This window comes from Peromyscus californicus, unplaced genomic scaffold (assembly GCF_007827085.1).
Source record: "Peromyscus californicus insignis strain IS unplaced genomic scaffold, ASM782708v3 Scaffold_6__1_contigs__length_162567912, whole genome shotgun sequence".
NCBI lineage: Eukaryota > Metazoa > Chordata > Mammalia > Rodentia > Cricetidae > Peromyscus > Peromyscus californicus.
The window spans coordinates 69,090,977-69,235,155 of NW_026294584.1; the positions used below are offsets into that span (position 1 = coordinate 69,090,977).

The 144,179-nt window shown below is 45.5% G+C and overlaps 1 protein-coding gene and 1 long non-coding RNA gene across 7 annotated transcripts; both read left to right on the forward strand.

The window, feature by feature from the left end:
* The first annotated feature begins 29,214 nt into the window (after positions 1-29,214).
* Positions 29,215-94,786, forward strand: Snx10 (sorting nexin 10). Of its 6 annotated transcripts, XM_052719978.1 has the most exons (8): positions 29,364-29,378; positions 32,461-32,531; positions 65,040-65,086; positions 79,354-79,440; positions 83,733-83,833; positions 84,195-84,293; positions 92,354-92,566; positions 93,016-94,786. In XM_052719978.1, the coding sequence occupies exons 3-8, from the start codon at positions 65,063-65,065 to the stop codon at positions 93,095-93,097; spliced, it is 606 nt and encodes a 201-aa protein (XP_052575938.1). In that variant the 5' UTR covers positions 29,364-29,378; positions 32,461-32,531; positions 65,040-65,062; the 3' UTR covers positions 93,098-94,786. The 6 variants fall into 6 exon arrangements, with proteins under 6 accessions (XP_052575936.1, XP_052575935.1, XP_052575939.1 ...); XM_052719976.1 differs by lacking the exons at positions 29,364-29,378; positions 32,461-32,531 and adding an exon at positions 29,215-29,295; XM_052719975.1 differs by lacking the exon at positions 32,461-32,531 and having other exon boundaries at positions 29,261-29,378.
* A 20,185-nt stretch (positions 94,787-114,971) lies between these two features.
* LOC128099334 (uncharacterized) lies at positions 114,972-123,530 on the forward strand. The gene is made up of 3 exons (XR_008214500.1): positions 114,972-115,068; positions 116,625-116,721; positions 118,404-123,530. It is a non-coding gene; the product is annotated as an uncharacterized LOC128099334 (long non-coding RNA).
* Positions 123,531-144,179: the final 20,649 nt, after the last annotated feature.

Below are 144,179 nucleotides of genomic sequence, written 5' to 3' on the forward strand. Positions count from 1 at the left end.
AGCAGGGCCTCTCAGCAATTTCACACTGGGAGAGGCCAAGAATCTAGTAGTCATTCAGTCTACAGCAAGCCTGTGTGCCATCACAGTCCCAATTTGACACCAAAGACCTAGAGAATTCCTGGAGAGCCACAAATCTTTGGTCCAAGTTGGAAGCCAGATGCTGTTGTATCAGTGAATCAGCAGCAGTGACAGCCACAAAGCAAATGAGCCCACCAGCAGGAGTGGAGGCCAAGAGAGCAAAAATATGATAAAGCGTTTCTTCCAGGTCTTTTTACCTGGGATGCTACCACATCTAGGGTGGGGCTTCCCACATCAATAAGGTAGTTAAGACAACCTCCCTCCCAGACATTCACAAAGATCAGCTCTGTGTAGACAGTGCTTCACTGAGGTTCCTTTCCCAGATGACTCTGGGTTGTACCAAGCTGACATTTAAAGCTGTCTATCACAATCACCAAAGGAGGTGTCTTAGCTGATGTTCTATTGCTGTTAAGAGATGGCACCATGACCAAGGCAACTCTTGTAGAGTGCTTACAGATAAACACTGGAGAAACCAGGCATGTTAATCACACAGGCTTGTCTCCTCAATGGAGAAAACGTATATCTGTTTTCCACCCAAAAGGCTGGAAGGGGGTGTTGTTAAGGACCTGGGGACCTTTGCTATCTGTAGGACGGGGCCACAGCCAAATCCCCTGGAATGTTTATCCCAGATTCTCCCTCCCTAGACCTTTATCCTTAGCTTTGTTTCTCAATCGATAGAACCCATCCTTAGAGGAGATGTCACGTGTACTTTGTAGCCTGGTGACCTCTATGCAATCTCAGTCAGAGACCACACCAGATCCTGGGGCCCTTAAACTGTAGAACCCACCTTTATGGTATAGATCTCATATATTTTGCAAAAAAGAGTTTTGATGTAGTCACACCTTAAATTTTATTGTGCACATGGGACAGGGATAATTGTAACCAGAAACCTTCTTCCAAAATTGTGCTGGACTTAAATATGTCTAAAATAAACTGGCCTGGTATCAGACTCCAGAAGTTAGAACCAGCACTAGCTAACTAAGTCATGCTGAACCAAGTTTACCTTCTTACCTTACCTGGATCACTTCCCTGGATGCCTACAGGGACCCCACAAACTCTTTTAATTATTTGTTTGTTTATTATGGTTTTTCGAGACAGGGTTTCTCTGTGTAGCTTTGGAGCCTGTCCTGGAACTCACTCTGTAGCCCAAGGTTGGCCTTGAACACACAGAGATCCTCCTGTCTCTTCCTCCCAAGTGCTGGGATTAAAGGCATGGTCCACCATGCCCGGCAGCCCACAAACTCTTATAAAAGAAAGCATGTAACTGGGGGCTGGCTTACTGTTTCCGAGGGTTAGTCCATTATCTTCATGGCAGGGAGCATGGCAGCATGCAGGCGGGCACTGGAGCAGTAGCTGGTACCCTCATTTGTATGTAGAAGGAGAGAGCTGGGCCTGGCTTTTGAAACCTCAAAATCAACTCTCCAGCAGTGACACACTTCCTTCAATAATGTCACACCTCCTGATCCTTCTCAAATAGTGGCCCCTCCCTGATGACTAAGCATTCAAATACATGAGCCTATGATGGCCATTCTTATTCAAACCACCACAGAGGCTTAGGAAAGAATGTAAGAGCTGAGGAAGGAGGGCAGGAGAGATGAGTCAGCTGTTAAGACCACTTGCTGCTCTTCAGAAGGACCTGAGTTCATTCCAGCACCCACATCTGGGGGCTCACACACCTGCAACTCCAGGTTCGGGGCACCTGCATTCAAAAGCACCCCCCCACACACATGCGTAATTAAAAGTAACATTAAATAACAAAGACTTGAGGAAGGGGTGGAGTGTTGCGGAATGTGTCTTCGGGCAGTGGCACGGCTGCTGTATTCACCAGTTTGTAAGAGCTGTGATGACTTATGCAATACCTGCACGGGGTGGGGTGCAGGTGTGGGAGGGCATGGGGGAGTGTGGAGGCAGGCATGGTCCTGATGTGAGCGCAGAGTTTAAACCCAAAGTAAGAAATATGCATAACTAAATAATCCAGCAAGGTGTGTTGTCCTTGCCTACCCTTGTACCGCTCTCTCCTACAAGGTCATCTGATAAATTGTAAACTATTTCTGTAGGAGACAAGCTCCTCCTCTGGCTGCTTCTTTTCTCAGCATGAGCTTCCAGGGGGGAGAGCCTAATTCCTGAGGGTCCTTCTTTTCAATGATCTGATAGCACATCTTTAGAATATATTCATTCCTGCCAGTCTGGGCACTTTCAATATCATTTAAAAAAGGAAAAATAGAGAATTGTATGTTGAATAGAAAATAGTAAACTGAATAAAAGATATGCAAGGGATTAAAGAAAACCCAAATGAATGCAGAGAAAGCCTTGATCCTAGAGAAGGTATTATCTGAAAAATATGGTTTAAGAGTGTAAACTCGGGGCTGGAGAGACGGCTCAGCGGTTAAGAGCCCTGGCTGTTCTTCCAGAGGTCCTGAATTCAATTCCCAGCAACCACATGGTGGCTCACAACCATCCGTAATGAGATCTGGTGCCCTCTTCTGGCCTGCAAGCATTCATGTAGGCAGAACACTATATACATAATAAATAAATAAATCTTTAAAAAAAAAAAAAAGAAAAAGAGTGTAAACTCTGTGTCTGGGGATGTAGCTAAGGTGGCAGGTAGGGTGTTTGTCCAGCACCCATGGAGCCTTCCGTTCAGTCTCCAATACTGCATAAGTAGAGCATAGTGATGTAGTGCTGCAATCCCAGCACTTGGGAAGTGGCGGGGGAGGGGCTAGAAATCTAAGGACGGGCTGGAGAGATGACTCAGCAGTTAATGCACTGGGTCTTCTTCCTAGAGAACCCAGGTTCAATTTCTTGTCTTTTCTTTTTTAGTAATTTATTTAATTCTATTTTATTTGTATTGGTGTAAAGGTGTCAGATCTCCTGGAACATGAGTTACAAACAGTTGTGAGCTGTCATGTGGTTGCTGGGAATTGAACCCGGGGCCTCTGGAAGAGCAGCCAGTGCTCCTAACCCCTGAGTCCTCTCTCCAGCCCCAGGTTCAATTTCTATGGAGACATGACTCAGCAGTTAATAGCACTGGGTTGCTATGAGATGTTCTGTATGGCAAATGTGTTGCTGATTAGTCAATAAATAAAACACTGATTGGCCATTGGCTAGGCAGGAAGTGTAGGCGGGACAAGGAGGAGAATAAAGCTGGGAAGTGGAAGGCTGAGTCAGAGAGACACTGCCAGCCGCCACGATGAGAAACAGCATGTGAAGATGCCAGTAAGTCACAAGCCATGTGGCAAGGTATAGATTAATGGAAATGGATTAATTTAAGCTGTAAGAACAGTTAGCAAGAAGCCTGCCACGGCCATACAGTTTGTAACCAATATAAGTCTCTGTGTTTACTTGGTCGGGTCTGAGTGGCTGTGGGACTGGCAGGTGAGAGATTTGTCCTGATTGTGGACCAGGCAGGAAAACTCTAGCTACACTGGGTCTTCTTCCTAGAGAACCCAGGTTCAATTTCTAGAACCCACATGGTGACTCACAATCATCTATAACTCTGATATCCTCCGTGGGCACCAGGCACACACAGCACAGGGTGCCGAGACATGCATGTAGGCAAAACACACATACACATAAATAAATAAAATGAGTGGTTGTTGTAAACAGGGCCCCAGACCTTAGCACAACTGACTCCATGATGGAAGTACCATTCAGGCCATAACACTCAGCACGTAGACAGCACCACCAACCAAAACCAAAACAAAGGCCTAATCCATCAAAGTCTATAAGTTCTAGGTAAGTCTCTAAATGTACCAACCTTGCTTTTTGGCTTCTGATAGTTCTGCTTCTGGCTAACTGTCCTTGTTAACTGAAGTACATCAACCCAGGACATTGTTTTTGTGCTTAAACCTCACCCTCAGAAAGGCTCAGGGCTACCCTGGGATCCCAACACCCATTACAGTCGCCGGCAGGCACATAAAGACTTTTGATCAGCTTAAATCCATGTCTGAGCAGTCTTTTCTAGTGAACACCTCACAGCATTTGTGAGTTGCTATGTGTGTGCTGGAAATTGAATTTAGGTCCTCTACAAGAGCAGCAAGTGCTCTTAACTACTGAGACATCTCTCCAGCCTCAACACATAAAATAAAAAAGAAAAAAGAAAAATTAAAAGAAATCCAAATTGGTTTCTGTTTCTACATAGTGAATTTGAAGCCAGCCTAGACTATAGAAGAATGTGGTCACAAAAATAAGTGAATAATGAATGAATGAATGAACGAACGAATGAACCAACTGTTAAGTCAGATTGTCTTTGGCTCTGCCATTTAGCAGTTGTGTGACCACTGGAAAATTACTGATTTCAGTTTCCTTATCTGTAACACAGATATTAAAACAGCAGTTCTTAGGCAGTTATGGTGGCGCACATCTTTAATCCCAGCACTTGGGAAGCAGAGCAGGCAGAGGCCAGCCTGGTCTACAGAGTGAGTTCCAGGACAGCCAGAGCTACCTAGTGAGACCCTGTCTTGAAAACCACAGCAACAGAGCTGGAGAGATGGCTCAGCTGTTAAGAGCTCTGGCTGCTCTTCAAGAGGTCCTGAGTTCAATTCCCAGCAACGTCACAGTGACTCCCAACCATCTACAGTGGGATCTGATGCTCTCTTCTGGAATGCAGGCAGACATGCAATTGAGCACTCATATACATAAGTAAATAAACCTTTAAAAAACAACAACAAGAGCCGGGCGGTGGTGGCAAACGCCTTTAATCCCAGCACTCGGGAGGCAGAGGCAGGCAGATCTCTGTGAGCTCGAGGCCAGCCTGGGCTACCAAGTGAATCCCAGGAAAGGCGCAAAGCTACACAGAGAAACCCTGTCTCGAAAAACCAAAAAAAAAAAAACAACAACAACAACAAAAATAGTTACTTCCTAGAGCTGCTGTGAATATTACATGAGCTAGTCCATACCAGGGGGCTCTGCAGAACAGTGCCTGCCACCTAGGGAAGTGTCTTGCCCTGTGTAGTCATTTGTTGATTGGAAGCCATGAGTCGCAGAATGTCTTAGTCAGCTTTTCTGTTACTATTACAAACTTCTGACATAGCTCAAGCTATGAAAAAGAGAAAGGTTTATTTTAGCTCACAGTTTTGGGGCTTTGGGCCCTTGCTTTGGACCCACTTGGGGGCACACGGTGACAGAGTTGGGCAATGACTTTCATTTCACAGCCAGGACCTGAAAGAGGACAAGGAAGAGGCTGGAGGGAGGGAGGGATGGCTCAGTGGTTAAAAGCACCGGCTGAGTGCTCTTGAGCGCCTCCTTGGGTCAAGCGGTAAAGCAAGAGTCCCACAAGATTACCGTTGACTTTGCTCAGCCGTCCTAGAGAGGATTGTCTGTTGGGACAGTGGGTCTCACCTTGCCTTAGATAAACAATTTCAGATAAGAAAAGCTGCAACAACGTCATCATTCCTAAGCACCAGCCCTATAAGAGGCGGCCAAAGCCATCTTTTCCCTCCACTCCCCCCACCCCCTCCCACCCCCACCCCCCACCCTGGTCAGATCCCTCAACTTCCTGGCAGGAGAGAGGCTGCTCCTGTCTGTGTGCGCTGAGGTCAAACTTCTGTCTCTGTTTTCTGTCTCTTTACACTGCCTCAGAAATCTACACAAATGACCTGGGTTTGATTCTTAGCACACACATGGTAACTCACAACCATCTGTAAGTCTGGTTCCAGGTGGTCTGAGGCCCTCTTCTGGCTTCCATGGGCACCAGGCACACGTGCTGCTACAACAGAGACATATTTGCAGGCATGAAGATTCAGACACATAAATGACAATAAAATCTTGGCTTGGCATGGTGGCTTGTACCTTTAATCCCAGCACTTGGGAGGCAGAGGCAGGGGGATCTCTGAGTTGGAGCCCAGCTTGATCTTCACATCAAGCTCTCGGCCAGCCAAGGCTACATAAATAGTGAGACCCTCTTCATCATCATCATCATCATCATCATCATCATCACAAAATAATAATAATTACTAATTTAATGCAAAGAAAGAAAGGGGTTGGGAGACTGACTGTCCTTTTAAGAGCATACCTCCAATGACCTTAAAACTTCTGTGTAGCCCATCTCTCAAGGGTTCTGTTACCCACCATTGGGCCCAGGTTAGATGTTTCTGGGCTCACCCTAAGAGGTTCTCCCAGAAAGATTACTTACTCGAAGGGCACAATGTTCTCGATAGATCAGCCCGTCTGACGTTCTTTTTACACTGGGAATTATATTTGAATAGAAACTGCCTAAATCTTATTGTAATCAGGGTTGGGGAACCATACACTAATGTTCAGAGATCTGGAGTATGAATAGCCTCATAAAGGTAAGGAATCAAGAGGGTTCTGAAGTTGCTAGGTGCATTGTCCGCCAAGAGATTGTGGAGGGCCCCAAAACAGCTTGATTACACAGCATCCATGACAGGCTTAGGGGCCTAGACACAGCTTCTGTGACAGGCTTAATGGCAGGTAACACCCAGATCCAGGAAAAGCCTTAAGCTGGTGGGATCTAGCCAGGGATGAGGAAGTACTTAACATCCCAAACATTCCAACCATTAGATAAGGTGGCCAGATGTCCTTGAGTCTAGCACACACCTATTTTTTTGTTTTACAGATACCCCTAGACAATTGTCAGCCAATCAGGGTCCTGAACTCTGGAAATTCCCTCACCTCAACCTCTGCTATGATAAAAACCTCACCCCACCTGAGCTCAGGGCTCTCTGCTCTCACCGCTGTGTTGGACAGACAGAGACCAAGCTTCAGAGCTTGAAATAAAGGCTCTTTGCTTTTACATGCAGGATTCTGTCTCTGTGGTGGTCTTTTTGGGGTCCCTGTGATCTGGGCATAACAGGATGTGTGCATAGTATGTGCAGGTGAAGGTATTAGGCCATGCTATAACATGCATTACTACAAGGGGTCACAGAACCCAAAACAAAATGTGGGTCCTAGAGTACTAAACTGTCTTCTATGTGTGTCTGTCTCAGTTCCACCACCTTCCAGAGCCTGAGAGCTAGAGACAAAACCTTCAACATGGGCATGTAGAGGGTGTTTAAAATGCCAACTATAGCACAAAACAACAAAATGGAAGCCTGATCTCCTAGTCAACTCTACAGTGACCATATAAGTGAGGGATTCAGTGAGACCACTTAAACCAGACCACTCTGTGGGTAGAGAGAAAAGTTTACTGGGGGAGCAAACTGTTAGGCTGCCTCTGAGAATATAGGACTGAAGCCAGACTTTCTTTGAACCACCAGCTGCCAAATAATGACAGAGAGACTTCTTACTAAGTATGAAAGCTTGGTCTTAGCTTAGGCTTGTTACCAACTAGCTCTTTTTTTTTTTTTTTTGGTTTTTCGAGACAGGGTTTCTCTGTGTAGCTTTGGGCCTTTCCTGGAACTCACTCTGTAGTCCAGGCTGGCCTCAAACTCACAGAGATCCGCCTGACTCTGCCTCCTGAGTGCTGGGAATAAAGGTGTGCGCCACCACCGCCCAGCCCCAATTAGCTCTTATAACTTAAAATAACCCATATATACTAATCTACATTCTGCCACGTGGCTCATTACCTCTCCTCAGTATCTCATTGGTGAATCTCCACTTCTCTCATTCCTTCCCAGAGTTCCTGTCTCTGTCCATCAGTCCCACCTATCCTCTCCTGCCTAGCTATTGGCCGTTCAGCTCTTTATTAAACCAATCAGAAGATGCCTTGACAGAGAAACATCTTCACAGTCTGCAAAAAGCTTATCCCACAACATAGGACACCAACTTGTCCTGAATGCAAGCAGATTTTATATGGCAGTCATCAGGGTGGGATCTTTGAGCTGATACAAGCTGTCCAGATTAATCTGGGACTAGAAGTCCTTGCCCATAAGTAATTGACCCCTGGGGGCAGATAGGGGAGGTGGTGGCTTTCCTGGTAAACAGAAACCTGGCTTTCAAGATTCCTGAGGAATGTTGAGGTTAGGTTTCTGTTAACTCAGTGACACCCCTCTGTTTACCCAGTCAGAGTGCTTCTGTTTAGGACATTGTCACCGGCACTGCCATCTTTGGGACCCACCTTGGATTTGGTAAACCACTCCCAGGTATTTTTATTTGTTTTTGGTTGGGCTTCACTTTTTTATTTTACTTCAACTTTTTGAGGCACCATAAGACCAGGTCTCACATTGTAGCCTCAGTGGTCTTGAATTCATTACGTAGATCAGGCTGGCCTCAAATTCACAGAGATCCACCTACCTCCGGAATTAAAGGCATGTGCCATCATACCTGGCTATGTGTTTGGTTTTTGAAAGATTTGCTTATTTCAATTTTGTGTGTTCTTAACTGCTGAGCCATCTTTCCAGCTTCGTGTTTGTGTCGTTTTTGTATATGTGTGTGTATTTCATATGTTTTAATAAAAATTTGCTTATACCATGCATTGACAGGAATTAGAACCATGCCCCATGGTCGTGCATGCCCGGCAGGACACTTAGTCATCCACCTAGTCATTTCCAGGTCATACGTCCTGCATAACCCATGCCCCATGGCTTCGTGGTCACGTAATTTTGAGGGTGTGACCACGTGATCTATGCACATGTGTGGAATAGTCATGTGGTCCTGTGTGCGCAGGTGTGACCTGGCCTTTATGACAGGCCCCATGTCCCCGGCCCCCTCCCCCCCCCCCATTCCCCCCCCTTTCTCACAGGTGTCCTTTCACAGACCTGATGATCACATCTATTCCTTTCTCCTTGTCTTGATAAAACTCTTGTTAGTGGATTCTGTAGTATTTCGTGACTTTTCCTTGGGTGTAGCAGTAACACCCACGCTACCACCACTGGTTCACCATGTCCAAGTGAACAGAGGGTCTCAGCAGAATGCCAAATGCCCTTCATTGAAGGAGGGAGGAGGCCTTAAATACAGGCTTACAGCACAGCGGGAGAACCCCGGAGGGCAGAAGTTCACTACAGATGTTTACATTCTAGCATCCTAGCTGTTCACACCAAATTCAGGATACACAAACAAGGAACCTCAGGTAAGCATTCAGGAGGAAGGAAACCGCCAGAGGATTAGCACAGGGAGGACATCTGGTCAAGGTCAGCAAGCAGGGCAACAGCTACTCAAGAAAGGGAGAGGGGGAGGGCACCCAGGGCCCAACGCTTGGAGGGTAAGAGCGCCGCTAAGAACAAAACAAAACAAAACAAAAAAACATTTTGTATCATTTTTGTATATGTGAGTGTATTTCACATATTTTAATAAAAATTTAGTTGTATCATGCATGATTTTGTCATGTTTTAAACTTAACATATATATTTCTATGTTATTCAGTATGCTAGTATGAATTAGTGTTTCTTTTGTTGTTTGTGTGTGTTTATGTGGGTACAATGAGGGCATAAACACATATGCAAGTGTGTGCACGTTGTTGTAGAGGGTCGGGATTTAGTCTCAGAGGTCCTTCCATCCACCTTGTCGTTTTTTTTTTTTTTTTTTTTGTTATTGTTGTGCCCAGGTTGCAAGACTCCCAAGCAAGACCACCACAGAGCCAACATCAATGCAAGCACACAGAGGTCTTTTTAATAACAAAGCAAGCCCAGTGCTTGGTCCTTATTCCAAACACTCAACTTAGTGGGTAGAGGAAGACGCCCTGAGCACTCACTTTTTTTTTTTTTTTTTTTTTTTTTTTTTGGTTTTTCGAGACAGGGTTTCTCTGTGTAGTTTTGGTGCCTGTCCTGGATCTCGCTCTGTAGACCAGGCTGGCCTCGAACTCACAGAGATCCACCTGGCTCTGCTGGGATTAAAGGCATGCACCACCACTGCCTGGCCCTGAGCACTCACTTTAATGGGTTTATATAGGAAAGGTTTACATGCAGATAGTTACATATCTTGGGACTGGATGAGGGGACTAGGGGCGAGGTAGTTCTTGGAAGTTACTGGCTGAACTATAAGCGTGAGGTTACTGATGGCTAACAGGATTCGGAGTATCTACAGAGACATGATTTTTTTTTACTCTCTATGTCCTGGTTTTGCTGAACCCAGGATATATACATTCAGATTTATTGTTCCAGTCCTATTTTCCCATAAGTTCAATTTCCGGTCAGTTGAGTCCATCACTCCCCATATCCTGTTTTACCAAGTCCAGGGTATATAGATTTATTGTTCCAGCCTTATCTTCCCATGAGTTTTACTTTTGGTCCGTTCTAAAACTGCTGGTCAGAGGAGTGGGGCAGGGGAAGAGAGGTCTCTCAAGACGGCTAGTGAGTTTCCCCTTTCAGTTATCACATTTTATATATTTATTTATGTTATATATGGGTGTTTTGCCTGCATGCACTGTGTTGGGGCCCCAAAACAGCTTGACCACACAGCAGCCATGACAGGCTTAGGGGCCTAGACACAGCTTCTGTGACAGGCTTACTGGCAGGTAACACCTAGATCCAGGAAAAGCCTTAAGCTGATACCACCCAGGGATCCACCCAGGGATGAGGAAGCACCTGACATCCCAAACATTCCAACCATTAGATAAAGTGGCCAGATGTCCTTGAGTCTAGCACACACCTATTTTTGTTTTACAGATACCCCTAGACAATTGTCAGTCCATCAGGTTCCAGGACCCTGGAAATCCCCTCACCCCAACCTCTGCTATGATAAAAATTCTGCCCCACCTGAGCTCAGGGCTCTCTGCTTTCTCTGTTGCGTCGGACAGGCAGAGAGACCAAGCTCGGAGCTTGAAGAGAATAAAGGCTCTTTGCTTTTACATGCAGCATGCGGTCTCTGTGGTGGTCTTTTGGGAGTTCCCGTGATCTGGGCATAACATGTGTATCTGTATACTATATTCATGCAGTGCCTTTGGAGGTCAGAGGAGAGCATTGGATCCTCTGGGACTGGAGTTATAGATGATTGTGAGCTGCCATGTGGGGGCTAGGAGTCCAACCTGGGTCCTCTGGAAGCTCGGGGTCTTGTCTGGCACCTTATTATGTCATCAGCGGGCGACTGCATCCCAGCCTAAAAGCCAGACGTGCACCCCCACATGGTCTCTTGGTCTCTCTCCACGCTCTCTCTGTCTCTGTCTCTCCTAATAAAGCTCTAAAAGGTGCCACTGAGTTCTGTCGTGACTGTGATCAAACCAGCGCCGCGGTAACCAGCGCCAGCCACAGTGCCGTATACCCTTTCATTTAGCCACTGAGGCATCTCTCGAGCCCACTGTTTTGTTTTTGAGACTGGATCTCTCATAGCCTGGAACTTGCCAAGTAGACTAGACTGCTGGCTAGGGAGCCCCAAGGATCCACGGTCTCCATCTCTCTAAATTTGGGCCTCCAGGTACAGAGCACCCTGTCTGTTCTGTTTTGTTTCGCTACACGGGTGCTAGAGATCAAACTCAGGTTCTCATGCTTACATGGAAAGCACAGACCTATTTATTTGTTTGCTTATTTATTTTGAGACAGGAGCTCACTCTGTAGCCCAGGCTAGCCTCAAGGTTGAGATTGTTCTCTTGCCTCCACCTCCCACGAGCTGCATCCTGCCTCAGGTTCCTCAGTGTTAAGGATTATTAGTGGCTGGGGGGTGCAGGCCTGAAATATGGCTCCACATTTCCTCCTGAAGCAGCCTGAAGAGCCCCTCTGTGCACCCCTCTACCTGAGATCACACTGCTCAGGTGAAGTTGGGATTCTGGACTTCTACAGAGAAGAATTTCTGCAGAATCCAATAGGAAGCAGTTGCCATTTTATGATTTGCTGGGATGGATTTACAGCTGATAAGGTAAAACTCTAGGTGACAAGGGCTGCAGGGCTAAATTCAGATTTTTTTTAAAAATTGTAAATGAGCGCTTTGTTTTGTTTTTGAGATTCCCAGAAAATGCCTTGAAAGGTAGTATGGTCTTCTTCAAGGTCACACAGTCTCTGGCCCTGAGCAGGGTTCATGGCTAATCTAGCATTGATATTTGGAAATGTTTCCATACTGAAAGAAGTACTCCATCTATCGTGGGCAGACTCGGCAGCCAGTGCGGACAACTGTGCTGTGTTCTTGGTTCCTGGTTCCTGAGAGCCTTAACCAGACTCCTTCCTCCCCCTCCCGAGTTCCCCTAATTTCCCCCATCTTTTTATCCTGCCTCAGGATTATAGACATGAGCCTCACAGCCAGCTAAATTGATGGTTCTCATGCTGGCTGTCTACTGCAATTACCCAGAAGGAATGGACAACAGCAGAGTCTAGATCCTACTCTGTGCAGTGATCCAGAGCATTGGAGACTTGTAGACCTCTTTGGGTGACGCAGTGAAACAACATCTTCTTCTTTATTCTTTCTCTTTGAAACCAAGTCTCACTATGCAGCCCTGGCAGCCTTAGGACTCACTATGTACACCAGGCTAACCTCAAACTCGTAGAAATCACCCTGCCTCTGCTTTTTGCCGGGATTAAGGGATTAAAGGCATGCACCACCACACCCAGTTTATGTAGCATGTAAGTCAAGCACTCTACCAACTGAACTACATTCCCAGGTGAATATCCTTAACCGTTACCCTGCCTCAGTGGCTAGCACTGACTGTGCAGGCCAATCCCAGCACTTAAATTAGATATAGCTTCACTTTCTCTCTGCCTCCCAGGTGAGAATAAGCTGAATTTCTCAGAAAGGAAAGAAGAAAAGCTACATCTGTGTTAATGATTCTACAGAGCTGACCAATTCGAACTTAATGATTGTGGAGAGCTGAAATGTTGCAGATTCAGAGACAAATTATTTTGAGCAATCCTTGATTCCTTTCATAGCTATTTATTGTCCACTTCTGTGTGTGACCTAAGATCACTTGAAATATTTGGGGATGTGTTAGCTTAGACCCACCAACTCCATAGCCAAGAACAGCAACAGATAGTATCTCAAGGCAATAGCAGAGAGTCCCCTCTTCACTTTACTCAAAGCCACAGTAGAGACCCCCCTCTACTATACTCAAAGCAATAGTAGAGATCCCCCTCTGCTATACTCAAAGCTATGGTAGAGATCCTCCTTTAGTATAACCTGCTTGTCTGATGTTTTCACTAATTTTAAGCATGTTAATTTATGACTTCGTTTTGTTCTGTACCTGTGAAAAACTTGAAATGTACGACATTTCAAACTGCCACCATGCTGGAATGTGACATTTGTGGTCACCTGACTGTTCTCAGGCCACCGTCACTCATATCACCAGCATAAGCTCTCATTCCCTTTGGCAGGCGCTGTGTTCTGCACGGATGGAGGAGCCGAGGAGCCTGAAGAGGTCTGGGCACTACTTTGGGATATCATTTTCCTGGATGGAAGCCAGATTTGAGTCTTTGCTGATTTACTGAAAAACTGGAGATGGGATTTGGTGAAGAATGGTGGTTTTGATTTAGGATTTTGGTAAGAACTGGGGAGAAAAGAGCCCTGAGCTCCTTTCTACGTTGCTTGGAGCGCCGTTGTGATTTCTAAAGATGAAAGGACACCAGCAGTGTGCAGGCAAGGCTATGAGGTGAATGAGCAGCAGCCATAGGCCTTTCCCCAGGGAACAGTGCCAACTCTGGCTTGTTCCAGAGTTTGCAACTCTTCTTGATCCCTGCATGGGGATTTCTGGATAGAATTTAATCTTTTTTTTTTTTGCTTTTTTTCGAGACAGGGTTTCTCTGTGTTGCTGTGGGATGTCCTGTATGTTGTGAATAAATAAAACTCTGATTGGCCAGTAGCCAGGCAGGAAGGATAGGGTAGGAGGGACAAGGAGGAGAAGGATTTGGGGAGGTGGAAGACTGGAGCAGAGAGACACAGCCACCACCATGACAAGCGAGATGTAAGGTACCGGTAAGCCACGAGTCACGTGGCAACTTATAGACTAATAGAAATGGGTTAATATAAGATATAAGAACTAGACAACAAGAAGCCTGTTGCGGCCATACAGTTTGTAAGCAATATAGGTCTCTGTGTGTTTACTCGGTTGGGTCTGAGTAGCTCCGGGAATGGCGGGTGAGAGAGATTTGTCCTGACCGTGGGCCAGGCAGGACCAGAAAAACTCTAGCTACACTGTGTAGCTTTGGAGCCTGTCCTGGAACTCACTCTGTAGACCAGGCTGACCTCGAACTCACAGAGATCCGCCTGGCTCTGCCTCCTGAGTGCTGGGATTCTTAAAGGCATGTGCCAACACCGCCCGGCAGAATTTAATTCTTTATCGCCCTTAGACTCCAAGAATAAAAAGATTGGAAAGTGGGAAAGAGTACCTGGCCAGGTTAGCTGGCCTCTGAAGCTGCTTCCTGATGGCCTGGGAGAAAAGAACCTCAGTGCGCTGCTAGTCTGTCAACTTGACACAAGCTAAAGTCATCTGAGAAGAGGGATCCTCAATTCAGAAAAGCCTCTATAAGGTCAAGCAAGCCTGTAGGGCATTTTCTTAATTAGTGATTGATGAGGGAGGGGCCAGTCCACTGTGGGTGATGCCATCCCTGGGCTGGTTCCTAGGTTCTATAAGATAGCAAGCTGAGCAAGCCAGTAAGCAGCACACCTCCATGGTCTCTGCATCAGCTCCGGCCTCCAGGTTCCTGCCCTGACTTCCTTTGATGATGAACAATGATATGGAAGTGTAAGCCAAATAAACTCTTTCCTCCCCAAGCTACTTTGGTCATGATGTTTCATCATAGCAATAGTAACCCTAAGACACTAAGCTGTAAGTGTCTGCTGCTGCGTTCCCATGGCTCTGTCCCACATAGGATGTGGCCTAGGACATTTTTTTTTTTTTCAAATTCCAGAACTCTCTGTAGCTGAGCTGAAGGGGATTTCTCAGGACGTCCTTCCAGAAGGGGGCGCTGTTCCACACGCGCTGAAACTACTCTGTGAGCAGTCATGGTATAAGGACCCAAGCTATTCCAGAGAGAAACCTGTGCTCCTGATGGCTATCCTGAGGAAGAGGCAAATGGATATCTGTGAGTTCAGGACAGCCTGATCTACAAAGACCCTGTCCCCAAAAAACAAAACAAAAAGGAAAGTGTACAGTCCCTAGAGATTTGTTGTGCTTGATAGGAAAGGAGAAAAAAAAATAGACCTCCTCTAGCAAGGGTGTGCCAGATGCTCATATTTATTTATTTATTTATTTATTTTGGTTTTTTCGAGACAGGGTTTCTCTGTGTAGCTTTGGAGCCTGTCCTGGAACTCACTCTGTAGCCCAGGCTGGCCTCAAACTCACAGAGATCCGCCTGCCTCTGCCTTCCGAGTGCTGGGATTAAAGGCGTGTGCCACCACCGCCCAGCCCAGATGCTCATTTTTAAACATTATTATTATTATCATTGTTATTATTATTATTGTGTATGTGCGTGCATGCTTGTGTGTGTGCGCACATGATGCTCTCTTGCGCACATGCATCATGGGAATTGTTATGCCCAGATCATGACCCCAAAGAGACCACTGAAGACCGTGGATGTCCAGAATGCAACAGCAAGGTTTATTCTATAGATACAAGTCTAGACAGGGAACTCATTCCTACACCCAATACAGTGAGGCAGGGAGGAGTTGCTCTTTCTTTGTGTGGCTAGCTATTTAAAGGCAAAAACCACAAGCCCTTCAGGGTGGTTGGGGGGATTTGGCATGGGTGCAACTTGGATTGGTTTATTTTTATTTTTGAAGGTCTCTGTTCTCTTTTAATTGGGTGAGGGTATGTAACCTTTGAATTTACTGGTTGGGGGTTACAATTATCATTTTGGGGGCTGTCCAGGACAAGTCCCAGGCTTTGTCCTTGAGCTGCCATGGAGGCTGGCTGGCCTAGCACGTACTGACTGTGGGGCCTGGCTCAGTGGTCCAGGCTCTGTCCTTGACTCACATACATAGCTCTAAGTTGGTGAGGGGTCCCAGACAGTAAACAACTGGCTGAACTTTGAGCAGTCAGAGTACGTGCAGAAAGGGAGCTACTGCAGGGACTATGTCTTTTGTTCACGGCCCTCCCAGAGACTGCTTGCTCAGTCTCAGGAAACTGAAATTGAAGCCTGATCTCTGAGAGAAGACTGAGCAACGTGTTATGGCATCTGCTTGGTCCTTTCAGGAATCAGTTCTCTTCGACCACCTGGGTTCAAGGGATTGGAACCACAGGTCATCAGGCTTGGTGGCAACTACCTTTACGCACTGAGCCATCTTACAACAGGACGCATGGACATGCCAGGTTGAGAACCTTCATCTGAGTGTATAGTGGGGCTCCTGTGAGGGTTATGCCCAGATCACAGGGACCCCCAAAAGACCACCATAGAGACCGCATGCTGCATGTAAAAGCAAAGAGCCTTTATTCTCTTCAAGCTTCGAGCTTGGTCTCTCTGTCTGACACAGCAGTGAGAGCAGAGAGCTCTGAGCTCAGGAGGGGCAGAATTTTTATCATAGCAGAGGTTGGGGTGAGGGGATTTCCTGGGTCCTGGAACCTGATTGACTGACAATTGTCTAGGGGTATCTGTAAAACAAAAATAGGTGTGTGCTAGACTCAGGGACATCTGGCCACTTTATCTAAAGATTGGAATGTTTGGGATGTCAGGTACTTCCTCATCCCTGGGTGGATCCCTGGGTGGTATCAGCTTAAGGCTTTTCCTGGATCTAGGTGTTACCTGCCAGTAAGCCTGTCACAGAAGCTGTGTCTAGGCCCCTAAGCCTGTCATGGCTGCTGTGTGGTCAAGCTGTTTTGAGGCCCTCCACATTAGGTAATTTGCCCAGGCTGAGCATCGCCTGGCTGCTTTCTCAGCCCTGTCTGGAAGGACCTGGTGTGACACTTCATTTTTGGGCCCCGGGCTTGGAATGAGACTTGGGCTTTAACAGACATTCTGGGGGGTTTGGGTGCTGGTTTTGGTGTTGGTTTGTTTTTAGCGAGGCAGGAAGTGACAAAGGCCTGGCCTGAGGAATCTTGCAAGCAGAAACAATGAGTGACTTAGAAATAAGGAATAAGACTGTTGTTGGAAAACCCAAGAAATCTAAGCAAGCTCTCAGGGGCTTTGTCCAGTCACAGCAGGGGCAGCCCGAGGATAACAGACTGGATTTTTCTCCTAAAGTCAAGTGAAATGGAGGACCAGAGAGGCTGAATGATGGATGGTGAAGTGTGGAGCCAGAGTGGATGGGTGGTGAAGTGGGGGACCAGAGCAGCTGGAAGGTTAGAAAGGGCAGGCTGGAGAGTGACAAGAACATGGGCTACTTATAAAATTCAAGCTGTGGCTGGGGTGTGGTTCAGTGGCAGAATACTTACCTAGGAAACCCAAAGCCCTGGGCTCCATCACCAACTCTGGGAATGAATACTAAAACAAACAAACAAAAAGATGGAAAAAAAATCAAGGCTCAGAAAGGTTAAATAACAATTCTTCAAGTGTATATATGGTCTATGGTGTGGTATATGTATAGTCTACATATGGTATATATGCTGTGTGGTCTATATATATGGTATATGTATATATGTGCTGCGTGTGGTATATGTGTTACGTGTGTGTGACATTTGTCACGCACATGTATTATGAACCAATGGGAAAGTTTATTTATTTGTTTGTTTATTTATTTTCTTTTGGTTTTTTGAGACAGGATTTCTCTGTGTAGCTCTAGCTGTCCTGGAACTTGCTCTGCAGACCAGGCTGGCCTCGAATTCACCAGATGTCCACCTGCCTCTGCCTCCTGAGTGCTGGGATTAAAGGTGGATGTCACCACCGCCCAGCTTATTTTATTTTTTTAAAGATTTATTTTATTTTATTTTTTATGCATATGGGTGTTTTGCCTGCATGTATGTCTGTGTACTATGTGCATCTAGTGCCCATGGGGGCCAAAAGAGGGCATCAGATCTTCTGAACCTGGAATTGTGGCTGGTTTTATCTGCCATAGGTCCTGGGAACTGAAGTCCTCTGTAAGAACAAGTGCTCTTAACTGTTGAGCTGTCTCTCCAAGCCTTCAATGGGAAGTTGTAAATAGAACAGAAATATGGGAAGGTTTCCATTTTTAGCAGGCAGCTTTAGATAGTATTTAGAAGGAAAATGGTAAATACGAGAAGACCAGCAGGAGCCAGGTAGCTGGGGTTCTTGGGATGACTCAGCAGACCCACTAAGCCTGACCACCTGGGTTCGATTCTTTGGACCCACGTGGTAACAAAGGTTTTAGATTGTGGGCACCAGGAGCAACCAGGAAAGAGCATTCTCTCTGTGGCCTTTGTTTCAGGCTGTGTCCAGGTTCCTGCCTTGAGTTCCTGCCCTGACTTTCCTTCATGATGGACTGTGATTGATTGGGAAGGGTAAGCCAAATAAGCCCTTTCCTCTCTTCGTTGGTTTTAGTCAGTGTTTTATCGCAGCAGCAAAAGCAAACTACTCCAGTAATAAGATAATATACATGTGTTTGTATGTGTAATAATAATAAGATAATATGTGTGTATTTGGTTGAGTGTACGTAGTGCTGGAGTTCGGTTCCTAGTGCACACATCAGAAGGCTCACATCTGTCTGTAAACTCCAGATCTAGGAAATCCAACACTTCTGGCCTCCAGAGGCACTTGTGTGCATCACACACACACACACACACCCACACACACACATACACACACACTGGGAACCAAACCTGAGTCCTCTGGAAGAACAGTCAGTGTTCTTAACCACTGAGGTATCACTCCTGTTGGAATTCCTGGCCACTCTCCCAGCTACATGACCACACATGCGCTGTTCAGATGTTTAGTCATTCCAGGGCTTTATATCCTACCTAATCTGTGCGCTATTCGGTCTTGTAATTTGCACACAGCGTGATCACGCAATCTATGCTGCATTTGTGGCATAGATCCATAAGCCCATATGCGCACGTGCAGGGGAATGCATAAAAAGCAGATCACAGACTCCTCCCTCTTCTTCTCCACCCCCCCCCACGTGTCTTCCACAGGCCTGATCACATTCTCTTCTGTCCCTCCCTTCTCCTAATAAAACTCTTATAGTGCGTTTTGTCGTACCCGGTGGCTTTTCTCACACGGTAACAGCGACTCTTAATGAATACCATTGCACCGCTGCTTAAAACCAACAACTCGAGCTCCACTTCCTGTCCTTTTTATACAACTCAGAACCACCTGCCTAGGTGCTGCCCACAGTGGGCTGGGCTCTCCTGCATCAATTAATAATCAAGACAGTTCCCCACAGATATGCTCACAGGCCCTCTGATCAAGGCAGTTCCTCATTTAAGGCTTTCCTCTTGGATGACTCTGAGACCACATTAACAAGGACAGCAGGCATGTACCATCATACCAGGTTTTTAATATTTATTAACTATTATTGCTTCCTCTTTTGTAAGTCACCTGTTTTAGACTGAAGGAGTTAATATGCCATTCCAAAATACACTGCTCTGGCCCACTGACTACTATGAATTAAAAGACCTTAAAAAATAATAAGTACAAGATCACTCGGATAGTAAAGTTTCTCAAAACTCTCACATGAAATTTCTCTGTGAAGACACAGAATTCTTTTTGTTTGCTCCTTTGTTTCTTCTTTCTTTATTTATATTGTGAGACAAGGTCTCACTGTGAATTCCTGCCTGTCATGGAACTTGTTATGTGGACCAGGTTGACCTTGAACTTCTAGAGACCCACCAGCTTTTGCCTCCTGAGTGCTGGGATTAAAGGCCTATGCCAGCACATCTAGTCATAGTGAAATGAATGATAAACGGCGCTGGTTGTGGCGCTGGTTGCGGTGTGGAAAGGTCACGGTCATGACAAAACCCAGTATTAGTTTCAAAGTTTTACTAGGAGGAAGGTGGTTCGGGGGAGAGAGAGCAGAACAGAGAGAGAGGGTGGGGTCTGCGTCCGGCTTTTAAGGGCTCCCGTGAAGTGGGCTTATGGAGCTACACCACACATGTGCTGATTGTGTGACCACTCCGTGCAGTTGCCAGTGCACACTGATGATGTAAGACACAAGACCCTTTGCTTAACTTCTGATCTGCACATGCACAGTCATGTAGCTAGAGCGAGGGCAGAATTCTAACACATAGAACTATTATTACCAAAGATGAGACGTTAAGTCTTGATGCAGTGATACATTCACATTGTCTCATTTGCTGTGGAAGCTGAGGCAGGAGGATCAGGAGTTCAAGTTCCAGACCAGCTTTTGGCTATTTAGTGAATTAAAGACCAGCCCCGACTACAGCAGACCGTGTCTCAAAACAGACAATACATGCAAATAAAAATGAATCTTAAAACAGAAGTCAGCGGGCGGTGGTAGCTCACGCCTTTAATCCTAGCACTCAGGAGGCAGAGCCAGGTGGATCTGTGAGTTCAAGGCTAGCCTGATCTACAGAGCGAGATCCAGGACAGGCAACAAAACTACACAGAAAAACACTGTCTCGAACAAAAACAAAAACACAAACACACACACACACACAAAAATTCTAGCACTCCGGGAGGCAGAGGCAGGCAGTTCTCTGTGAGTTAGAGGCCAGCCTGGTCTATAGAGAGTTCCAGGACAGCCAGGACTGTAACACAGAGAAACTCTGTCTCCAAAAATGAAACCAAAGCAAACAAAAACAAAACTTAAAATCAAGAACATTCTGTGCAGATCTTTCTAGAATCTTATCTTTTAGGACTCTTACATAATTCAGTAACCTTTTTTGCAATTTACTATGCTTTGTCAATAAATAAGTAATCGGTCCCAACTGTCTGGATTTTCAGAGCCTATAAGGACTCTGATGAGCCCTGAACTTACTATGTAGCCAAGGATGACTTAGAACTTGATCCTTCTGCTTCCACTTTCTGATCCTGACCTATAGGTGTGGGCCACCATGCTAGGCCTACATTTGTATGGCTAGGTAGGATAGCTTATCAGGTAAAGTTGTTTTCTGCAAAGCTCGATGACCTGAGTTCAATCCCCAGGACCAACATGGTGGAAGGAGAGAAGCACCTCCAGCAAGATGACCTCTAACCTCTATGCCTCTATTGTGGGCGTGCATGCAGAGGAAAAAGATAAATGGAATAATAAATACATAAATTTGTATGTTTTCCCCCTGTTAATCTTTTTTATGTCATTTTACTCTTCAGCTCAGCAAGGATCTGAAGAGGATGGAGGTGGAGTTTTTCAGGTCCCTAAGCTATCTTAGCTTCAGTGTTTGTCTCTGTGTATATGTTTTTAATGTACTCAAAAAGATGAGGGATGAAAAGTAATCTCCCTCTGTCTTTATTACCTTTCTTTTGCCATGATCAAACATCATGACCAAGGCAACTCATTGGAGAGGACATTTATTGGGGCTCACAGCTTCAGAGTCATCATGGTGGGAAGCATGGCAGGAGACAGGCAGGCATGGAGCAGTAGCTAAGAGCTTACATCCTAATCTGCAAATTGGAGGCGCAGGGGGTGGGGAGGGCCTGGGGGCCGAGGGGATGTGGGGAGATGGGGGGCAGAGGGCTAACTGGAAATGGCCTAGGTTTTGAAATTTCCCAAACACTCCTACCAACTGGGGACCAATGATATGAGCCAATGGGGGCCTCTCACTCAGACCACTCCCTTTCACTCCGGCCTCTCCACCTTCTCCTTATCCAAGTGTAACATTCCAGAGAGACATCTGACATCTTCAGGTGGTACTGGCCCAGCACTGAGACTGTGAATGAGTAAAGCACGCCCCCTTCTTCAAGAGCTGCCACAAGGTGACATTCACATATTTTGCAACCATTAAATCAGTAAAGATGAGACGTTCCTGGAACACAATAATGTCTAAGTACGAAGTAGGAAGCTCTTTCCTACTCTGTAAATTGGAGCTGTTATATACATTGTTTCCCAAACACCCTCCTCGAGTAGGTGTCGTTTCAGATAAGGGACCTGTGCAGAGGGATGGGGTGCTTTGCTCTGGGTTGTCTGGACGTCACAGACTTAGTATCCTCAGGCTCTATCAACTGAGAATTGCACTTACTAAAAAAAAAAAAATATTGGGTTGCTGAGATGGCTCAGCAGCTGGATGTGCCTGCTATCAAAGCTGAGGACCCGAGATCAATTCCCAGGCCCCGAATGGTGGAAGGAAAGGCCTGACTCCTGCAGCTGTCCTCTGAAGTCACCTACAGTGTGTGAACACCTTTATGCACACACACATGCACACAAAATACATGCACACATACATAAATGTTATAAAAATATTTTTTTAAAAAAGACACAAAGTTGAGTGGGTGGGGGAGGGATCTGGGAAGAACTCAATATTAAAAAAAAAAAAAACAACCTTATAAAAACTGTGTCTGTATTGAGCACATACAGACTTCTGCTGTTACCCAACAAACTGCACAAGCCTAAAGTTTTTGTGGCAATGATGCTGGTTAAAATTGTATTGTAAGAAACCTGGAGATAAGTGGGGCATGGTGGCGGACACCTTTCGTCCCAGCACTCAGGAGGCAGAGGTAGGTGGATCTTTGTGATTTCAAGGCCAGCCTGGGCTACAAAGTGAGTTCTAGGACAGCCAGGACTCTGTTAAATAGAGAAATGCTGTCTCAAAAAACAAACAAAACGAAACAATTAGCCAAGCGATGATGGCACACGACTTTAATCCCAGCACCTGGGAGGCAGAGGCAGGTGGATCTCTGGGTTCGAGGCCAGACTGGTCTACAGAGTTCTAGGACAGGCTCCAAAGCTACACAGAGAAATCCTGTCTCAAAAAACCAACCAAACAACCAACCAACCAACCAACCAACCAACCAACCAACCAACCAACCAACCAACCAACCAAATACAAACAAAAACAAAAACAAAAAGTCTGGAGATGATTTAGACCGCAGGCAGGAAGATGTGTGCAGGTTGTGGGCCTGGAACTTTGGCTTGTATTAACAGCAAGTCTTGGAGCCACTGCTACTGCCCCCACATGGCCATGCCCTGAAATGCACCCACGGTCACAGGGAAAGGCCTCACTGCCAGATTCTCCCTCTTGCTTTGTTGGTACTAATTTACACCACGATGCCATTGATTTCAAAGGTTTATGTTCAAGATATGTTCAGTAACACTAAACTTGGTTTCTGTCAGTTTTTTTTGTTTGTTTGATACAGGGTATTTTCATGTAGCCCTGGCTGTCCTAGAACTCACTACGTAGAGTGACCAAGCTGGCCTTGACCTCAGAGAGATTAGCTTGCCTCTGCCTCCTGAATTTGGGGATTAAGGGCAGGAGCCACCATTCCCAGCTTGTTTTCGTCAGTTTTAGCTAAACAATTTATTATTTTTAGTTTGCAATAATAGCATAAAACTTGCCATTTCAACTAGTGTTTATTTATTTAACAGGCCTGGACTTTTAAAGCGAAATGCTTTTAGCCAGGCACATGTAAGTAATCACAGCACTTGGAAGGCAGAGGAGGATCAGAGCTCAAGGTTATCCTCAGCTACAGAGCTAGCTGGAGACAGTCTGAGCCATGTGAGACCCTGCCTCAAAAAATAAAAAATGAGCCGGATGGCACACGCTTTTAATCCCAGCACTTGGGAGGCAGAGCCAGGCAGATCTCTGTGAGTTTGAGGCCAGCCTGGTCTACAGAGCAAGATCCAGGACAGGCACCAAAACTACATGGAGAAACCTTGTCTCGGAAAAACCCAAATAAATAAATAAATAAATAAATGGGTGTGGGTGGTACATGCCTTTGATCCCAAACTCCTCAAAAGAATAAATAAACTGGACAGTGGTAGCGCTCACTGGACAGTGGTAGGCAGGTGGATCTCAGTGAGTTTGAAGACAGCCTGGTCTACAGAGTTAGTTCCAGGACAGCCAGGGCTAAACAGAGAAATTCTGTCTCAAAACAAACAAACAAACAAAAAGAATAAATAAATATAAATTTTAATTTTGATAATACAAAGCTTTTTAATTTTGATAATACAAAACTTTCTTGAAGAGGTGATATCTCTCCCTCCGAACCCTCCCTAATCTTTGAAGGGATGAGGTTTGTTGTACTGAGAAAAGGTACCAAGCCATGTGGCTGAATGTAGATAAAAATTATGGGTTAATTTAAAATGTAAGAGTTAGCTAGTAACAAGCCTGAGCTATTGGCCGAGTATTTATAATTAATAAGTTTCTGTGTGGTTATTTGGGAACTGGCTGGTGAGGGGAAAAAGTCTGCCAACAGTGTGGCCTTGCTGGAGGAGGTGTGTCACTCAGGGAAGAGTTTTGAGATTTCCAAAGCCCACACCAGGCTAGGTCTCTCTGCCTGAAGACCAGATGTGAGCTCTCTCAGCTATGCACCAGCACCATGACAACCTGCTGCCACCTCCACGATCTCTGCTGTGATGGTCATGAAATAACCCTATGCAACTGTTGGCAAGTCCTCAATTAAATGCTTTCTTTTATAAATTGCTTTGGTCATGGTGTTTCATCACAGCAATTCAAGACAGCAGCTCTCTGGGAATCCTTCAGGACTCCCACACCTGACTGGGTCTGCCAAAACATATGGCCCTGGGAAATGAACAATTACTAAATTGTAAGACAAATTGCTAAACGGTCATAAATAAAAACCCAGAGCCAGATAATGGGGTTAAAACCGAGAGATCAGAGGAACAGAACAAACTACAGCTAACCTCACCTTACCAGCCCTCAGCCTCCAAAGAGATCTACTTCCTTATACCCACACCTATATGCCTTTCTGTTCTGCTGTCTCATTTCCTCTCTCTGCCCAGCTACATCATTTCCTCTTTCTGCCCAACTCTGTCACTTCCTGTCTCCAGACCTTTATGGTTAACTAGTGTTGGAATTTAAGGCTTGTGCCACCATGCCTGGCTCTGCTGCCAGTGTGGCCTTGAACTCACAGAGATCCGGATGGATCTCTGCCTCCTGAATGCTAGGATTAAAGGCATGTGCTACCATTGCCTGACTTCTATGTTTAATATAGTGGCTGGCTTTTTCCTCTGATCCTCAGATAAGCTTTATTAGGGTGCACAATATATTGGGGGACACAATATATCACCACACTGGATTCCTGGCCTTTCTGTTGTGAGGCAGCCATTGTTGAACCACTGGACTACATCCTGGAACTCGTCTAATAATTCATATGTAAATTCTATCAGTTCTGTTCCTTTAGAGAACCCTGACTAATACACCATCTGAGGTTGTCCTCTGGTGTCCACGTGCATGTACACACACTTGCACCCCCACCCCACACATGCACAGTTACAAAAAACATCTAGAGAATAAAAAACACAGCAGTGAAAATGTGTGCGGTAGTGACCATGTGCCCAGCACAGTAATGAGAGCTGTACCTGGGTTCTCTCCTTTAACCCCACAACCATGCCATGGAGCTGGCCCTACTGCCATATCACCACCTCCCTTCAAAAGGAGAAATGAGCCTGGGAGGCTTAATTTTCCACGATCCTAAACTAAGTAGTGGAAAGATGGGATTTGAGTCCCCTGAAGGTCACCTTCCGGGTGGAACTTGGGTAGAGTGAAGGCTTCCCAGTCCTGTAGTGACACAGGCATAGGAAAGGAAAGAGCACACAGTTGAGAGAGTAGCTCATCACCCCAGGTGTAAAGATACCATGAGTCTCCAGCTTACAGAAGCTGCACACAGAGGAAACGTGGTAATCACTGTTGATGTGCATTTCTTGATACCAGAGTAGTTTTTAAGTTAATTTTTATCTTTTATTTATATGATTGTGTATATATATATATATATATATAATACTTGTGTGCGTGTCTGAAGAGACCAGAATCCAGGGCACTGGATTCCCCATGAGCTGGAGTTATAGGCAATTGTGGTCTTCCCACAGTCTGTGGAACTGAACTTGGGTTCTCTGGACAACTGGTCCTCTTAACCCCTGAGCCATTTCTCCAGCCCCACAAGTTTTATTTTTTTAAGTCACAAGTTTAACAGCATGATTCTTTAGATTTCAATTTATTTTACTTATCTTTGCGTGTGTGTGTGTGTGTGTGTGTGTGTGTGTGTGTGTGTGTGTGTGTCTGTGTGTCTGTGTGTCTGTGTGTGTGTTGAAACAATTCAAATCCCGTCTTTCCACTACTTAGTTTAGGATCGTGGAAAAGCCTCCCAGGCTCGTTTCTCCTTTTGAAGGGAGGTGGTGATATGGCAGTAGGGCCAGCTCCATGGCATGGTTGTGGGGTTAAAGGAGAGAACCCAGGTACAGCTCTCGTTACTGTGCTGGGCACATGGTCACCACTTCATACATTTTCATTATGATATATGTGGTGCAAATGAGAACGGCGTCCATAGGCTCATATATTTGAATGCTTGGTTCCCAGTGGGTAGAACTGTTTGGGAAGGATTAGAAGGTGTGGCCTTTTGGGAGAAGGTGTATTACTGGGGGTGGGCTTTGAGGTTTCAAAAGCTGACAACTTTCCTAGTTAGCTCTCTCTGCCTCATGGTTGTAGATCAAGATGAGCTCTCGGCTACTGCTCCAGCACCATGCCTGCCTGTCCACTGCCCTTCTCCCCACTCTGATGGTCTGAAACTCTAAACCCTAATAAACTCTTTTTCGTTTTGTTTTTTGAGACAGGGGTTCTCTGTGTAGCTTTGGAGCCTGTCCCGAAACTTACTTTGTAGATCAGGTTGACCTTGAACTCACAGAGATCCACCTACCACTGCTTCCAGAGTACTGGGATTATAGGTGTGCATCTCCACTGCTTGGCTTAGAACATGTATTTTTATGTGTGTGTTCAAGAAGGTCAGAGGGAGGCATCAGATATCCTGGAGCTGGGGTTACCCATGTAGGTGCTTCAAAAGGAATGTGTATCCTCTGGAAGAATATCACACCTTTCCAGCCCTACACAGGATGTCTTTCTTTCTATCTTTGTTTCTTTTATGTTTTTTGGGACAAGGTTTCTCTCTTTAGCCGTGGCTATCCTGGAATCCACTATATAGACCAGGCTGGCCTTGAATTCATACAGATTTATCTGCCACTGCCTCCTGAGTGCTGGGATTAAACGTGTGCACCACCACCACCCAGCTCAATGTTTCTTAACTAGTACAGAGTTGAGATTTTACTGGTTTTCCCTGATGGTATAACAAAAACGTCACAACCTTTAAAAGGTGGCCGTAACAGTTCCTTGAATCCAGATTGTAAATTATGATTCTTTTTTTGTTTGTTTGTTTTTTTGAGACAGGGTTTCTCTGTGTAGTTTTGGTGCCTGTCCTAGATCTCACTGTGTAGACCAGGCTGGCCTCGAACTCACAGAGATCCGCCTGGCTCTGCCTCCTGAGTGCTGGGATTAAAGGTGTGCGCAACCACTGCCTGGCATAAATTATGATTCTTAACCCAGAAAAAGATGTAGTTACCATACTGCCGAATTAGACCAAGACAAATTTTTATTAATTTTAAGATTTATTTTATTTCATGTGTATGAGTATTTTACATGCATGTATGTATATGTACTGCATTGGTGCCTACAGATGGTTGTGAGCCACTATGTATGCTGGAACTGAACCTGGGTCCTCTGCCAGAATAGTAAGTGCTCTTGTTAGTTAAGTGTGGTGATATATGTTTGTAATTCTACTACTCAGCACATGGGAGGCAGATGGGTGATGAGTTCAAGGCCAGGCTGGGCTACACCGTGAGACCCTATCTCAAGGAGAAAAAAATAAAGCAACAAGCAAACAAAACTTCAATGTAGTGTTGTGTGCTTGAAGTGTCAGCATTTAGAATTGCAGGCAAGTACTGCTATGCCTGGCTGATTGTAGCTTCTTTCTATTTTGAATTATTTTCATATTCTTCCTTTCTCTGGGCCCTAACTCTAACAGTAGACACTGGAAAGGTTGCTTGTGGCTCTGCCCAGAGTTGAGAAGTCAGGCTCTTAGATGTTGTGTTGTGGAGAACATCTGTACTTTTAATCCCAGTACTTGGGAGACAAGGATGGATGATGGCAGTGTGTTCTGGGTCAGCCTTGTCTATATAGTGAGCTCCAGCAAATGCAGAAGTCAGAAGGCAGGTTCTTGATTAGTCTGGACTTAATGAGCACTCAGGATCTTAGACATGCTGTATTTTATTTTTCAGGCAATGAATGCTACTCACTCAGACAAGAATTTGAAGGTTAAACAAACTAACAAACAAAAAAACGATGGTTGCATATTGTCTTAGGGTTTCTATTGCTCTGAAGAGACACCATGACCAAGGCAACTCTTACAAAGGGAAATATTTAGGTGGGGTGGCTTGCTTACACTTCAGAGGTTCAGTCCATTATCATCATGGCAGAAAGCAAGACAGCATTCAGGCAGACATGGTGCTGGAGAAGGAGCTGAGGGTTCTTACATCTTGACCTGAGGGCAACAGGAAGTGGTCTGAGACACTGGGCAGTATCTTGAGCATATATGAGACCTCAAAGTCTGCCCCCACAGTGGTCTTCCTCCAACAAGACCACACCTACTCCAACAAAGCCACACCTCCTAATAGTGCCACTCCTTTTGGGGGCCACTTTCTTTCAAATTACCACACACACATATCATAGTTTGGGTGCAGTTTTGATCATTAAATGCCCATGATTCAGGACTCAGAGATACAAGTCCAAGATAAGACATTGCATTTTGGAAAGTTTTGTTCAGAATGCAGTGTAACTGTGGAATACAGACACAGACAACATTTCCAGGAAGATCCTGGGTAGTCCCAGATTCAAAGAATTCACTAACACGTCCATCACTGAGTTTTTCTGTCTTTAGATTTATTCATTTTATTTTATGAGTATTTTGCCAGCTTGTATGCACATGTGCACCCTGTAGGTGCCTGTACAGAAGGTGGTGAAGTGGAGTTATAGGCAGTTGTGAGCTGCTCTGTGTGTGTGTGTGTGTGTGTGTGTCTGTGTGTGTGCTAGGAACCAGGTTCTCTGAAAGGGCAAAAAGTGCTCTTAAAGCTTAGCCATCTTCCCATCCTGGACCACTGAGGTGTTCCATGCACACAGGTGGGTGAGATTGAGGTGTTCCATGCACACAGGTGGGTGAGATCCAGCCCAAGATGGTATTTAGGAAATGTGCCTATCTTTGGCAGATCTCAGAGCTTTCTCTTCATAGTTCATGAAAAAAGAGATTTTTTTTTTTCAAAAGAAATTACAGAGAAGTTAAAAATATTTTTATAGCAATCAGTCACAAGCCCTCCATCGAGATCCCGCTGTGAACACCGAGTCATGCTTGTCTGTTCCCAACCTCCCTCATCTCTCACTGCCGGGTGGGGAGAAAGACCCACGAACTAGGTGGCTGCTCCCACGTTCCTGCAGGAGGCTGGCAGTGGCGCGGGGCGGGGGCAGCGGGCGCGCAGGGCGGGGCGGGCGCTGCGTGCGCTGGACGCGGGGCTGCGCTCCTCCTCGGGTGCGCTCCTGGGCGCTCGCCGCCGCCGCCGCGCCTTGAGTCAGCAAACTCCGCGGTGCTCCCGGCCCGCCGCCGCCGCCGCCGCCCAGACCGCGCCTGAGTAAGCCGAGCCTCGGGGAGGGAGCCGGGTGGCGGGCACCTGCTCAGCCCGGCCGGGGACGCGGAGGATGCTGGCGCGGGCGGGTTTTTAATTTTTTCTTCCTCTGAATGCAAGGCCGGGCATCTTTGAGTTTAGAGGGTGGAAGGGGTAAAGAAGGTTTTTGTTTTTTTCCCCCCCTTCTTCATGGGATTGTGGGATTGATGGAAAAGGCCGCGGAGGAACCCACGTTGACGATCGGGTTTGATGACACAGGGAAGCAACAGCCTGTTTATCGGTTCTGGACACATCACACTTTGCTAAAATTACAAGGATTGTTAAGGGGATGGTCACGGGATGTCTGTTTCCGCAAGGCACAGGCGCGTGGAGAGCGATGGATTAGAAATTGAGAGCAGAGGGGGGTTTGGCGTGATCTCCATCAACCCTTTCAGTTTGCGACAGGTGAAACCAAGGTCCGAGAGGGGGGAGCAGAAAGCACCCGGTGGAGGGGTGTATGAAAATCCCTCCTCTCCTGGGAGTGGGCTTGTGGGAGTGGCCGGAGGGGGTTGGGGGCATTAGGAGACTACTCCAACCAGTGGCCCATCTTTGAGGGGCTTTTCAGGAGGTGGACGTTAAGTGTCCTGGCAACAGTATCTCAAGTGAGGTTGAGGAGTCTGCATGACTTCGCGTGATTCCTGTCCCCAAAGCAAGGATACAGCCAGGACAGTCATTCCGATTTCACCCAGCCTCTAGGTGTCTTCCTCCCTTCTGGTCCTGGGGATGGAGCCCATGGCCTTGAGCATATTAGCAAGCACCTTATCGCTGAGGTGCACCCCAGCCCCCGCCCCCCATTTATTTATTTTTAAAGGGGTAGTAGAGTTGAGATTGACTGACAGACTGTTTTGAATAATGATATAAATGTAGATATATTTAGAAGTGACTGTGTAAAGCTGTAAAAGACCTTGTTAGCAGCTGCTTCTAGTTAACTGACCATCCATCCCGGTTTCTTCTGTCAGTGCATTCTTTTTTTTTTTTTTTTAAAGCTGAAAGGGCTATCACACTTCTTTTTTTTTAATTTTATTTACTTATATTTTTTTTTTTTTTTTATATTTTATACGTAAGTGCTCCACATGTATAACTGCATACCAGAAGGGGTATCAGGTCCTATTAAGATGGTTTTGAACCACCATGTGGGTGCTGGAATTGAACTCAGGACCTCTAGAAGAGCAGCCAGTGCTCTTGACCGCTGAGCTATCTCTCCAGCCCCCCAAAGTCTACACCCCCGCCCTGCTTTATTTGTACTTTCAAGACACTGATCTCTGAAGGTCTTCCCATAACTGAAATCAAAGGAGTCGGGTAACACAGTCCAGAGCAGAGGAGAGTGAAGTATGATGGCCAAAAGACAGCAACCCCACCCCACCACTACCATGGGCACACCTCCTTGGGGGCAGTGCCAGCCAGGCCCGTTTCTGTAACTAAGAATGCGCTGACAAGCCGGGCGGTGGTGGCGCACGCCTTTAATCCCAGCACTCGGGAGGCAGAGGCAGGCGGATCTCTGTGAGTTCGAGGCCAGCTTGGTCTCCAAAGTGAGTTCCAGGAAAGGTGCAAAGCTACACAGAGAAACCCTGTTTCGAAAAACAAAACAAAACAACAACAAAAAAAGAAAGTACAAATAAGCACCGCGGTTCCTTTCTGCATGTTAGAGTTGCCCGTATGCCCCACTACAGCGCCTCCCCTGTACTTTCACCTCTCCTGATCTCCCTTTTCAGCCCTGGCATGGCACTCCTTTCGTTTTGAGTTAAGCCATTGGGGGAACTGCTTTCTCTTTCCTCTTTTAGTTCAGGGCTGTGGTGTAACAACCACTTGTGAAAGGCGGGGAACTGCCTGAGAACAGGGTCTAGCCTACAGTGTGGGTTTCGTTTTGGAGACTAGCAGAGGAGGGTTGGCTAAGATGATGGTCAGCACTTGGAAGGTCCCCCGGATTTTAGGGCTGTTATCACCAAAGGTCTTTTTCCTAGTTATGTAATAGGTGTGAGTTGACACGTAGGCTCTCCAGACTTGTCCCTACTAGAGGCTATATGGGACGGTGCGTTGGCCACAGCTTCTGGTTTCAGGTCCTTCTGAGTTGAAATCTTGGAACTCTTGTTGGCAGAGTCAGGCATGGTGGTGCACATCTGTAACCCCAGCACTTGGGAGGTGGAAGCAAGAGGATCAGGAGCCTGAGGCCATCCTTAACCTTAGGAGTCCTTGTCTCAAACGTAACAAAACAGCTGTCCTGGAATGGAACTCGTATGTAGATCAGGCTGACCTTGAACTCAGAGATCTGCCTGCCTCAGCCTCCAAAGTGCTGAGATTGAAGGTGTCACCATGATTGGTTCTATTTTTAATTTTTTTATTTTTTGGACAGTGTCTCATGTGGCCCAGACTGGTCTCTGACTTGCAGCGTGGCAGAGGATGACTGTGAGCTCCGATTCTCCGTAGTGCTGCATTACAAGCATGAGCTACTCTCGAATGTACTTGAGGATGACCTTGAACTCTCAAGTGCTGGGGTTACAGGTGTGAGCCCCCACACCTGGCACTATTTAATTAATTAATTAGTTTGGAGAAAGAATCTCCTGTGGCTCAGGGCTAGCTTTAAACACAATATGTAGCCGAGGTTTCGAAGGCCTGATGCTCCTGCACCTACTTTCCAAGTGCTGGATCACAGGTGGGTGCCCGGCATCCTGAGTCTTTTTTTTTTTTTGTATTTTTTATTACACCTTTATTTATTTGTTTATTTTTGTGTGTACATTCATATGTGCGTTTACACATGCCCTTGCACATAGATGGAAATCAGAGGACAAGTCACTTCTCTCTTTCCATCATGAGATCCTGGGGAATGAACTCAGGCTTGCAGGCTTGGCAGCAGAGACCTTTACCATGAGCCTTTTCACTGGCCTCCCTAAATCCTTTTTTCTTTTTTTTTTTTGTCGTTTTTCAAGACAGGGTTCCTCTGTGTAGCTTTGGTGCCTTTCCTGGAACTCACCCTGTACCCCTGGCTGGCCTCGAACTCACAGAGATCCGCCTGGCTCTGCCTCCCCAGTGCTGGGATTAAAGGCGTGCGCCACCACTGCCTCCCCCCCCCCTTTTTTTTTTTTAAATTAGATATAGCTGAGACTGGGTTTGAACTCCTAATCCTCCTATTTTCAGCTCCCAAGTGCTGGGATTAGAGTTGTGTGCCTCCTTGTCCAATTCCTGAATCCTTTAGGAAGATATGAAAGGTAATTTTTTTTGCTTTGTTTTGTTAATAATTACATGAGGTTCTATTTTGGTAACACTGTTGAATACCGAGTTAACGATTCATCAATAACCCAAACACACGCCTGTACAAAGAATTCAGTTTCTTAGACAGTTCTGTCCTACTGCAGTTTTTCAAGGGGCAGGCTCTTCTTAGGTGCTGCTTTTGGAGTCTGGTGGGATATTCGTACTAGATTTGATTGCTGTCAACATTAGTATTGAATCAGTTTACTGAATTGCGGTCGTTGCTTGTCCCCCAAGGGATCAAGGGTTTGTCCCCAGTGTGAACCCATGACAGGTTGTAAAACTTATAAGAGGTGGGGCCCAGTGGGAGTCCTTGGGTGACTGGGGGCTTTGCCCTTAAAAGGGATCAAAGACAGTTCTCCCAGGACCCTGGATTAAATCTCCTGTGAGAAAGTTGTGATAGAAGCCGGAGGCTGACCTCTGGGTTGCTCTTTGCTGGCCTGGCTGCCATGTGATGTCTTTATTTTGTGCATGCTCCCTGCACTTTGAGGCCTTCAGAGCACAGCAGCTGCTCTGCACCCTCAGGGCCGTGCGGTGTGCTAAATAAGTCTCTTTAAATCGTGAAGGTACCCCCCAGTCCTAGGTGTTAAGTTACAAATGAAAAGGGACCAGTTTACAATGGAAAGAAAGGCAGTCTGGAGCCCTTTTTGATTAGGGGATGGAAAGACAGAAAAGGGGTGAGAGGAGTCAAAGGGGACACCAAAGGACAGAGGCAGGCCCCTCAAGTCGGTACTAGCAAGGAGAGCATATGTAAGGATGCCCCAGGCTGCTGAGAAACAGCCTCTTGGAACCTGACATTCAAGCACACGGTCCCTGTCTCCCATGGGCTATGAGGCTGCCTCCTGGGTCCCCTGCACCTCTCCTTGGGATTTCTCTATGTTCATGCTCCTTACATGGCTGGCCTGGCACTCACCACACTTTTCACTTAGCGCTTGCCAAGCTCTCATGCGGTCATCTTTCTGCATTTTGATTCCAGCCACCCCAGCCATCCTCCGCCTCTCTGGCCACTTCTGCTTCATCTGGCCCGATGCTCAACTTCCCTGAGACCCTTCCAGTGCATCTTCTTCTTGTCCACATTGTCTCCCTGGATCTGTGGTTTTCAAACATTAAAAAAAAAAATAACATTTATTTATTTGTGTGTGTGTTTCATGTTAGCTGGGTGTGCATGTGTGTCACGGCATTACAGGTGTGGAGGTCAAAGGACAGCTTGTTGAGGTTGGTTCTCTTTCACTCTGTGGGTTCCAGAGATTGAATTCGGGTCTTTGGACTTGGTGGCAAGTGATACTATCTACTATGCTAGCTTGCTACCCCTCCCCCCCCCTTGGACATTTTATCCATAAGAATCATGTGGGAAGAAGGAGATTTCTGGGCCTCAGGGCCCATGGTGAGACCTGGGAGTCTGTTTCTCCTCCAAGGCTGGTACAGACTGTACAAGTCGGGCTTGTGCCCATGGCTTCAGAAGTCATTGGTAAGCCAGAGACTTCCCTTCTGTGCTGGGGATGAAACTCAGGGCCTTTTGGAGCCTGCTGGGCAAAGGCTGTAGCACTGAGCTGCATCCCCAGTTCCCAGTTCTGAGCTCTTTCGTTTCACAAACTCAGCCCCTTCATCACTGATGGAGAAGCCGAACCCTACTCTAGGTTTGTCCGTCTGTTGACTCTACTAGGTTAAAGGAGAAGCCACCGGTGTAGCTCCAGGCCCCTCCCTTCCTGCGTTGTTCTGTTACTGTAGACACCACCCACTTGCTCTCTCAGTTTTTAGCTTCATTTCTTTCTTTATTATGTGTGTGTGTAAAGGCATGCGATGGTTTGAATGAGAATGACCCCTCTAGGCTCATATATTTGAATACTTGGTCTCCAGTTGGTGGAACTGTTTGGGAAGGATTAGGAGGTGTGGCTTTGTAGGAGGAGGTGGGCTTGGAGGTTTCTAAAGACTCCTAGGATTCCCAGTGCTCTTTCTCTCTGCCTGGTGGTTGTGGGTCAAGATGTGAGCTCTCCAATATTCCTTTGCTCTGTCATCATGGACTGTCAACCTCTGAAACCGTAAGCCAGATTAAGTGTTCATTTTTTTTTTTAAGATTTATTTATTTTTGTTTTCTATGTGTATAGGTGTCTTGTCTGCATGTATATCTGTCTACCACATGTGTGCCTGGTGTCTTTGGAGGCCAGAAGAAGAGACTGGATCCCCTGAAACTGGAGTTACACACAGTTATGAGCCACTGCGCGGGTGCTGGTAGTTGAACCCGGGTCCCCTGGATGCACAACAAGTGCTCTTAACCACTGAGCCATCTCTCCAGCCCCTAAACACTTCTTTTCTGAATTGCCTCGGTCAATAGACATGTAGCTAAGACATGGCGTGTGTGTGCCACGCTGTGTGTGCGCTTCCTTGTGCATGCGTGTGTGCCATAGCAGGCAAGTGTTCGGCTCAGAGGACAGCTTGTGGGAGTTCTCTCCTTCCCCATGTGCATTTCAGAGATTGAATTCGGGTCATCAGGAATGGAGTTTATCAAGTTCCTTATCAAGTTTACCAAGTTCCTTTATCCGCTGAGTCATCTTGCCATCCCCCGGTTCCTCTTCTGTGAGTACAAGCTTATATGGTCAGTGGACAGGGCAGAACATGACTGTGTGTGTGGGGAACTCATACTCCTTGAAGTCACAGACATACCAGGGGTTCTATATGGTGCTAGGATTCAGTAATGATCTCTTCCTGGCGGAGCGTAGAGTCACATTGGAGGAGGTGGGGGAGGTACGCTGATCCTGCTGCGTGTGAAGGCTGGGGATCTACTTGGGTTGGCAGACTGGAATGTGGGTCTCAGGGAATGACTAACGTGTAGTGTTTTCATCTGTTTGCCTAGCCGTGATCAGACCCTTCTCCAGCCCACAGCCATGTTCCGTACGCTGGGAAATCAGTGTTAGGATTGGAATCAGGGTCCTGGCCATCACTCACTTTATGTTCAGCTCATCTCTGGTGGTTGAGCAATGGTGGAAAACTGAAAAACTGTGACCTCCCTGTTCTGAGAACTTGGCAGAGCTGAGTCTGTAGACAGACACATGTCAGATGACCTCAGATTACTTTAGTGTTTCTGCCAAAAATGGAGTTAGGAATAATAACTCTTGACATTTCACCTCCTTCTAGAAGGACTTTCTATGTGTCTTACCTTTGACTTCTTGATCCAGGCCTTGGATGTCTAAGAGTTAGTGATCTGACCCTTGAAGGCAATGGCCACGATGTGGGCTTCTCACTTGCAGGTGAACCGCAGAACATATATGTTGGAAACGTTCTGTCCCCTAAACATTGTTATGTGGCATGGAGGATATTTGAAGGAAAATTGTTTTTAAAGGACCAAGCTGTGACGGGAGCCGGCATATGAGTGCCAGGCACCAGCCTCCATATCTTCTCGTTGACTCATTACAGTAGATCTATGAAGTACACAGTTGGCCCGTTTTATAGGTAAGGAAACTGAGGCACAGAGGTATTAAACGATTTCCCTTGGCCAAGGGCAGAATGTGAATGCATAGTCAGTTTGGCAGTGAACGCCTTTACCGTCCCCTAAGCCCCCATTTGCTGTGCCCTTGGCTGAGTGTAGAGGTACTTGGCTTGCTCACAAGGTGATCCCCTTGCTCACCAGGCAACCCTTCCTCCTTACCTGTCCGTTCTCCACAGCTGGAGCAGTATTCTGTTGGGTAGTTAGAATTTGATTAAGTAGGTCACGTGTAATTCCTGATTGAAAACCTGTCCAGCACCAGTTCTCCGAGTCTGTGTAGAAGGTGGTGATTGCCCGTGTGTCCCAATACTTGTACTTTTTGTTTCCCTTTCGTGCTTTTGAGACAGTGTCTCCGTCAGTAGCCCAGGATGTCCTGGAATTCAGGCTGCCCTTGAATTTGAGGAATCCTTCCTTAGCTTGCCAAGAGCCGGTATCCCAGGTGTGAGCCACCACATCCAGCCCCACCTCTCCCTTTTTGAGGAGAGGGTCTCAGTGTGAGGCAGAGCTTTGGGTGGCTCTTTCTCTAACCCTCATACCGGTACCCTTCCCAGTCTTAGCCCCAAACAGGAATGGTGGGTGCCCTACATTGTGCCAGCCTGTTCTTGAGCTCAGTCTCTTTCTGACCTCTGCCTCATCCTCACCCTGCCTGTGACCCCAGCCTTCTTCCAGTCACTGGTCTGTGAGTCATCTGACCCCTTCTCCATTGTGCCCTCTGTCCAAGCTCTTCCTGTTGCTTAGTGGCCTTTGTTTCCTTTTGTAAAAGTTTTTATTATTTTGATTAATTCTTTGAGAATTCATTCTATGTATTTGGATCCCATTCACCCCTCAGCTCCTCCCCTTACTTAACTCCTCCCAGGCCCACCCCCACCTCCCCGCCCCCAGTGGTCTTTATTTCTTAGGGTTTAGGCTCTCAGCAAAACTGAGCGGAAGATGTAGGGGAAGCAGCACTTGAACTTGCCATGAGGTATCACAGCATGTCTGTGTGACCGAAGCTCCGTGTTAATGTTGTGTTAGAGGGTATAGTATCACAGCATGTCTGTGTGACCTGAAGCTCCGTGTTGACGTTCTGTTAGAGGGTATGAGCAACCAAACTGGACTCAGGATCGCACACCTGTGATCCTGGCACTTGAGCAGGAGTTCAAGGACATCCTTGCCCGTATGGTGAGTTTGCAGCCTGCTATAGCAGGCTTTTTTTTTTTGACTGCCAGCCCCCAAATCATGACACAGAGACTTATTGATTATGAAAGCTCGGCCTATAGTTTAGGCTTGTCCCACTAGCTCTTATAGCTTAAATTAACCCATTTCTATTCACCTCCGTTTTGCTATGTGGCTTTTTAGCTCTCTTCTATCTTGCACCTCCTGTTTCCTCTCCACGTCCTCTGGTGTCTCTCTCATGCCTAGATTCATCTCCTCTTCCTCTCTCTCTGCCCAGAAGTCCCACCTAACCTCTTCCTGCCTAGCTATTGACCGTTCAGCTCTTTATTAAACCAATCAGGCTGGGCGGTGGTGGTGCACGCCTTTAATCCCAGCACTCGGGAGGCAGAGCCAGGCGGATCTCTGTGAGTTCAGAGGCCAGCCTGGTCTTCAAAGTGAGTTCCAGGAAAGGCGCAAAGCTACACAGAGAAACCCTGTCTCGAAAAACCAAAAAAAAAAAACAAAAAAACAAAAAAACCAATCAGAAGGTACCTTTGCAAAGACACATCTTCACAGTGTACAAAAAGATTATTCCACCATAGCCAGCTGGAACCCAAACTAAAAAAAAAAAAACCCAGAAAACCAGTTGGGAGCCAGTTATAGGGGTATGCATGTGCAGGTGTCTGCAGTTAGGTAAGGGCATAAGCATTGAAATTGTGGATGGGGTGTCAGACCTGGGGCCCTGCCTTATAACAGGATAAAACTCCAATCTCCGGTGCCATAGTGGAGTCTGTTTTCTTCTTTCACCCTTATGTGGGTTCCGGTTTGAACCCAGGTCACTAGGCTTGCATGGCAAGTGCCTTTACTCTCAAGCCATCTTGCCAGCTGCCTCGTGCCTTAAAAGTCCCATGCTGGTCCTGTTTTTCCTGCTTGTCCTCTGCCAGTATCAAGGCCTAGGTAGTTGGCTCATGCCTTTTCTTCTCTCCCTCTTTTTTTTTTTTTTTTTTTTTTTTTTTTGAAGCAGGGTCTCTCTATTGTGTAGCCCTGGCTGTCCTTGAACAGAGTCTCTCTATGTGTAGACTAGGCTGACCTTCAACTTACAGAGATCCACTTGCCAACTGAGATACATCTTCAGCCACCCACTTTTTTTCTTTTTAAAAGATGTCTTGTTAGCGTATGTGAAGTATGCATGATGAAAGGGTTTGTTATGTATTATATTTTGATCATATTCTCCTCCACAAACGTCTCTTGTCCCCTCCTGGTGATTTCCTTTCTCTTTCCAAACCAGTCCCTCTTCTACTTAATGGGTTGCATTACAGGACCACAGGGGTGGGGCTGTTTACAGGAATATGAACACTTTACCAGTGGACTAGAGTGTTGAGAAAAACGTCTCTCTTTCCCCCATTGCCTTGGCTAGTGTTCCATCACTGGAAGAGACACCATGCCCAAGGAAACTCTTAGGAAAGAAAGCATTTAACTGGGGGCTGGCTTACAGTTTCAGGGGGTCAGTCCATTGTCATCATGGCAGGGAGCGTGGTGGTACACAGGCAGGCACGGTGCTGGAGAAGTACTTTATCCTGATCTGCAGCTAACAGAGGGTGGGGGCGAGAAAGAAACAGAGACAGAGACAGACAGAAGGACAGAAAGAGAGACTAGGTTTGGGCTTTTGAAACCTCAGAGCCCACCCCCAGTGACACACCTCCCCCAACAAGGTCATACCTACTCCAAGACCACACCTCTTAATCCTTCCAAACAGTTCTTTGTCTAGGACAAAGCATGCAAATATGTGAGGCTGTGGGGGCCATTTTCATTCAAATCACCATGCTCATCAATCATTAACTGCCTCTCAATCCTCAGGGAGAGGTAGGGCCTTGTGAGCACTTCCCTTTTGAATTTTTAGGGCAAAATGTTAACATTATTCTTTTTTGTTTTGTTTTGTTTTCAAGACAGGGTTTCTCTGTGTAGTTTTGGTGCCTGTCCTGGAATTTCTGCTCTGTAGACCATGCTGGCCTTGAACTCACAGAGATCCGCCTGGCTCTAAATAATAAAGGCATGTGCCACCACCACCTGGCTGTTAACATTCTCATTAACCAGCTCATCTTCCACAGTCCAGTGGAATCAAGAACTTGGAGACAGTGAAATCCTCATGTTCTTTAGATTATTAGCTGTGGCCAGAGCTGGGAAAATGCTTTTTTTCATCATGTGATGAAGGGTTAACCATGATGGAGAGAGGTGGGCTGGAATAAGAGGCTACTGTTCTCATGTCCACCTTTCCATCACAGGTGGTTGGTGTTATGCCCAGGTCGCGGTGACCCCCCCAAAAGACCACTACAGAGACCAAATCCCGTATGTAAAAGCAAAGAGCCTTTGTTCTGAGCTTGGACTCTCTATCTGTCCAACACAGTAGTGAGAGCAGAGAGCCCAGAGAGCCCAGAGCCCAGGTAGGTTTTTTTTTTTTTTTTAATCATAGCAGAAGTTGGGGTGAGGGGATTTCCAGGGTTCAGGACATTTGTCTAGGGGTATAGGGAATGTTTGGAATGTCAGGTATTTCCCCTTAGATGCTGGCCCTCCCTGGGTGGGGTCAGCTCTGGCTTTTCCTGGGTCCAGGTGTTGCCAGCCAGAAGCTGTGTCTGGGCCTCTAAGCTTGTCATGGCAGCTGGGGGGTCAAGCTGTTTTGGGCCCCCCACAGTTGAGCTTTTCAGAAACTTGATGATGCAGAAAACGGAGGGAATTTTCTGGAACTCATTCAGTCAAGTTTAATGTACCCATTATTTATTGAGTACTGACTCGCTGCCAGGCACCCTGCTAAGTGAATGCTGGGTTTTAAAGCATAAATGATTTGGACAAGGCCCCTGACCTCTGGGGACTTTTGAGATGACAGATAATAAACCCAGAAATAAATGAATGGTTAAAACAATACCAACTGCAATAAGGATAAGGTTAAAAAAAATGGAGCATTGCCTCTCTGCGGAGGTAGAGAGACCTACCTGAAGGGTAGGAAGGAGCCATTGTGGTGAGTGGGGTGAAGGAGCTGGAGCGGGGATATGAAGGGAATAGGAAGCACAAAAGGCTTTTGGTTGAGGAATGAGTTGGGCGGTGGAAATGGCCTGTTGTGTGTGCAGAAGAGTTCAGAGGTAGACGTACCTGGGGAACTCTGAGGGGTGTGGCTTACAGGGCTCACACAGGTAAGACCTATCTTCTGGAATGGGGTTGGCACAGTTTTCCCCATCATAGATTCACTTGAGAGGCATGAGGTACATGGTGGGGCTGTTCCAGTGTGGGGCTTGGGTATTTGGGATTTGGATGCCTCTTACCTTCGACTGCTCCCTAGAGTCTAGTGCTTGGGGGTGCCGTGTGTTTGGTAAGAGAGGTCATATACAACCAGAGAGAAGAATTGGCATTCAAGGTTTGTGTGTGCACCACACTTCTTTTGCCCCGGGACACACAAGCCTTGCACAGCCTGCTTGAATAACCACGTACATGCTCTATGAGCAGTATTGATTTGTCTCCATACAGTATGTCTGGGAGCACATTAGGGTGAGGCTATAGTTTGTGACCATGGTGATGCTTCATTGTTCATGGCTGGGTTCTCTCTAGGAAACTCAAAGGGAAATAGTCCTTGTAAATTTAGGACAGAAATGGCCTTTCTCTGTGTGGTGGGCACCATAGGAACAGAATGATAAATAAAACTCATTACTAAAAAAAAAAAAAAAAAAAAAAAAATTAGTGAAGCAACCACCAGAACTGACAAAACCCAACAAACCAGAAAAACGTATTGTAATTCATGTCATTAAGAATCAGTTTTCCTAAAAAATAGGAAAACCTGTAAATTGGCCAAGAAAAGAACAAATGGAGAGGCTGAGGCAGGAGAATCATTGTCCTGTCCTGTCTCAAAAATACCCCAAACAAAAATGGTTAAAGGATATAAACAATTCATGCAAAAGAAATTAGTCGTTCATAAGTGCATGGAAGGACCTTGGCCTTGCACTTATTTAGAAGACCCCCCCCCAAAAAAAAACACCCCAGTTAAATCTCATTAAATAGAGCTGGCAGGCTGGCTCAGCAGGTAAAGGTGCTTGCCATCAAGCCTGAAGACCCGAGTTCAGTCTCCGGGAGCCACAGGATGGAAGGAGAGCGCTGACTCTCATAAGCTGTTCTCTGACCTCCATGGGCGAGCACACGTACAAATAAATGCAATTAAATCAAGTCACTTACGCAGACCTGGGAAAATGTGGGGATTTATCATATTAGGAAAGATTTGGGAAAACAACTCACTCAACTGTGAATTCTCTGCAGGGGTACATATCTGTCATAGTTAATAGTTCACCTGACCTTATGAACTGAGAAATTCTGCTTGTAGACATTTATTTCTCAGCTGTACTCATGAAGGTTTTCACTGAGCACTGTTGGTAACAGCACAAGAGTGTATGAGTGGGTGGCTGGTGAAAATGAGCAACAGTACATCTTCATGGTGGAGTAGTATGCAGCTGCGAAAAAGGAGAGCGTTCCGTGGATAGCTGGGTGCAGGCCACACGGTTAAGTATAAAGAATGAGGCATAGGAAGATGTGTGAGTTGTTACCATTTGCAGGAAAGGAAGGATATGGAATAAATGTCTATATAGTCACATCTGCACAAAGTGTCTCAAGAAGAATGCTCAAAGGACCGGAGGGTTGGGGTGGGGGGAGTTTTCATTTTGTACTCATATTCTTCACATTTCCAAATGTGTTAAATTAAAAATATTTTTATTACTTTAAAAAATGTGTGTGTGGGAGCTGGAGAGATGGGTCACCTGCTGTCCTTGCAGAGGATAGTTTCAGTTCCAAACACTCACATGCTGACGCATAGCTGTCCAGTTCCAGCGGATCTGATGCCTTCTGACCTCTGCAGGTATGAGACATGCATGTGGTGCACGGACATGCACGTAGGCAAATCACTCATACATTAAATGTTGCCGACTCGGCCCTGTGGTCAGGAAGAATCTCTCCCACCCACGTCCCACAGCCACTTAGTCCCAAGTAAACACACAGAGGTTTGTATTATTTACAAACTGTATTGCCTATGGGTCAGACTTCTTGTTAACTAGCTCTTACAACTTAACTCAACCCATTTCTATTAATCTCTATGTTGCCATGTGGCTGTGGTATTACCGGTCTGCTGGCATGTTGTTGCTCCTTGGGCGGTGGGCTGGTGTCTCCCCACTCTCCTTTCTTCTCCTCTCTCTCCAGTTGGAATGTACCGCCTCACCTTATTCTGCCTCACCATTGGCCAAGCAACTTTATTTACCAGCCAATCAGAGCAACACATATTCACAGCGTACAGAAAGACATCTCACAGCATTTAAATAGATAAATCTTTGTTTTGAAAAATGCGTGTGTATGTATGCAAACACATGCACACCACATGCATGTATGTGTTTGGGGGTGCCCACAGAGAGAAGCATCAGGTCCCCTTTGAATCTGGAGTGAAAGGTAGCTGTGAGTCGCTTTACATGGGTGCTGGGAACTGAACTCGGGTCCTCAGCAAGAGCCGCAGCATGTGTGTCTGACTGCTGAGCCATCTCACCATCCCCTAAGTGTGTTAGAATAAGAGGCTGTAAGAGCGAAATTGAAGGGTAGTTGATGGACAGACTGGTGCTTTACCTGAATTGCACAGTGTCCAGAGCGTCTCCTGTGCTGCAGCTTTCTCTGCTGAGAGGGACCAAGGCTCAGCCTTCAAAGGTTAGAAAAAAAAAAAAAAAAGATCACAGGTAAGTTTTCATCCCTGAAATCTGTGAATTGGTTTACTTACTTGCTTGGAAAAAAGGATTTTATAGGCTGTGGCTATGTTAAGGAACTTAATTTCTCTCTCTCTCTCTTTCTCTCTCTCTCTTTTTGAGACAGGGTCTCACTGTGTAGCTCTGGCTGGCCTGGAACTTGCTCTTTAGACCCAGGCTGGCCTAGAGCTCATAAAGATCCACCTGCTTCCATTTTCCAAGTGCTGAGATTAAAGGTGTACACCACATGCCTGGCTAGAGAACTTGATAAAAAAAAAAATACAAATTATTATTGTGTGATTGTGAACATGCTATATGGACATGCCAGGATGGCAAGAACCAGGACATAAGAACAGACACAGCAAAGCAAAACCAAAATCTAGCAGTGTGGATCCAAATCTCGGAGCTCAGTGCCTGGCATCTGAGGCTTGTAATCCTTTGTGTTCCAAAGGGCTTAGGCAGCCCTGCCTCTCCAGCTCTGCCATCCACAGCCCCCAAAAGCTGTCCCTTAGGCCATCTCCATTCCATTTCTACAGTTCTCCTAGGTCATAGCATCTCCCGATATCCTGGGATCTCCATAGCAACTGGAGATTGACCTTCACCAATAGCCCCTCAGGCCCTCTCTGCAGGACACTGACCCTGTCACAAGGTGCCAAGCCTCAGCTACTCTCTCTGAACCCTTCATACCTTCGAAACCAGTAATCCATGGAAGACTCTTGCATTGCCGAGTTCACAGGATTTTGTAGCAAGTGAGCCATTTTCATGGTCTTATTCTGGATGAGTCCTTCAAAGTTGACAGGCTTTCCTGACTGTGGACAGAGGAGAAGTAACCTCAGGCCTTGTGGTACCCTAGTGGACATCTTGATTTTAGCCTGGAGAGACCCATGTCTTAACACTGACTTACAAAACCGTAATGAGGAATCGATGCTGTTGGAAGTCATTAAATTGGGTGAGATTGGTTTGCAGCATTATGGGGGTACTTGTATTTCCCATTCTTTTTTTTTTTTCGAGACAGGGTTTCTCTGTGTAGCTTTGCGCCTTTTCCTGGAACTCGCTTGGTAGTCCAGGTTGGCCTCGAACTCACAGAGATCCGCCTGGCTCTGCCTCCCCAGTGCTGGGATTAAAGGCATGCGCCACCACCGCCCGGCTGTATTTCCCATTCTTAATCTTCCTTTTAAGGCCAGTTAGAACACTGCTCAGCATATGGTGTCTTTTTTTTTTTTTTTTAAGACACACTTATTTTTATTTTGTGTGTGTGTGTTTTGCCTGCATGTATGTCTGTGTGCCACAGTGTGTGCCTGGTGCTCTCAGAGGCCAGAGGAGGATGTCAGATCCTCTGAACTGGAGTTACAGATGGTTGTGAGCTGCCATGTAGGTGCTGGGAATTGAACCCAGGTCCTCTGGAAGAGCAGTCAGTGCTCTAACTACTGTCCGTCTCTCTAGCCCCTTGTTTGCTTTGACAGAGGATTTCATGTGGCCCAGGCTGGCCTTGAACTTTATAGCTAAGAGATCCTTGAACTCCAGCGCTTCTTGCTTCCACATCCCAAGTTCTGGGATGGCAAGCATGCACCACCTGCCCAAATCTTGACTATGAATTTTTGATTATGTAGAGGAAGCTGGCCTCGAACTCACAGAGATCCGCCTGCCTCTGCCTCCCAAGTGCTAGGATTAAAGGCGTGTGCCACCACTGCCCTGCCATTTTTTTTAAATGTGGAAGAGATTATCTTCTTAAGACTTTTTTAGCCTTAGGTATGATATTGTGGACTATGAAGACGTATTTGACGTCATAAGAACGTCTTTGCCCCAAGGCCATTGCTCCCCTTTGCCTGTAACAGTTTCTGTGTCGGGGAACTTGACTCCCCTCACTTTGCATGTTTAGCCAGTGGAGGAGAGAGAGCCTGAGGAGCTGCAGTGGTGTGAGAAGAACGTTCAGAGGAGTAGGACACTTGCCAACAAAGAGTTAAACCATTAGTCAGGCAAATGAAACCAGCGGGCCGGACATGGTTTTGCCTAATCGCTCGCCTAACAAGCCCTACCCCCTGCTTGTCTCCGCCTACTTCCTCCTGAGGCTCTGGCGGGTCCGCTTTGTAAGAACAAAATACCCTGGGATGTCCAGTCTGTCATCAGACTGATGGGCAAACCCAGAGCCCCTAAGAACTCCGGAGAGGTAGAAATACAGCTTTCTTCTTCGAACTCTATTCCCTTTTGCTTTATTAGACAGAAGTGGCTTGTTTCTGAGGATGCATTTTCAAAGTCCGTCGTTTTAACAGGTTGGTACCTTGACTTGTTGAGTGTGTTTGGTTTGTGATTGAGTGACTGTGGTGATTCTGTGAGGCTTGTTTTCAAACATTGGTCTGAAAACCTTGGGCAACTTCCTTGATATGTCCACCTGTTGTGAGTAAGTGCTGAGATTTAATAATGATGAAAAGAAGAGGATTTATTTTACTTTGAATTATTTGTGTGGATACCTGCACACGGGTGCAGGCACCCTCAGACGATCCTTTGGAACTGGAGTTACAGGCAGTTGTGAGCTACTGGTGTGGGCACTAGGAACCAAATTCAGGTGTTCCAGAAGAGCATCAAATGCTCCTAAACCATTGAGTCATCTCTTTTGCCCAATAGTATACATTTCTTTCTTTCTTTTTTAAAGTGGGTTTTTTTTTGTTTTTGTTTTTGTTTTTTTTTTTTTTTTGAGACAAGAGTTTCTCTGTGTAGTCCTGGCTGTTCTAGAACTCACTCTGTAGACCAGGCTGGCCTTGAACTCACTGAGATCCGTCTGCCTCTGCCTCCTGAGTGCTGGGATTAAAAGTGCATGCCACTACTGCCCGGCTAAAGATTTGTGTTTAATTTATTTATATGTCTCTGTGTGACTGTATGCCTCCTGTGTGGCAGTGCCTGTGGAGGCCAGCAGACAGCCTCTGTCTCCCTTGAAGCTGTAGTCACAGGTAGCAGTAAACCACTGACCTGGGTGTCGGGAACTCGGTTCAGATCCTGGAAGGGAAAACTGAGGGTTTTTTTTTTTTTTGGCTCTGAAGTTTCCGATAGTCTCGGCTGCTTTCACTTTCACAGGCTGCTGTCAGAGGCAAAGCCCGTGCGCTTCATTGGCCTCTGCTGAAAGCATTTTAAGAAGAAAGAGACCAGGGGAGGGAGGGAGTATCAGATTGAAGTAGCAGGGAAAAGAGGCAAATATTAAGACTCCATATATGAGAAGAGTTAACCAGAAGAGATTAAAAGAGCACTTCAAAGAAAAGTGTTCATTGGGTTGATGAAGAGTCAATCATGGTGTACGTGTGGGAATATTCAGGAGTCTAGCCTAGAGCCAAGCCTGGTGGCTCACACTTATAATCCCAGCACTTGGGAGGCAGAGGCAGGAGGATCAGTACAAGTTCGAGGCCAGCCTGGGCTACATATCCATTTCCAGGCTGGCTAGGGCTACGTAGAATGATTGTGTAGGTCTGCATTTGTGAGTTCCTGAGGGGGCCAGGGGCCAGACTCTAGGAGCTGGAGTTCCAGGCCATTGCTGTGAGCCAGCCAGTGTGGGCGCTGTGAATAAACAGGGGCCGCTGTAAGAGCAATGTGTGCTCTTAACCTCCCCAACCCCTTTTTATAACTTTTTAAAGTACAACATACTTGGCAGTATCTTAGTTCCACGATAGCTAATAGGGATAACAAATCAAATGAGTTTTTGTTTTTGTTAGGAAATCAACTATATAACATGGATATTTTCTCTTGCATGTGTGGAACTGAAGCTGTCAAATTTGAGATTCTGATATTTATATCAGTATATTTAGCATTGTACCTTGGTAAACAAATTGAACCTGTTTCCTTGAGCAGATGATGCATGGGGACTCCCGGCTAGGTTAAGTAAATTGAACTAGAGTTACGTGTCTTCAGAACTCAAAGTAACCCAGGATTGTCCAGCATCCCAGGATTACTGCTGGGAAGCATGGTTCATTGGTGCAATTACATCATCTTTTAAACGTATTAATATGTATTAAGTGGCCAGACGAAAAGCAAACACTGGCCCCTCAGCCCTTTCAGCCTGTGGTTCCGTGTTTTTCAAGACCTAATAACAGCCGTTAGCGGTAATTGTATGTGTGTCTTAATAGGGAGACTTTAGTCTGAGGTGTTCTCCTTGCGTTAATTTGTTTATTGCTCAATAACCATAGAAGCAGGTTCTGCTGTCAGCTCTTGTTTTATAAGTAAGGCTACCAGACAAGCCGAGGTGAAGCGGGTGGTCCAAGGCCACTTAGCAGGAGTCTAGGCGGATGAGTAGACCTCGGACTTTTGGGGTGTGTGTGTGTGTTCAGACAGGGTTTCTCTGTGTAGCCCTGGCTGTCCTGGAACTAGCTCTGTAGACCAGGCTGGCCTCGAACTCACAGAGATCCACCTGTCTCTGCCTCCCGAGTGCTGGGATTAAAGGCATGTGCCACTACTGCTCGGCCAAGACCTCAGACTTTTTGATTCACAGTCAGGAGTGCTGTGAGGTATATGCTCAGAGATCTGGCTTTGCAGTACCAACCCATGGGCGAACACCGGGCACCCTATGCTTTGTTAGTGTGGTGCCCTAAGCTCTTGGGTGACTTCTGGGCATTGTTTGGTCACTACCATTTTGTCAGTGTAATGTGACAGGGAATCCAGTCTGTGCTGTTAAGGTAGAGACCAGAGATCCCAAGTAAACAAGGACAGAGGGTAGCTGTGCTATTTGGACTTCACAGTTTACTGGGAGGCAGATTGTAATTCAGTGTTTGCCAGATAAGGCTAAAAATATTGTGATCAGATCTTCCAAGAAAGGTTATACAAAGGAAATGTATCACAGAATTAAAAAGAATTGCATTTTATAGGCAGGGTGCCGGTAGAGGCAGGTGGATCTCTGTGAGTCTGAGGCCAGCCTGGTCTACAAAGTGAGTTCCAGGACAGCCATGGCTACACAGAAAGACCCTGTCTCCAACAACAACAACAACAACAACAACAACAACAAAAGTACATTTTATTTCTTTGTGTGTGGAGGTCAGAACACAACTGGTCGGAGCTGGTTCTCTTCTGGAGATTGAACCCAGGTCAGCAGGGTTGGTGACAAGTCCCCTTACCTTTGGCGCCATCTTGTTGGCCCATACCTGGTACGAGGAAGTTAGGCTCAGCTCCCCTGGGTTAGTGAGCGTAGCCAGCACCTTAAGACTGCATCGTGATAACCTGTGACAGAGGGGTTGGCTTCTGGGACGGATTGATGACCTTGAACAAGTCACCTCACCTCTGAGCTTTCGTCTTTGTCTGCAGAACAGGCAGGTTGTGAGACGTGAGGGAGACAGTGTGTGTAATGTACACAGTACAGTGTGTGCAGTGTGCACACAGCGTGACCAATGGCTGTAAATGGCAGCTGCTTTTATTCTTGTGGGTATTTTATGTTAGTTTTACTAGAACCTTCTTTTTTTCTTTTGAGATTTTACTTATTTTTATTTTATGTGTTTTGAGTATTTTGACTGTGTGTATGTCTATGCACTATGTGCATGCAGTACCCACAGATGCCAGAAGAGGGCATTGGATTCCCCTGGAACTGGACTTAAGAGATAACTGTGACCCGCCATTTGAGTGCTGGGATCAAACCTGGGTCTTCTGGGACAGCCAGCGTCAAGTGTTTTTAAGCACCGAGCCATCTCTCCAACCCCTACATAAGTACATTTTTAACTTACAAAAGTAATGTTGGTTTTTTAAAGTTTGGTTACTCTAGGAGTGTATAATTCCCCGGTTCTGTTTACATTGGCATACATCCTTCTGTATGTATACATTTTCATCTTTGCATATGTAAGGATCTAAGTATATATCATGTTATGAGTCTCCTCCCACAACTGAGTCTTCTTCCCTTCCTGTCTCCGGATTGCGTAACCTGTAACACCATCTGAGCAGTGAAGGAGACATTTACTCTTGGCTAAGAATGGGGGAAATGGGCTAAAAGCTCATACAGCGGCCTCTCCATCCTTGGTGGGCAATGATGGGAGGAAGTGGCTAAGGAAGGGAAGGAGCAGCGTTTCTCTCCTGGGGATGGGTGGAGGGTTTCTGGAACTTTGGGCTCCTCATCCTCCTTTTGTGCCTTTCCTGGATCTTTGCAGTTGTTATCATGGCGCCTGTCAGCTCCCACAGCACCGTGTGTCATTTAGCATGCACAGGGTTATGATAAGGTGAGAGGTGGTCACTCCGGCAGCCATCTTAGATCCGACAAATATTGGCCAGCCTATGTGAAGAGGACTTCTGGCCCACAGGCAGCCTGTCCTCAAAGGTAAATAAGACTTAATTAAACAGGATAGAAATTCAGTGGGTGCAGCTGGGCAGTGTGCAGAATGACTGCATGTGTGTTCTTATGTCAGGGAATTACACTTCACGTCGGTGGGTGGGCTGCGCTTTCCACTCCCTGTACCACGGTGTCTCCCTGGCTCAGCATTTACTCAGTTGCCTCTTTCCAGACTACTGGATTTACCACAAATGTGTTGGACTTTACACTGTTGTTTCCTTACTAGTGGGCATTTCAGTTATCTCAGTTTTGTTGGTTATAAACGTGAATGGATGGGGATGGAGCTCAGTGGTGGAGCACTAGCATGTACAAGGCACAGGGTTAAAACTCACTGCCTCTTAAAAAAACCAGAACAAAAACCAAATGAAACCAAACCGACCAACCAACCAACTAACCCAAAAACCAAAACCAAAACAAAACTCAAACGAAAAACAGGGCTGCAGTGAGCATGCCCTGGGAGCAGCTTTGTGTCCTGGGCTGGCTTCTGAAGGACTCTCTCCTGGACATGTGATTTTGGTCCGGGTTGTTGAGCTCCCGACTGCAGTCGGTGACCCTGCCTTCTGTGAAGGTGGCCCATGTGAGGTACCATCTACTTTAGCACAGAGCTCTGACCCTGTGTCCAGGCAGAGGTATTCCTTCAGGGTGACGACTCCCCCATGCTTTACCTCCACAAATTTGTCAAGGTGACTGTGATGACTATTCTTGGTTGTCAACTTAATTACATCTGGAGTTAACTAAAACCCAAGAGGCTGGGTACACCTGTGAGAGAATTTTTAAAATTCTCCATTTGAAGTGGGAAGATATATTTTTAATCTGTATCTTTGGAAGTGGGAAGATCCACCTTTAATCCGTTGGCAAGCTATATTAATGAATCTCTCTCTCTCTCTCTCTCTCTCTCTCTCTCTCTCTCTCTCTCTCTCTCTCTCTCTCTCTGCCGGCTTGCTCTCTCTCTCACTGGCAAGTCCATTCCTTCACTAACTTTAGAGCCTACTTCTTTGGGATTCTGTCTTAGGCGGAAGACCAGCTGAGACACCAGACTGAACAACTTGGATTCTTGAACTTTCCATTGGGACAGCCATTGATGGACTAGCTGTACCACAGCCAATTTAATATCTATGTATATTAAATAATTATATCTATATCTATGTATCTATGTATCTCCTAGCAGTTCTGTGCCTCTAGAGAATCTGGCTGATTCACTGACACCCTTGCTAACCCAGACCCTGCCTCAGCTGCAGTGGTCCTAGAACCATTGCCAGCTCACTCTGTTCCAGAAGAGAGCCTCGGTTTCCCTCCTCCATTTGTTTGCCCAGGCGTTTTGCTGATCTTTTTTTTTTTTTTAAATTGTGTATACAGTGTTCTATCTGCATGTATGCCTGCAGGCCAGAAGAGGGCACCAGATCTCATTATAGATGGTTGTGAGCCACCTTGTGGTTGCTGGGAATTGAACTCAGGACCTCTGGAAGAGCAGTCAGTGCTCTTAACCTCTGAGCCATCTCTCCAGCCCCCGTTGCCCAGGCGTTTTGATAGTCACCGCACTTGGGATTGCTCATGAGATCACCAGATCAGCTTCCTATGAAAAAGATTCCCAGGCTGGATTGTCCGCCCCCCCTTTTTGCCCCCCCCCATCCTTGCCTGTCTGCCTGCCTGTCCTTGAGACAGGGTTGCTCTGTGTAGCCCAGGCTGTCCTAGAACTCTTTCTGTAGACCAGGCTGGCCTTGAGCTCAGAAAGCCACTCTGCTCCTGAGTGCTGGGCTTCACTACACTTCTCCCACTGGTGTCATGTCCTGTCCTGTCCACCCATGTCACCCCCACACATGCCTGTCCACACATGTCACCCCCCACATGCCTGTCCACCCATGTCACCCCCATACATGCCCGTCCACCCATGTCACCCCCATACATGCCCGTCCACCCATGTCACCCACACACATGCCCATCCACACATGTCACCCATACACATGCCCGTCCACACATGTCCCCCCCCCACATGCCTGTCCACACATGTCCCCCCCACACATGCCTGTTCACCCATGTCACCCACACATGCCCGTCCACACATGTCACCACACACATGCTCACATACACAATAAATAAACAAAATTTAATTAAAAAAAAAACAACCCTGACTTATGGTCCTGAGTGCCATCTAGGATAGCTTGTTCTAAATCAGGTGTGGTGACTGAAGGGGACTCCTGAATGGAGGGGGGTGCTCCCTTCCCGACCCCACGGTGTGGGGGGGGCTCCCTCCCAGACCCCAGATTAGGCACAAACCACACCCAAACACCTGTTTTCACCGAGAGATCCTTTATTAAGCGGGAAGAAAAGTTACAGTGGCTGCTCTGTGACTCAGGCAGAAAAACAGCAGCCAGTGACCTTGTGGGTGTCATTGTTAAGAGAAGAGGAAGAGGAGGTCTGTGTTAGGATGGGCGAGGATGTGGCAGTAGAAGAGATAGAGGATGAGGGAGAAGGGGAAGGGGACAAGGGAAAGGGGACAGGAGTGTTTGTCCCCGAGGGACCAAGGACTGCCTCTGCATAGAGAGGAGACAGACATGGCCCATGGGAAAGTGGCGGTTTATAAAAGTAAAGGGGGAAACCCTGTGTTAGGATGAGGTGTTTAATTTTAATTGGGCATGTTAATTAGGTGAGCCAAAGGGGGCTTTTGAATGATGGACTTCAATACTTTGATAGCTGGACCCTGGTGGGAGTAGTCGTCAGGAGGAGGAAGTGGCCAAGTAAGGGAATAGGCCTTGGCGGCTATTCTGGAATGTAATCTAATAGTTTTTTTTTTTTTTTTATCAAGGTAGAGGGTGTGGGGGAGAAGGACAAGGCTTGCCAGAGCCATGCTCACCATGCTTGAGCTGGCCAGAGTCCCTTCAGTGGCCCGAACCTATAATCCCAGCACTTGAGAGGCTGAGTCAGAAGGGGTGGCTCTCCTGGGCTACGTAGGAGTTTCAGGCCAGCTAAAGCTGTAGAAATCCTGTCTCAAAAAAGACAGGTTGTTTTCTGCCTGCCTTTGTTTCTTTGGTACCTTGAAAAGCAGTGGAGACACTGGCCCCAGAAGATGAGTTTAGTCCAGCTGGTGTGTGTGTGGGGGAGAGGGTGGGGTGGGGACACACACATTTGATTGTCCTCTTTTCCCAAAGTACGGTTAAAGGCTAACTTCTGGTTCTCTCTTTTGACTTATATTCCTTACAAAAATTTGCCAAATGCAGGTTTATATCTGACTTGTCCATAGCTTGCCAGCAGTGAGGCATTTAGAAGACACATTTAGGTTACACGTGAAACCAAGTCTGTGTGTGTGTGTGTGTGTGTGTGTGTGTAAATAAGATTAGGGGCTCCTAAGATGGCTTACTGGGTTAAGGCGCTTACTGTCAAGTGGGACTATCCGTATTAGATCTCTAGGTACTATGTGATGGAAGGAAAGAGCCAGCTTCTGGAGCTTGTCCTCTGACTTACACATGCGCACTGTGGTGCTTGTGCCTGCGCCCCCCCCCCAAGTATAAAATATATTAGAAAGTAATTGCATTGTTACAAATATGATTAGTCTTCTAAAACTGAAACTAATGAAAGTACGTGCCAAGGGGTGAGGAGCAGATGTCTACCCCACAGTCTGTGGAGGAGGTTGTAGACTCGGTTAATGGTAAGATTCATTCAGATCTGTATGCAGGGGACAAGTGGCTGGTGGCACAGAGGGCAGGCGTGGCTGTGACAGGCACTGAAGGATGTCTGGAGTTGGAGGACCCACAGGATTGAGGAAGGAAGGAATTTCAGAGTTTCTAGGAATCTTGCTTGGATCACTGTAACCCTTTACAGAGTTGGGTTTTTAGGTCTTGTAAGAAGTCCCTGTATTTACTTTCGGTGTGGATTCTATTAGCGGTCTTTCATAAGTTAAGAAAACAGCCCTTAGAGTGATCCCAACCCTTCCTACTAGTTCAGGGGACATTGCACACCAGGTAGGTATGTGTAAGACTGTAAGAGTCATTCGGAAGGTGTGAGGGGCCTGCCCCCACTTTTCCCCCCAGAGTACTCTTGAACAGGGAGAAATGAGGAATTTGTAGATAGAAATATAGAGGAGAGAGACAGTTAGAAACACAGGATAGCCTCAGGAGGGCCTGGGTCAAAACCCACCAGCCCCTTCTGTCTCTACTAAAGGGCTTTTAAAGGAATGCCAAGGGGTGGAGCAAAAGATCTCCCCCAGCACAGCCAAGTACAGACCATCTCAGACACCTGGTAACCATGCATATGGTCAAGCCATCCCCCAATGCAGCCCTGCTGTGTAAAGCAAGCTCCGATCTCACTAGGAAGCTTTTTTTGGCTCCCACAGCACTGTGGTCAGGTGGTGACTGTGATGGTTCCATCTTTTTGGTTTTGAGATAGGAGCTCATCCTTGATGGATACCCTGACTGGTCTTGGACTTGGCCTCCTCCTGCCTCAGCCTCCTCACTTGCTGGGATCACAGACTTTTGCTACCCAGCCAAGTTTGCATTTCAAAACACTCTTCATGAAGTCTGGTTTAATTGTTTTTTGTTGTTTACATTGTTGCTACCTTATCTGAAAATCATTTGCTAAATCTAAGGCCATGGGAATTTACTCCTTTTTTTTTTTTTTTGGTTTTTCAAGACAGGGTTTCTCTGTGTAGCTTTGTGCCTTTCCTGGAACTCTCTTTGGAGACCAGGCTGGCCTTGAACTCACAGAGATCCGCCTGGCTCTGCCTCCCGAGTGCTGGGATTAAAGGCGTGCGCCACCACCGCCCGGCTCCTTTTTTTTTTTAATAGGAGATTTAAAATTTTAATACACTGGGCATTAAACCGAGAGTCTTATGCTTGCTAGGCAAACACCCTACCACTGAACGACATCCCTAGACTTTTTGAATAGATTTTTCTTTGTTGTTTTGTTTTGTTTTTCGAGACAGGGTCTCCCTGTGTAGTCCTGGCTGTCCTGAAACTCACTTTGTGGACCAGGCTGGCCATGAACTCAGAGATCTACCTGCCTCTGCCTCCCCAGTGTTGGGATTAAAGGTGTGCATCACCTCGCCCTGTCTTCCTCAGACTCTTAAATGCTAGGATTATAGGTGTGCAACCACACTCAGCTCAGAAAGTCAGTCAAAGAAAGATCTGGGATTAGTGAGTGCATCCATCTGCAGATGGGCAGCTGCTTATCTTGATGTTTTCTCATCCACAGACACAGGACATTTTCAACTTATTTAGATTGCCTTTAGTTTTCTGTTTTGTGGGGGCAAGGACAGGCTGTTGCAACAGTGTCTCATGTAGCTGAGGCTGACTTTGAACTCTAGGTCCTCCTACATCATCTTCCAAATGTTGAGATTCCTTTATTTTTTACAGGGTTTTGTCTTTTAGTTCTTGGATGAAAGAAATAAATAAAAAGGAAAGGACATGACTGCTCCTAGGTATGGTGGAGGAGAAAGTTTATCATAGTTACATGGGAGGGCATAGGTTGAGGCAGGCACAGGGACATCTGGGTGAGTCCAGAGTGGACATGACCAGACTGAGCTGGGCTATGTAGCAGGCTTTCTTGAACTGCCAGCCCCCAAACCATGACACGGAGACTTATTATTAATTATGAATGCACAGCCTCAGCTTAGGCTTGTTTCTAGCTAGCTTTTTAACTTAAACTATTTCTGCTAATCTGTATGCTGCCCCAGGCTCATTTACCCCGTCTACATACTGTCCATCCTGCTTTCCTGCTTTCTCTGTCTGTCTGTCTGTCTATCCTCGGGCTGGCTGGCTCCCCTTTTCTCTCTGCCCACCAGCCCTGCCTATCCCTCCTCTGCCTAGCTATTGGCTGTTCAGCTTTCTATTAGACCAATCAGGTGCCTTAGGTAGGCAAGGTGAGACAGCAACACATCTTTACATAGTTAAGCAAATGCAGCATAAACAAATGCAGCACATCTTTACATAGTTAAACAATTATTCTGCAGTTAAACAAACAAATGCAACGTATCTTTCCATAGTTAAATATTCTATTCCACAAGAAGGCTCTGTGGGGAGAGGAGGAGGAGGGGAAGGGAGAGGGGGGAGGGGGGGACCAAGTGCAGCAGCCAGAAGGCCAAAGGTACAAAAAGGGTAGGTAACCAAACCATCTGGATTAGTAAGGGAAGAGGCCCTGGGGGAAGGGCAGCCCAGCCCCTGGGCTGAAGAGTTCAGGTAGAGGGAGGGTATGTCAGCCATACTCTGTAACAAGTAGGGACTGAAGGATGCTGGGAGAACCTGGAGGCCAGGTCTGCTGTGATATGTTAGATAGGCACCTTTAGTCCTGGCTTTGAAATTTAACAGTTCTGATAGTATGTGGGGTTTTTTTTTTTTTTTTTTGGGTGGGGGGTGTCTCATGAAATCCACGCTTGTCTAGGACTTGTTATTAATCACTGCCTCTGCCTCCCAAGCACTGAGATTGTAAGTATATGCCTCCACACCAGGTGAGACCCTATCTTAAAACAAAACAATCCTTTGGCAGGGACTTGTCCTCTAGAGAACCCCAGATGCCCCACCATCAGTTACCCCTCTTTTTATTTACTTGCCTATTTTTGAGTTTATTTTGTCTTACTAGTCCAGGCTAGCTGGGACTGTGTGGCATCCTTCTGCCTCAGCCTCCTGAATCACTATTACAGGCATGCACTACCACAGCTGCGGTTACCAGCTGTTCTAAAACAGAAATAAACAAATGTAGCTCAAATAGGTCATTAACGAAGGGAGCCTTGTTAGCATCAAAGAAGACCTGGGGAAGGTAGAAGTAGTACTTTTTCTTTTTCTTTTTTCTTTTTTGGTTTTTTGAGACAGGGTTTCTCTGGGTAGTTTTGGAGCCTGTCCTGGATCTCACTCTGTAGACCAGGTTGGGCTCGAACTCACAGAGATCCGTCTGGCTCTGCCTCCTGAGTGCTGGGATTCAAGGTGTGCACCACCACTGCCCTGCAGGGAAGTAGTACTTTTTGATCTGAGAGGTGAGGGCCGTTTCTGAGCAGGGATACTACGGCTCCCGTTAGAGCATCCTCGTGTCTGCACACCTGCTCTGGTGGCGGCCACCCTGCCTTTCCTCTGCTCTTCCTGTTCTCTTTCTTTCACCCCTCCCCCATATTGGTTTGTTCCCCCAATGTACTGAATGGTGTCTTTTCTTTTTTTTTTTTTAAACTAATTTATTTTTATTTTATGTGCCTTGGTGTTTTGCCTGCATGTATGTCTGTGTGAAGGTGTCAGATCTTGAAGTTGCAGACAGTTGTGAGCTGCCATGGGGGTGCTGGGAATCGAACTGGAGTCCTCTGGAAAACTGCTGAGCCATGTCTCCAGCCCCCAGTGGTGTGTTTCCTAGTGTGAGGATGGAAGGGGGTCAGGCCCAACACTCAGCATGCAGTTCTGCACACAGTTCCAGGATGTTGTCAGAATAATCCTGAAGTTAATTTTTTTTTGTTCCTTAATTTTAAACCCCGATTTGGTCATGTTTAGCACCATAAATTTAACTTCTCGCACATATGGTAGAGATTTGAACATGAGTGGTTTTGTTGATTTTCATTCACATAACCTGTAAAAGTTTGTGGTGGCTTAAACAAAAATGGCCCCCATAGGCTCATATATTTGATTGTTTGGTTCCAAGTCAGTGGGCTGTTTAGGGAAGATGAGGAAGTGTGGCTTTGTTGGAGGAGGAGTGTCATTGGGGGTGGGCTTTGAGGTTTCAAGAACCCACACCAGGCCCTGTCTTGCTCCTGTGTCCTCTTGCTGAGAGGATGTAAGGTCTTAGTCATTGCTCCAGCGTCTGTCACCTTGCCCTCCACCTTGATGACCAAAGACGAGCTGTCTGGAACTGTAAGCTAGCCTCCAGTCCCTGTTTGTGTTTTCTTTCTTCTCTCTCTCTCTCTCTCTCTCTCTCTCTCTCTCTCTCTCTCTCTCTCTCTCTCTCTCCCTCCCTCCCTCCCTCTCCCTCCCTCCCTCTCGTTTTGTTTTGTTTTGAGACAGGTTTCTCTGTGTAGCTCTGTTGACCAGGCTAGTCTTGAACTCACAGAGATCCACCCGCCTCTATCCCCTGAGCGCAGGGATTAAAGGTGTGCGCCACCACACTGCCCAGCCTGTGCTTTCTTTATAAATTGCCTTGGTCATGGTGTCTGTTCACAGCAACAGAACAGTGACTCCGACAGAATTGTGGGGTGCTAGCTTAACACGTGCAAGTCCCTGCCTCAGCCCCAGCGCCCCCCACAGGCAGGCACACTGGCTGAGGGATGACTCAGCACTGGTGTGGTGACAGGCTTTGTTCAGCTCGGAAACCTTTTCTCTACATCTTTTTCCAGTTCACCTCTGAGCCCTTTAGCCGGGACATCCTTATCTCTCCAGTTGTCTTTAACCACTTTCCAGCGCAGTTCCGAAGAGCTCCTGAGTGGTGCTCCAGGGTTTCCTGGCTCAGATGCAGGGAGGGAGCGGTCATTACCTAAATATGGGGTGGTACCTGAGGCAGCCCAGCCTGTGGGTTGGCCTCTCTGGAGTCCAACACTCATCCTTGATGTTGCAACCCATACTTAGGGACGGTCACAGAAGTGGTGTTAGGGTAGTGCAGCTCTGGACAGGACCCGGCTCTCTGAGAACCCTGGGAGGTGTGGGAGAGTGCCTGCCCTGCCACAGACGTGTCCAGGGCAGTGCCCAGGGCAGAGCCAGCAGGTGAGAAAACTCCTCAGAAAACTATGAAGTATCTAGTGTCCTCGAGAGCATGAACCTAAGAGGACCATGGAACTTTAAAACTAAATTAGAAAAGTAGCTGAGCATTTTATGGGGAAGCAGAGCACAGAAAAGTGAAGCTGACTTAGTTTGTGTGTGTGTGTGTGTGTGTGTGTGTGTGTGTGTGTGTGTGTATATGTGTGTGTGTGTGTGTGTGTGTGTACAATTGGCCAGCCTCATTAGATATTTTTTATTTATTTCTTTTTGGGGTGGTGGTGGTTGATTCTGTAGCCCTGACTGGCCTAGAACTCTGAGTAAACCAGGCTGGCCTTGAGAGATCCACTTACCTCTGATTCCTGGGTACCTTTTTTGTTTTGTTTTGTTTTGTTTTGAGACAGGGTTTCTCTGTGTAGCCCTTGCTGTCCTGGAACTCACTCTGTAGAACTCAGAGACCCACCTGGCTACCACTGCCCAGCCTGAGTTTACCATTTTAAAAGTAACAAATACAGGGCTGGGGATGTGCCTCAGTTGGTAAAGTGCTGGCCTAGTATACACAAAGCCCCCAAGTTCCATCCCCAGGATACTTGCAGTCTGGGAACCCAGGAGGCTGAGGCGGTATGCTGTGAGTTTGTGGCTAGCCTAGGTGATGGGCAAGACCTTGTCTTAAACAAAACAAGAAGCCAGGCATGTCTCAACAAAAGTAACAATTTCATCTTTATCTTCTGGGGAAAATGCAGAAAAGAAAGAAATTTAGAATAGTCGTAATTCCGCTACCCAGAAGTGACCATCACTTATTTGGTCACATAAGATCCATTTTTAAGTAAATAAGAAAAGAAACAAACATATACTCTGCAGAAGTCATTAATAGCACGGCCTGGTTGGTCCAAACATTCTGTTTTATATTCTCATTCTCTTCCTTTTTTTGTGTGTGTGGTAATAGTGGTTGAGCCTACAGCCTTTCATTCATGTTAGGCAAATGCTATGCCACTGGGCTACATCTTCATTGTGTGTGTGTGTGTGTGTGTGTGTGTGTGTGTGTGTGTGTGTGTGTGTGTTTTGTTGATCATGGGAGTACTTGAGGGAGTTGGTTCTCTTACCATGTCAGTTCAGGGGATTGAGTTTAGGTTGTCATACTTGGCAGTGAGCACCTTTAATCTGTTAAGACATCTTTCTCACCCCTGTATTTATTTTTAATTTTAAAAGATTTATTTATTTTATTTTATGTGTATGAATGTTTTGCCTGTGTGCATGTGTGTGCACTGTGTGCATGTCTTGAGCACACAGTCCAAAAGAGGGCATTGGATTCACTGGAACAGTTATAGATGATTGTGAGCCACCATGTGGGTGCTGGGAATGGAGCCATCACTGAGCCATTTTTCCAGCCCCAATCTGTTTTTGAGGCACGGGCTTACTGTGTATCCTTGGTTGGCCTAGAACTTGCTATGTAGACCAGACTGGCCTCGAACTCAGAGATCTGCCTGCCTCTGCCTTCTCAGTGCTGGCGTTAAAGGCGTGCACCACCAGGCCTGGCTGTTTATTTTTCTGAGATACAGTCTCACACTGTAACACAGGCTGGCTTGAGCTTGCCTCATTCTTCCTGCCATGGCTTCCCCAAAGCTGGGATGGGCCTTGAAGGCAGAGCACTTTGGGGAGGTCTGCCGGTGTGCAAATACTCGGCACAAACTACACTGAGCTGTTTGGGTTGAATTTTCTGAGTTAAGGAATATAAACAATTTACAAATACGTTTGAAACATAAGGTTGAATTGTCTTTTTAGAATTTTTTTAAGACATGGTCTTATTCTGTAGTTCAGACGGTCCCTGAACTCATGATCCTCCTGTCTCAGACTTCTTAGTGTTGGGATAACATATCACCACGCCCAGCTTGGGCCTCGATATTTTTCATGGTGTTGACATAGCTCATATTCCTACTGATGTTGTTTAATCTCCATTTCTAATGATCCCTGGCAGTAGTGGATATTATCATCCAATCTTTATTTTTATTCTCTTAAAATTGTTTTCCGTGTATGAATTTTTGCCTGCATGTATGTCTGTGTACCACATGTGTGCCTGGTGCCTGAAGAAACCAGAAGAGGGTGTCAGATATCACGGAACTGGTGTTACAGATGGTTGTGAGCCACCAGGTGTGAGCTGGGTATCAAACCTAGGTTGGCTGGAAGAGCAGCCAGTGCTCTTACTTGCTGAGCTGACTCTCTAGCCCCGAATCTTGAGTTTTAAAGGGACAGCTGTGATATCTGGTGTCTTTGAGCTTCTGTTAATAGAAAAGATTAAGTATTTAAATGTACTTTAGAGCTTTTAAAAATCGTAAGTCTTGATTGTGAGAGGAAATGTGTAATATGAAACTCACCATTTAACCCATTTAACGCACAGCTCAGTCATGTGTAGTGCATGCATGTCACGTGCCACACTTTCTAGCTCTTTTAGTGTCTGGCAGAACTGAAACTGTCCACTGAACAAGAAGAGTGTGCCATTTCCTCCTTGCTCCCTAGCCCCTCCTACTTCCTGTATGATTTGACTGGGTTGAAAGCCTCACTGGAGGGTGTGGGTGGCAATGCCTCAGCTGGAGAAGTCCTTGCCATGTGAACATGGGGACCTGAGTTTGGGTCCCCCCACCCGTGTAACCAGCCTGATGTGGTGACATGTGTTTGTCACTCCACTGCAGGGCGGGTGCAGAGACAAGAGCATCCTTGGAGCTTACAGCCTAGTCAGGCTAGCCAATTGGTGAGCACTGGGTTCAGGGAGGGCCTCTGTCCCTAAAAATACGATAGAGGAATTGAGAAAGACACTTGACAACACATTCATTACACACACAACCTCGTATAAGTGGAATCATGAAGGATTTGTCTTTTGTGACCAAGTTTTTCATTTAGCCTAATATCTGTAAAGTTCATCTATATCGGTGTTCTCCACCTTCCTAAGGCTGCGACCCTTTAATAAGTTCCTCATGTTGTGGTGACCCCCCAACCATAACATTATTTTCATTGCTACTTCATAACTGTAATTTTGCTACTGCTATGAATTGGAATGTAAATATCTGTTTTTTCTGATGGTCTTAGGCAGCCCCTGTGAAAGGGTTGTCCACCCCCAAAGGGGTCTTGATTCACAGGTTGAGAACCACTGATCTATGTGGTAGCATGTATTAATGACTTCCTTTTAAGGCTGAACACTGTTGTGTGCACATGCCACATTTTGCTTATTGTTTCATCTATCTGTGGACATTTGAATTGCTTAGCCTTGTGAATAATTCTGCTATGGACATGTGTATGAATCTCTCTTTGAGATTGTACTTTCAGTTTAAAAAAAATCTGTCTGTCTGTCTATCTATCTATCTATCTATCTATCTATCTATCTATCTATCTAATATATATATATCTCCAGGGCCTGGAGAGATGGATCAGAAGTTAAGAGCACTGGCTGCTCTTCTAGAGGACCCAGGTTCGATTCCCAGAACCCACATCATGGATACAACCATCTGTAACTCCAGTTCCACAGGTTCCGACACCTTTTGACCTCTGAGGGTAGTAGGCAGGCATGTGGTACCCAGACATACATGCAGACAAAACACCCATATGCATGAAATAAAATAATAAAAAATAAAATATATACTCAGAAGTGGAATTGCTGTATGTAGGAATTCTATTTTCAAAATTATTATTATTATTATTATTATTATTATTATTATTATTATTATTTAATTTTTTGAGACAGGGTTTCTCTGTGTAGCCTTTGCTGTCCTGGAACTCAGTCTGTAGACCAGGCTGGCCTCAAACTCACAGAGATCTGCCTGCCTCTGCTTCCTGAGGGCTGGGATTAAAGGCATGTGCCACCACTGCCTGACTTGATGATGATGAAGAAGAAGAAGAAGAAGAAGAAGAAGAAGAAGAAGAAGAAGAAGAAGAAGAAGAAGAAGAAGAAGAAGAAGAACCGGGGAGTATATTATTTAAAGACTAGATGAGGGATGGGGACATAGCTCAGTTAGTGGAATACCTTCCTAGCATGTGTAGGATCCTGAGTTCGATTCCTTATCTCACACACACAAATATGACCAGCTGATGACCTCCAGTGAGCTGAGCAGAGAAGACTGACTTTGTAGCAGAGGCTGGCAAACTCGGGTGAAGGGCTGAAGAAAGAAACATGTTGCAAGAGATAGGAACAAGGAACAAGTGGACTGATTGCTTCCTCATCAGGTTCAAACAGATTGGCCCTGCTCATCCTGCCATGCTATGGAAAGAGCCTTGTGACTCATTGGCACGAATTTCAAAGTTCGTCCATTGCTTGGCACGTGACTGGAGACTGCATTCTGGTGTGACCAGTCTGTTGAGCCTAGTGTGAGACTTGGGCCAAATCAAAGGCTTTCTGTTATTTTATTTAAATACCTTTTGGGTGTTAGTTTTACAGCTTGATGGCTGAAAACCTTTGCTCGCCTCCTTACAGAAAGTCTTTGGTAGACTTGCAAGAGCATTTCAGGAACTGATCTGTTGGTCTTTTGTCACGTACGTTACAAATAATTTTTGTTATTTGACGTGTCTATTTTAAATTTTTGTAAATGTATTCTGACTTGTATGTATGTGCATCAGTGCTGTGGGATGTTCTGTATGGCAAATGTGTTGCTGATTAGTCAATAAATAAAACACTGATTGGCCATTGGCTAGGCAGGAAGTGTAGGCAGGACAAGGAGGAGAATAAAGCTGGGAAGTGGAAGGCTGAGTCAGAGAGACACTGCCAGCCGCCATCAGGACAAGGAAGATGTAAAGTACCGGTAAGCCACAAGCCACGTGGCAAGGTATAGATTAATAGAAATGGATTAATTTAAGCTGTAAGAACAGTTAGTAAGAAGTCTGCCACGTCCATACAGTTTGTAACCAATATAAGTCTCTGTGTTTACTTGGTTGGGTCTGAGGGGCTGTGGGACTGGCAGGTGATAGAGATTTGTCCTGACTGTGGGCCAGGCAGGAAAACTTAAGCTACACATCAGTGTCTGCAGAAGCTGCAAGAGTGTATCTCATCCTTGGCATTGTAGTCACAGGGCCTTGTGAGCTGCTAGGCATGGGTGCTGGGAACTGAACCCGTGTCCTCTACAAGAGCAGCAAGTGCTCCTAACTGCTGAGCCCCTTTCCAGCTCCTGTCTTTTTTTCCCCTGAGACAGACCACAGATTTAAATTCTCATGGGCTTAGCTCAATGACTGGTGTTCCAATCTTCTATTGATTTTGTAGTTTTGTAGGTTGTCGTACACTCACTTTGGTACTAGGACCTGTGGTCTGTGTGTTGTAGCATTGCTTACAGTCAAGGTCAAGGGTTCGTTGGAGGATTCCCATTCATATTCTCCCTCCCTCCCTTCCTACCCTCCTTCCTCCTACCCCGTCTTCTCTGCCCCCCTCCCCAAGGGATTTACCTGTGTCTGCCTTCTCAGAGCTGGGATTGCAAAGGCATGCCATCATATCTGGGTGCTAGGATCAAACTGAGGATCTCACGCTTGTATAGCAAGCGCTGTACTGACTGAGCTTATTTCTCTTAAGTTGTCCAATAAAAGAGAGAAAACGTGTCTCCTTATCAATAAAATCCACTATTGTCTCCCTTAGGTATGAATCCACCCATACTTAGTGCGTGGGTGAGGGAAGCTCTCGCTGGGGGATGTCCTCACCTCTGACCCATTTGTCTGTATTACATCGCCACAGAGCCAGCATTAGGCACTGGAGTTGGGAAACAGAGGGGTCGGAATTGAAGCGATTCTTGTGCACGTTCCTTCACTTAAAGACCTTGGGCAAAGTCCTCAGCTGTGTGCAGTGAGCATGCTCAGGTCTCCCCCACAGTTCTGCTCTGTTGGAGAAATGCAGTAGATCAGGGGACATCACACACGTATATATGAATCTAAGTTATGTATTATAAAATATATAAGATACATACAAGATTGACTGTAATAACCATTTGTAGATATACACGTGGTTTGTTTGTTGAGATTCGGTTGCTCATAGACAATGTACAAACAATCTCCAGAATTCTTCAACTTGTGAACTGAAACCGCCAGTGAACACCGCCACCCCCGCTCCCTGCCACCTCCAGAAGCCACCATTTTGCTTCTGTCTGTGACAACTGTAGGCACTTCCTGCATGCCTGGGTTTTTGTGATGGTCCCCTTTTCCCTTGACATCACAGCCTCCAGGTTCGTCTGTGGGGTGTGTCCCTCCATTCTTGTCCCAGGGTCCCCTGCCCTGTCATTTTCAAGTCATCCCCATACTATAATTGTGTAGTTACCTCACAGACTGAACCTGCTTTATTCTGCGTATGTCTAGGTCAGCACACGGCATATAGTAGGAACTCGGTACGTTTTCATTGAACGAGAGCTTGGACAAATGCTCGAGTCCCCTCATTCCCAGTTGTACCCCAGGTCATCTTTCTAGTTCATCCCACATAGGTCTCTGCTGTACTAGCATCCCATATTACCACGCATTTGGTCCTTCAAACCACGGAAATGAAACTTACACAGTTCTGGAGGCTGGAAGTCCGAAGCCGAAGTCTTAGCAGGATGCTGCTCCCTTTAGAAGCTTAGTAAATGATCCTTGCTCCCTCTCTCTGGGTCTCTCTGTAGCTCAGGCTGGCCTGGAACTCATGGCAATCATAATGCTTCCTAAGTACTGGAACTAAGGCATGAGCCAGCACATCTGGCCCTCTGCTTTCTCTTTTGAGGATACTTGTCACTAGGTATGGTGGTGGACACTTTTACATCCAGCACTTGGGTAGTAGAGGCAGGAGGACTAGGACCAGCTACACAGTGAATCTGAGGCCCACCTGGGATGTATGAGACCCTACTCCCAACTCAAAAAGGAGTCTTGTCATTAGATTTAGGATCCACTTCAGTAAGCTGGAAAGACTGTATCTGTGCATTCTCAACTGTATTTCCAAATAAAGCCACGTTCACAGCTGTCTTTTGGTAGCCACGGTTCAACTCTGCCCTCTGAGGATTCTGTCCCTCTTGACCATACAGCACACATTTTAGTCATCTGTTTTCATAGGGCTGGAGTGGGGAGAATGGGAAGTTGTGAATCAAAGTTTCAGTTTCACAGGTTGAAGAGTCTGGGGAACGTGGGGGGACTCTGGAGTGGAAGTTTGATGTCCTTAGTATTGATGATACCTTATTTTTCAGGTTGATTGTGTCCTGAGTTGAAGATGTTTCCTGAACAGCAGAAAGAGGTAAGACACTCCCTGTTCATTTATGGAGAGACTGGGTTGAAAACATGAAAAGAAATATCCCACGGATTTTGGCTGATCACAGATTGGTCCAGGTAGTAACTAGAAGCTGGTGACATCTTGAAAGGGGCTGAAGGAAGAGGGACACTCCCTGTCCCCACTGTAGACATGTCCGTGGCATCCCTTTCTGGGTCTGTGACTGAGCTGGAGTGCACTTTGCCAGTCACGTGTCTGTCTACACACTGCCTCCCAGACCCAGAATGCTCCCCGGTTCTACCCCCCACCCTTCGCCTGAGCATCTCTCTCCTCTGCTTGCTTGGTTTTCTGCTCTACTAACTCCTCCCTGGGTATTCCCAGGAAAGTGTCGCCAGCCCTTGGTTTCAGTCGGACCTGTTTGTTGTCTTTAGAGCTTTGTTGTTTTCTCACACAACTCAAGCGAGACTATCTTTTCTTGACTGCATGCTGGACTTCAGGCCTCCTGGGCTTCCATCTGGGGTAGAGCTAACTCAGCTGTCTTTTACTACCCAGGGGGATTGGTTCTATCTAGGAAAGTATCTACCCCAGAGGATGCCAATGCCTCAGGATGCTCAAGCCCTTTGTATAAAATGGTGCAGTATTTGCACATATCCTGCCCAATCCTTCCACGTATTTATGTACTTTATTTATTTAATCTTTCAAGGCAGGGTACCAGGCTGGCTTTGAACTCACTATGTAGCCGAGACTGGGCTTGATTCTCTGATCCTTCTGCTTCTACCTCCCCAGGGCGAGGATTACAGGTGTGTGCCACCATGTCCAGCCTCCCACATACTTTAAATCATCTCTAGAAGACTTACAATGCCAAATGCAGTTAAATGCCGAGGTAATAGTTACATCATTTAGGGGAGAATGACAAGGCAAAAGTTGTGTACGTCTAGGACAGGTGCACTATGTAGCCCAAGATGGCCCTGGGTGTGGGCCATCATCACACTCAGCTTCCTTCCAATTGTGTGTGCACACTGGTACATGTATGTGGGTACATGCCAGAGGTCAACCTTGGGTGTTGTTCCTCAGATGGCTGTCCAACTTGTATGTTGAGACTCAGCCACTGACTGGGATTTGGGGCCTGTCAATTAGGTTAGATTGGCTGGCCACTGAGCCCCAGCAATCCTCCTGTGTCCACCTCCTCAGCACGGGGATTACAAATGTATGCCACTGTGACCTGATTTTTATGTGGATTCTGGGGATCGAACCCGGGTCCTTATGCTTGCCTGGCAAACACTCTGTAGACTGAGCTGTCTTCCCAGGCTCTGTTATCAACTGTGTTTGACATGTCATTGGTTGACTCTTTGAATGCAGAGCTTCCATGGTATGGAAGTCAGACCCTATATGTAGTCTCCATTTCTTCTGAAAGCCAGAAGTGGTTCAACAGTCCATGATGGTCAGGTGGTTAGGTTGTCCAGGAGCCAGCCACACTCAGGCAGGATACTACAGGTCTAGAGACAACCTGCAGCTTCAGAGGGCAATGTCCCCTCTTTGGGTGGGGTGAATTCCTTACTACACCTGCCTTAGTCTGACATCACTGGCTGAGCTGTGTCCACCATGAGGACGGCTCCAAAGTCACATTTAAAAATGTTCTTTCTGTGTGTGTGTGTGTGTGTGTGTGTGTGTGTGTGTGTGTGTGTGTGTGTGTGTTTCAGAGTGTGCAGTGATGCATGTACATGTGGATGTGGGGATCAGGGGTCAACCTCAGGTGTTATTCCTCATGCACCTACCTAGTTTTATGAGACAAGGTCTCTCATTTGGCCTGGAACTTGCCAATTAGGATAGACCGTCTGGCTGGTGAACCACAGGGATTCTGTCTCTCCCCAAAATGCTGGGATTACAGGTTTGTGTCACATGTCCTTGGGTCACCAAGCCCTAATCTAGGGATCAAACACATGTCCTTTCTTATGCTTGCACAACACCCTGCCAATTGAGGCATCTCCCCTGACCCCAGTCTGTTCAACTTTGTCCCTTTTCTGCGGTCCAGGACCCAAGCTTAGGGAATGGTGACACCCATGTTTAGGGGGAGAACTCCTGTCTCAGGTAACCTAGTCAAGAGAATCCATCATAGGCTTGCTGGAAGTTTGAGTCCAGATCCTGTCATAATCAATATTAGCCGTCACACCAACTATATAAAGATAATGTATCAATGATCTTGAAAACGTCCTCTCTGATAAATGACTATGGAACGATTATATCATTAACAAATTAAAAAATGGCAATTCCTGCAATGGAAAAGGGAAAAAAACATACTGCAAATAGATGGAGACACAGTGTCCAAAAATTTAGCTTAGTTTTGTCAGTAAGAAATAATTTCAGAGAAGTCAGAGCCAGGGTATACTGTAGTATAACGTCTGGCTGCTCATCAGCTATCTGTTCATTCTTCATGTGGACCCAGAGTGCTGAGCTGTTAGCCTTCAGAGCACAGCCAGAGTTTCTTCTCATGGCTTCTAGGTACCTGCAGGCCCAAAGCCTTTCTCCAGACTTCCTTCCTACTTCTTGCTCCCTGTTTCGGGCTTATTTTGGTGCCTCCATAGCTCTGTGCAGTCTTGTCCCCTGGGCTGTTCTAATACTGCCCCCCTCTGTTCCATTGGTTTTCATACACTGTTGAAGGGGCTGATGCCTTCTCTTCCTTCAGGCCTCAGTTGGGGATCAGGAAGACTTCCGACAGCCTCATTTAAAAAGGTGTTTTCATCTCCTTGATTGCCTCAAGAAAACTTTACACTCAAGGCCAGCTAGAGGCGCCAAGTCTGTAAGAGTGTCATGACTGGTTGTTGTTTAGTCAAGATCCCCCTGATTGTACATGTAAGGGTCAGATGCAGTATCACTGATTGTTCTAGAAGCTAGACCAGTGTTTGTATGAGCACTTTCCAGTTGGTGCCCATAGATCGTAGCCATTACTAATTAATCATAAGATTGGCATGTGGATTAAGACCTACTTGCCATCTTTGTTCAGGGTGCAGATGGCCAGTAGTGACAAGCCAGCTCCACAGAGCTGGTGGTGCCAGCCTCGAGGTTTGGTCATTTTTTTTTTTAAAGATTTGGGAAATGTAGTCTCTTGTCGAAGCAGCTTTATTACCATAATAAATCTAGCAAGAAGAGAGAAGGGAGCGAGCGTCTCCCTTGTTAGTTAAATATGTTCCATTTGCACATTGGTTTGAATTCCCAGGAGAGCAGTACCTCAGCTGATGGATTGTCCCTATAAAAAGGCCTTGGCATTGGGCCACTGTAAAATTAAAATGAATTCAGACTCATTCATGCATGCAACTTTAATTTACAATTAAAATATTATGGTTACATATTTTAATAAGAATAATTAGACGGATCCAACTGAATCAACCCTTGTGTTTAATGAGACAGAACCCAGAATTCAAATGGAAAGGCAGGTAGGTGTGACAGGGGACACATTTCAGACAGCATCTTTTGTGGAGTCAGGCATTTTTGCTCTTTTTATATTCTAATGCCCAGGAAGAGCAGTTTGATTTCTCTGCAGCGCTGAGGACCTTTGTACCCTGGCCCAGGAAGCTTGTTTTCGGAATGGGTGAAGGAGCTGCTCCCTTTGTAGGACACGGACTGTGTCCTGGAGACTCACATTTTGTTCGTGACCCTAGGGCTGCTGCTGTAACTGGAACACCCCTCTTAGGGGCTGGGACTTGTCTTTGTGCCTGTGTATCTGTATACACCTGTGTATCCCCCTACTTCCTGGAGCATGATAGTTGCGGTCTCCCTTTAGAGCAGTGGTTCTCAACCTGTGGGTCGAGACCCCACTGGGGTCGACTATCAGATATTCTGCATATCAGCTATTTACATGATGATTCATAACAGTAGCAAAATAACAGTTATGGAGCAGCAATGAAATAATTTTATGGTTGGGGGTCACCACATCATGAGGAGCTGTATTAAAGGGTTGAGCATCTGGAAGGTTGAGACCCATGGCTTTAGAGACTTACACCTTAAAGACAAGGACTTTTCTTCTTCAAAGTGTCTGTACTTCCGTGTTGGGGAATAACAGCGGCTCTCAGGCTACCACCCGTTATTGACACTTGAGTGAGTGCTATATTTTTATTCTTTCTTTTTTTTTTGAGATGGGATCTTATACATAGTCCTGACTGTCCTGGAACCTACTATGTAGACCAGGTTAGCCTTGAACTCAAAGAGATCTACCTGCCTCTGCCTCCTGAGTGCTGGGATTAAAGGTGTGTGCCACTGCTCCTGGCTTGAGTGAGTGGTTTTGGCAGGGAATACCCAGGATAGGGCAAGCCTGAGTGTCCCAAGGGAGTTCCATGTACCACCAGGACCCTAGCACTGAGTGTCTTAGTCAGGGTTCCTGTTGCTGCTATGAAACACCATGACTGAAGAACACATCAGGGAGGAAAGGGTTTATTTGGCTTACACTTACTTCCACATTGCTGTTCACCACTGAAGGCAGTCAAGACAGGAACGCAAAACAGGGCAGGATCCTGGAGGCAGGAACTGATGCAGAGGCCCTGGAAGGGAACTGCTTAATGGCTTGCTCAGCCCACCTTTTTATAGAACCCAGGACCAGCAGCCCAGGGATGGCACCACCCACCATGGTCTAGGCCCTCCCTCATTGACGACTAATTGAGAAAATGCCTCACAGATGCATCTCATGGAGGCATTTCCTCAGCTGAGGCCCCTTCCTCTGATGACTCTAGCTTGTGTCAAGTTGACCCACAAAACCAGCCAGTCCACTGAGGGAGGGAAGGGTGCTACAGAGATGGGAAGGACCTGCTGCCATTTTGGATGAGCAACCTTCGTGAATGGATGAATAGTTTAATATGTTCAAGCACACTGACCGGTGGAGACATCTGGGACTTGTTTTAGGAAAGGGTGGTAAGTTTCTGTTTAAATTTTTGAGGCAAGGTCTCACCATGTAGGCCAGGCTAGCCCTGCCCTCACTGTTTAGCCTAGGGAGGCCTCAAATGCCTGGTGATTGATCCTCTACCTGGGCCTCCCAAGTGTTGAGAATTAGCAGGTGCACAGCAGGATTCACAGCTTGGCATTCTCTTTTTGCTTGAGTTTTTGTAGCTCCAGGACTGGAGAACATGTAGCATTCTACCACTGAGCCGCACCCTGCAGTCTGAAAACCCGGGGCTGTAGCTTTTGATATTGGACGACTGGTTGGAAACTAAGGTTTGAATGAACAAGTATCACTGAAAAATAAAGACTAGTGCCTGTGTCCCGTGATCCTGAGCCCTGTAGTACTCTCTTGAATTCAAGGTCTACTCTCTTCTCTCTTCCTTTCCTATTCCCTCCCTCTCTCCTCTTATTCTCAGCCACTGGCGTTCTACCCAGTGACTGAGTCTTCCCACCGAAGAACAGTACACTTTCTATGGCTGGAGAGATGGCACAGTGGTTAAGAGCACCGACTGCTCTTCCAGAGGACCTGGGTTCAATTCCCAGCATCCACATGGCGGCTCATAACTGTCTAGCTCCAGTTGTAGGGGATCTAATGCCCTGTGCTGGTCTCCTATCTGTACCAAGCGTGTATGTGGGGCACAGACATACATTCCACCAAACTTAGATAAAATAAAGAAATGACAGTACAGTTTCAGTAAGAAGAGAAAAGCAGCCTGGAATATTAATCCTTGCCCACACTGCAGGTTCCCATGGTGTTAGTATTCTGAGCCCATTTGTGTGACAGTCACTTAAGGGGCTGTTTCATTCTGTCCTCCTCCTGAAGAAAGGCTTTATTTCCATCTCCCAGATTTTAAAAGGTTTGTTCGCTGTAGAATATAAGCTCCAAGGAAAGCTGGAAGCTTGGACCATTTCTTTCCCGCCCTTTCCTGCACACTTGTGTGCGTGCATTTTTGGAAATGGAGACTGTATAGAATTTATAGTTTAACATCTCTCTCCTCCAGGCCAGCGTTCTAATACATTTTAAGAACTACTTTGCCAGCTCCAACTCATTTAGGAGTGATTAGAAAACAATCAGCACAAAGTTATCTTCACATTTATTAACAGATAAGAAACAGTACATTTATGATGGAAAGACCTGTCCGTCACTGCCTCAGCCAGGTGATCAAAGCAAACAGCAGTGGAGAACCCCAGTGACAGCAGGTGCCTTGGATGTGATGAAAGATGGACCTGCATCTCCATGGTTTTCCTTCCAAACACCCAGAGCCCCAGTCTGGTCCCGAGACAAACACTGGATAAACCCTAACTGAGGAATGTCTACCAATGACTCAACAAGTTCTCAGAACCATCAAAGTCATCAAAAACAAGGGACGTCTATGCAAGTGCCACAGGCCAAAAGGAGCCTAAGGAGACAGTGACCAAGCGTGGCATCCCGGGTGGGAGCGACAGTCACAGGAGAGCCCACATTGATCTACCAGCAGATAATCCCTCCACATAGTGGAGGAGAACGCAGTGAGGGCGGCACTCTGCTGCTCAGGGAACCACCAGAGTCCAGGCTTTGGACGAGAGGCACACCCAAGTTATAAATGCAGTCTGGCCTTGCTGGTCATCTGACTTTTGGGCCAGTTGCTTAAGCTTCTCCTGTCTGTGGAGCTGGGGTAATATTACCCAGCTGTTAGGGAGGAGGAGACAAGACAGACAGACAAGGCTGAACCTGGGCCAGGGCTCAGGGAGAAACGGGCCATGGAAATCAAAGAGCACCCAGTGATTGGGTTGTCACAGACCTCACGGCCTGGTTTCTCACGGAGTGCGGGAAGGATCAGTTACTTTAAATTTTTAATTCTGTTCCTCCTGGCGTTTCCTTTCATAGCAGATACAGTCATTAGGCCCAAGAAGTCGTTAAAGTGTTTAATAAGGTTATTAAATTGACTAACAGCAGCTTTGGAAGCCATTTCCATAGGAAATCCATGTGATTCCAGGTATGGGACAGAGGGCTGTCCTCCGCGGTTGACAGCCTGTCAGCATGCCCGTGAAGGATGGTGGGCAGGTCGTGAGGGATGCGTCTAATTAAGAGATTATAGGTGAACCTCGACTGTCTGGGCATGCTGTTCGTAGCTGGAAGTGTGTTGAAACTTCACTAATTCCTACTAATTGCGGGGTTGGGGAGGAGAGGCCCATCTGAATTACGGAATATTTTAAAATAAATGCGCTTTTATTACAGTCAAGTACATATTTTAATTCCAACTAGGCTAGCAAATTGTTGCCCGGCACATGTCTTAGGGGACGAAGTTACTGAGGGCATCAGGATGATTTTCAATTATTTCTATGTAAATAGGCATTTCTGAAGTTCTTTAGGGTGCTGGAAGACAGTTTGTTCTCATAGATCTTAAGCATCACTCTGGTCACCTTTTGCTGTTAATTGGCACACCCTTGGAGGATGGGATTGGTAAATTAAGATAAACTTGAGGCCATCTCTGAAATCCCTTACCAAATGATGAGTGGCGTCCAAGAGGCCAGGTGGAAGATGTTTTTATTTCAGTTGATTTAGTTTACCCCCGAAGGCGATTTGCTCATTCCTGCAGGCGCTTACGGATCGGTTGACTGTCAGTGGGTACGCCAGGGGTGGCAGACGTTCATGTCTTGAAAGCCAGCCCAAGTTGCTCATGGTAGGATCCAGGAGAGGAGGCCCATGGGTTCGTGCAGTATCGTACTGAGAGCCAGGGAGCACGTGGTGCCTGGAGGAGAGTCAAATACGTCACGGCAGGAAATCTGAGGAGTGCTGACTGGGTTGTTATTTGAAAAATGATTGGATTAGGGAGCAAAGAGAGAGAAAGAAAAAGGTTGGGGTAGGAAGCAGAAGAAAGGAAAAGAAAATGGCCTGGCTTTAGTAACCTAGGCAGGAAGACTAGCTTGTTCCAGGGCGTGAAAGAAAGCACACACAGCTGCGGCCCCAGAGCTCCCTGCCCAGCCTTAGGCAGCTGTCATGGAGTCTGCTCTCCTCGGCAATGGCCACCACTTCTGTAACAGCTGGAAGGCTGATCCTTGTATGTCTCTTTAGGCTTGTGTCCTAGGAGGCTCCGTCCTTTGGGGGGGTGGGGGGGCGTTGCAGTGGGAAGGGCATCGGCACACAGAAGAAGGTTCCTTGGGAGGTTTGTCTGCCGGGGTGGACCAGTGTGTGCTGGAGTGGGCCGTCAGAAGTCTGGGGCTGGGAACCGACACTGGCTGGGGCGGGTGGGGTGTTGTTTATTGTGTGGAGGGACAGAATGACGTGGGGACCGTGGGCACTTGGTACTCTTGGGACTTCTGATGGATCAGGCCGGAGGTTCGGTACAATGCAAAGATGCTTGCACTGGAATGAAATGCTAGGGATCACCAGCCCTCGGTGTGCGTGTGTGCGTGTGTGTAAGGTCACCAGAAATGAGTCTGTCGGGGAACAGCAGCCTGGTATGGCTCGCAGAGCACAGCAACATAGCAGGGAGCAGAGAGGGAATGCAGGCTTACCACCCACAGAAGAGCAGTGCTGCTGAGCACCCCAGCTGTTCTAGGGAGAAAAGGGTGTATTTCATCTACAACCCCCAGATCACAGTCCATCACGGCAGGAAATTGAGGCAGGAGCTAAAGCGGAAGCCATGGAGGAACTGATCACTGGCTTGTTCCTCTGTCGTTCCTCAGTTGCCTTTTCTAATCATCTTAGGTTCCTCTGCCCAGGGGTGGCATCACCCGCAGTGGGCTGGGCCCTCTTACATCAGTCAATCAAGAAAATGTCCCACAGACATGCCTACAGGCCAGTCTCAGGCAGGTAATTCTGTAATTAAGTTTCCTCTCTCGTTAGCCCTAGTTTATATCAAGTTGATAAAAACTAGCCAGCGAGAGCATCAGCCAGGCTAAAGACTTTCAGTGTTGAAAGAATAATGTAGAGACGTAGTGCGTCAGTGAATTCTAGGTGTTCATTCAAAATGTGTTTCTGATGGCCGGGGACAGAGGCAGGCAGAGCTCTGTGAGTTCAAGGCCAGCCTGGTCTACAGAGCTAGTTCCAGGATAGCTAGGGCTGTTACACAGAGAAACCTTGTCTCAAAAAACAAACAAAACAACAACAACAAATGCATTTCTGTATCCCGGTACGGTTTGGAATATTCACATGCCGGTCTCTAGGCAAAGATTAGGTTCCAGCCTGCTGGGAAGAGAGGCTTTCCCATAGCGTGTCACTGTGTCTCCCTTTGCACACATTGTGAAGGACATGCTTGACTGTGTCTCCTTTGCACACATTGTGAAGGACATGTTTGACTGTGTCTTCCTTTGCACACATTGTGAAGGACATGCTTGACTGTGTCTTCCTTTGCACACATTGTGAAGGACATGCTTGACTGTGTCTCCTTTGCACACATTGTGAAGGACATGCTTGACTGTGTCTTCCTTTGCACACATTGTGAAGGACATGTTTGACTGTGTCTCCCTTTGCACACATTGTGAAGGACATGTTTGACTGTGTCTCCCTTTGCACACATTGTGAAGGACATGTTTGACATGTGCACTTCAACCTTTAGGCCACTTTTTGCTAAAGAATTACACTATTAGGATGTTTGTTACTAAGTTCCTAAATCAATATTTTTTACTTAAAAAAAAAAGGTGTGTTGGGGGAGCCCGAGTCAGGATTTAGAGTTCAAAGCTAGTCTGGGTTACATAATGAGATCCTGACTTGCAAGGAAGGAGGGGCCGTTGATGATGATGATGATGATGATGATGATGATGATGATGATGATGATGATTTGAGACAAATCTCACTATGTAGACCAGGTTAGCTTTGCATTTGAGGTGATCCTGCTACCTCTTCCTTCTGAGTGCTGGGATTATGGGTGTGTATCATCAGGCCTGGATTAGATTTTTTTTTATTTCTTTTTCCCCCCTTTTATTGAAAATCGTTTCTTTTCTCATACAGTATATCCTGTTTATAGTTTTTCCTCCCTCACTCACAAAGCCTGGATTAGAGTTTCTTTTTTTTTTTTTTTGGTTTTTTTCGAGACAGGGTTTCTCTGTGTAGCTTTGCGCCTTTTCCTGGAACTCACTTGGTAGCCCAGGCTGGCCTCGAACTCACAGAGATCCGCCTGGCTCTGCCTCCCGAGTGCTGGGATTAAAGGCGTGCGCCACCACCGCCCGGCCTTGGATTAGAGTTTCTTATTTCACAATGCCAGTGTCTGTGGGACGGCTCCATGCTCTGAGCTGATAAGCCTCCTCCCTGTGTGTGTGAGATCTGCTTTATATTTGTTTAGCTTTAATGGAGCATTCCCTGATGTTTTCAGTGGTGTTTTGTTATTCGATCTATCTAACAGCTGGACTAGATTGGACAGACATTCTTCCCATTTCCAGAGGCGGAAAGTGAGGCTTGGTGAATTAATAATTTTAGGAGGCGGGTGAGCCAGAATTCATTGTAGTTTTGTGACTAGAAATTCTGTTCAGTGTTGATATGCCGGTAACTGGGCAACGGCAAAGAAGTAGGGTGAGAAAAACATGGATGTATCGACTTGAGAACCACTTATCGGCTACCATAGTGGATTACTGATAGGCTGTGTGGTTGGGCACATTGGCATTTGCCCAGTAACAGTGGGACTTACAGTTCAGACATGCCAAGATCACACATGTGTGCTGTGTTGACACATGTGTCTGCTCTTCCTTCCCATTCTTTGGCTGTGGCTTTGTTTTTGAGGCCGAGTCTCACCTTGTAGACCTGACTGGTTTGGAACTCAGTCTATGGCCATGGGCTTTGAACTCACGGCAATCCTGCCTCTGCCTCCCGAGTGCTGGGATTGTAGGTATGAGCCTACAATCCCAGCACTCCTAACCAGCTTCCCCTTTGTTTACACGGTGTGAAGACCCACCATTTCAATAGCGGCCATGTTTTCCATCTGCTGTGAACGTGTGACATCGAGTGGTTGGAAATGGTCGGCTTCTCTTTGACTCATCCGAGGATGTCTTCCTCTTCCATGGAAAACTGATTCTGCCAACACCCTCTGTGGGAATGTGGCTTCCACGGGACGTGGTGACTCGGAGCCATCCCTCAGTCCTGCATTAGACACAGTGCCAAGGACAATGCTACTTTTGAGGGCCAGTGAAACTGTTTTAATTTCTTTTCAAATTAGAAGAGTGAACTTTTAGGTCAAAGAAAGGCTTTGAAACATTAGTATAGTCATATAGAGGAGAGAGGATAGAGGAGTATAGTTAAATATGATTATGCATATAAGTGTGTATGTGTGCAATGTATGTATGTAATGTATGTATGTATGTATGTATGTATATAAGAAAGGCCCTAAGGTTGGGGATTTAGCTCAGTGGTAGAGCACTTGCCTAGCAAGCGCAAGGCCCTGGGTTCAGTCCTCAGCTCTGGGAAAAAAAAAAAAAAAAAGAAAGGCCCATGAAAGTCAGAATGGAGCCTTGAGTATGTGCAGGGTTGAGAGCCTTGGACTGGGGTTCGGTCTTCTGCAGACTGTGGTCTTTTCTTCTCTTCCCAACCTATTTATCTGATGAGATTGGATGTGTTCAGGGTGGTATGGCTGTAAACCCTAACCTGTTTGCCTGCCCTCCCTCCCTACCCTCCCTCCCTCCCTTCCTGCTGGCTAAGCAAAGAGATTTATTAAGGAAAAGTGGGAAAGAAATCCAGAGAGCAGGAGAGGTTCCACAGAGAACTTGCCCATAACCTATTTATCTTTCTGGTCATTGGCTCACTGAGGATTGATTGATTGCAAAAACCCCGTGTAGGGATGGAGAGATAGCACAGGGGTTAAAAGTGCATATCATATTTTTTTCTTTGTGATTTTTCAAGACAGGGTTTCTCTGTAGTCCTCACTCTGTAGATCAGGCTGGTCTTGAACTTAGAGATCTGCCCACCTCTGCCTCTCAAGTCCTGGGATTAAAGGTGTACGCCACCCCTGCCTGGTGGTGCATACCATTCTTGCCAGAGAACCTGAGTTCAGTTCCCAAGTTGCTCAAAACTACCTGTAACCCTATCCCCAGGGGTCTGATGCCTTCTGGCCTCCCGAGGGCACCTGTCCTCTCCTTCACATACCCACTCCCAACACATAATTAAAAATAAAACAAATCTAAAAAAAACCCCAAAAACCCTCAAATTGCATCTATGTGAAAAGTACCACAGGAAAGTGAATTTAACACACACAACACAGAATTAATAAATAAACAAATATTATGTGTATAGCTTTGTTACATTGTTACCTGATTTTCATTCTGTCTCTGAATGATTTTTAAAATGAGAGACAGAGGCAGGAGAATCATGAGTTCGAGACCAGTCTGGATCACATAAGGCTTGTCTCAGGAAGACCAAAGGACGCAGGATGTGGTGGCTCAGACCAAAATCTCAGCTCTTGAGAGGTTGAGGCAGGAAGATTGCTATGAATTTAAGGCTAGCTTGGGCTGCATAGTTCCAGGCCAGCCTGGGCTGAAGCAGGAGATTGTGTCCCAAACCTAACCAAACATCGAAAGAAGGGGGAGAATTCCAGTGAAAACATTTAAAAAATAAGCCTGTTTGGGACATGCACTCACAGTCCCTAGGTCCTGAGGGTACCTAGTGAGACAGAGTCTCAGATGCAGGATCAGAGGGTGTGCTACCTTCTGAGACAAGACTTGCTGGGTGCAGGGTTACTGGCAGGAAACATGGTCTGCTTTTCTGCTTTTGAAAAGTATCTTATGGACCGAAGAAAACTTCTTGTTTATTGTCTGAACGGTAGCGTGGAGGTCCGTTCAAACCCTGGCCTGCCTTCCTCTTCTGTTTAGACTATTTTAAAAATTAAAAACCTTTATGTGTTGTCTTAGGGTTTCTATTGCTGTGAAGAGACACTGTGGCCACAGCAACTCTTTGTTGTTGTTGTTGTTGTTGTTGTTGTTTTGTTTTTTTGAGACAGGGTTTCTCTGTGTAACAGCTCTGGCTGTCCTAGAACTCACTCTGTAGTCCAGGCTGGCCTCAAACTCACAGAGATCCGGCTTCCTCTGCCTCCTGAGTGCTGGGATTAAAGGCATGCACCTTTAATCCACACCTGGCCCATGGTAACTCTTATAAAGGAAAACATTTAATTGAGGTGGCGGCTTACAGTTGAGAGGTTTACTCCATTATCATCATGATGGGACATGGCAGCATGCAGGCAGACGTGGTGCAGGAGAAGGAGCTGAGAGTTCTTCATCTTGAAGGCAACAGGAAGTGAACTGAGACACTGGGCGTGGCTTGGGTACACACACACACACACACACACATGTATATATGAGACCTCCAAGCCCACCTCCACAGTGACACACTTCCTCCAACAAGGCCACACCACTCCAATAAAGCCCCACCTCCTAATAGTGCTACTCCTTTTGGGAGCCATTTTCTTTCAAGCCACCTCATGTATAGAGGTGTTTTTCCTGTATATATCTGCGCACCACATCTATGCAGTGCCCAGGAAGGCCAGAAGAAGGCTGCAGATCCCCTGGCAACTGGAGTTAACCATGTGGGTGCTGGGAACTGAACCCTGGTCCTCTGGAAGAACAACAAGTGCTCTTAACCGCGGAGCCATCTCTCCAGCTCCTTTCTTTCAATCTTGCTATCTTAAAAAAAAAAAATCCACAGTGTGTGTGTGTGTATGTGTGTGTGTGTGTGTGTGTGTGTGTGTGTGTGTGTGTGTGTGTGTGTGTGTATCTATTACTAATTTACTTCCGCCCTGTAGCTGAGCCTGGCCTGGAATTTATGGCCTTCCTCCCACCTTTACCTCCCAAGTGCTGTTGTGCCTCTGTTTTTAAAAACTTTTCTTTTACTCATTACACAGTATTGAAGGTGAAATGATTTGCTCTATAGGAAAATATTTAAAAATAGAAAAGCATAGTGGGAGGGAATGAAGGTGTGTGTCTTCCTGTTAAGTCACCGTGGCTCATTCTCACGAGCCTGGGGCTAGGCAGTTTCCGTCCCTGGTGCTTGCTCTTCATGGGACCTTTGTTACTCTTTCTTACTTGTGACCTAGAAAGCAGTTTGCCAGACTGGCCCTATAGGTGTTTGAGATGACATAAGTAGCTGCTGCGTTGTTGAAAAGCTGAGACAAATGGGAACTTAGTTTTCACGACTGAGTGTTAAGGATCGGTTTTGGAATATGTCTTCTTGCCTGTCTTCAGACACCAGTAACACTGTCCCTAAGCACTCTGCTCAGTATTGCAGCGTTTAAAATTTCCATTTGTGGTGAAGGGTTTCGTGGACTCTGGTGACACCTGATTCATGGTCTCCACTTCTTGTTTCCTGAGGGACAGCGAGCGCACTGGCTGACACTTCCAGTTCTGTCCTCCCAGCTCCTTCCAGCCCTTTCCATAATCCTGACACTGTTCTGTTCGCCATGCCCTTACAGGAGTTCGTAAGTGTCTGGGTCCGAGACCCCAGGATTCAGAAGGAGGACTTTTGGCACTCTTATATCGACTATGAGATATGTATTCACGTAAGTACACCGTCAGTAGGAAACGGGAGTTTAGGTGGTGAATGTTTTATGTGATATAATGATGCTAAGAACTAAACAAACAAACAAAAACAACAACAAAAACAAAAGCCTTAATTCAAAGAACTGAGTTGGGATGACTCCAGCTGAGCTTGTATTACAAACAAAACAGTAAGATGATTCTTGAAGTTGAAGAATTACTTATTGGAAGCTCACATTGTACTTGTTTTTTAAAAAACTATTAATATTTTAATGTTTATTACCTTTACTTATGGAGATGTGAGTACTTAAAAAATGGTTAGAGTATAACACATCAGTGGCATTTCTTTGTGATATCGTATCTCAAGATAATATATTGTTTAATCAAGTTTTGAGGAGACAGAATTTTGGGGCAAGGGGAGATACAGTATTAACCATTTTAAATTAATACAAGGTATTTGTTTTCATTATAGCATTTTTCTTCATAAGTGCCTTTATATTTTGTTCTGTTTTATATATAGAATCAGAAATTTTGGAAGTGACTATGTACATTAGCTTGCCTTAGTCTAGAGTTTGAGTCACTAGCACAGAGAAAGCATCTAGAGGTGACATCCCCCGAGTGGAAATAATATGGAGCCATAAGATCCTGAAATGCCTGTGTGGTGAGAGGCCCGCTGTGCTCGCCTTGAGCAAGGTCAGCACACCTGTCCTCCATGCAGCCGCATGGACATTGCCCTGTGCCAGCTGCGCTGCAGCTGTGCTGCGGTGCATCGAGAGCAGCCTAGACAGTATGCAAAGGAACCCCCGTGATCATGTCCCTCGGAACTGCTGGAGAAAGACGGGAGGTGGGCAGACTGGCCCCAGACACTGGCCTAGAAGATACTCACTTTCTTGTCGGAGCCGGTCCGGAGCTGATGCATCTGGGACTGCCTAGTACAAGTGAAGTAACATGCAGCATCGTTCAGTGTCACCTGGGATGATACTGGAATCGTACTAGAAGTCCAAACACCACCTAAAAACGTTTTCTTTCAAGAGTCCCAAGTTCAGAAAACCAAGCTAGACAAAAGCCCTCAGCGGCTTCTTCCCACTTTTCTCTTTTTTTTCGGTTCTTCTCTAAGCCATTGCTGTATGAGTTGTTTGCTTTTGTTGTTGTTGTTTTCAGTTTTTTGTTTGTTTGTTTGTTTTCTGAGACAAGGTTTCTCTGTGTAGCCCTGGGTGTCCTGGAACTCGCTCTGTAGACCAGGCTGGCCTTGAACTCAGAGATCCGTCTGCCTCTGTCTCCTGAGTGCTGCGATTAAAGGTGTGTATCACCACTGCCTGGCACTGTATAAGTTGTTATTTTGCTTTTTTTTTTTTTTTTTTTTTTTTGGTTTTTCGAGACAGGGTTTCTCTGTGTAGCTTTGCGCCTTTCCTGGATCTCGCGCTGTAGCCCAGGCTGGCCTCGAACTCACAGAGATCCGCCTGCCTCTGCCTCCCGAGTGCTGGGATTAAAGGCGTGCGCCACCACCGCCCGGCTTTGCTTTTGTTTTTTAACTAAAAAGCTCACACTGAGGATCCATTTTATGTGGGAAATTATGGACGTATAAGAGTAGGCATTTGGAGAGATGACGCAGCAGTTACGGCACTCACTGCTTTTGCAGAGGATCTGGGAGTTCGGGTCCCAGCACTCAGGACAGCTCATAGCAGCTGTAACTCCAGTTTCAGGGGATCCAGCCCCTTTTCTGACATCCCCAGGCCCCAGCATGCACATGGTGCATAGATTTATACTCAGGTCACACATATGAAATTAAATTAATAAGATTTTGAAAAGGAGTAGGCATTTGAATCAGATGTGGAGGTCCAGATCTGTGATCCCAGCAAGTGGCAGGTAGAGGTGGAGGATCAGTTCAAGGGGATCCTCAGCCATATGGTGTATTCAAGGCCAGCTTGGTCTGCTTGAGAGAACCTGTCTCAATCCCTGACCACCCCCCTCCCCCCAAAAAAGAAGGAATGTACAAAAAAATAATAAGCATTTGGAACAGAATGTGCAAAAAAAAAAAAAAGCATTTGGAACAGAAATGTGCAAAAAAATAATAAGCATTTGGAACAAAATGAAATTATTTAGTTGCTTTTTAACGCCTCTAAAAATGTTTGTGAGCCCTTGTCACATACTTGGGGGCATCATGAAATTTGATTATTTTCAGGAGGTAATGAAATATAGATTATTCTGTGCTAATAAATTGCACGATGGGAATTGAGAACTCTACCTGGACTCAAGAGTCATACTATTTTGGTGGTGTTCTGGTATTTCTTGAAGTGCTCATCAGCTGACAATGAGTACATCTTGGCTTGGTGGAGGGCAGAGACAAGCATATGGATTTAGAGGAACCGACTTAGTCAGTGATCTCAGTGTAGACCTGCTCCTGTGGTACAGTTTACAGCTGGTAGATGAGTGAGGCTTTTGGCTAGCCTTGGTTAGCTCTGAGGACATCAGCTGGGAATCCGTTTACTCCAATGAACCTCAAGGGAAATAATACCAGATGACTCTGGGATGTCCATATTTACTTGGGATTGTAGAGCAGTAGATGACAGAGCTGCCTCCCCTGTGGTTGACGGACTCACAGATGGGCCTTGTTCTGGTATCAGTATCCTGTGGGTTTTTGTTACTGGCACCCGTGGTGACTATGAGCTGGGAAATGGGATTTAAATGGGTCCAGCTTGTACTGGCGATGTCCGAAGTCCCTTCAGGGGCCTGGAACTGTGTGTGGAGAGTGCAGAGGGGATGTCTGCTTGGGCCTCGTTAGGGCCCTAATTCTGGTGTAACAAAGTCTTGGTCTCCAAGGAGTGCATTAGAGTCAGGCTGTGTTTGAAGTTATACTGCAGAACGTCACGATGCTGTAGGCCTCTCCTGTAGGTTTCGTTTCTGTAACGCAGAAGTGGCTGGATGTAGTGTTGCACAGCCTTTGCAGGTGAGGCTCTGAACCTCTCTACACCCAGGAACTTTCCCCAGTGTATTGTGGGGCCAGCTTCCGGACAAATGCATACAGTCATTTAGATTCCCAAGGATACAGCTGAGCTTCCTTGGCAGGATAGTTTTTATAATAATACACAGATCTTAGTAGCAAAAAGTTAGTTTCTCATTTAGCAATGTAATGGTTATGAACTTCATTTAAAATGAATATAAAGCTGGGCCAGTGGCCCACACCTTTAATCCCAGTACTTGGCAGGTAGAGGCGGGTGGATCTCTGAGTAGTTTGGTATACAGAGGGAGTTTCAGGACAGCCAGGGCTGCACAGAGAAACCCTGTCTTGAAAAACAAAACAAAACAATATACATGTGTGTAGAGGTTTTATTTGTTTGTTTTTTTTTTTTGATTTGGGTTTTTTTTTTTTAGGGGTAGTGGTTGAGATTTTATACAAGATCTTACTCCGTAGCTCAGACAGCTTGGAGTTCATTTATAACCCAAATTGGCTCCAGCCAGGTGGCAATCCTCCTGCCCCAGCCTCTGGAGTCCTTGCATTCTAAGTGTGAGCCATCACACTCGCAGAGATGACCTTGTGTTTGGAAACTAGTAGCCACAGATGTTTGCCACCTTTGCGTTTCACCCCAGGGAGACTATTTATTCATCCGTGTTTACCCAAAGGAGTGACACTGTGTGGCTCAGCGGAGGTTGGGGACTCTGAACCTGTTATTCCCCGAGCCTGTCTGGGGCTGCCACAGGGAAACAGACAGCCAGTAACTAATGGTGTTAACTGTGCTTGCCAGGTGCTCTTTGCTCATCTTGTATCCACCCTGTTTTCCCACTCAGGGAACCAGAGCTGATGTCATTTTCCTGGAGCAGAACCAGGGCTGACATTTATGTCTGCCCATCATGGATACTGATGCTGAACTGGGGTTCCATTGCTTTCCTGACTCAAATCCCCCATCCATCTCATTGCTGAGCAGAATGGGAAAATGTTGTCTAGTTGAGCAGTGACTTCAGGATTCCCAGTGACTGGTGACATCCACGTTGAGATGCAGATGTCTGCGATGCCTTGTGAAGGGTTGTGGGAGGTCGATTCTTATCTACAAAAGCTCCCGGATGCTGTTAAAAATGCAATGGATGCCCCTGAGCATTTTACATTTTAGGGTGTGTGTATGTGTCTGTGTTTATCAAGATAGGGTTTCACTTTGTAGCCAAAGGTGGATTTGAACTCCTGGTCCTCTTGCCTCAGCCTCCTGAATCTGAGATGCCCACCAGAATTTATTTCCTCATCTTTGGAAGCAATGAGTTACGTATGTAATAAGAAAGTGCTTTTTCCCTGAGGTGGGGCTCACGTTTTTCTGTTTCTGTACAGACTAACAGCATGTGTTTCACGATGAAAACATCTTGTGTACGAAGAAGGTACAGAGAATTCGTGTGGCTGAGGCAAAGACTCCAGAGCAATGCATTGCTGGTGTAAGTGACATATGGGTTACACTGTGGAGGTCTGTCTTGGTAGTCTAGCACTGAAAGTTGATAGTATCAAGATGCACCAGGTAAGGATAGGCCACAGGCTTCCTTCCTCTGGTTAGTTCTGTGCCTCCTGCATCTGAATTTAAAATCCATCACGTGACTTTACCAGTTTTTATGGATATTGATTACAAACAGCCCCAGGATTGTTTGAAGACAGATTTTTCCTTTAAGTTAATATTATACAGCAATAATTATGTGATAACTGTGTGATAATTATTGCCATGCACAATGTGCCTTCACTTTGAGTGATTTCTATAGCCGAGTCACCTTTATTTACTGATTGATTTTTTTTTTTTCTCATCAGACAATTACCAGAACTTCCATCTAAAAATCTATTTTTCAACATGAACAATCGCCAGCACGTTGACCAGCGTCGTCAGGGCTTGGAAGATTTCCTCAGAAAGTAAGTAAGGGTCTGTAGCCGAGTTGGGCGTCTAGGCAGAGAGAACCTGTGTGGAAGATTCCATCTCTGAAATGCTGCTGGACTGTGGCCCACGTATGTTCATATCCTGTATTAGAGCGCCATCTTGTGGCTCACATTGAATGGTACCGATATGAACGGAGCCTTCTAGAAACAATGGATGACTGAATCGGAGAATAAACACATGATCTCTTAAGAGTAAAGTAGAGACAGTGGCAGCTTCTAATGGAAGCACTCATGAGGTTGAGGCAGGAGGATCTCTGTGAATTTGAGGCCAGCCCAAGCTTTGCAGTGAGTTCTGGGCCACTGCTTGTCAAACAAATACTCCCCTACCCTAAAACAACAAGAACAAAACAAACCCAAAGCAGCTGAGGTAAAGCGGATACACGTTCCTCGGGAGTCCGGCTGACAGAAGTAACATTTCCCAGGAAATAAGTATGCCCTGTTATTTAAAAGAAGCCCTTCCTTAAAACTGGCTTTATTTACAGCAGATAGAATTGACGGGCCCAAATCGTCTGTCCCGGAGCCTTGACGGCCCTTCTCTGTCTGAATGGCTTTCTTCTTCTTGCAGAGAATGCCTTGTCAACGCACGAGTCCTCCGAGTCGTCTCGGGAGGTTGACTCTGGATGTGTGTGCTGGGGCACACTCCTGCGGGCACCTCCTGAGTCCTCTCCGCCACGAGCTCCCTTGTCTCCCTTGCTCTCCAGGATGCCAGCACAGGAGGCTTGTCCCACTCCGGGGGGCCCACAGACTCTGAAGCTAGGCTCCTGGGGTTCAAGTCCTGGATCTGCCACTTTACTGGCTGGGAGTTAGGCAAGCCCTTTCCTTTCTCTATGCCTGTGTGGTCGGTCCCACCTGTAAAATGGGGACAATGGTAGCCCTTCCCATAAGGACTGAGACAGTGACGTAGGCTCCGCATTGACAGCGGTGCCCGGCAACCTAATTTGTGGGTGTTATTATTATTATTATTATTATTATTATTATTATTATTATTATAGCACACTCAGGGCTGAAATAGCTGTGAGCTTGTTTTTTTTAATTTTATATATATATAATGTGTATATATGTGTATATATATATATATATATTTACAATGTATATATTCTAGATAAGGAAGTAGGCAGAGTCAGGTGAGTACCAGTTAGAGGCAGGGGCCTCCAAGGGTCCATTCTTCTCTGCTGGCCTTGGGATCTGAAATGATCTCCTTTTGAGTTCACTAAATAGGACCCCGAGCTAGTCCTGGAACAATATGCTGCTTTCCCCATATGGCTCCCTTATAAAGGGCCTGGGTATTCAGTATGCACATGAATATTAATACTTATTTCCATTAGACTGACACAGTGCCTTTCCTTCCAAGAGGTCACTGGGACACACGGAAAGCTGGAAGCTTATGAATTGAGAGAGGGCAGGGGAAGGGCAGTCACTGGGAGAGGAGTCCTCTGAAAACCTCACAGCAGTGTCCTCTGTGGTGCCACAGTGTGACCGAGCAAAGAGCTGGTCGGGGCTTCCCAGGTGTTCCCTTTCGTTAACTGTCGTCGCCTAGGTGCCCAGGTGGCCGATGGCTTCTCCCTTAAGAGGGAGCTCATGTCTGCAGGGCAGCCTCATTCCAGATGCTCCCCCAGGGAAGCCTGCAGCCTGGCCACCACCTGGGAGGCCTGGGCAGGGGCAGGCGAGCAGCCCTGGCTGGCACTGGGGAGCTGTTGGGCTGTTGCAGGTCCAGGGACAGAAAGCACCTTTGTGTTTGTGTCACTCGGTCAGCGCAGGGCACTGATCATTCCTGTCGCTGGCCTTTGGAAACAGGGTCTCCTGGAGCTTAGACTGGCCTCAAACCCACTGTGTGCTTGACTCTGGCCTTGAACTCCCGATTGCCTGCTGGGATCACAGGCATGTGCCGCCAGGCCCAGCGTCTGGTTTTTGCCCCCTGCACTGTTTTTAAGCACTGTTCCGTCACAGCTGCTCTCCCATCATCTGCTCCCACGGGACTATGCTAGGGCAGAGGGGTTTGGTACTGTGTATCGTTTGGCCGTTCACTGGCCGTGTTTGATACACACGTTATGGTGGCGAGCATCCTGCTTCAGGAGCTCGAGGGACTTGGGGCTAAGGCTCCCGGCAGTCCTGGCTCTTGCTGTTTTCCAGGCTATGGAACCTGGATTCTTTTGAGTCCCTTAGTTGTTTTGGTTGTGGCGTGGAGCAGTGTAGCCCGTGCGTTGCTGTCCTTGCTGGTAGCTGTGTTGTTGGGATAACTGCTTGGCAAGGACCCTGAAATGCATGTGCTGACCCTTCATCTGCCAGCTGTGTGCCAGGGCTACAGGACTGGACACAGGAGTGCCTACAAAGCTTCCACTCTCATTGGGAGCTCTGAAGTAATTCACATTTGATCTGGGAGCTGGAGGGATGGTTCAGTAGTTAAAATCATGTACTGATCTTCCAGAGGACCTAGGTTCAGTTCCCAGCACCGACATGGCAGCTCACAACCCTCTGAAACTCTAGTTTCAATGAAGTCAAAGCCCACGTCTGGCCTCCTTGGGCACCAGGTACGCACCTGTCTGGTGTACACGTATACGTACAAGCCAAATATACATACATATAAAATATGGATTGTCATCCGAGGATCAAATCACGGAGCAGACAGCTGTCTTGGGATACTGTTTACTCCACATGAACATTTGTTTCTAATGAATTAGTTTCACATAAACAATGACGTGGGAGGGGCTAGAGAGGCAGCTCAGTGGTTAAGAGCACTTGTTACTATTGCAGAGAACCCAGCGATTGTTTCCTAGCAACCACATGCTGGTTCACAACCATCCATGACTGTAGCTCCAGGGGCTCTGCTACGTTCTTCTGATCTCTGTGAGTACCACGCACACATGCAGTGCCCATACATACATGTAGGCAAAGCACACACGAAATAAGCGGAATAAATCTAATTTAAAAGTTAAAAAAAAAAAAAAGTGGGTAAAGGTGCTTGCAGCAAAGCCAGACAGCCTGAGTTTGATCCTCAGAACCCCTATGGTGAAGGAGAGGGCAGACTCGCACAGGTTGTCCTCTGAACTACATGCTGCATGGTGTGGCATGCATGCATCCCCCACAAGTGCACGGAATAAATAAATAACAGTTCCCAGTTGGCTTTGGGCTGGGCCCAATGGCTGAGCCCTCCTTTATCCTTTGCACAGTTCTCCTGTTTGGTTCAGTTTGGGCATGTGTAGCTGCCATCCATGTCTTCGCCCCTGGTGCCCCTCCTACATTCAGCCGTAGGTCACCTAGGGCAGCTGGGTGAGCTGTACCCATCAGGACCGTGCCTGACCACATCCTGGTGTCCTCTGAGGGATCAATGGTCCCCCATTCAGTAGGGTCATCCATCTGTAGCCTATCCCTTGTTTGTTGAAAGGCCTCTAGAATCAATAGCATTAATATGTGACATGTGCTGGTTACAGACTCTAAGCATACATTTAAAAATTTTGATATTTATGTAAATTTTGAAGTTGTTAAAACACCATGAAAAAATATTTCTGCATATGTATGTGTGTGCAACGTAAAGTGAAACTTTCATTTTAAGGTTATTTGTGTAATAATATGTACTCAATATGAGCACAATACATATTCTGGCTGACACTCAAGGAGGAATCGGAGATTCTTTCTCTGGTCGTCGGAGAAGATGATGTGTTGATCTTGTATGTGTTGGACGCTCCAGGTGCTTTGTTTCAGTACTTACTGGTCTTGGATGGTGGGGAGTGTCTCACCTGTACAAACAAGCCGACTGTAGGAAAGACAGGTCCTGAGTGGTAGGAACTGCTGTGTTTATGATCAGCAGAGCAGCCACGGCAAGCTGAACCGGCCCGTGTGACTGTGAGACTTTCAGACGTTCCTCTGACTTCACAGTTCCCCCCTGTGACTGTAATTTTCCTTTTGTGTTCTCTCTCCTAATACTAAGTTGTAAGCTCTTCTAATGGGAACGGAGGCAGAAGGTTATAGATTAGAGTTGTGAAGTCTGTGCCAGTCTCCACCTGGGCTGACTCTGCTTTACGGAATGCATCCCAGTGACAGCACACACAGCCAGTTTAGACGGTAGATGTGCTTTTCTGTAATTTTTATTCATGTTGTGTTGGTGTTTGGGGACAGCCCAGGCTGACCTTGAACTGGTTATGTAATGGAGGATGGCTATGTGAGAAAGCTGTTTTTTTTTTAAACAAATGACATGTACACACAGGCGTGCACACAGACACAGAGAGAGAGACACACACCCCACGCAAACACATACACACAGGTACACACAGTTGTTTTCTTTTTTTAAATAAATCTCTATGTTCAATAGAGGGCACCACAGCATAGATTATAAATATCTTTCAATGAATATTTATAGGTTTAAATTATTTCTCTTCTGGTAAGAAGAGGCCAAGTTAGTTTTGTTTGTTTGGTTGGTTGTTTGTTTGGTTGGTTTTTAGCATCAACCTTCTGTACACTACTGATGTGTATAGGGAGCATCATATTGAATTCAGAATATCCAGGGCATCTGTAGAATTAAATGCTTTTGTGTATCATACTGTTCTTCAACTGACCCACTGTATGATATGCTTCGTAAAATCGTATTAAGGAAAACCAGACTTCACTGTGTCCACTGAGGGGAAGAGCAGGCCTGGCTTTGTCCAGCATTGTCAGGGTAGAGGGTCGGGGGAGAAGCAACTTTTGACTTGCATTGTAAATATGTTTTCAGAAATCCCTTTAAAATTCTATAGGCTGCTTTGTGAAACTCCCACTATGAAGGCTTGAGAATAATGTACATTTATTTTATTTTTTTGGGGGGTGGGGTGGTCTCAATCTATAGGGCTGGTTGTCCTAGAACTTGATCTGTAGACCAGGCTGGCCTTGAACTCACAGAGCTCTGCCTGTCTCTGCCTCCTGAGTGCTGGGATTAAAAGTGTGCGCCGCCATCACCACTTATACATTTATTTTTGTGGCGGCTTCTAATAATCACGTTTATTGATTGCTTTATAAAGTCCTTGTTGTAGTAAGCTTGAAGTTCATTTTCTTTTTATTTATTTATTTTTTATTTCATGTGCATTGGTGTTTTGCCTACATGTATGTCTGTGTGAGGGTGTCAGATCCCCTGGAGCGGGAGTTACAGTTGTGAGCTGCCGTGTAAGTGCTGGGAATTGAACCCGGCTCCTCTGGAAGAGCAGCCAGTGTTCTTAACCGCTGAGCCATCTCTCCAGCCCTTGAAGTTGATTTTCCATCATTAGATTTGTTTGTGGAAAATGTGGCACAGATATGACTGAGAAAAACAAGGGCTTTTCTGTTCTGATGGTGGTAGACACAACCCTGATGGATGATGACAACTATCACTCAGAAGAGACACCATGCCCTCTCATCCTCCCAAAGCTTACATCTTTTAAATTAAAAAATATTTTTAGGTGGGGTTGGGGATTTAGCTCAGTGGTAGAGCGCTTGCATAGCAAGTGCAAGGCCCTGGGTTCCGTCCTCAGCTCCGGAAAAAAAAAAAAAAAAAGAAAAACAAAAAATATTTTTAAAGTTGTTATTATTTGAGATGGTCTCACTCCTGGTTTTCCTGCCTCAGCCTCCTAAGCACTGGGATTATAGGTGAGTACCACCACTCCAGACTCTAAGATTTGCATTTTAAATTTTACAACGTAAACTACCTGACCACAAAATGAAAACATGAATATATATACATATATATATATATATGTATATATATACACACACACACACACACACATATATATATGTATATATATATAAAAAAGTAGTTTTTTATTTGTTTCAAATTCATACCTGTATGGTCCTGGTGGCCTAAACTTAGCCATCAAGACACAAAAATTAAAAAATAAAACTAAACTTAGCAGGCACGCTGGTTCCGAGCTCTCTCAGGGCCCTGTGAGTGTGAGTATTCAGGGGGGGTGTCTGTCTCCTGTCCCCCACGCTTACCTCTCTTCCTAGTGAAATGGGTGTCCTGGTCTCTCGCTTTTCACCCTTGTGTCCTCCAGGTGGCAGTATTCAGCAGAAAACTGGGAACTAAGGAGACTAATGCACAGTCAAATTGGAAATTGAATTATGGCAGAAGAAAGGGGACAGTAGCCTTGAGGTCTCCATCAGCCTGCACCCTGATCACTTTTGTTTGCGGTACCCATGTGTTAGGTACCCAGCGAGTTAATAACAGCACGTGAGCAGTTCAAGGCTCAGCAGAATTGCTTTAGACGTGAAATAAAGCTAAAATGAATTTGTGTCCAATATCGTCGCCATTAGTGCACATTACTTCTGTGCTGTAATGCCTCAGACCATCTAAAATCAATTTTAAAGATCACCCATTATTTTATAGAGAAAATAAAACACATTTCCAACAGAAACAAAGCCGTGTGTACAATCCCATGAACAGCCACTTGTCCTGTGGCTGGTGGGGAGCTGCGACCAGGACGGCCACAGGACACATGCGGCTCCGACTGCGCAGCAGGTCCAAGTTCGTATTGGGGGCTTGCTGCCATAAAACTCTGTCCTAATTTGGATTATTTGGGACATGAGTGGGAAGCATTTGTAAACAAGGAAGATAGATTTTAGTGCAGGCCAAGGCTTTTACTGCTTGGCAAATGAACCTTTAGCATACCCTACGGCCATCTTCTGGGAGGACCAGGGCAGAGGAGCACAGAGTTGAGCACTTAAGATGTTTCCTTGAGATTTTCTCTTTGCAAAGCACAATAGTCTTGCTTTTGCTTTTAGTAAAGGGCCTCCCTCCCCTCAGATTACATTTATAATTCTGTTGAGGCAGAAGGAATGGCTGGATTTCGTGCATTTTTAGACATTTGCCTTCTTCAAGAAATAACTGTGTTATCTGGAAAAAAAAAAAGGATGTGGTATTGTGATGCCCTTGGTGTTTAACAAAATTGGTATTAATGTCCAGAGGAGAATTATTTTTCTAGTTACTTGTTTAAACATGCAAGGTATAAAGCAAAGTTCATTTTGTCTGAAATGTGTGATCTGGTTTTCAGAGTCTCCGTATGAGAAAATCCCATGTCGTGCAAAATGACTCATAGGTTGTAGCGTCTCCCCTTTGATGCCTACATCCTGGTCCTTGTGTGTCCTGTAATGTCAGCATTGAACTATTAATAGAGACTCAGTATCATATGTCAAAAATATTTGCTAAAAAGATGAAAAGCCAGTTTTTATTTAAGTGTGAGGGGACACTGCCTTGGTTTCTTACTCTGAGGCACCCCAGAAAAGCACATACTTGGCTGTGAACATGAACGTGACGTGACCATGCTAGATGCTTGCTACGGGGTCAGCTTCCATCTGGTTCTGATGCTGTAGTTGTCGAAATTTGTGCTGTCTTTGTCACAAGTGTCAGGTCTGTCCTGTGGGACCACCAGTGTGTACCTAGCACCAGATCACCCTTCCTGGGGACAAGGCTTGGGAGCAGAATTACTTGGTTGCTTATTTTGACAAGAGATGCACTGCTGCAGAAGTTTCTAGTTAACGTTAGATATTGGAAAAGCCCCCTCAAAGGAGCCTTGTAAACGTGTACTTACGCACACAGCACACTAGTAAAGCTGTAAAGTGCAGAATGTGCTGCGGAGTGCATTGGACTTTTCCTGTAATTTTAATGGTAGTTGAAAGTCTTGATGGTTCGTGACAGCTCATTCAATAAAGACGGCGGCACTGACATGCCGTCGGTCGTAAATTTTTAAAAGTAGGATAAATTTCTATAACCATATAAGCAAAACATTTCCATAATTAATCCACATGGTCTTAACAGATGGTTAAATCGAAGAAATGTCCTTGAAGTTATTCTTTTAACAGATGTCCTTAACCATTAGCTTCGTGTTTTTACTCACCTAAGATTCCAAATAATTGAGTCAAAGTTAGCATATGTTTTCACCCCGTTGGTGGGCAGGGCCCAGCATCGGGGCAAAGTTCTCGGAGGAGCGGAGAGATCAGTGGTACCGTGGCGAGGGTTTCCTGCCTGCTACCCGATCTCTGCCCATGCCTGCTCATCCATTATTTTCTTTCCTCTTTTTTTTTTTTTTTTTGTACAGAGTTCTGCAGAATGCACTTTTGCTCTCCGACAGCAGCCTGCACCTCTTCCTGCAGAGCCATCTGAACTCCGAGGACATTGAGGCATGTGTTTCCGGGCAGACCAAGTACTCGGTGGAAGAAGCAATTCACAAGTTTGCCTTGATGAATAGACGGTTCCCCGAAGAAGACGAAGAAGGGAAAAAAGACAACGATGTAGATTATGATTCAGAAAGGTATTTCTTTGCACTTTGATTTAGCAGACATATTTATATAACACACAGTGTCCATGTGCATGCACATAGATATATACACATTTTGCTTTTTGTTGATGTAATACTAAGATAATGAAAAAATTAATTGACTGAGATTTTATTGAGCTGTGACAGCTCATCATAGTGGTCTTCACACACACCTCCACACTGAATTAATGAATGCAGCAGAAATTCAATTATCTGCATTCTGATTATGTGACTTTCATTTAGTCAGACTTGAATTATTCGCGTTTAAATTATCTAGCTAAAAAAATATCCAACTGCACTCCAAATGGCTAATTAAAAGTCCAAATTTCCTGTCTCTCTTTGTGACTGGAGATAATTAAAGTTCCCCTCTGTTACTCGGGCTTTGAGTGTGTTGTGAAAACCAATTTCCTCTTTTTATTATTTTCCCCTCTCTTCTTTTCCAGTTCATCCTCTGGGCTTGGACACAGTAGCGATGACGGCGGCTCACATGGGTGCAAAGCAAGCCCAGCTCTGCAGGAGTCCTGAGGAGGAATCCCCGGGCCGCCACCTCAGGCACGAAACCGTGCTGGCTCACGATAGATCCTTACCTAATGCCACCGTTACTATCTTAGGTAGTCAAATACTTACTTACGGTGGTGGGTTATTAGTGGTAGTATTTTTATGTTGTCTAGTTTTAGCCAGGCTTCTGTACAAAAGCTGTACGGTCTGTGAATGCCATACGACCCTTTATTGCCATATAAGACTTGTAAATACGATCCTGCTCTCGAGTGAAGTGAGTCATATGCTGTGTATATAAGAATAAAATGCAGTTGGTCTTAACTGAATTTTAAGGAGCTAGGTGTACCAGTAGCATTTAAAACCCAGACAGAGCATCCTTGCAGGGTCCCTGGGGAAGTTAGGGTAAATAGTGTGTGACTGGAGCCAGGGTAGAATCACAGCGGCGCAGCACACTGCCTCTTGGACATGTGGCTCTTGTTTTGTGGAGACTTCCCCTTCTCTGGAAAACACTGTTTGACTGAAATATTTAAGAGTATTTAAGCTTTCCAGTATACTATTTCACATGTAAATGGAAAATATGTCTTACAAATAAAGACGTACCAAAATAATGTTTACATCTTAGGGGGAAAAGAATAGACATGTTCGTAATTTTGCTTAAATCTGCCATCTGTAGATTTAGAAATACATTCTCACTGTCCACAATCAGCTTAAACATGGCTTCTGGCAAACAAGGCATTTTGCCATTGTGAAGTTAAAATCATAGCTTATGATTTATTTTCTGACATTTAAAAAAATGTGCATTAAAAAAAATCACCTGATAACTTTCACAGCGGTGTCTCCTCACTACTTACTTTTAAGTTGGAAGAAGGTATTTATGAGTTAAATTAATTTTATCTATAAATACGTCAGTAATTTTGGAGTGGAAATCAGGTTGCTAATGTCAGAGCTCATATTTGTGTTTTAGAAGCCCTTTCTTTTAAAGGTATCTACCCGAAGATTGGCTTAATTTGGATAGTTCTCTCTCTCTGTGGCCCAAAGATAAGATGCCTTGGGTCCGCTGTGAGCCTCCCCTTCAGATGAGGCAGCATTTTCCTGGGATAATTAGCCAAGTCCTCTCCACTAATGATGCACAGTATCTTCGGTAGCTAAAAGAAGGTATTTTCACTTACGTGGGATAACTTGTTGCTTTCAGTGAATGGCTCCCACTCTCACTGGGTGTAAAAGCTGCTGCAAAAGGGAGCCATTTACTTGGGTGTTTAGAAGTTATTGTATTAATAAAAAGTTATTGAATTGTCCTTTGAAATGCTTGTTTCAGAGAACTGATAAAAAAGAAACAAATATGAAATTTAGAATAAGAATGGGTTCTTTAATTTCTCCTTTTTAAAAAATTTTTAACACATTATTAAGCTTCTATAAATATTTTGATTTAGTGTCTTAGATCTTGTCCTCTAGTATTACTTTAATGCAGGAAGATTTAGCAGCTGCTTATCTTGCTGTGTGGGAAATTCTAGAGCCATCCCCACCCCTCAGTAATATATATAAATTCACAACATTTATGTCCTACAGCACTTGTGAAAAGCATATACTGGGCCACCAGTTATCATACTGTTCTTGATGAGGTTATGTAACCATCCAAGTTAATATTAAGTGATGCTTAATATTTGCTCTGTAAACTTCACAAGGTCATTGTTTTCCCATTAAACATAGAAAACAACATTGTTGGATCAGACCACTTATTTTACATAAGAGAATACATTTCTTCTGACTCAGACCTAAATTCAATATTTTTAAAATTACTGGTAGTTTTTTATGAAGGACTTTGGTAAGCCTTGGTTTTGATATTTGCTCTGTTGTAGCCACACCTAAGCACTTGCTTTTTCAAACTGGCTTTGAGGGGCCTGGATATTTAGATGAACTTCAATGGGTCACTTGCTTTGCCTTTTTCTTTTCTGTCTGGGGGAGAGCAAAGTAACTACACCTGTAACTAAACAGACGGACATTTAGTACTATTTTCAGTGTGATTTAAGCTTAGGGATTCTAATTCTGGATGCTTTATGATTTACATTCAGCAAAACTCTATTTTCCTGGATAATTCTGCAAGGATAGCCCTTGCACCTGGAAGGTCATACTCCTATGCATTTGTTTTAAAGCTGACTTTATAGGTAGCTAAAGGTGTCAACAGTGAAAGCCAACAACCTGTTAGAAAGACTTAAAGTCTCATTTGCTAAAAACTAATTTTAATTCTAGTTAAAAATTTCAGTTAAAAAAAAAAAACCAGGCAAACCACAGATGTTTGTTTAGTCACGTTATATCTGATAGTGGTCTCTAGATGTTGTTTTAAACTCGGTTTCTTTATTTTGGTGCTTTATCATTGAGTTAAATGTGTACAATAAGGTTTTAAGTGTTGAGTCTTGCACGAAGGCCTCTTTTTTTTTTTTCCATGCAAAAATTAGGAAGGCTTATTCTGTTTCTAAATCGTCTTCCTCTTAATATTTAAATTACTTAGCTGGTACCCTATGAATACACTGCAGCATCTTTTTTTTTTTTCACAGAGGAAACATTTTATTTCAATACAGTTTTGTTTTGGAAGAAAACTGTTTCTTAATTTGCTATGAACACATTTCAAGATATAAAATGTCTGAACTTCGTTGTGGCAACTTGACATTCATTAAAGGCATGGATACAGTTTTCTTTGCAAGTCAGCACAAGAAATGCAGACATTTTAATAGAATGGAGCTAAAAAAAAATTAGCACGTAAAGAAACAATAACTTTGGGTTTTGATGTATTTACAAAGGATTTGGTGCTTTGTTCTTGGCTATATGCATGTTACAGTCTCATCACCATTGTCCCTCTAAGTCAAACACAATTGCCCTTCCCTCTTGCTGGAAACTTCTAGGTCCTTGTTAAGCACAGTGCATTGGACACTAATTTATTTTAGCTGCACAGACTCTGCTAGTTCATGACCCTTTTTCTTCAAAATCCAAAGACTTCTTTTCAATAGATAAAGCAAAAAAGAGGGAGAGAAGAAAACTAAGCTACAAAAATTTCCGCAGAATCCACTCTGCTTTAAGCGGAAGAGCAGTGTAGACGCCGCCAAAGCCGGCAGGCTCTGCGTGGCATCGCGCGTGGAATCGCGGCTCTTACCTGGGCCTTCTTTATAGCTCAGCCCCCACCCCCGTGGGCCTCGGCTCAGCAGCCCGCACGCTCCCGCCATCCCACGCACGCTCCCGCTTCCTCGGTCCGGTAACCCATGGCAACCGCCCTGGTAACCCATAGCAACTGCTCTGCGGAACCGGGTGGGGCGGGGGAGCCATTTGGAGTGGGCGGGTGGAGAGCGATTTACCACGGCCCACCTGCCTCGGGCACCCACCGCCAGCGTCCCGCACCGGACAGCGAGGACCAAACAAAGCCTCCCGCACACATGCCGGGCGCGGGTGGGGGAGGCACGTGGGCCTTTGTTCTTCAGACGCCGCCCGCCCGCCCGCCGAGAGCGTGCACATGGCTCCATCGGCTCCATGACCCCCACGCTGCTGAGCGCGTACCCCAGGAGCCTGGAATCTTCCAGACCGGAGCCCAGTACGCTAACGTCCATCTCTCCCCTGACCCGGCGCGGACACTTGTGCCCGGTGGCAGAACTGGGCCGCTGGGGAAGGTGCACGTGCTTCTGGGTCCTGGGTGAGGCTGGTGTGTAACGCGCATGGGGAGATAGAGGTCCCCAAGCTCCCGAGCTAGGTCACTTGAGGATGACCGGCCATGCGAGGCCACGGGTGGACGGATGGGGTCGCTGTCGGGCAGCGCGGCGCAGCTGGTACCCTGCGGGCTCTGCCCAAAGCATCATCTGCTCGCTGGTGCTCGCCAGATCCTAAGGCTGCCGTGAGATGGTTCAGGAAATGGTATCTCTGCATTCGGGCACAAAGCAGTACTGTGGCGTGAAGGGAAGACGGCGCTTAGGAGTCCAGAGTCACAGTTTCAGGTCACGGTCTATCTAGCTGACACCAAACTCATTTGGACGGTTTTTAATTTAAAAACAAACAAAACAAAACAAAAAAACAAACCCAAAACGTTTGGCCTTGATTTTGTGGCCCCCTGAGTCCTCAATTCTACCCTCTATATGTGCACGTCAGTTACAAATCCAAATAGCAAAGCCATCAGGAGCATCCTTTTTGGTGACGAGAACTACACATGTACCATATACACTTGTATAAAAGTGCCTTCCTTTTCAAGTTAACTAGGTCCTCCATGGGTTACACGTTTAATTGTAATTTTACTGCCTGACAAGAGAAGCCGAAGTCAGATCTTAATCCCTTCATTTAAAAAAAAAAAAAGCCCCTTTAACTGTCTATCTTTGCCACTACTGATCTTAGGGGAACTGGGTTTATTCCCATAAAGCCAACCTTCTGGCTTCTTTGTGCACAGCATGGATACAGAAGAAAGTGTGAGTTGTAGGAATCAGAGCCCAGGTACTGACCATGCTGGTGCCCAGTACAGTCCCAGCCCTCAGCACCGTGGTGTGTTAGGAGCGGAGCCCCACACTTTAATTTTTTTTTTTTTTAACAAAAGCAATTACAGAAAAGTGCACATTTAACGTGTGACATTTAACATTGTGCCGTGGCAGGCAGCCTCCACTTAAATGGGGCCTTTCTTCGGAACAACAGGAGCCAAAAGGCCTTGTGTCATGGAGTAATGTAAGACACAATCTGGGCTGCAAACGCACCATGAATCGGGAAGGATTTATGTAATTAATTGACCAGTCTTAACCTGTTATCGTGATGTAAGGAATTTGGAACTCATTAATTTGGGCTCTGACAGATTTCATATTAGAGCTGGCAAATATGGATTGAGCCTCTTATTCTTGGAGCAGCTGGAATTTCCACGACAGTGAGGGTTACCAAAGAAGGCCTATTGCTGGAGTCAAACTGCTTTTTTTTTTTGGTCATCAGTAGCCCTGCTTTGCATTAAAGGGATAATGAAAAAGAAATTACCTGGCGTGGTGAGTGGAAGGGGCTGGGTTCACCCTGCCACTGTGTGTGGTGAGTGCAAGCATTTGCCCCTGAAAGAGAATACTAATTTCCATCTTAAAGTAAGGTGGTTTCTCAGGTACCCTGAGACAAATGATGGAAGAGTCTTGGGGGTCAAGGTTCCTTTTGTTGTCAAAGTTAAGAGGGAATTAAAAGAAGGGGGTCTTGGAATCTCCTCCACGTGGACAGGGACAGTCGGGAGTTCTGGTAGTGCCTACCCCACAGATGAACAATTCAGAGCCCTGAAGGAGACTGCCTCTCTCAAGCCTTACTTCCTGTCTCCTGGTCAGCGCTCCTTAGCAGACCTCACAAGGCCAGGGCATTAGTGGATAATCTAATCTGGATTCCCTTCCCACTGATGAGTGAGTCTCCCATTTGAAAACATTTAGCTTCTTTGTGATTTTTACAAAAGCCCAGTAAAAGCCCAACTTTCATTTTTCACTCTGCCTGACAGTCAGAAAATTGCTAGGTTAGAAAAAGGTCCCTGAGATTAGACGGGATGTTTTCCCCTTTCTTGCACATTAGGCCTCCCTTATTGCTATGCTGTGTGATAAGGTTAATACAGCAGCTGCCATAAGGATCATTAATACGGGAAGATAAGCAAAGTTGCACATTTAAAACGTTCGCTGGGATCGTTTGCCTCCTTGTGCCGATAAGGAAGACTTCCTAAGGAATCTGGAGTAGAGGCCCAGAATACTTAGACCAGAAGTCCAATTGACCTTTCCTAATGCATTATTATTCATAAATGCTCTTCAAAGTTGAGTATTGGCTGCTCTTGGAATTTATTTCCAGTTGTCGCCTTAAGAACTTCCTGCCATTATAACAACTTGTGTTTTAATAGAACAAATATGGTTAATAAATCTTGGTGGAAAAGGAACCGATTTCTACTCCTTTCCCCCTGTATTTTTTTGCTGTTTTGGAGGTCTTGATTCCGACCAAGTGCCACAGTAAAGAATTTTAGTGAGGGCTAGTAGGATTTGCTCTATCAAAGTACTTGGTGAGGAATTTGTTTGGGGTGGCCTTGCTAATGAGTGACTTCTTCAGCTTTGGTTCCATTGGAATAAATGTGCGATGATAAACACTCGACATTTGCATCCATATGTTAACGTTATCCTTCACACTGAGCAAGAAGAGCTGGTGGTTGTGATTGGTATTATTATTTCAGTGGAATGGCAATGAAGATAAACAGCTGATAGCATGGCTTGGGCAACTGGCACAAACCTGACGGGTTATTAATAGTGTAGGTGAACACCGTAGCAGTTTATGTACACGATCTCAGATTTCATGTAGGGATTTCTTTTTCTTTCTTTCTTTTTTGGTTTTTGTTTGTTTGTTTTGAGACAGGGTTTCTCTGTGTAGTTTTGGTGCCTGTCTTGGATCTCGCTTTGTAGACCAGGCTGGCCTTGAACTCACAGAGATCCGCCTGCCTCTGCCTTCTGAGTGCTGGGATTAAAGGCGTGCGCCACCACCGCCCGGCGCTCGCTCGCGCTCTCTCTCTCTCTCTCTCTCTCTCTCTCTCTCTCTCTCTCTCTCTCTCTCTCTCTCTCTCTCTCTAACGAAGGGGGATGTATGTGTAACTTGACAATTGTGATGCTATCAGCTCTGTGTGTTCTGTTTATGTAAAGCAGGAGTATAGAGCAGACAGACTGAAGCCCAGTTAACTAGAGACAATGTTGATCTGGAAGTCTGCTAAACCAGATTCTGTTTTGGCTGCTGGATTATACTCAAGGGCAGTTCCCAACTCTGGACCTCCATTTCCACATCAATATCACAAGAATTCTGGGTACAGAGTATCCTCCGGATATTCCCTAGAGTACTGGGTCTGAGAGACCCACGTAAGCATTCCTAAAAGGAAAAGGATGGAGGTTTTAATGGCTGACCGTGCTCCAGACACATGGGAATAACTTTAAAGATTAGCATTAAACCTGTACGCGATTTTTCAGTGCCTTTGCATGTCACAATTTCCTGTGAATCTGTGTGTCAGGAACAGGAGGGGATTGTAGGCAGTTCTTACACTGTTTTAAAGAAGAGAATCTAAATATCTTTGAAACTATGGTGCTTTGGATTCTTTCTCAGAAAAATCCAGAGGTTCTTGTATTTCCACTTGGTGTTCTTGAGGCCAGGGTGCCAGGGACAAGTGGAGCTGTGAAAGAGTCCCCTTCCAAACCTGTCACCACGCTGCATGCGTGTGAACTGAGCAAGTGGAGGCAGAAATCCAGTCATCTTCGCCTACATAGTGGGTTTAAGGCCAGCCTAGACAGCGTGACATTCTGTCTCAGAATAAGTGAATAGTCGCCCTTCAAGACAAGGTTCTGCTGGAGAGGCAGGCGGTAGGGTGGTAAGTTTTTCAACCTACTGGGCCGGTCACTTCACCGTTATTCTGATGTTGCTTCTTTGAGAATAAAACTGTGCTTGAGAGCCAGTGTTCGGTGCAGGCAGATCCCCTCGAAGGCGTGCTAGTTCCTCTGCTTGCAGAGAACTCACCCAGATCCTTCCCAAAGCCCCTGGACTTGGCCAGTTTCTGTTAGTCATTTGTGACTCTGAGGAAATGTTCAGATGCTCTGACCACACCCACTGAGGTCTGGTGCCCCGCCTCTCTGTTTCCGTAGTCCCGCCTTCCCCATCTCCAGGTGTCTTTCTGACAACACTCGGAACTCTTTAATCATGCCTTGTCACCTGACCATCCCTGTCTTCAGGCAGAAGCTGCTGGAAGATGGGGACCCCATTGCACCTTGGATCCCTTCTCCCTCCTGAGACACCAGCCACAGCCGATGGAGGCAGAGCACACTGTGGAATGACTCCTGTGGAAGCGAGAGGCCCACAGGCCCTTCCTGAAGCCCCTTTCCCGTGGCAGATCTGTCACCAGCAGGCCTCAGAGCCTGGTGAGAGCCTCTTTGCAAGGACTTGGAAATCTCCAGCCATCCTGAGGGCATACAAACCCAGCTGAGACTTTGCCCCCATTCTCCTCTGGAGAGGCTGCGGGGAAGTGGTAACTCATTCCTTACATGAGGCTGACAGTGTAGTCAAAATCATGCTCTGGCTGCAACTGCTCTTCTCTTTGACTGAAGGAGAATTCTTTGGTCATTCCCTGGAATATCTTGCTTGGCTACTTAGGTCCACCTGTTTCTGGTTAGGTGCTGTGTCTACTCTAATGTGTAGGAGGTGGCATGGCCACTCAATACAGAGGTGGTAAGTTGAAATATTCACCTATGCAGACGGGGAGCATTTTCTCTAAGTATCTGCAGTTCTGCCACAGAGGCCCACATATGCTAGGAGCCAGGGTGACTCTGACACACTCACTGAAGGAGCTTAAAGCCTGACTAAGACCTAATACCATCAAGCAATGGAATCTTACTTAACCTCTTAAGCTTCTTAAAAACCTGGCTTCGCCGGGCGGTGGTGGCGCACGCCTTTAATCCCAGCACTCGGGAGGCAGAGCCAGGCGGATCTCTGTGAGTTCGAGGCCAGCCTGGGCTACCAAGTAAGTCCCAGGAAAGGCGCAAAGCTACACAGAGAAACCCTGTCTCGAAAAACCAAAAAAAAAAAAAAAAAAAAAAAAAAACCTGGCTTCTCTCTCTTTCTACACACACACAGACACACACAGACACACACACACACACACACACACCCCATACTTCTGTTGCTGCTTCTCAGCCTCTTTGCACACTGGCAACCCCAGCCCCACTGGCTCTGTCCCCTTTCTCTGCCACCCCCAGTTCTGTTCCCTCTCTCAGTAGGGCTCGGTACATGTGACCATGTACCCCCTCACTCCACTCACACTAATTCCAAACCCAACCAATCACAGCTTAGCACTGGTCTGAGGGGAAGGAGAAGGGAGGGCGGAGTGTGTGTGTGTGTGTGTGTGTGTGTGTGTGTGTGTGTGTGTGTGTGTGGTGTGTGCAAAGGCTGGCATTGGCCAGCACAGTGAACAGAGTTCAGCCCGAAGCCAAATTCCTCATTTTGTTTAGGTTAATGAGCACTACTTGCGTTGGATTTCAGCTTTCCACGTTGCAGATCTGTCTGTCAAATTTATGCCCCAACTTTAGAAAACTGGCCTCTAAAACCTTGATGTCTCTGGCAATCTGTGACAGGGATGAGCACTCCTCTCAGAAAGAACCTCCCACCCACATGGCCCATCCTCCAGGTGAAGCCCAGGTTAGGGCAGATCCCTCTGTGCTGGTGTCCATGCACCACGGGGCTACCAGGATGCACAGGCTGCCCTCCGAGCACACTGCAGTGCCCAAGTCCTGAAATCGGGGTTGAGCTCTTCCCAATTTAGACAGAGAGAGAAAAAAATGGCCCAGCTGCAAGGTGGCTTAAATACAGCTGTGTTTAAAGATTAAAAAGAAGACAGATTTAATTTTTATTTTTATTCGTGTTTGTGTGGGGGAGAGTTCAGGTTCGGTATGTGCATTTAAGTTCAGACCGGCATAGGCCAGTAGAGGGCGCTGGCTCTTCCGGAGCGGGATCACAGGTGGTGGGAGATGCCCAGTTTAGGTGATGGGAACTGGATTAGGGTCTCTGCAAGATAATCTTTTTATTATTATTATTCAACTTTTTTATACAATATATATTGATTATGTCTCCCCTATCAAACTCTCCTCACCTCCCTAACTTTGTGTTTCCTCTCTCTTTAAAAGATTTATTTATTATGTATATAGTATTCTGCCTACATGTGTCCCTGCAGGCCAGAAGAGGGCACCAGATCTCATTACAAGTGGTTGTGAGCCACCATGTGGGTGCTGGGAATTGAACTCAGGACCTCTGGAAGAGCAGTCGGTGCTCTTAACATTAAGCCATCTCTCCAGCCCTCCTCTCTCCTTAACAACACACACACACACACACACACACACACACACACACACACACACACACACACAGTAATGACAAACAACAACAGCAAAAGAACTATCAAGTCACCAATAAGTTAAAAAAAAAAGCTCAAACAAAACAAAATTAAATAAAAAGTCCCAACAAAAAACAAAACAAAACAAAAACATAAACAGCCAAGGAATTTGTTTTGTGTTGGCCAACTACTCCTGGGAATGGGGCCTGCCCTGGAGTGTGGTTGATAACCCCAGTGACATTCCATTGGAGATCTCCCCATCTCTCTTTCGAGACAGGGTTTCTTGTGTAGCCCTGGCTGCCCTAGAACTCACTCTCTAGACCAGGCTGGCCTTGAACTCAGAAATATGCCTGCCTCTGCCTCCCGAGTGCAGGGATTAAAGGCATGCGCCACTACTGCCTGGCCAGTTCATTCTCTTAACTGCTGAACTATCTCTCAAATGAATGACATTTTTTTTTTTTTTTTGAGAGAGAGGGTCTCATTATGTAGCCCTAACTGGCCTAGACACATGTAGACTACATACTTTCAAACTCACAGAGGTCTGCCTGTCTTTGCCTCCCAAATGCTGGGCTTAAAGACATATGTGGCCATGACCAGCTTCAACTTTTCTTCACCATTTTTTGTTTTGTTTTGTAACTTTCTTTTTATTTCTTCTTTGTGTCTTTCACATCATGCATCTTGATCTCATTCATTTCCCATCCCTGCGTATCCATACTCTGCCCTTGCAGCCTTCCTCCGCCAAAATAAAATAAAATAAAATTTAAGAGAAAAAGAAAGAAAGAAAAAAAGAAGGAAAAAAAATCTTGTCATGGAAGCTACAGTGTGACACCGTGAGTCACGCAGTAAACCCTTTTGTTTTCTGGTTGAAATGTTCTCAACGTTACTATTTCATCCTAAATTGTTCCTTGTTGCTGTTTGTCTGTTTTGTTTTGGTATTTTTGCATGCTTGGTAAATGTTTTACATTCCCAGCCCTCATCCTTAGTTTTGATAAAATGATTTATGATATTTTTCTGGATCAAAAGTTTGCCTACAGCTATGTTAAAGAATCAAGTTCCAAGCTCCAAAATGTGATATTTGTGTAAAGGGCTTTGCAGTGAGTTCTATCAGGGGCAGTTTATTTATTTATTTGCTTGTTTTGTCTTAAAGACAGGGTCACACTCTACAGCCCAGGCTTTCCTGGAACTCACTGTGTAGCCTAGGCTGGCTTTGAACTCATAGTGGTTGATCTTGACTTGGTCTCTATAGTGCTGATGTTGCATACAGGTGGGAATCACAACACCTGGCTAGAAACAATTTAATTAAGGTTGCCATGGCAGCCACATAGTGAATTCTAGGCAAGCCTGGGCTATAAAGTGAAATCCTATCTCAAAAGACAAACAAACACACAAAAATAAACAATAAGGGCCGGGGAGCTGGTCACTGGGTAGAACACTACTGTCCAAGCTTTGTAACCCAAGCTCGGTTCCAGGAGTCTCCATACTTGTGGTGCACATCTGTCATCCAAGCACCCCACGCTGAGGTGGGAGCCAGAGACGGGAGAATTGTCGGGGAGCCTGAGGACTAGCAAACTGACAGGACACCTCAGACAGCAGAAATAAGCGCAGCCCCACTTCAGCAAGGGGAAGGCAAGAACCGACTCCTGAAAGTTGTCCTCCGACCTCTACATTTGTTCAGGGTCACCAGTGTGCCTGTACACACACACACACACACACACACACACACACACACACACACACACACACGCACACACACACGTGTACATACACATAAAAACACAGGAAGGTTGTTTTAGGAGAGTCTAGGTATATGTGCAGCTCCATCTCCAGAGTAGGAGACTGACTGAGAACCATATATGACCACAGTGGACATCAGCACTATGGTGTTCTAACATGCACTGGCCTATAAAATGACCAGAAAAAAAGGACAGGTTGGTGAAAGCTGGGGACAGTATGTGGTTATGTTATTGTTAGAGTAAAGGAAACAGATGAGGAGCTTGACTTACCTGGAGGACCCGAGACTGTTAGGAGACATCGGGAGCAGTGGCTCACATGGCTGATAAATCGGCTTCTCTTTCAGGCAACTCTCCCAGGGCAGAAAGGCAAGCCTGGCTCCAGGAAGGCATCCAGGGACCAGGAGGAGCCTGCAGTGTGCAAAGTGTGTTTTAGTCACAACTGGGGCAAGTTGTGACTTTTCATTTCTGTTTCTCTCTTCCTTTGCTATTCCTTCCTTCCTTCCTTCCTTCCTTCCTCCCTCCCCCCCTCCCTCCCTCCCTCCCTCCCTCCCTCCCTTTCTTCCTTCCTTCCTTCCTTTCCTCCCTCCCTCCCTCCCTCCCTCCCTCCCTTCCTTCCTTCCTTGTGTGCATGCCACAGGTCATGTGTGAAGGTCAGAGGACAGCCACTGTCTGAGTTGGTTCTTTTTTCCCACCATGTGGATTCTGGGAATTAAAGTCAGGCCTTCCCACTGAGCCATCTCACTGGCCTCCTACTTTGTTTTTTTTTTTTTTTTTAAGCAATTAAAAACATCATTGAATGATGTCATATCATACCTCCCTGTAGCCACGTAGGCCAACCACTTAACTTTTAGAGGGCCCAATAGACACTACTTTCATCTTTCAAAGATGCCCCATGACCCACCTCCTTTCTGAATTATTTAAAACAGAGCTCTAGGCATCTTTAAACAGATGATCTGGTCGGGCGGTGGTGACACACACCTTTAATCCCAGCACTCTGGAGGCAGAGCCAGGTGGATCTCTGTGAGTTCGAGGCCAGCCTGGGCTACCAAGTGAGTTCCAGGAAAGGCGCAAAACTACACAGAGAAACCCTGTCTCGAAAAACCAAAACAACAACAACAACAAAACAGATGATCTGGAAGTTGTACACATCACTGTATTACTTAATGAGAACTCTGTCACATGGCACACTTACCCACAAGCAAGACTGGGCAGGTGTTTGCCCAGGAAGAAGGGAGGAGTGCTGTTCTTAGGATCACAGGTTTTTAGGTGCATGTATGAAGGTCAGATGTCAAACTTGGGGGATGTCTACCTTGTTTTTATCTTCTTTTTCTGAGGATTTATTTGTAGATTGACGCATGTATTGTTGTCTATATGGATATATGTGCTAGTCAGGTGTGCTCTTCCAACACCTCCCACCGGTTCCTTTGAGGCAGGGTCTTTCCCTGAACCTGAGGTGTGTAGTTTCTTGGCTGTCTGGAAGCTAGCAAGCCCCAGTGATGCCTCTGTCTCTCCCTGCCTCGAAACTAGAGTTACAGGATTGCACTGAACTGTTGGTTTCTTAGGTAGGTGCTGGAATCTGAACTCAGTTTCTTCTGATTGTGGAGCAAGAGGAGCCATCTCTCCAGCTCCTTGTATCTTGAGACAGGGTCTGTCACAGGTATCTCACTAGTAGGCTGGGCTGGTTGACCAGTGAACTCTAGGGATGCACTTCCTAGTGCCGGGATCCGAGACATGCCACCATCCGCCCACCTTTTTGCATAGTCCTGAAGACTGAACTCGGATCCTCCGCGTGTGCGGTATCTCAGCCCCAGACTGGACCCTAGCTCAGCCCTATGATTGCAAAATTTGAAGATGGTGGTGCTTAAAAAGGGCTTTAGATTGAAATTAAATTATTCAAGGAAAGGCCAAGGTCATTTCTACTCTAGTAGAATCCAAATGATGACACGGCTCATGGAGGCCTCTGGAGAGGACACAGGGAATCCCGTGCTTTGCATTTTTAGCAAATGCAACATTTACTGAGTGGCAACAACAGCACAATCGCGTGGCTTAGGGAGGCCGAGTTGCACTCCCCTCTCACCTGTGTAAAATCCAAGACGATGAGGCTGTCAGAGGAGACAAGGTCGCTAGGTGTGCAAGGAACAAAACAGCGCATCTGCTTTTGCACAGGATCCTGTCACTTGCATATTGGTTTGAGACTTTGTGCAGTTTTGTGTGATCAAAAGACAAGATGTCCTAGAAGTTGAAATGAGCAAAAGAATGTGTCTAGAGTAGCTTAATGAATCAGTTCACATGAAAAGTCTGAGCACGTGTCTGCAGAGGATTGGCCCTGGGCCTGGGGGACGCGATGATAAACATACCCTCCTTATTCTGAGGGTTTCCACTCTGTGGGTAGACACATGAACATATATGACATGACTGTTCTAAAGGACAGAGCGAGTTGGGTTCTTTGTCTTGCTCACACTGTGCTCTCAGAACCAAGGCTGCCATGAAGTCATGAAATGCAACGAAGGTGTGAGCTTTGCCAGAAACATCTGGGATTCATTATACATGTGATGTTGAATCAATGTTGGTCATTGAATCACGACTGGTTACTGTGCGCTCAGGAGTCTTTTACTATTGCCATTTTTTTTACAAGCCCCACATTCAGGTATTGCCACCCCATTCCTGACCCACAGTTTATGAAGCCGTGTTCTGACGAATCCACTTGCTTGGGTTATGACTAACTCACTTCTGTGATAACAGCCCCGATCCACTCATGGGGCTGCTGCTGTCATAACCTAATCCCCTTTTAGGGGCCTACTCCTTAGAGCTGTCGCCGGGCAGTGAAATTCCAACATGGTTTTGGAGAGGCACTCAAACCACAGCCGTGTGCTGGCACTTGGCCTTCAAAGTCCGTTGTGAGAGTTTGAATTACTGTCCTGCTGTTTATTGGTTGTGCAAGTTTGAGTAAATCTATGCACTTTGGAGCCTCGGTTCTTTACGTAAGAAGACTATAAATGACCATATCCTCAAGCGTAATTTTGAGGAGGAGCTGAATTACTGTCCACAGAGGGGTGAGTCGTTGCCATTACTGATCTTCGATGGATAGAGAAAAAAAAAATAAGACCAAAGGAAGCTCTGCAAAGGCCTGTAGCCATTATTATTTGAAATAATCGATTTCAAGACAAACCAAATACATGCTGAGTCTTGCCGACTCCTGCATATTTATTTGAGATTGAGCGCTTGTATTTATGAATTTGAATTTGGGCATTTCCTTTATTGCATGTGTTTCCGGTTTGTCATCTGCCTTCTTTCGGTAGGCTGTTTATGCACATGTATGACCTCAGAGACAGGGTTTTACTTCTCTGCCAACCAGACTGGAAAGCTTCACAAACTACCCTCTCCCCCCTCCCTCACAGGGCATCTTGTTTTCAAAAGAAGCTTCATTTTCTCCCATCCTAAAAAAACAAAACACAAAAACTATGATTTTATTTTTTTGTTGGCCTTTGATGTAGATTTTGAGTTAGATTTAGTCCCTGTGCTTGGAAGTTCAAGGTTTTCTGATATTTTCCTCCAAAATCACAAACACGTTTGGTAGCAAAAAAGTCAGAGGAATGAACGCCCTTCCCTGTTGCTTGGTGATACATAGGGGCGTGCTGGCAGAAATTTGAAAGCATTTGCATACATACAATTGTCTGATGTTCGCTTCCGTGCTTGCTCTCCTCTGCTGGCTCTGTTTTCTTTGTGCAGTGAATTACCAATACAGATACAGATAATGAAATTTCTGATCCCGCCTGCAAAGCAGATGTGCGTTTTGGAAGGCATCTGGGGAAAATGAATAGGTTCTCGGGCTCTTGTTGCTTTATCCAGACAGGGCAGCGGAGAGGAGAAAGTAATTACAACGACTTGTCTTTGGAGGTAGCCTGAGTGGCGCTGACAGGGTCTCTTTTCAGGGAATCTTGTAAAGATGCTATTTTCTGGTTAATAGCAATAGGTGTTATTCCTGGAGATGGAGTTTACAGATTGGAATGTCGGTTCAGCAGATGGGACACTGTGGGCAGGAGGCAGAACCAAGTCCGGTGCTCATGACTTCAGAATGGATGCTGTCTGGGGCGTGTCCAAGTTGCCCCCAGCATGAGGGTATGTCTGAGAGAAGGGTGAACAGCTACCTGCTCCTGTGTATTTACGAGTGACCAAGTCCCCAAGCAGAAGCCCAACTTGCTTGGGCAGCTAGCTGGGCTGGCTCCATGACCCTGATTAGACCACAGCTATGTCAGATCCCCTCATTTCAGAGTGTATTTCTATGGGCTGCTAGAAGGTTCCTCAGAGACCAGAGACCCGAAACAAGTTTAATTGATTTTTTTCAAGGTAGCAAACATTTTCTTCTGCCTATATCCTTGTAGGAGATCTGAAGTCAATACTCTGGCAAGCATAACATTAAAATGAAGCCCAGGCATTCTGGTTTGTGGGGAGCGGGTTTAAGACAGCGTCTTGCTTTGTAGCCTTGGATTTATCCTTCTCTGCTCTGCCTCCCAAATGCTGGGATTATCCGTCTGTATCACCACACCTAACTTTAAACCACGCTTTCTTTTTATGAAAAAAAAAATTAAATGAAAAAGTATAAATGCATGTGTCTGTGTGCATGGTATGTTTGTATGTATGCCCATGTACACATACCATAGCACATATGTGGAGGTCCAAGGATAACTTTGTGTAGCTGGCTCTTTCCTTCCATCTTTAAGTGGATTCCGGGGATTCAACACAGGTTACCACGCTTGCATGGCAGAGTGCCTTCACATGCTGAGCCATCTCACCAGCCCAACGCATGCCGTCATAAAGAAGCAAACAAAAAGCCGGGCACACGCCTGTAATCCCAGCACTCAGGAGGCAGAGTCAGGGGGATCTCTGTGAGTTCGAGGCCAGCCTGGTCTATAGAGCGAGATCCAGGACAGGCACCAAAACTACACAGAGAAACCCTGTCTCGAAAAACCAAAAAAAAAAAAAAAGCAAACAAAAAAGTTTTAGCTGTCAATACACTCGGTAATTTAAAGCCCAACACAACACCTTTGATTCCATAAATGCATGTTACCTCTCCTTTTCTTTCAAATAAGCTCCGATGTTACCTGTCGTTGACCTTTTAGCATAGATCGTGTGGTAAAAACCAATTCTGTTTGTCTGAACAGGTTTCTAAACAACCCAGGTTTCTACTGACAGCTCGTATGAAAAGAACAAATATTTGCTTTTTATTTCACGTAAATATTGCATGCTGTCAAGCAAGATGGGCTTAAAGAGGCTAAGATTTTATCTTTCATCGCTCACTAAGGGACAGCCAATCCATAGCAGAAATAATTTTAAATGTAGCACTGCTGTGTGGGAGACACAGACCTCCCGCCGGCTGAGATGACATTAGTAGATAAAAATTTTAGCTGAAAAATGTTATGATATGTTTATTTTGTCATACAGCTTAAAATATGCTGAGGATAGAGAAAAAAAGAGAGAAATGGTTTAGAGATGGCTCTACCAGCCATTACTCTGCTGGAAATTAGTTTAGAGGCATTATAACATTTTAAATAGACATATGAAATGATGTAAGAGCGCTAGAACCCAGCTACGTAACAGCGCAAAGCGACAATAGTGTTATTTTGGAATGTATAAACAAGTGCTATGAAGATCTTTGGGCGGCCACTGGGTTCTGTTTCCTGTCTGCTCTGTGTGCTCTGTTCTCCAGCCCCATCATGCTGTTGGACCACACACTGTGAGGGCTTAAGCTAGTATCTGAATTTCATTTGCAGATATAACACACACTGGTCTACGCAGAAAATATTCATTCTGTGCCTTACTGCTTCTGTTTGGATTCATGCTGTCTGCCCGTCGTAGGGGTTGTGGCCCACCTTCCCTGGGGCTCATTTCCTCTTTCTCAAAGCTACTGTGCAGAGCTACTGGCTTGTCAGCCCCTGAGCTACCTGACGGGTGTGACTGGCGTCCCCCTACTTCCCCCGCGCTCCCCCCACCATTGTGCCTTGAAGAATGAACTGTTGGGCACTGTCAACAGCCTTCTGTGACACACTTTGTAACACAGAAAGAGAATTTTAATAAGGCCTCCAAGGGTTCTGCTGCCATCTTTAGAGGGAAGGCTTGCTTGGAGGAAGTGCCTGGGAACTCCCAGGAGGCAGTTGTTGCAGCCTCCCCTGCTGAGAGGAAGCCCTGTCATCCCGCTTTCCTTAGCTGTCACTGCAGCCCTAGCATGATTCTGACAGGCTGCTCTTTCCTCTTATAGCCAGTGCTACTTAATGTCACTTTCTTGGTTGAACATCTTTATTTCTGACTTGTTACAAGCCATTAACTAGTTTTCAGGTTTCAATGTCCTGGCTACTTTTGACTAGTCAGTCATTTGGCATAACAAGGTTTTTTTCCCTTTATCTTCTTGCTAAAGCAAATCTCTACAAGAAATGATCAATGTTCCAATTTTTATGAGTCCTAGCAGATAGGAAGTGCCTGTCATCGGATGCAGGGCATCTTTTCTGAAAGCATATTCTACTTCAGATAATAGAACTTGACAGACACTCTAGGTACCGTTGCAGTCATGGAGAAGGCTTCAGACAATTTGAGTGCGGAGAATTTTACAAACACACTTGCGTGTGATTGTTTCAAATAAACACAACAGCGTGGTTATTAATTTGACTTCCCAGGTGCAGTTTCCGCAGCTAGAATTCCTTGAGTCTGTTTTGAGAAGCATTAAACAGATGTCAATCTCTATAAGCACGTCTTTAAGGTGTTATTTGTATATTGCATGGCTAAAATGAAGACTGGCTGCTGGGATATTGATGCTAAATATAATCGATACAGACACGGAGTCTGATGGCATATTACTAAAGCATTAAACATGGAGGCTTAGTTTGCTTTTGCATGGAGTTCCTCACACAGAAAACTAAGGAAATTGAAGCTTAAAACTTTTTCTTCATTATTTCGTATTATTAAGGTTTTAAAAAATACATTCCTTTAAAATGTTCTTGAATATTATGGGCACCTCTATTAATGAACTAGTATATTATCTAAAGCTCAAATAAGAATATTTTTATTATTGCCTAATTAATGGGCTAAGGAGTTTCAAAGGTCAATTATTGACCTAGTGATTGCTCTGATAGGAATCTACCTGAACGTAGGAGGTCAGCGAATTCATAAATGCGTGTTCAATATGTATGACATTTTGTTGCTGGTTTTTGTTCTTCAGACAGTTTTGCTATGTAGCTCAGGCTGGCCCTGAAATCCCAATCCTCTTGCCTCTGAGTACCAGGATTATAGTCTGGCCTTGTTTTTCACTTAGGAATGCATCAGGAAGGGTATAGGTAAACACGTCACAGGGCATCCATCATATGGAACACTGATGTTAAAAATGAGCAGCAGACAGATGTGCTGATGAGCTGGGGTATCCGTGGTACTTTGTTGAGTGGGAGGACCAAGTCGCAGCACAGCATGTCAGTACCTTACCACTTCTGAGCACAGCGGACGCGTGCTCCCCGCCTCCTCTGTCCCTGCATGAACACAGAAAACAGTCTGGAGACACTACCACAACCTGGGTGTGAAGACCCGGGGCAAGCAGGGAGAAAGAGCTGGCTTTTGTTTTATCTCCCATACTATTTGAACTGAGACTCTGTACTATTTATGGACACAATGAGTTAACAATGCGATTAAATAGTTTTCAAAGGAAATCTCCAGGCTGTAGAAAGGACCAGATGGAAAGAGATAAATGCACTTGAAATTTCTAACAAAGGTGCATCTTTCTTCCATTCTGCTAACCCTGACACTTGGAGGGTCTGCATCTCTTTAGAGGTTTTAACAGCCTCAAAAGTGTGGGTGCACATGTTGTCAGCCCCTAGTCTGTGTCGCCTTAGGCAGCAGCCTTGGTCCTCCATTGGTTTCCTGGTGCTGTATTTCAAATCCATTCATAAATTATTAATCATACATGTGTAGGTCAGAGGCACACTGACCCTGACAATCATTCTATAATATTCTCTCTTTAGCACTCAAAGAGAAGAGAAGGGAGTAATCAATATGCAACATCAGAGGCACATCTCACATAGATATGGTGCCTGCACCGAGAAAAAAAAAAAGAGGCAGATCTTTACAAAAACCTGTCAGCCCAGCATTAATCTTGTATTATGAGTAATGTGGCTATCTATGAATCTTTAATATTCCTTAAATGATGAAATTGTATGGTGTGCTCTACCAAAGCAAATCAGATAAAATGTGAGAAGAGTTTGATCAAGGAAGATGTTGATGTACATGACGAGAAGACCTTAGAGCCACTCATGGATGCAGAAAGAGCAACAGCTGAGAAAACTCGGAGCCCAGAGTCATTGAGTTCTGCCCTCATCCACAGTGCCTTGGAAGTTAACTGTGTAGTAAAATAACTGGTTAAAACCATTGTCCCACAAGGCATGGCGTCTCTGGCTAAATGCTACTAGCCGCCAATATCCTACTGGTTTCCAGCACATAGTAAAAACAGCACCTGAAAATTAACCAACACACAGATGCATGCTTCAGACATAAGATCTGCAAGTGAGAAATTATGAATCCAGTGGTTTGCTGAAATGCTGCTGTGTTCACTTGTGCCCATGAAATAGCCCTGGAATAATTTGTTCCAGGTTTAATTTTTGATGAAATAAAAGTGGACCGGGAACTTTGCTTATGAAATTTTCCTAATGAAGAAATTTTAATCAGTGCTTGTTGAACTGAAGATAAAAATATAGTTTGTTTCTTCAGATTTGAGGAGAATTAACATGTATCTGATTGTTAATATTTGATTCTTGTTTAATTATTTATGATATCAAGGAATGAATCTGTCAAGTAAATAATGAAATGCGTACACGCGGCATATGTAATTAGGTTAGGTGCATAAATCCAAAGTGTTCGCTTTAGACTTGTCAGTGCAAAATTTATTAATAATGAGCAACGTTAAGTGAAGAAAGTTCCTAACATATTCTCCCTCATTAGTGTGGATCGTAGCAATTGTTGGTCAAAGAAGGAGAGGAGAAGAGGAGAAGAGGATGGTGGTTAGGTTTCATTTCCTTAGCTGTGCTTTAATGGTTTAAAAAATCAGAGTGAACTGGAGCACATCCTAGCTCTTTCTATTTAGAGATGTATGACCTGACCAGAATGGCTTGTGGGATTGTATGACTGCTGCTAACGGAAGAATTCCATACCTTTTCAATACAGGTTCCCGGGCCTCCACATCCAAACCCTGATTGCAGGGGGAACATCCAACCAAAAATCTAACGTGTAAAAATGTACTGTGTGGGGTGGAGGGAGAGCTCAGTGGTAGATATAGCTCACCCAGCATGTGCAAGCAAGCGCCTGGGTCCCACCCCAGCACCACAAATGAAACCCCCTGTTCTTACGGCTGACCCACTGAACCGTCAGACTCTCACCATAACGTCGGGCTCTAATTTCACCGTGATGGGGAAAGGATGGTCAGCAATGCTCACTTCCGTCCTGTTTCCCTCGTCCTTCGCGGGCAGATCAGACTGGGAGCCAGAGCCTGGCTGAGGATGCCCTTGAGCGCTAGATTTGAAGAGATGCAGAAATGAGTAGGCTTCAGGGGCTAGAGGAGATATCAGGGACCTGTGTGTGAGACTCGAGCGGGTAGAAGGTAGGATCCCTGATTATGATGGGCTGGGGGCTAGAGGATGCCCTTTGTCCAGGTCCTCACCCTTCCGAGTTGTGTGGGAATGGGCACTACTACCTTGAATTAAGGGTCTAATGGGATCACCTGGTTGGAGGGAATTCTGCCCTTCAAGTTAATCATCAAAAGCATGGTGTGCCTTACAGACCAACAAGAAAAGAAGGAAGCTTGCTCACACTGTCATTAAGTAGCATAATTTCCAGAAAGTTCCTTAAACTCTAGGGTCTCAGTTTCTCCACTGGATTTAATGGTCTCTGGTTCACAGAGATGCCACTGTAGCACACGAGAGTATATGTAAGCAATGTGGTGGTGGGGTCTTTAAGACAAGGGGCAAAGGAGGTAGAACTTGGTGAACCCTGAATCTGACTGCTTTAGTTACAGAGGTGGCTTACACCTGCTTGTTGAACGAAGTGGATTTAAGGCGGACCTGAAAGAATCTGCAGCATTTAAATGGTTGCAGATGGAGTTCAAGGGCACACTAGAGACTATGGACATCTAACAGCGCAGTGCACGTCATGGGAAGAGGCACACCAATATGATAGTGGTAGATAAATGAGGTCAGTTTGGGCGAAGACCTGCAGTTTCCAGGGGAGCCGTAGGGTGTGTGGCACACGTCGCGTAAAGCAGGTGCAGTGCCTTGCACTTAATTTAGAGAGAGCCTCAAAGGTGCGCTCGGTGACTGCAGCGCTACCGTCACACGGATGGATGGACTAATTCTACCCTCCATGACTGTCACAAGGTGTGATTTCTTGCTAAGGAGGGAATCCTCCCTTTTTCTGTGCCATAGAAGAAAGGCTCCAGTAAATACCGCTTTCCTCTTTGCACATGGCTTGCCTTAGTTTCCATCCGGAGGAACACAGGCCTAGGAATAGGGACGCGGGTCCTGCAGGTGCCTCGGTGTCCTCCGGGTGGCAGTAGGGCCTGAAGGGCTAGGGAGCGGGAACTCTAGTTCCTCCCTCCCTGCTGGGTAGATGAGAACCCTCCTTAAGGCTAAGGCCAGGCGTCCCTGGGGGTGGTGACCCTGGGCATGGGCAGGACCCGCGCCATCAGGGTTCAGGGTTAGGACCGGTACCCGGATGAGAGCCGAGAGCCAGGCTCGGGAGACACTGCCGAGCCTGGGCAATGTCCTGGCCGCCGACTCGGCTCTGCCCGCCGGCCGGGAAGGAGGCGCCTTGGGCCGCTCATTACCCCGGCGCAGTGGCTGCTCGGGGCCCGCAGCCGGCGGCGGAGCGGGGGCAGGCGGCCGAGACGCGCGAGCCATTTGCATTCCCCGGCAGTCATTTTTATATGCGGAGGTAATGAAGTTGTCAGCGGCGCCCCGAGTGTGGCAGAGCCTGATATTCAAATCGCCTGCCGTGTCGCCTGCCACCCCGCCCCCGCCCCGGCCGTCCCTTGAGTCCCGGGGCTGCGCCGCCCGCATCCGCCTCTCTCTCTCTCTCTCTCTCTCTCTCTCTCTCTCTCTCTCTCTCTCTCTCTCTCTCTCTCTCTCTCTCTCTCTCTCTCTCTCCAGCCGCTTTGTCTCCGTTGTCGCGCCCCTCCCTCCCCTTTGTGTCTCTGAGGAGACTCCGAGTCCCAGATCAGCGACGCCCCCAGGTCTAGTGACCCTGCGACCCCGGGATGCACATCTAACCAGCTATGCGCTGAAGCCCATTCTGCCCTCTTCCCTCCCTCCGCAGTCACCCCTGATCGCCTTCAGCTTCAGCTGCAAGAAAGATGACCTAATCCTGGCATTAGCGATAGGGCCGAAAGGATTGTCCTCTTCTCCTTCTGAATGCGCATTTATGAGCATGTTTATGATTACAAAACCCATATCGGACCGGAACACCCAGGCTGCTAAGAAAAGACTAGCAGCCTTGGTGAGGAAGGAGGGGGAAAGACAGGCACACTTGTCTAGACACGTAAGGTAGACATGACCGCTTACATACCTGTTATTCATCTCCCTAGGCCATGACAGCTGGGCTGCTCGCTAACGTGTCCTGGCCACCTGGGACCTGCAGTGTGGTCAGGTCAAATCCTCCTGCAGAGGAGATACAGTGTGAGGGAAAGATCGTGAACTCTCTCAGTAAAGTACTGACTGGACGTTGAAAGCATCGTATTCTGGATATAGTGTATGAAATAAAATACGGTGTTATGATCAAATATTGCTTTCTATTTTTTAAAGATGTGTGCCTGTGAACAAGATTTACAATTATGTCCGTGGCTCCTATTCTATTTCTGTTGGACAGTGTTAGTCTGTAGGTGGAAGAGCCAAGGAACTTTCTAGCTCTGATTGTACCAACTCACTTTCCTCTGCAGATGGTTCGAAACTGAGCAGGGAAAAGGAAGAAATCAAGAGCGGTCGTCTTTGCGTGGAACCTCCTGACGACCCAGAGCAGAGTCTGTGGCTTAAAAGGTGTCTGTTCTTTCCTTTGTTTTCTGTAAGGGTGCCCACAGCCATGCCACAATCCCATTGTGTGCGAAGTTGGCTTCCAGGAGTGCTTTGTGCCTTTTAGGAGTTATTTGTCCCACACTACACTCACTGACGTGCCGTTTACAAGAGTGAATACTGTGTATGTGCTGTGACTATTTCATAAGTACTGTTGGTGTGTGTTGTTCCTCATCGGGCACAGGCAGCAGAGTAAGGACTCCCGGAGCGTGCATTGGCACGATGCGCTTCAAATGATGCGGCCTGGGGGAGTCCCCGAGTGTGTGCTGATTCCACATGCGGCCATGGCTCCTACTGGGCTCTTACGGTATGGCTCACCAATGATCCGTGCACTAAAGACTCCCGGAATACACATTGACACGATAGAGTGGAGTTGTTTGGGTCTTTCGTGGCAATGATCCGGGGATAATGACCATATCTTGAGATTGGAGTGCTTGTGGTCCTAAGGCACAACCAGAAATGCCCCAGTTAAGCCCTCCTGTGGCTCCCAGTACAGGGTGTCTGGGTCTTTGACCTCCTGCATCCAGACACTGTGGTATCATCAATGTCTGTCAATGTTGTGACTTTCCCCCTACATATAAAATTTGAAACCCAGCATTTACAGTGGGGTCCATGTACTGGGGTTTTGCCTGGCTAATCACAGGTTAAAGAACTATGAAAGGTCATATTTAAAGGGGAAAAATGGTTTGGGGGAGCACACTTGGGAAATAGATTTATGTTAGAGAGAATTAATATAAAATAAATAACCTCATTCCTGAGAAAACCTAGTGAATAACTCATGATGGATAAAAAAAGGTAAGAAGATGGAAGATGCTAGAAATCATGAAGGCACTATATTCAATAGTAACAATTCAATTGTATAAAACACAAGATAAAATCTTCTCTCTTCTTCTTCTACTATACTTTCAAACATTACAACCACTGTTAATGTTTTGTATATTCCTTCCATTAATTTTGTACACAGACAACTGTATATCTCTGTTCTTTGGTTACACAAACGAGTTGACAAGAAACATTACTCTTTGAGGTCTTGTACTTTTAATTAATAATATATTGAACATCTCCCCTCACCCTTTGCAATGACGGCATAGAATTCGGCAGCACGATGAAACAGTTTTTAAAGGCCTACCATTTCTACCCTCACAACAATGAATACTCTTACACCTGTGTGCGTTTTCAAATTTGGACAAGCATGTTCATAGGGAAAATTTTCAGCAGTGGAAATTCTGAGGGAAAGAAATGCACAGTCAAATGTGAACGCATACTGCCAAGTTAATCATCTCGCATTCCAACTAACAGCTGTGTGTCTACTTCCCGCTCCTGGTCCAAGCCATGTTTTGTCACACAGCACACTTCTGATGTGTGTGACCCTGAATTCTCCCACCAAGCTTTCTCCTCAGCTTTCTGGTGCGAGTCCAGCCCTGGGCACTGTGATAAATACAGTGCAGTGTAGAAGTCACACTATGGAGTAGGAAGTCCTGTTAGTCAAGATAAAAAAGAAAGATTGAGCCACAAATCACAGTGAGATTAGCTGAATCTTGGCAACAGTTTCCCACTGTGGGAGGACTAGAATACGGTCACACTAATTTGTCTTTCAGCAAATATTTATTGAAAAGTTATAAACAGCAAGAGAGTTCTCTTTTCAACAGAGTTCTGCTGCCCTTGACTTCTGGGAAAATGAAAAGATATTCTCGCTGGCCAGACTTTGTTCCACATGAATGAAATACCAGATTTGGTTCAGTGAGCAGTCAACCCTACAGGACTTCATAGTGGATCCAGGTATGAGGCCGGCTCACTGGCAGCTATTTGGAAATCACCAACATCAATGTATGAGGCATATGGCTAGGCTCTGTAGGTTCTCACCTAGTTCCTCCGGCTTCTGGTTTTCTCTTGTAAAGTTCAAGTCTCCAAAAAGCCAGGTGAGGCCAACAATAGAGCCTTCTTTGCTTAGTCCAGAATTCCACCAAACTCCTTCATATTAGGCAAGCCATGCATCGTAAGAGATGATAATTTGACACATAGTTGGTCTTATGGGTGTTCTACTTACGTCTATTTTGTTTCTGTCTGGATAAACTCAGATACACGGAAAACATCTTGAGTCTCATAGTGGTTTGAATGATGTCCCCTGTAGGCTCATGCATTTGAACATTTGGTCCCCAGCTGGCGGTTTGGGGAGGTTTAGGAGGTGTGGCCTCCCTGAAGGAAGTGCGTCACTAGGGATGAGCCTTGAGAGCTTAGAGACTCCAGCCATTTCCAGTTGCCCCCTTTCTGCGTCATGCTCGTGGTTCGAAATGCGAGCTCTCAGCCTGCTGTCTCCAGCCCTCAGGCCTGCTTATGCTACCTACTGCCGCGCTGCCCCAGATGCTGCGGCGGTTTGGGTAAGAATGACACCCATAGACTCAGATGTTTGAATACTTGGTCCACGTTGGTGGAACTTTTTGGGGAGGATCAGAAGGTGTGGCCTTGTTGGAGTGCCTTGTTGGTGTGCCACTGAGGGCAGACTTAGTGGTTTCAAAAGACTGATATCATTCCAGTTTGTCCTACTTACAGATCAAGATTTGAGCTCTCAGCTGTTTCTGCCACCATGCCCTTGCTACACCATCATGATGAACTCCTACCCGTTAGAACAAAGTCAAAGAAGCTTCCATTAGCCGGGCAGTGGTGGCGCACGCCTTTGATCCCAGCACTCGGGAGGCAGAGCCAGGCGGATCTCTGTGAGTTCGAGGCCAGCCTGGTCTACATAGTGAGATCCAGGACAGGCACCAAAACAACACAGAGAAACCCTGTCTTGAACCCACATCCCCCCCAAAAAATTACATTTATGTGTTTTGTGTGTGTGCATGTGAGTGCGTGCGTGAGTGCGTGCGTGCGTGCGTGTGTGTGTGTGTGTGTTTGTGTGTCTGTGCATGCTCATAGCACATGGGAAGTTAAAGGACAATCTGTGGAGTTGGTTCTATCCTTCCCCTGTGGGACCAGAGGAATGAGCTTCCATCAGGCTTGGTGGCAAGTACCTTTACTGTCTTGCTAGACTTGTTTATTATTTGCAACAACCAAGCCAAACAGGGCTTGACACTACAGTGCATGCTTGTAATTGCCTGGCACTTGGGAGGTAGAGGCAGGAGACTCAGAAGCTCCAGGTTCACCCTTACGTACATGTCTACTTCAAGGCCAGCCTGTGCTTTATGAGACCTCGTCTCAAAACCAAAGCCAAGAACAAAACAAATGGCGTTGGGGAATACAGCAGGGAATGTTTTATTTACTGTTGAAGATTTGTGACATTAACTCTTTGAACACCATAGTCATTGCTAATCTTTTGCCCTTTTCACCAAACTTACAGGGTTTTACATTATTTATGAAATAAAATTTATTGAGTTTTCCCTCTTTCTGTTTCCGGCCTTTGACTCATAGTCAGATAGACCGCCATTTCTCCTGAAATGGCAATGAAAGTCTCTGTTTTTCCTCTATACTTTTACATCCCAATCTTCACATGTAAGTTTTTGATCCCTCTGGAGTTTACACAGCACGAGGAAGGACTCTAGGATGAGTTTATTTCTTCCAAATAGCTAGCTAGGTTTCCCAAGAACATCCTTGAATGATTCATCTTAGCCCACTGATACACAATTCTCCTTGTCCACATGCCCTTCTGGGCCCCTGATGGTCATTTGCTCAGTTTCTAAGGCAGTGCCATACATATCAGCATCTCATTTCTCACTTTTAGAAATTTCTGGGTTATTCTTGAATGCTTGTTCCCTTAGAGGAATGTAAGGATTATTTTTTCAAAGTTTCCAAAAAGATCCTGTTCGGGTTTTTATTAGAGCTGTATAATTTATGCCATTTATAGCTAAATAAATCTATGGACTAACTTGGGGAGAATTTTCATAGTTCTGAGTGTTATATGAGAATCAGACGTGTGTGTGTGTGTGTGTGTGTGTGTGTGTGTGTGTGTGTGTGTGTGGTGTGAAATGGATTTTACCTATTCTTTTGGGGCATGGGATTGAGACAAGGTCTCATGTAGCTCAGTCTGAATATAAACTTGATATGTAGTTGAGAATGACTTGAATCCCTGATCCTCCTGCCTTCACCTCCTAAGTAAACCCTTGGACTACAGGTGTGTGGTGCCACACCCAACTCATTATCTTTTAATTTGTTTCCTGAAGTTTATTTCTGGGAATCTTTTTGGAGTTTGTTGGCTGGCCATGAGTTCTTAGGTATGTGCATGACAAGTTGCTCCCCAGCATAAAATGTAAGCTTGGAACTGGAATGCAATGGCTTTGGGATCTACCAAAGGCAGCGTGAGACATACACACATGGGCCTTGGGGAAACCGCTTGGTGCTGAGTGGGTCATCAGACATAGGAACTGCTTGAAGGCTAAAGTATCTGTCTCCAAATCCTCCCAATGCTGAGATTCCCAGAAACCTTCACAGAGAGCTCCTATACTGTGAAAGCCCATTTGCTGTGACTCTGAGCCCATCCAGGGGCTGGCTCTGTGCTCCATTGCTGAAAAGTTAGTGGCAGCCATATCACAATGGGAGGCCTGGCTCCTTCTTCTCTGGTTAATTAATGATCCCCTGGGGCCTTGGGGGTGGGGCTTCAAAATGGTAATGGCTTAGAAAAATGCATCAGAGGCACATAGACCACTTGGAGTACCCAGTTAAGAATGATTTGCCACATACAGGAGAGCTTCACAAAGACTTTCACAAACATGGGCATTCAGCTCTGCTGATAGCCCCACATCCTTAATGGCATAATCACCAACATAATCCATTCAGAATAATGGCCTTTTAATACAGAAACAATTACTTCAGATAATAAAATAACACTTTAATTTGCTTGACACCAAGTTTGACCTATGCGGATCATCTGATGGGGAGGTGAGGGGAAGGGAAATCGGCTGAGCTCTAAATACATTATAAAGTGATAACGTACCATGTACTTCAGGCCTGAGATGCTTTAAAAGGCTTGGCAGGAAAAGAAAATGATAATCAGAGTAAGTTATTGCTTTGGAATTTACAAAATACTTGGTAATTTGAGTATCGACTTCTTCCAGTTTCCTTAGAGAGAGAAAGCTATGCCTTCGAGTTAATGCACTTGGATTAAATTTGTTCATTTTGAACACCTACTGTGGGAAGGGATTTAAGGCATGCAATCGCTCAACAAATTGTTATTGCATGAAAACTAATACTGGGTCCTAGGAGGGAAATGCAAACAAAATCCATTGCTCCGCTACATTCTCATATCTTTAGAGCTATCTTCTGGTACTTGTAAACTATTTCTATTCTGTCTTTAATAGAACTGTTTTCTTAAGTGTCTTCAAATTCTTTGGGGAAGTAGGTGAGTTTTAAGTCTTAAATAATTAAAAGCTTCCCTAAGTAAATCTCCTAAGTTGGGAAACGAGACAGCCATTTACTTACTTAGTTTCATGGATTGTTGGTATAGGCAAGGACTCGTTCTTTGTCATTTGGAAAGAGAAAAGCTGGGTCCAGGGTTGGGGGGGTAACATCCAAAGTCTCATGTGATGACTGACTTTCAAGTACCATTGCAGAGCCAACAACTGAAGTCTTGACTGTGAGTTTCTGATAACTAATTCTGTCTCTTATTATGTTAAATATTTCTTAGTACATAAGAAGGAGACATAGTCATCATTTGTACTTTAGTGAGAATTAATTTGTAACAACTTTCCTGCAATAAGTAAAGGAGAAAATTGGTATATGTTTTGAAAAGATGAGTACAAACTGCCAGTAATCTACCTACCAATCTGTAATTTGGGACAGTGTGGTTCATAGTCTTAACACTAGGCTTTGGTGCATTCGAGGTGAGATCATATTTGTTATAGAATATTGTATGCTCATCTTGTTTCCTCTAACATTTTAGGGTTTTTTTCCCATTAAAAATTCTTTGATACAGACTGCCTTCTAAATTCAAGTCTCTCTACCCAGTAGTACTGGATAGTACTCAGCCCTCAGAGAAGTTTCTCAGTGCAGTATATCATGGTTAACTCAGAAACTCACAACCGGTCAAAGTGCAGAGAAGAAATGTCTGTGGCCTGCTCAGCCACACATGGGACATCGATATCACAGCCCCTCATGCCAAGACTCAGGGATCACTGCAGAAGAGGGAGTGGGAGGACTGTCAGAGCCAGAGGTCAGGGAGGTTGGAGCGAATCAGTGTCTTATGGGCATGATAGGACCACCGCACTCATGAGCTCAGGGCAGCTGCACACCCCTGCACAGGATCAAGCCAGTCTTCAGTCTAGCATGTAATGGGGAGGGGTCTGTGAGTCCACCCATGACTGAGGAGCTATTGGCAGTTGATGGGGAAAGGATCAGTTTTGTTCAAGGATGTGGCCCTGGCAGTCAGTCAAATTCCGGTGGATATCCCCACACCTAGGAGTATGTGGACAGACAAACCGGACTTGGGTTCTAAGAAAAGGAAAAAGAAAAAGAAAGGGGAGGACATGAAGTTGGGAGTGAGTAAGGGTTGGATCTTGGAGGAGTTAGGGGGAGGAGTGGGGTGAATATGATCAAAGTACATTGTATACATGCATGAAATTCTCAAAGAATTCATAAAATATTATGTCAAAATATTTGATATCACCACTTCTCTGGACTGAATTATATCCCCTCCCCAATTCATCAGGTGAAACTGTAGCTAGCCCTCCGAACCCCCCTACCCTGCCTTGTCACTGTATGTGGAGGCAGAGCCTTTATGGATGGGATTAAGGTGTGGATGGGGTTAAGGTATGGATGGGGTTAAGGTATGGGTGGGGTTAAGGTATGGGTGGGGTTAAGGTATGGATGGGGTTAAGGTATGGATGGGGTTAAGGTATGGATGGGGTTAAGGTATGGATGGGGTTAAGGGTATAAAAGGTGTGCTGGTTAATTGTTCATCAACTTGACAAAAGCTAAAGTCGTTTGGGAAGAGGAAATTTCATTTGAGAAAATGCCTCCATCAGATTGGCCTATAGACAAGCCTGTGGGGCCATTTTCTTGACCAATGATTCACGTGGGAGGGGCCTCAGCCATTGTGGGCGGTGCCACATCCAGGGCCTGTGGTCCTGGATTGAAACAGAAGGCAAGTGGGGTCAGTCAAGGAGAACAAGCCAGCAAGCAGCACTCCTCCATGGCCTCCGCTTCAGTTCCTGCCTCTGCTCCTGCCTTGAGTTCCTGCCTGCACTTTTCCTCAAGGATGGACTGTGACTGAGATGTCTAAGCCAAATAAACACTTTCTTCCCCAAGCTGATTTGGTGGTCATGGTCACTACCATAAGAACAGAAGCAAACTAGGGCAGGGAGCTGTAAGTAGGGGGCTCTTCCCGAAAACAGTTGATGTCCTTATTCCAAAAGACAGGCAGAGCTCACTGACTGTTGTCTGAGGACACTGGAAGAAGGCATCTGTCTGCAAACCAGGACGTGAGCTCTTATCAGAAACCATCCTGTAGGAGGTAGCATAGACAGTGGGCAAACACCCGGTGTTTAAAGCACCTGATCTCCCAATCTATGGCAGTTTGTTGTGGAAGTGGGAATTGAGAACACGCCCTCTATTGCTCTTCCTTCCTCCTTCCCTCTGTCCTTCCTTCCTTCCACCCCATCTTCCTGCTCCTTATCTCTCTCTCCAGTGTTACAAATTGAACCCAATTGAAACATGTTGAAGCATGTACTAAGTCCACCCTTTGTGACTGAGCTAGACTCTCAGGCCTTATTTGGACTTTTGGAATTTCTCTCTTGGAGAAGAACTTGTGTATACCAACATCCATGATAGACCAGTGCACCCATGGCCTCTCCAGGCTCAGGGGCTACAGCTTACCGGTCCCAGGTCAGTGCTGTGCACGGGGGTCTGTTCTAGTGCCTCCCTACATAGTGTGCTGGCCCACATGGGACAGATACAGAAACTGAGAGAAGCTTGGAACCCTTCGTACTCATTGTTGTACTGTCTAAGAAGTGGTCAGAGGTGGGTTTGTAGGATATAGAGAAGGTTAGGTTATGAGTATTATGTGGCGAGCATATTAGTCCATGGGAAACGGACTAAACAGATAAAGAAACCGTTCCTCACTGTAGACAGGCTGAGAAGCACACCCTGATCAGAGAGGAGAATGTACGTACAAAGGCCACGAAACTCCATTAACCCTTAGAGGGAGGAACAGAATAAAGGAGTTTAAGCTGAAACTCCGCCTCTGCCTGTCCTTATTCTGAGACCTTTGCTAGATTTTTTAAACTCTCTGTCTCGTGGCTCCACACATGCAAACATGGGAATAACGACAGAATTAACTCCATGACATGATGCCACAGGTGAGGAGCATAGCGCAGTCCCTGGTTTGTAGTAGGAACATGTGGAAGATGCTGGAAACTTTTCTTTACTTCTTGTAGCTGCAAAACGCAGCTTTCAGAAGTACTTTTTTTTTTTTTTTTTTAAATCAGCCTCTCTGTGGTCTAGAAGCTATTTGTGTTTGTCTTTTATGGAAGCCAGGGCCTCATCCTTTTCAGGGCAACTTGGATCAGGCCTGACAGGCCAGGAAATCACACACCCTTCAGAGTACTGAGCCCTGCTCCTTCCTTCCCTGCCTCCAGCTCATCAAAAGCTCCAAGTGTTTATCTCACCCTTGCCAGAGGCCATCCGTTTTGGATTGTCCTGAATTTTACTGTCTTGTCCTGTTTACAATCGTCATGTGCACACAGTGGCCTGAGATGAGGTAAGGGATGGGTGTCTGTGACATGTCCATATCTGGCGTGCTGAGATCTGTGTGTTCTGCTTTGCTCTGACACGACTTCAGACCTTATTTCCTATGCTGCTGGCTTGGTGTGCTCAGAGGATGGAAAGAGATGAAGTCAGACCTGGGTTCTGACCTGACTGTGGTGCCCATGCTCTCCGCGTCTCAGCATTCTTATGGGTAAGATGGAGACCTTAAAGAAGCCTTAGCATGGGACTGTGGTGACAGAACGGGACAGCCTTTGAGAATTGTTCTCACACGCAGTAAATGATGTTTCCTTCTCACTCTGCCAGCTTTGGGTATCTTCTTTCTCCCATGTGAGTGCACTAAATACACAAGGCTAACACAAACGCACAGGGTGAATTTACTAATTCACAAAGTCTCCACATTGGCAAGGACTTACTTATTTTATTTATTGTTCTGTGTTCAAGCTCTATAACAATATAAGCAACTATGGATAATTAATTAACAAATTCTGGACAAATAAAAGTGAAGGCCACAGTCCCATGACCTGCCAGCTCCTTCCACACTTGTAGATCTGAGCATCAGAAACCCTGACCCATAGTGAGACATATATTATCTCATACAAGTGGAAGTTTGGAAATACAGTTATGTGATCGGTTATGTTGATAGCTCAGTAACGTCATCCCTGTTCCAGTGCCTTCTCGTCCCTCTGCCCTGCTTAGGTGCCCTCATTGCCGTACCGTAAACAGCGGCTATAGCTCCAGGCATCACATCTAGGCAGTGAGAGCAGTTGAAACAGAGAGAGCCCCTCTCCCTCCCTGTCTTGAGTCTTTTCCAGAGTGGCAAAGCCCACTCCAGACATCTCTAGCTGACTTCTGCTCACTTGCCTGTGTCTAAATCAGTCAACAGCTTGGACCAGTCAAGATTAACTCTGAGTCATGTATGGGGAGAGTAGATACTCAGGCCTTTTCCCAAAAGGATGATGCAAAGGCAGTAAAGACTGCTGCATACACCTTCTCACAGGAGTCTTGCAGGGAAAGACAGCGACGAAGCAAAAATAATTGAACAAGTGCACAAAAGAGGAAATGTCTGTTATATGCCAACAGAGGGCTACTGGCGATGAATGATAAAGTTCTAGTTCTCTGGAAGCAGAGATGCTCTCATCAGGTGGCAACTGGAGTCGAGGCCTTCTGTTGCTTAGAGTTGAGACTATATAAAAAGGACAGCAGGAAATGTAACTGTGTGCATTAATTTGTCCAGTGTATATTAAGGGCTGGTGATAATGAGAGAATTTCATTTGGAGGCAATTTGACAGAATGTGTTCTACCCAGCTACCCAAACTAATGTGCAGTGCTGCCAGCCGACTGTGTCAAAGGGGATGCCTCAGTGCAAAACGATCTCAGGTAAGTCCAGTGTATGCACTGTTACAGTGTCTCCTGGATTAAGGTAGAGATTCAGATACCCCACGACAGTTGCAGTATAGTCTCATGAATGCATCCTCCCTTAATTCGGAGCACACACTAGGTCATTTGGTCAGGCTAGTGTTGACCAGTATTGAAGAGAGGAGTTATATGCAAAAGAAGAGATTCTCCAAGCAGAAGTATAGAGAATGTGTTAATACTCTGTCATGTGAAATAATCGTATACAAATAATATTTACCTTATTATTTAAACAAGACCCCAGAGCCTGAAGTTGATACATTAGTGACTTGTGGATGAATTCACACACAGAATTATCCATTCACATGCAGAATTATCTGAAACCGTATATCCTAAAATACGTGGCAATGCAAATCCTTTAATTCAGCCACGGCTCTCCCTGCAGCCAGTTTGAATCTGTGAGGTTTTCTGGAGGCCTCAGACCTCAGGGCAGGAATAACACCATAGCCCATGCATGCCTTGGTTTCTGGTATTGCCACTGCTAAGCGGTTGAAGTTGGACTACGGCCCACATGTGGCAGTGTGACATCTGAGTGTGAAGCCTGGTTGGTCACACTCCTGGTGTCATGCCTGGCTTGGCTATGTGTTATTGGTGAGAGCTCAAGGAAGTTTTACTCCATCTCCATCCCTCAGTTCTTCATCTGTAAGATGGGAATGTTGGTAGACCCTGCCTTCTAGTGTTGCAAAGGATATGTAAATTAGTAAATAGAAAGTTTTATATATATATATATATATATATCAGCGCCTGGTTCATGGTGTTATTGAACTGTTTACTATTTATATCATATTTCGAACACATGAATTCATCCTGAATTGATCGAATCACATGTAGTCTGATTCAAAGAACGAATTTTTGACCAGTTATATTAAGTATAGAGGAAATTCTTTCCATGTCCCTTGAAATGTGGCACTTCCCTAGTGCATGGGCAAGTTCGTCCCACATGTCTCCAAGCAGCCACAGTACAGCAGGGGTAAATGTTTAATGAGTCACAATATTTTAATAAAATCTGTTATCAACAGACTGCTCAGCCCTCTCAAGAAGTTCGCAGTGATTTGGTTAGAGTGTTCTGGTAGGTAGTTTTTACCTTTGTTTCCCACTGAGCTAAGCATAGTATATTGAATATATGGTTCCAGCATTGTGTTAACATGAACTTTTTTATTTGGGCTTGAACTTAGTTGACTTAACTACTATCATTTGTTTAGAAACTGTTAGTACTTTGTCACAACAGACAGAAAAAAAAATACATTGCTCAGTGACCCCCTTTAGATATCTTAACTTTCTTCTTGGTGAACTATCCTGCTGGAGGTTAGGGTGTGTCTGACTTTGGCAATGAATAGAGACACTCTGCATCCATGGATCTGGGGCTGGACCCACTCTACTAAGGCTGGTGACCTACCATGGGCATATAAGTCGCACCCTGAATTAATATCTTTATAGTCACCAGCAGTCTGAGCTGTGGGAGCCGAGAGACACTGTCTCCTACATTCTGAGAGGCTAGGAAAGCAATCGACCTCTTGCCTGTTTCTGGAATTCTTTGCATCCTTCCAAGCTTCAAGATATTGTCTTCTCTTAGGTTCTGGCTTAGTCTGCAACGGGAAATCAGTCAGTCTCTCTCTCACACACACTACTATTTAAGAATCTCACATACAGCACCTTCTGGAAAAAGCTGGGAACTTAGAGACCTAGAAAGCTCTCAGGATGGAAGCTCGTTATCAGTTTAACATAGCTCTCTGGTTATTTTACAGACTAGTCTTTTTATGAGCCTTCACAGGATGAATTTGAAATTAGAGGCCCTACCCACAAGTTATCCCCCACCCCATATTGATCTTACGTTCCTATCTGTTACACACCTTCCATGCTTTCCTATGGTGCTTATCATAAAATCAACTGTCCCTTGTGGTTCCTTTTCCTGAACATTTGAAGGAATGAGTCAGATGTTCTCATAATATATGGGCAGCCGGGAGAAAAATGCTGTTATTTTAAGAGCTGGCCAGGAATTCCTTTCAGGGAGGAGACAGTCTGCCACCTTAATGGAGGCATTTGGCCATGAAGATAAGGCCCAGAGGAGATTGCCTGGACAGGCTGGAGCTAGCTGAAGAGATAGCAAACTGCTCTGAGGAAGAAGTTTACAGGAATGTGGAGATGAAGAAGAGGTGGGAGATGAAATGCGGGAGCAAGCAGGACGGCAAAGGACGGGAACTTCTGAAAAGGGAAGGTCGGCTTCCCACGGACACTTTGAGTCTCTTGGTGGACAGAAATAAAGTGGAAAGGGTTGTGTACAAGGTCTAAACTCTAACTCGGCCACAGGAGAAGTGAGACAAGTGAGCCGTTGGAGAGAGAGGCAAATGACCCTGAGAACGTCAGCTCTCAGCCATTCTCAGACATCTAGAGGGAAGATGCCGGCCTTCCCACAGGATGTGGGAAGGGAGCTGGAGCCAGTTTTTATTTAAACCTAAGGGAGAGAGTGATCGCAGTTGACAGCCATGTTACATCCGCTCCAGGGGAAAAAAATAGAAGAGTGTTTGAGTTTGAGAATTTTCGGAATACCGCTCTGGAGATGAATGAAACCATAGAGTAAATTTTATGACTTGTGTCCCCAAAGAAGAAAAAATGCAGCAGCAGCATTTAGAAAAAGTTATTTTAAAGGATTTCTTCATTCTAATGGATAGAGATTGTCTTAAGATAATACAAATATTCCAAAGATTTAATGAAGTTATCGGGAGCCTTGTTGACATTAATTAGAGTTCTGTAATTAGAATTATAGTTATAGAAGCTCCTTCCTGCAAAACAGAAGCCCATATTTCAGCATCTCGGGTTCCCAGCGCCATCGGGCTCAGTACCTGATGCATTTTTATATAGCAGGGCTTTCATAATTCTTTTTAAATAACCACGTTGATAGATATTTAATCGTTTTTTAATTAATGGTAGAGTAAAACCCATTTATACTTGTGCTCATCTTCTTTTGCCTCGGCTCACGAGCGAACTGTCAGCGGCTGGTGTGTACGGCCGCCCAAAGCGACAGCGACAGTGAATCCAATCAGGAAAGCAGTGTAAAGATGAAAGGTCTCACCAATGGGAAGTGAACTTGCTAAAGTACGCCTTTCAATGAATTTGGACAAAACTGAAAAATGTTGTTGATATCAGATCCTTAGGCCGATTACTGAAGCGTTCGATTTTTCAGTATGTCAATTCATCACTGTCCACCTGGTTATATTTAACACTTTCTCCCATTCCCAGTGTGTCTGCTGAGATAGGCACTTGCTGTCACGGGGTACTTGCCTCTCTAGAAGGTCAGCAGAGGGAGGGTCAGCAGGGGGAGGCAATGGTCCCCCCGCCCTCCGCCACTGCCCTCATCCTTTCTCAGGTATTGGTGATGGCAGATGGAGCCTCAATGTCTTGTGGGATCTAAAATATTAATAAGATAAGGCTTTTATCCTTCAAACCGTTCAGCCTTTCCTTTTAGAGGCTCTGTAAAGTGTCCTGTCTGTTAATGCATGATACTGGCTCCCCAGGAAGATCTGCCATCACTTCCACACCCCCGAACCCCACTTTTCCTTGTGTCCCTCCTCTTCATCACATCAGTTCACATTGAAAATCACTCTCGTCTTTCAGGGACACTTGGATGCATTCAATTCCATTTTGAGATTAGAGGTCTTGGGGTGCATTTTAATAAATATTTGATGGAGATGCTAGCCTTGGGGGTCATTCTTATTTACAAAACTAGAGATGGCATCTCAGAGGAGAGCTTAACTTTGGGAAGAAGCCGTGCTCCTGAAGATGCACAGCACTAACGCATGGTGTTCCCCCCACTTTTCAGAGCACAGTAGTTGTCCATGGCTCCATTTTGAGAAGCAGTGATTAAATTGCAGAGCGCCGTTGGGTGATGCCAATTAGAACAACTGTCTAGTCAGCGGTCATCTCATTTTAAGTGGAAAGCCAAACCCACTCTTCGGCATATTTTCTACAAAAACCCATACATCGTGTGGTATGCAGTTTAGATCGTTTTAAAGGACTGCAATGGCTTCGGTTTTAGCTAGGCCATTCTAGCCAGGCAATGAGTATCAATTTTGTTAATTAAGAGTTTCAGGCTCTTTAAATTTATGATACAATTACAATTTGCTTCATATTGAAGACAGTCTTTACCCCGTGGCACCATTAGCAAAATGCCCACTTGCGTTGTTTGCTGACAATTCCGAGGCAGCCGACTTTCGCAGGAAGAGTTGCCATTTCGGCTTCTGCACTGAAATTTCTCACTGGGTGTCAGCTGCTCGTCAGCACAATGTAACCATGAGGACTTTTGACTTAAATCTTTCTTTCTTTTTTTCTTGTTGGTCTCTCCCCTAAAGAAAAAGCCAATTCATCAGGTAGGAAAGGACTGCCTTCCTTAGTCTCAGGTCCTGCCAAAGACAAATGACTGTAAAAATTTAAAATCAATCATTAACAGATTAGCTGTTGGCCCAAAGTAAATAGCAATCAGCTTATTAGGCATCAGGCGGAGTGAGATAAAGGGGAAGAGTTATTGAAAATGAGGATGTTGTCTGGGGCTCTGCTTGGGCCATAGCTCAGAGGAGGCTGTTTCTTTGTTAATGTAACGACTTGCAGGCAGTACCGCAGCAGGCTAAGTTGAGTGCATGTTTGTGCTAACCAGGCTCCTGTGGTTTTCTGTCCTACCCCTTGGCTTTACTCGCTTTGGTTACATGGAAGCTGGTATGTTCCTAGCTGTTCTCTTTATTGATGTCTGCAAGACCTGTGAAAGGTTGTTGGCTTGACTCTGGAAAGCAGTGCAGAGAGGTGACTGAGAGTCAACCAGTCGGAGGAAGGACCATTCTGAGCGCTTTGCACACTTAGTTCGCGTCTTTTAGTGGTTTGGTTGGGGATGGATTCGAAGGGACGGTTCATTAGTGGCTCCCTCTAGCTTTCCGTGTGCAAGTTGCTGTGCACAGCAGTTGTAATGTCTCAGCTAATGTCAGCTGCTAGAGGTTAAAGTCCGCCGTGGAGGGCTCCAGGAGAAACATGCTGTTTGTGGGCTCTTCCCGAAGGTGGTTACTAACTTCAAAAGAAAACCGCTGACTGGATGATGGTGAGTTCCTGCAGAGACTCCTCGACCAAATAGTCAAAGCTGATGTCACCTCAACAAGACAGTGTGCCCCAGCACTCCAGAGGGACACAGATCATTCTTACGGTTTCTTAAACTAATACACACACACACACACACACACACACACACACACACACACACACACACCATGAAAACACATCAGATAAAGTAATTCTATAAAAGAAGTGATCAGTGGTTTTTAAAAATGCCCAAGTCATAAATGTCAAGGAAGATTGAGGAACTGTTGGGATGGGAAGAAAAGAGCAGAGATAAGGCTTATGGGTCAAATCCTAGAACTCAGGTGGGACACAGAATGAGAAATGATAGAACGCCAAGCCAAGCCTAAAGCACACCCAGGAATGTCTTTCCAAATGGATGCCCCGGCATGGATGGTAAGATTATGTAGGCTTATATAGTATTAGGGGAAGCTAAGTGAAGAATATGGGAACTGTCTATTTAATTATTTTTTTCTGCAAGTGCAAAACGATTTCAAAATAAAAAGTTAAAAAAAAAAAAAAGGGAAGATACACTGAGACAATGCAGTGACTGTAGACGCCTCTGAGATGGGACCCAGCTCACATCTGGGCCAGTTCGACCTTTTAGTTATTGTTCTGCTCTCTTTTGCTAAAGCTAGAGTGAACAGTTGCTTTGTTCTAATATATGTTTTTATAATGTGTTTGGATTACTGTACGCTAGCTGTTCAACCACTGCTTCCAGTGGGAACAAAGTGGTCTTCGTGTGTGCCCCTTCCTCTCAGCTCCTTTCCGGGGACCACACTTCTTTGAGTTGTTCACTGAGGCACAGTCACAGTTTATGGGATGCTGGATTCCTGCTCCGAGTGACTTGGATTCTGCAGGTGAAGGTTATATTATGCTGTTTGTTGTTTATGGGATGCTGGATTCCTGCTCCGAGTGACTTGGATTCTGTAGGTGAGGGTTATATTATGCTGTTTGTTGTTTATGGGATGTTGGATTCCTGCTCTGAGTGACTTGGATTCTGTAGGCGAGGGTTATATTATGCTGTTTGTTGTTATGGATCTACAGGCTGGCTGACTTGGTTCTGTCTCATTCTGCAGGTCTGAGTCTGCACTGTGTTGGATGGACCAAGGGATAACTGAAGGTCAAGACAGATATATGAGCGGGCAAACCCCAAGACACAAGCACATTTTAAGCCTTAGCTATGTCCCATTTCCAGTTAGTCTAAACTATTCTTGTGGCCAAACCCAAAGTCCAAGTGTGGGGAAGGATCCTCTTCCAATCTGCCGTAGCGCTATACACACACACACACACACACACACACACACACACACACACACACACATTATATAGATTGTGTATATGTGTAATTTATTTACTTAGTGTGTGCAGTTGTATGTGCATGTGTGCCGTGATGCTTCTGTGGAGGCCAGGGCAGGAGTTAGTCCTGCCATTCCACTTGGCTGAGGTCGGGTCTCTGGTGTATCTGCTATTGTTCCAGTTTTTTTGTGGGTTCCGGGGATCAAAGTTGGGTGGTCAGATTGGTGGGATGAATACTTTTACCCACCACACCATCCCCCAGCTCCTTGTTGTTTATTGAGACAGGGTTTTATATAATCTAGGCTGGCCTCGGGACTTTTGATGTAGCCCAGGCTGGCTTTGAACTTCTGTTCCTCTTGGTTCAGCCTCCCAAATGCTAGGATTACAAGTGCAAAAAAAAAAAAAAGGAAAAAAAGTTACCATGTCTGGTCAACTGGTTTAACTGGCTCTGTTGTCTCTTGCTAGCCTGCCTCCGGGGCTCTCTTTCTTCTGTAAACGTAGATAAAGGACCGGCCTGCCAGGATATAATCCATTCTTCCCAGGCTGCAAGGCTTAGTCAGCAGCCAGGGGTGAGACAGACGATGCTCACCACTGTGCAAAAGCAGGAAGTCCAGCGGCACAGTCATTGGAGCACTGAACTGTTAAAGCGGTATCCAAAGCCCCTCCCTCGGTGTCTGCCTGGGTCTGAGGCTCTCTGGGTCCGAGGCTTCAGTCAGACAGCGGATTTGCAAAACTACCCCTTGTATTTGGCCCTTTCCAAAGACTGGCTGGCTTTGTCAGGTCTTATCCACACAGAGAGATTTCTATTGCTGTGAAGAGACACCATGACCACAGCAACTCTTGTAAAAGAAAGCGTTTAATTGGGGCTGGCTTACAGTTTCAGAGGTTTGGTCCATTATCGTCACGGCAGAAAGCATGGAGGCATGCAGGCAGACACGGTGCTGGAGAGGTAGCCGGGGTCCATAGCTGGATCCACAGGCAGCAGCAGGGAGAGCCTGGCTTGGTCTTTTGAAAACCTCAAAGCCCACCCCCAGTGACGCACTTCCTCCAACAAGGCCACATTTTCTAATCCTTTCAAATAGCCCCCACTCCCTGGTGACTAAGCATTCAAATCTATGAGCTATGATGTGTGTGTGTGTGTTCTTATTCAAACCACCACATTACCGTCCCTTCATCTCTTCACACCTGGCTTCAAGGCTGTCTCTCTCCAGATATAATGACGTGGTCTGATCACATTGGAAAGCATTTCAAATTGGGCATGGTCACACAGGCTTGTAATCCTAACTTTTCAGGAGGCTAAGACAGGGGATCAGGAGTTCAAGGCCTGCTTGGGCAATTTAGTGAGAATCCCTCTTCAAAACAAAACTAAAAAGGAGGCTGTGCCGATTGCTCAGTGGTAGGGCACTTGCCTAGCATGCTGTGCAAGGCCTTAGATTCAGTCCCGAGCACCACAGAAACAAAGACCAAAAAAAAAAAAAGCATAAAACAAAAGATATCTCAAGTTGATACACTTGTTCATTTGGATTTCCCCAGAAGATCCCTCAGCTCTGCCCTCCCCCCATCGGGGGTACAAACAGTGCCCCTACCCCAGGAGATCCTGTCTCGGATTTTACTGCCTCTACCTTCCAAATGCTGGGATTACAGGTTTATATTCCCACACTTGGCGGCATTTTTGGCTTGAAATATAATTTTAAGCACATAGGAGACACTTAAGAAATCCATGATGCCTCAAAATATAAGTTGCAGAATAAACTAACCTTTTTAGTGAAGAAGTGAAAGCTAGGGGAGCATCAAGAGACCCAGTCAGTGCTTGCCCCAGGCACAAGGACCCGGATTCCGATCCCTGGCACACAGGTAGAAAGCAGTGTGTGGTGGCTCATGCTTGTAATCCCAGTGAGGGGAGAGGGAGACAGGAGACTCCCAGGGGCTTTCAGGACAGTTAGTCCAGCCAAACTGGTGAGCTCCAGACAGTGAGAGATCATGTCTCAAAAAATAAGGGGGACAGTGATTGGAAAAGACACCAGCGTCAGCCTCTAGCCTCCATCCCCAACGACACCCGCCCCCTCCACATGCATGTACACACATGAACACACATGTAAAGTCAGAAGTAGATATTTGCAATGAGGAAAAATAGTCCATGTTGTGTTCAAGTATTAAAAAGCAATACTTTTCCCAGCCCAGGCACCCGGGCCTTTCTTAATCAGCTATGCTCACCTAGGTACCTGCTTCTCTCTCTTTCTCGTGGTCCTCCACATGTAAAAATGACATGTTTTTATGGCACATGGGCAAATTGCATAGGATTTTGGTGACTCTATGCAGGGGAGTGGTGTGGGGAATCAGTACATACGCCTGAGAGTAAAGAGAAAATGAAAAAGCATTTCAATAAGAAAGAATCAAGAGCCAAGTGTGGCGACACAGGTCTGTCGTTGCAGCATGTGGGAGGCAGATGTAGGAGGATCAGGAGTTCAAGGTCATGCCCAGCCACCTAGGGAACTGGAGGTCAGGCTGGACTTCACACCCTGTCTTAGAAAATAGCAAATCAAAACAAACAACCAAATCAGAACAGAGCAAAAGAAATCTTGCCAAAGTGTAACCGGAGTTTCAGGGCGCAAGCACCCGAAACGGGTAAGGTTTAGCCACCTGTCCCGATATGCCAATCAAAGGCAGTGTGAAAAACAGAAAAAGGACTTTAATCAATGCCACTGGGAAGAGAGGCAAATCAGGGGGTCTAGAGACCCCGAGTGCATCTTAAAAGGCATTAACAGGAGCTTCAGTCTTCAACAGAGGCTGAACTGGGGCAGGTGGCCAGCATTCTGCCTAGTTAGGCGGGTGGAGCACACATTTAACCCCAGCACTAAGGCAGAGGGAGGTCCATCTCTTGTGAGTTCAAGGCCAGCCTGGTCTGCATGGTGAATTCCAGGCCAGCCAGGCTACATGCTGGGACCCTGTGTCAAGGCAAAAAAAAAAAAAAAAAGTATGCATAATTAACCAGTCCTAGTCAGGTATGGTCCTGCCCATCACTGTCTCAGCTCTGGTTCTGCAAGAGGTCTGATAAATTATTAATCTGTTAATTGCTGTCATCACCTGAGGGGACCAATCTGCTTCTGACAGGATGATGTCCTCCAGGGTGAAGGCTCTTCAGCAGAGGTAATTGTTTCCATCTTGGGATGGTCTGTCCTGTAAGGATTTGCTTCTAGATGCAGAGTGACTGCAGTTTAGGACAGTGACTTATCTTTGTGCCTTCAGCCCTGCAAGGAGAGGAGACTGGCTAGGAAGACAGACTCTCCGGTGATTATTGTACCTACACAGAGATAAGCAGGTGTCTGACCTGGCGTAAAGCAGACAGACACAAAGAGGGGGCGGAGGCACCTGGCTTTCGTCCTGCTTCCGGTTTCCTTGTGGTCCCAAGTGAAGACTCAGTGTTTGTCAGGAAAAGCAGCTCCTCGGTGCTTGTTACAAAGGTGTGTGCAAGGATTTCCAAAGGGATAGTGACTTTACATGTGGAAGAAAATAGGTCCCTTTGAGGTCTGATTTACCTTTTCTCCCGCTGCTTTTCAGGTGTCCCTGACACACGTCTGGGGCTTCCCCCATCTCCTCTGTGAAGCTGTGCCTCTCTTCTGCTGAACCCGGGCTCCACAGCTTTGAAAGATGCCCTGTCTTCTGGTTCCTTCCCTACTGGCTGTGCCACGCACTGCCTTTCCCATGGTAACCAGGCCTGTTTTCTCCTGGAGACTGGAACCTCCCAAGAAGGCTTCTTGGCCCCTCACCTGCTGCCTGGCCCTCAGCACCCCTCAACTGAATACTAGTATAGTATCCAGTACGTGTATCATATAGTATAATAGTATTATCAATATTATTTGGGAAGATGAACATCTTGCCTAGTCTGATGGCCAGAAGGCTCTGATGCCCCACTTTATCCACCACGACCTCACTCAGCGCCTCACGTAGAGTGAGAAGACTGTATGTTAGTTGAAAAGAAAGAACATACACATAGGCTTAAAGAAAGCATTAAAAAAAAAAAAACCGGGGCTGGAGAGATGGCTCAGAGGTTAAGAGCACTGGCTGTTCTTCCAGAGGTCCTGAGTTCAATTCCCAGCAACCACATGGTGGCTCACAACCATCTGTAATGAGATCTGATGCCCTCTTCTGGCCTGCAGGGATACATGCAAACAGAGCACTATATATACAATAAATAAATAAATCTTTAAACACACACACACACACACACACACACACACACACACACAAAACCAAACAAACCGAGGAGAGAAATGTGTGGGATACTGAGGTGAAAATCAGTGTGATCACAAGCTACTCCAGGTCCTTGAAAAGGATTGTCATGTCACACTGCAACCAGTGTACAGCACCCTGCCTGTCTGAAGAAGGCTTAAGTGCAAGAATAAGAAATATACACATTCCTCTCCCCATTGATGGTAATACTAAACTTAATAAGTCAATATCTTACGAGTCATACTACTTTGAAATTTTTCAGGATCTTAGTATCTATATTGTTTTAAGTGTGGCATTTAAAAGCACAGACTTCAATTAATTAATTGTGATGCTGCAGATGGAATTCAGTATGCCAGGCAAGCTGTAGACCATTGAGCTACATCCTTGGGTTGTCGAGGCAGGGTTTTGTTCTGTAGCCCACGCTGGCCTTGCGTGCTGGAAGTCTGGGTGTGCAGGGGGCACACCTAGCAGGAGGTGGAACCCTTGCTGCCCTTGGGTGGGCTGCTGCCTCCTGCTGAGAGCTGTTTCCACACACTCTCTACTTCTGCTCTCCACTTCCTAGCTTAAGAGTGAGGCCGGCTTTTCATCCATGTAGCTTGCACCCCCCAGGGCCAGCCGTTGTCTCTGGCTCCGGATGAAGACATCTTAGAATCAGAGGGAAAGGTGGAGCTGGGCTGCTGCCCTGGAAATCAGAACAGAGAGGCACGGCAACCATATGCAACCTTTTCACAAAGCACTGATACTTTGGAATTTATTTCGTATAAGCCAATCTGCAGGATTTTATGCAATATTTTCATCTTTGTCATCATGTCTCGTTCTTAAAATATGAAAAAAAAAACCCTTAGAATATGCTCTTTTCCGTTCTCCAAAAGCTTTGCTATGCTAGCAGTTCCTAAGCACAACTAGTCAGGCCGATTCACCAAACCGGCCGCTGCAGTACTAAGCATTTGAAAATGCTCTGCCTGACACAGGCCAGGGAGGCAGGTAGCCTAACTGCAGAGCTTCACCTCTCCCTTCTTGCATCCAAATCCAACCCCCTGTCCCACCCCCAACTCTGTAGCAGACTACCTGCTGCGGCCTCCCCTCCCTCTCTGCCCCCACTCCCAGGGGACTAAGCAGATTCTGGTAGAATACCCTGCTTTCCTCCCTCCTCCCTCCCCTCAGCTCCCCCTACCCTCTTCTAGCCCATTCCCATTCCTGAGCATCACTCCCAATAAAGACAAGACCAGATACCAGCTCTTACGATCATCCCAACCCCGGATGCTTAGACACTAGTATAAAAACACAATCAAAACAAGCAGAACAGTGTGTTCTCACTAGAGTCCAGTAACCCGACTGCAGTAAACCTTGAGAAAGGCAGCATAGTTGAAGCACAAGACAAGGACTTTAACATAGCTTTATGAATAGCTAGAGGTCCTGAAAGGGGAAACAAACAAATCCCTTAAAGAAATCTATGAAAACACCAGTCAGTAGAAGAGAACGAACAGAACAATTCAAGACCTTTCAATAAAGAAAACCCAAACTAAGGGACATTAGGAACTGGATCAGGAACCTCAGAGGCAAGCCTCAGCAACAGAATACAAGAGCTGGAAAGAGCTTCTCAGGCACTGAGAACAAGGTAGAAGACATGGAGACCTCAGTCAAAGAAAGTGTTAAATCTAAAAACTCCAGGCACAAAACATTCAGGAAATTTGGGACACTACGAAAAGACCAAATCTAAGAATAATAGGAATAGAGGAAGGAGGAGAAACCCAGCCAAAGATATAGAAATACTTTCAACAAAATAGAAGTAAATTTCCCTAAAGAAGGAGGTGCCTATCAGGCACAAGAAGCATACAGAACACAAAAGAGACTGGACCAGAAAAGTTAACTCCTCTTGGCACATAATAATCAAAACACTAAGTGTACAGAACAAAGAAAGAATATTAAAGGCTGTAAGGGGAAAAGACCGAGTAACATATAAAGGCAGATCTACTAGATTAACACCTGACTTCTCAGTGGAGACTCCAAAAGCCAGAAGGGCCTGGACAGATGTTCTACACACTCTAAGAGACCACAGATGCCGACCCAGTCCAGACTACAATACCCACAAAACTTTCAATCACAATAGATGGAGAAAGAAGGGTATTACAATACAAAACCAAATTTAAGTAGTATCTATCTACAAACCCAGCTCTATAGAAAGCTAGAAGGGAAACCTCAATCAGAAGAGGTTAACTACACCCAAGAAAACACAAGGAATAAATAATCCCAGACCAGCGCATCAAAAGAGAGCAGTCAGGACAAACCACGAGAACAAAATAACAGGAATCAGCAAATACTGATTGTTGATGTCTGTCAACATCAATGATCTCAATTCCCCAATAAAAAGGCACAGATTAACAGAGTGGACGTGAAAACAGGATCCATCCTTCTGCTGCATTCAAGAAACACATCTCAACATCAAGGATAAACATCACCTCAGGGTGAAGGGTTTAAAAAGATATTCCAAGCAAATGGTTCTAAGAAGCAAGCTGGTGTAGCCATTTTAATATCTAACAAAATAGACTTCAAACCAAAACTAATCAGAAGACACAGAGAAGGACATTACATAGTCATCAAAGGAAAAATCCACCAAGAAGATTTTTCAATTCTTAACATCTATGCCCCAAACACAAGGGCACCCAAGTTTTCAAAAGAAGCACTACTATAGCTTAGATCACATATTGGCCCCCACACACTGATAGTGGGAGACTTCAATACCCCACTCTTGCAAATAGACAGGTCATTCAGACAAAAACTAAACAGAGAAATGCTGGAGCTAACTGACATTTCAAACCAAATGGACCTAACAGATATTTACAGAACATTTCACAGAAGCACAAAAGAATATACCTTCTTAGCTGCTCATAGAAGTTTCTCCAAGATTGATGACCTAATTAGACACAAAGCAAGTCTCAACAGATACAAGAAAATTGAAGCAACACCCTGCCTTCTATCTGACCACCACACATTAAAGCTAGGCATCAACAATAGAAACGACAGAGAGCTTGCAAACTCAGGGAAACTGAACAATTCACTATTGAATGAAAAATTTAAGAATTGATTAATACAGAATTTAAGAAAAAATTTAAAAAGTTCTAAAATTGAATGAATATAAAAACAGCATATCCAGACTTATGGGACACGATGAAGGGAATTCTAAGAGGCAAGCGGATAGCACTAAGTGCCTATACATAAAGAAATTGGAGAGATCCCATACTAACAACAGCACTCATGAACAATCTAGAACAAAAAGAACAAACACCCCAAAGGAGTAGAATGCAAGAAATAATCAAACTCAGGACTGAAATCAACAAAATAGAAACAAACAAAAATAATACAAACAATCAATGAAACAAAGAGTTGCTTTTTTGAGAAAATCAGTAAGATTGACAAACCCTTCTCCAAATTAACTAGAAGGCAGAGAGAGAAGATCCAAATGAACAAACCTAGGGATGAAGACATAACACCAGACACTGAGGAAATCCAGAGAACCCTAAGGGCATTCTTTAAAATCTGTACTCAACAAAATTGAAAAACCTAAAAGAAGTGGGTGATTTTCTCAATACATTCCACTTAATAAAGTCAAATCACGATCAGATAACTAATTTAAAAAGACCCATAACCCCCAAGGAAATAGAAGCAGTCATTAAAAATTGTCCAGCCCCTTCTGCTTCCCCCCCAAAAAAGCCCAGGGCCAGATGGTTTGGGTGTAGACTACTATCAGATTTTCAAAGAAGAGTTAATGCCAATACTCCTTAAATTATTTCACAAAATAGAAATAGAAGGAACATTGCCCAATTCATTTTAGGAGACCACAGTTACCCTGATATCTAAACCACATAAAGACCCAATAAAAAAGAATTACAGACTAGTTTCCCTTATGTGCATAGATGCAAAAACTCTCAATAAAATACTTGCAAACCAAATCCAAGAACACACCAAAAAGATGATCTACCATGATCAAGTAGGCTTCTTCCAAGAGATGCAGGGATGATTCAACATATATAAATCAATAAATGTGACCCACCATATAAACAAACTAAAAGACAAAAACTACATGATCATCTCATTAGATGCAGAAAAGACCTTTGACAAAATCTAACACCCCTTCATGATGAAAATCCTGGAGAGATTAGGGATACAAGGGACATACCTCAACATAATAAATATAGTTTATTGCAAGCCCATAGCCAACATCAACTTAAATGGAGAGAAATTCAAAACAATTCCACTAAAATCAGGAACAATACAAGGTTGTTCATTCTCTCTATACCTATTCAATACAGTACTTGATGTCTTAGTTAGAACAATAAAACAACTGAAGGAGACCAAGGGGATACAAATTGGAAAGGAAGAAATCAAAGTATCTTCATTTGTAAATGATATGATAGTATACACAAGAGACCCTAAAATTTCCACCAGGAAATTCCTATGGCTGATAAACAAATTCAGCAAAGTAGCTGGGTACAAAAATAACTCACAAAAATCAGTAGCCTTCTTATATACAAATGACAAACAGACTGAGAAAAAAAATCAGGGAAACAATACCTTTCACAATAGTCTCAAGAAATGTGAAATACGTTGGAGTAACTCTAGCCAAGCAAGAGAAACAGTCAGGCAATACAAAGTCTAAGAAATTGAAGAAGATACCAGAAGATGAAAAGATCTCCCATGCTCAAGGATCGGTAGGATTAATATCGTGAAAATGGCCATGGTACCCAAAACAGTCTACAGATTCAATGCAGTCCCATCAAAATTCCAACACAATTCTTCACAGATATTGAAAGGGCAATTTTTAGCTTCAGATGGAAGCATAGAAAACCCAGGATAGCTAAAACAATTCTGAATAATCAAACACTGCTGGAGGTCTCACCATCCGAAGCCTCAAATTGTACTACAGAGGTATAGTAAAAAAAAAAAAAAAAAAAAAACCAGTATGATACTGATACAAAAGCAGACACATTGGTCAGCAGAATTGAATTGAAGACCCAAACATAGATTCACATACCTATAGACAACTGAGTTTTGATAAAGAAGCCAGAAATATAGACTGTTTACAAAAAAAAAAGAAAAGAAAAGACAGCATCTTCAACAAATGGTGCTGGTCAAGCTAGATGGCTTCATGTAGAGGAATTCAAATAGATCCATATTTATCACCCTGCACAAAATCAATTCCAAATGGATCTAAGGCCTCAACATAAAACCAGATACACTGAACCTGACAGAAGAGAAAGTGGAGAACAGCCTTGAACTCATTGGCGTAGGAAAAGAATTTCTGAACAGAACACCATTAGCACAGGCATTATGATGAACAATTAATTAAATGAGATCTCATGAAACTGAAAAGTTTCTGCATGGTAAAGGACACCATCATGTGGACAAAGAGTCAGCCTACAGAAGGAGGTTTTTTTTTTTTTTTTATCAACTGCACATTGATAGAGGGTTAATATCCAAAATACATAAAGAACTCAAAAAACTGGATATCAAGAAAAAAATAACCCAATTAAAAATGGGTACAGATCCAAACAGAGAATTCTCAGCAGAGGAAACTCAAATGGCCGAGAAGCACTTAAAGAAATGTTCAGCATCCTCACCCATCAGGGAAATGCAAATCAAAGCTACTTTGAGATTTCATCTTACACCAGTGAGAATGGCCAAGATCAATAAGACAAATGACAGCTCATGCTGGGGAGGATGTGGAGTAAGGAACACTCCTCCTTTGCTGGTGGGAGTGCAAACTTGTACGTTCACAATGGAAATCAGTGTGGTGGTCCTTAGGAAGATGAGAATCGATCTATCTCAAGATCCAGCTAGACTGCTCGTGGGTGTATACCCAAAGGATGTTTCATCCTACCCACAGCAACGTTCATTGCTGCCCTATTCATAATAGCCAGAAATTGGAAACAACCTAGACGTGTGTCACTGGATGAATATATAAAGAAAATGTGGTACATTAACACAACGGAAGATTACTCCTCTGTTAAGACAGCAAAACAATGAAATCATGAAATGCAAAGGTAAATGGGTGGAATCAGAAAAAATCATCCCAAGTGAGTTAACTCAGAACCAGAAAGACGAATATGGTATGTACTTACTTATATGTGGATGTTAGCTGTTAAGTCAAAGTACTGCAATCTGTACAGCCACAGAGTGAGGAGACAGAAAGTGGAACAGAGTAGAATGGAATAGATAGTCATAGATGACTGGATGTGGCAACTGGAATGGGAGAATCAAGCAGAGAGGGGAAGGCCGAGGCGGATGAGGGAGGGAATACAGGGAGAGGCTGCTAAAATTAAGGGCCCTTTGAGGGGTTGTATGGAAACCTAATACAGTAGAAGCTTCCAAAGCATATACATTTATGGAGGCAATCGAAATGAAATCGCCAAATAACAGGAGAGACAGAGCCTCATCTGGACATCTCTCACCACCAAATGAAGCTTCAGTGCCAGGAAGGGTTTTATCCAATCCAGTTGTTGGCCAAAGGGGTCCATGGGAACCCCCAAACAACACAGGCTGTTGCACAGGCTATGGTTTGCTCTCCAAAAAACAACAGCAAGACCCTATGTCTGAAAAATGACACCCACACAACTCATTAAACAAGGAGAAATTGAGCTGGTGCCTACCTAGAGCCTTCACCCTATGGCCTAGTCTTTATGCACTGGAAGGTCCTC

Bases quoted from the DNA above. Each gene is read 5' to 3' on its own strand.
- Snx10 (XM_052719976.1), top strand. From the start codon at position 65,063: ATGTTTCCTGAACAGCAGAAAGAG. The intron at 65,087-79,353 runs GTAAGACACTCC...ATGCCCTTACAG, and splicing joins TTCCTGAACAGCAGAAAGAG to GAGTTCGTAAGTGTCTGGGT. The intron at 83,834-84,194 runs GTAAGTGACATA...TTTTCTCATCAG, and splicing joins CAGAGCAATGCATTGCTGGT to ACAATTACCAGAACTTCCAT.